Genomic DNA, 107201 nt, shown 5'->3' on the forward strand with positions numbered 1-107201 from the left:
GATTCACTTTGAAAGGAAGTCTATGCAGTTCACTGTTTTTATACTTTTAAGCTCTGTGACTTATTTGTGGTTAAAAAAATACCATTTCCATTTATAATATTTTACCGCTTTCAAGAAGTCAGTTGCTTTGGTCTTCAAGTGCATGCCCTACTATAACAGAGCAGTTTGGTATCCAACTGCCCCATGAAGACGCCCTGTGAGAAGGGGTTACCCAGACACAACCTATAGTGAACCAACTTCAGTGTATATTTACAAATAGGCAAATTCCAATTTGAAATGAGTCCATCTGCGTCATATAATAAAAAAATGGGGAAAAAAATTAACTCACAAAAATAATAGCCTCTGCTTTGTGTACAAGTAGTCCATTCTATATTTGAGCATAACAACTTACCATTAACATTTTATGGAGATACACCCTTCACTCCCATAAGGAAATAATATAAATTACAGAGTGAACATTTATAAAGCAAAAATAGTAACCCATAAATTCTTCAAGTCTAGGCAACTTAGTATATAGATTACTTTTCTTTACACACATAATCCTTCTACCAACCAAATTTAGGGAAATACACCTTTCAATCCCGTTGACACAACTGTAATTGATACAAATGGGGTGAGCAAATATTTTAATTATGAATACATGGAAACTAAAACGATAACAAATTATTTAGCATTAAACGATTACAGTAACAAGCATCCAATAATCCAATAGAAAACCAAACATTTCACTCACATTACAATCAAGTTTATTACATTCCATTTCTACTCCTATATAAAGACTAAGTTATCATCTTTACAATGTTATTCACAACCAACTCCTTCCACTCAAAGGTTTGTTATTTCTTTACACCAAATATCTTTAGTTAAATAATGCACTCTCTCCTCTAATTGGCACATAATGCTCTATTTTCAGAATGGATGATCTTCGCAAAGTACTCGGTGAATCAAACAAAAAAGTTTTTGCTAAGCACGAAGCAACTCCTGCCATGGGCTCCTCGGGTAATCATGCAGCCTTAACATTGTACGACTACAATAACAAGCACATCTATAGTTGACTATCAAGATTGGAAATAACAATGGAACAAATGTCTCGACAGAACTAGAATGTCTGTGTGGTTTTCCTAACAATTCACACTGCATGGAGAGCATCATATCGATTAACTAACTTTTTAAATTTCTAATATTACTAAGAGATTAATAAAGGTTAAAACAAAAAAATATAGGGTTAACTAGTATTAACCCCACTAGATGAGCCAATTAGAACTAGATGAGAAATTAGGGTCTCCCCCCTAAATACACACAAAAAAAAAAGTCAAAGTGGGTTGACCGAAATTTACTAGTTCACCCAAAAATATATTATCCCCATTATATATGTTAATGTATGTTGATTGTCATTTTTATGTATTGACTAAAGTTAGTTAAATCTCAATTTCAATATGTTTAATAAGGGTATAACCCGTAATCACAAGTGCTATCCATTACTGAGAATATATATAATCAGCATCAACGAACGTGTCAGAGCATTGAAAATATAAAATGTGTACACATGCTCGCAAGACATCCCTTAATGTTTTAACCCAGCCAAATGACTTCAAGGACAACGTGATCAAGCAACTGGTCTCATCACAACTTCCACCTCTGTTAAGCATCACGGATGACTGTTTTAAATGGTTCATCTCTCTGTGGTGGTAAGCGGAGCCATCACTGTCAGCAATTCCAAATCTATGTAGTAAGCATTTCCACACTTAAAATTTTCTGTTAAGACTGTATCATAGTTTTTCCTTTTATAACTACATGGGATTCAAAAGAATGCCTAAAAAATATAGCGGTTCCAAACCAAATTCATATTCTCATGATATACAAGAATAGCCACACCATATTTGTAAGATGCCTAAAAGGCCACAAGTTTTTAACTGTCTGAAACATCTATATATTGCCTTACAATTGTAGGGCAATATTAAAGTGCTCTTTCATAGGGATCTACGTTAGAGGGGGAATAGATGTACGCTCTGGATTGTTTTGAAACATCTTTGAGTAATTTGAGTAATTTTTAACGTGCAAATTAATGTCCAGGGGTGGGGGTGTGATCCCCCTTCATTTAATATCTAAATTTCCATTATCAAAAAAAAAAAATCTAAATTTCTCCTAATGGGCTTCGACATGGGCTTAATGCGTAGCCCTTTCTTCCTCTCCCTTAAACACCCTTTCCGAATTGTTACTCAATAACCATCGCCATCAACATAATAGTTAGCAATGGCTTTGTATATTAACGCCATTCTCTACAATAAATTAATTTCATTCTCTAAAAAATAATAATAATAACTCAATTTTTCAAGCCTTCGTCTTTGTCCGAATTTTCTGCCCAATAAATTCATAAGAATAAAAGCAGTCGGTTATAAAGTAAAGGATTAAGTAACGTTCCCGATTTGTTCTCTCAACTCTACCAAGATAAAACCCCGAGTAGGCAACCTTTCGCCTCAACACTTTGAACAAAGCTACTTGGTGTAGCCATCCCCCAGATAACTGCGTGTTTGGCACCATTTTGGTTACTAAGAGTATTTCAGGAACTTCAATGTATTGCCGATCGTCTCCTAAACTTCAAGACGACTTCAAGTTTTTTAAAGAGGTGAGTCATGGTTTATTCACTCTTCTCTCTCTTTCATAAACTTTTTTCCTTAATTTCCCTTCCCTTATTATTGTTGATGTAAAATATAACTTATGGTTTTGTAATAGAAAAACTAAATTGGTTTATTGTATATATTTTGGGAATTCATGTACCCGTTTCCAATAAAAAAAAAACAACAACAACAACAACAACAACAACCGGAGTTTTTTGGCCGCAGTGGTGTGTTTTACAATTATTACTCTCTCCCGCTCTCTCAAAATGGCAAGTCAGGTATGGGACTTAATTTTAGGCTTGTGAATTCGTGGCTATTGCTTTGTAAATATGTTTTTTGGCATGGAATAGTATCTATTGGATTTCTGTCTTCATTTCTATGCTGACATTTCTTCTCAATCCCCTCTAATTGTTTTTTTTTGTATTCAATTTTCATACTATTTCATTTCTAAATCCCACATAAACTTTGATGTATTTTTGTACTTTAGAAATCCTTACAAACATCTTATTTTTGTAGTGTCTATTCACTTTATCCGACAAACTTAGTTTAAACCAATTCTTTGATTTGGTTCATCACTCTCATTTGCATATGCTTTAGTTTCATTGCCAAGAAATTGCTTATGCTTGAGGTACTTGAACCTATCTATGCGCCTGTAACTTTCTTTTTGCGTACTATTTTTGTTTTGCTCTGTTCTTTCTTTTTTGTTCTTTTTTCATTTCTTTACATCATACTATCTTTAATGCATTTAATTGACTTTCTAATTATATGTTAAATTACAAGCATCAGTTTATGCTCTTAAATTGAACTTTCACTACACAAAAGTGCATCAATATTTTGTCTTCGCCTAATATTTTGTCTTACCATACAGTAGGCAAACCAATAATGGTATTGCAATATAAAATTCATATTATAACCATACAATAGACAAGATGTACTACAGGCCTACTGTAATTGTACTAGGTTGTCTATGCTCAAAGGGGTGCAAAGTAAGTCACTGTTTCACACCCAGGTATAGATTGTACCATACATCAATGAGAAGGATTCAATTCTTTTCCAAGGCAAATTGCACCACATAATGTTTTGCATTCCATGCAAGGTTTTGGAGGCGGTCAAATGGTACGAAAATAAATTGATGTGCTCTATGCTTTAGTTTATACCACGATACTTCTTCAAAACAGTGTGAACCTGAACCTTTTCCTTTGTCTTCTTCAATTATACGCTAACAACGATACACCCTACACGACAATTTATATGAGGCATGGGTAGAACTTGAAATCTCCAGAATAAAAAAGAAGATATTCATAGGAATACGTTCATAAGACAAAAAAGCATCGAAACAGAATGCTGCAAAGAAAGCAATTACTTTTTTACAAGAAGACTACGGCTGCGAAATAGAAAACTTCAACTACAAGGACAAAGAAAAGTAATCTGTGCGCTACCGATGCATAGAATTCGCCTTTGACAAACTACTTGAAGAATATGAAGCTATGCAGGCAAGCTATCGAGCTCATTGAAGAAAATAAAGTTCTGAAAGAGCGTCTTACAACTAAAAAGATCGAGAATGTTGAAAGTGATGAGGAATATGATAGTCAATATGACCCATCGGAAGGTGAGGATGTCAACCACAGTTCTTGACATTTTTTAACCTCTTTGGAGAACTAAGTAGTATAATTTATCCATTTGTTGTAATTTCAATTACAAACTTTTAATAAAGATGAAGACAATCGCCAAGACAACGAAGAAAGCTAAGGTAACACATTATGAATTATGATTTGTTTCAGTATTAAAAACTTACACAAATTTGAAATGCGTAATATAAACCAGTTTGGCACAACGAATAAATGTTAGGCTATGATCATCATGAATGTTGGCCGTTCCAACTTCGAAAACACCGATCTATCACCTTACATATTTCTTCTAAAACAAATTAAATTGGTCGTTACTCCAATATAGAAGAAGACGTGTTGTACGTGTGGATTTGTACTTGACAAAGTTGTGTGGTAACATCTTTGGAGAACTAAGTACTTAAGTCGTATATTTTATCAATTTGTTGTAATTACAATTACTAACTTTTAATAAAGCTTATGACAATTGGGTTGATGGCCAAAAAGGGTTACGCATTATGAATAACAATTTGCTTTAGTATGAAAAACTCAGACACATTTGGAATAAGAAATATAAATCAGTTTGGCGCGACAAATAAATGTTGTACTCCTATATAGTAGAAGACCTGTTGTGTGGCTTTGTACTTGACTAAGTAGTGTCATAATAGGATAATGACTTAAACACATATCCATGGAATCAGCCAACGTTAGCAAAAACTAAGGCATTCCAACTAAATGCACATACCTCTTTGTGGAAAGACTTGATTAAAGATCCGTGGAATCACCTAACAGTACCAAAGTTTAAGGCATTACAATTAATTAATATAGCTACATATTCTCCCAAGACTCGCCATCAGTTTAAGAAACAAATAAGTACATTGGGCATTTTTTTAGTAAAAAGAAAACTAAAATGGGAATATTGAAGACCATTCATTTTTTTCCCCGGTTCAAAGAGTCTGGGTCACAAATAAAGCCCATAATGAATGTTCACAATTGTAACCGAAAACCTACACTTTGAAAAAGTTTAATGTACAGGACCTTCATCTTCTAAACTTTTTATTCCCATCTTTCAAAAAGTGAACCGGTCGGGAACTATTTGAGGACTGTTATGAAGAAAACCGTTTCAGACTCTCTCATTTTCTCCAAAAAACAAATTCTTTGGACTATATATTACGAAGAAAACCATTACAAACTCATATTTTTCCTCTAAATACTCACAAATCAAATTCGCATACCACTTTTGAACTTCAACTTGAGTTACAATTATCTTATGCTATATACATTCGTTATTGCACTGCCATTATCTTCTCCATCATCAGTATAGGTTAGTTTGATCTCTTCCAACTTACCACTACCATCCTCAATTGTAAGTTATTTATCTCTTTTAAGCTAATTATTATTCTTTAACCAATATACAATTTGCTTTTACCTTTGCCATTGTATTTCCTGAATTTATTTATCTTAGGATTGTTTAAAAACAATAACCATGGAAAAAACATTCTTTACCGAAACACAATTTGATCCAGATAAATCATTAGTAGTAAATATAACCCGGAAATAGGCCTTGGTTTTTTTTTTTTGGGTTTCCTCTTTTTTTGCTAAACATGTAACTTATGTTTCAATTCTACTAGATCTAGGATCTAATTTTCCTACTCTGTTGCACTTCCACTTCATTTTTCTCAATAATTTCGGTAAAAATATTGTTTTGCAAATAATTGTTAATCCCAACTATAACCATATATTCAATTAATGTTTCAAATTTCAAGTACAATGTAATATTTCAATTACACTATCAACATTCCAACATTCGCGAGGAAAATACAGCCGAAGGAACGAGCTGAAGGAAAACCGGGAATTGATCAAAATCCAAAAGGAAAACATTGATATACTAGAAAAAAAAAAACATTCAACTCCACAAACAACAGACAAAGGCAAGAATTAATAATGTTTTTTCTTCAAAAAAAAAAAGTTTTATCAACTCGAATTTCATTTGATTTGTAATAACAAAAAAATTCTTTTAGGATTGCAAGACTTTTGATGAAAGTGGGAACAAATACACGAAAGAAAGTTGCAATCACAGGGGGAAGCCAACAAATGAACTAGAGATACATATTTGTAGCTCTAAGAAGGAGGTAATAGTTTGACCTTTATAACATTACTTATTATTATTTTAAAATTACTGCAGCTGATTGACTATTTCATTTTTTAAATTTTAGGTCAACAACATCGACAAATATGAGAATCAGGCCAAAAAAAGTAGTTAATCTTTTATAGAGAGGACAATAAAGGAAATCATGGAAAACAATGAAGACGTGAGTTACATATTAGTAGATATAGAAGAAAGGTAAGACTTTTAATTTTAAATTATTATTTTTTCAAACAATTTTTTGGTTTAATTGACATCAGTTAACTTATGACTTTTTGCAGTCATTTGTATATGATGATATAATACCAATTCCATTCAAAGGGATGCTACAATACTTCATCAAGAAGTTTAAAATTGAAGACCAAACAATATATACCAGTATACTGGAAGATAGGAAATACACAACAACTATTACTCTAAACCTTCCGATAATAGAAGTGAAACATTTGGAATACAAACCACCGATATACAAGTTTGAAGGAATACGCACCATTGACAATACAAGAAACATCAGAACATTCAACTGTCGGAGGAGCAATTAACTTCTTGCGTCATGTGTATACGTTTGAAGTAAAAGATTACAACTATGAAGAACTGGTAGAAAAAAGACAAAAGCTTATAATTGCAAAACGAAAAAGCAGTCTAATAAATCTATGTTTCAAAATTGTCTGAAAAGAAGTCATTAGTTTGAAGAAGCAGATTGAGGATTTAAACTCAGGCATAAAAAAATTATTTCTTATATAGATGTTCAAAGAAATATAGGTTCCATTATTCATAGTAGAATATTACATTATGTTAGGTTCAATTTTTTTTTTAGGAATAACTTCTTTCCATTGAGAGCTTTTAGTAAGTCAATTCCGGTTGTCAGTTCTTATTCCAGTATGTCAAGTCAAAGAACACTTTTTAACATGGGATCACAAGGTGTACACGTTTTTAAAACATAATAAGCAAATTCATTGGATATAATTAGCACCTAATGGCACGGGTTATACCTAGTATATCAATAAACAACCAAGAAAGAATTTGAGCTGTCGGAACGTGGCTGCATGCCCACACCGACCTGTTTTATTAGATAGAAAATGTATCGAAAGCAATATGAACATTCCAGAGTTAGTTCCATGTGAACTATTGTTTGACTTGCTAGTGACTCTCAAATCTTACCTTTATTATATGGTCCACGGGCAAAACGTGTGCACGATATGATCAATCTTTGATCTAGACGACAAATATAATACATTAGATCTGAACATATATCCAACTTTTCGCCTACTCGAATTGTTTAAGCAAATCCAGGTTGTAACTTTTTGTAATTTTCGCAAACTACATTCCTGAATTGATCACCTAAAAACAGATTCAGAAAGAGGTATTAAGAAATTTTTGTAATTGTTCTTGACAACTAGACGGGATCTGTTTTTTGTTTTATTAATCAACGGGATCTACTACAAATAAATATATATATTGTGTCGACTGAAATGAAGAGTTTCAACTAGTCTAACTCCAGTTTCCAGATACCAAGTGAACTTCCAATATTCAAGTTGATGATACTTTGTTTGAAAGGGTAGTTTGTTGCTATTTCCCACTAGTCAAAATGGCATAAACACGGATATTTTAGATTAATTATCAATTTGACATGGTATTAAGTATTAACTAAGACTGATATACCAAAGTTATGACAATACTTAAAAATTAGGCGTTGACGGGTTATTAGGTTGATTTTGTCGTGTAGACCACTTATATTACAAGGGTAAAGTCACACACTCACACAGGGTTAATTCACTTAATTGTATTCCGATTACTTTTGAAAGTTAAGTTTTAGTACTAGGACCAGTAAACGATGCAACCTATGCCTCACAAGTCATTTTTTTTTATTTTTCTTACCGACTTTGCTGAATTGGCTTCTAAATTTCTAATAGAGGCATAGTCGTTGTTAAATACTTAAATATGATTTGATTATAAAACCATGACTGTGTAGTAAAAGCAAAATATGTATGTCTGTGTTGAAGAAGCAGATTGTGCATGGGTTAATCTCGTAGATTATTGAGTCATTGGAGTGATTGGACCATTGCCTCATAACAGAAACACAACATAAGATATATGAATATATCTGCGAGGCTGCAATGCAGATCATTTCTCCACCTCACACCATTTAAAAGTGGCAGAAGATTTCATTCGTTTCAATAATGTCAAATAGAATTTAATTAAGTACAATGAATATTATTTCATGACTTTTTATTCTGCAGCAGGGTGACTTTCATAAAAAAGACTTGAATTGACAGAAGTTGGATTGTTGCGCGGGATGCTAATAAAATTTACAATATCCTCCGGGTAGCTGGAGCCTAAAATTTAACTGAATGCTGTAAGTTTTCAGAAACAAACAAACCCTTCAAATCCGAACAGAATGAAACCCGTGAAAACAATGTTCCGACAAGTATTTCCATCCAAGCTTCGGGATTTTGGAATTCTCGGAATTCCAATAAATCCAAAAACTGAAATTTATTAAATTCCGACTCCTATCATATTCAGAATTTCGATTGATTTCAGAATAATCAATATTTCGACTCTATGTTCGGAATTTCAATTTTTTTAAAAACCGAAATATTAGACAGAATTCCAAAATTTTAGTTCAGAATCACGACACTGCATCCAAGACACAATCAACTCCTCATCCAGAAATCCAACCAACGCAGAAATAGCCAAATAGGTGAAACCTATAATATACGAATTTCCCTCAGCAGAAACTTGTATGAACTAACACTGTAACACACATGGGCACACGACGAGCAACTAACTGCACCTCTAATGAACAACGAGGTGACGATTAGGGGTGGAATTCGGGCAGGTTGGGTCGGGTTGAGGTATAATCTGAGCTCAACTGAGTTTCAAATGCTTCAACCCAAGTTTGGAACCAAGTCCTAGTCGGTCCTTAAATTTTCAATCCAAGTCCTAGCCTGACCAATTCGGATTAGGTTAGATTATGTCGGGTTAGGTCAAACTTCTCAGATTTGTTTTGGAGGAATTAGGAGGTAAAAAACACCAAAATTAAAATATTCTAATGAAATAAAAAAGATTTGATTGTTTGAAAATGAAACTAACCTCGCTGATCATATTATTCAATCTAAAATAGAGATTCTCAATCTTATTTTTTACAAGAATAGAAGGATTGAAATATATAGGGCTCAAGTTTTTTGGTTTTTTGATATTCTAACCCAAGTCCAATCCAAAACCGAGTCGGGTTTTGATTTTACAAAACCAACCCAGGACCACGGATCTGACATGTTTGCCCAGGACCAACAAAAATCAGATTATAGTCCATCGGGTTTGGACTAACCCGACCCAAATTCCACCCTTATTCCATCGGGTTTGGAGATATACTTGCACCAAGGAGTGAACACACCAAAACACCCTGATTTTGCCTTGGCCTAGGTGACAAATAATTCTCTCCAAACGCAATATTGTTAGTTTTTTTTTTCATGTTTTCTTGAAGACACTTTTTTTTTGGCAATTATGTCCACCAACTCTCAATTTTCTCACGGTACTCAACTAGAAGGAATCTCTCACTCTCAGATACTTGCAAGTTTTAGATTACATTCAGTTTCTTTCACCTTCAGCACTTGTATTGTTTTTGTACTTTAACTCTGATAAGTGGTTTTCCTCAAAATTGATCAAACCGTCATTTCTATCTTAAAGCCAAAGATGCCCTGGTTCACACATGGCACGCTTACACAATTGCAATAATAAATGAAATGAAAGGACAGTTTCACATGCTGTTTGGAATTTTCACTAGTATTGAAGAAAGCGATAAAGATACTACATTATTCAGCTCAACCAAATGAAAGATGGGATCCAATGAAAGATGGGATCCCAAAAGAGATTCTAAGTTTCTAACAAGCTCAGATCCCTTTTGGTTCAATTCTCTCAAAAGTCTTTCAAAACTCCTTTGGACCAAAAAAACATAACAGACTCGGACACCCACACATCAAAAAGAACAAATGCAAAAGATCTAAAATTCTAAACACAGGGAAAAGAAAACACAGAACCACACTCCACAAACACCCGATTATACACACTAACTCCGTAATTATCTAAAACTTTTTACTCCCTTTACAGCTCTTCTACACTACTTGGAATGCAAATGTTCTCGGAAGACGTTCAACATATCCGAAAATGTGACAATTCCAACCAGGCTATAGTCCTCTTCTAGGACCCAAACATAATTGACGCGGTGCGCCAATGCCTGAACCATTACAGCAACCAGTGAACTCCTAGGATGGCACACAATTGCCTCAGCCCTCCTCACCATTCTCGTCGAGTAACTTCCAAATCGACTATACTTCCCTGACCGAGAGTTTGAGGACAACAACGTCGCAGTAGGTGAAATAGCAAACTCTTCATCAGATGAAGTACCCGATGAAGGCATAGAAGTGTCCTCAAGTAAATCTAACATTCCCTCCAACTTCCTTTCTTTCAGTCTAGCCTTCACAACTCGAACGATATCGTCAGGCGGTCCTCCGCAATCAATATAAGCCATTAGGTCACCAGCTGAGAGAGTAGTTATTGCAGCTGTAACCATCTCATCGCAACAAGCAAGTGTAAATGGCGAAATCTCCCCAATTAGTATTCCGTCTTCATCAACCACAGCAACAGAAGTCTGCTTAGCGTGGGCATCTAAAATCATGTCTATTGTAGACGATGCTGGATCATGGTACGCAATGGCATTGAGGTCTGTACTGATAAGTCCAAGAGATTCGATCGAATACGCAGGAATAGGTGAAAACAGACCAATCAAGTTGAGCAAGAATCGAACCACGTCTTCCTGAGTAATCCAACAAAATTCTTGGCCATTATGAAGGGTTGTAGTGTTACCCAAAGACAATTTTTGAAGTGGTTTCTCTCTGCTGTTTTTTATCGGAATCACAAGGTTCTGAGCTCCTTCATTGATAAGATCAATAGCTTCCAGCAAGCTGAATATCCATAAAACATAAAAATTGATCAGCTTGTTGCTAAAATTACCTTCAAAACTAAATCAAAACAAAATGTAATCTGTATAAAACTCAAATTAATGTACTAACTAAGTTTGATTCCATAGCTTGTTTGAAGATATTGCTCTACACCCACTTATTGTAATAATAATAATTATAACAAAAATAAGAAAAAAACTCAAATTGGAAAAAAAATTCTACTTTTTCCAAAATTAGTACTCAAAATTAAATTTTAAAAAAAAAAACTTCTCTTCTCTCATTAATCATAGTAGCCGAAAATGGGATTAACACTACAGGTACTTTTTAAAATCACAAATTTATTGTACTACCTATTTATTACATTTTAAGGAAAATGACAGGAAACTAATAGCCTATTTTTTATTTTATCTTTCCTTAATTTTACTCAATAACAATATCAATCACCACAACATAAACAAATAGAGATTCAAAAAAATAAAGCGAGAAAAAAAGAGACCTCTCAAGCTCCTATATATAAACTCCATCATGAAGTAATCCGGCAAATCTTCCACATTGCCGGATTCTTTTCCCATGCAAAAAAATCCCCAAAATTTCATTAATTCCACAAAACAACAGACTAATTAAACAAGCCCACCAACTCAAAATTCACAAAAAAACCAAAAAAACATACCTTGAATGTGGCTCCACATGCCGAATAATACTATCACCCTTTGAAACTATAACGGAAACTGGTAACTGAAGAAAAGAAGATAAATTTGATTCATCTTCTTCTACATGTTGTTGTTGTTGTTGTTGTTGTTGTTTACATAGAAAACAAACAATATCAACCATAGAAATCTTCCCAACACATTTACATTCTGTTTCAACAAAAGACTGAATCTTTTGACAAGAATGAGTACAATCCCAAACACTTAGATAAGTTTCCCCAGTGGTTTTTAATGCATTTAAAGCTTCAATGAGTTTTGAAGAAAGGGGCAGTGATTTCAAAGCAGGTTTTCCAAGACACAAGTCAGATACTTCATGTGATGATAAAGTTACTGCCATGCAAATGTTTGATGCTTAAAAACTTTTTGCAGAAGAAGAAAGAAGAAAGATTTGAGATGATGGAAATTTTTTTGGTGAGAGAAACAGAGAGGTTTTGTTCTTCTAAAGTTAAGGGGTGGTATTTATAAAAGAGTGGTAACTGGTTACTTATAATAGCCGGTTATTTATGCATGGTAACTTTTTTTTTTGGTATTTGTTACTGCCAGACCCAATTTGTGTTGGGGGACTCCAAAAAAAACGATTATTACAAGTGTACCATTGGTTTCAAAAATCCAAAAAAAACAATTATTACAAATATGTTATTTTTTTCAAAAATCAATTTGAAACTCCAAACTTAAACGACTTCCGGCTTATTGCCGTTTGGAACTTAAATTCAAACGACTCCCAAATCGTTTGACTTAGTCCTAACGATTGGATTAACACCATTTGGAACTTATTCTAACGACCCGACCACACCGCCGGTCAAGAGTCCAAAAAAACGAACTTTGAATTTTTTTTCAAAGTTCAAATCCTTAACGACATACGCCACATCGTTTTGAACCAAGTCCAAACATTGCTGACCATATTGTTGGAGACTTAAATCCAAAACGGTGTGGCCATATCATTGGGGATTTTTCTAAGTCCAAATCGGTGTAACCATTTTTATAAGTCCAAATTGGATCGATTTTGGCCACATCGTTTTGGACTTATTTCGAAACGATGTGCCATGTCGTTAGATTGAACTTCAAAAAAATTCAAAGTTCGTTTTTTTTTTTGGTGACCGGTGTATAATCGTCGTTTTACTAACTCCCAAACGGTGTGGCTTCATCGTTTGGGACTTAGTCCAAACGACTTAGCTACGGATCGTTTAGACTAAGTCCCAACGGTGTGGCCAAGCGTTTGCTTTGGACTTAATCCAAAACGACCTAACCGTCATTTAAGTTTGGGATTTCAAATTCAATTTTTGGAAATCAATAGTATACTTGTAATAATTGTTTTATTTTTTGATTTTTGAAACCAATAAAGACACTCTTGAAATAATCGTTTTTGGGAGTCCTACCAACACAAATTGGGGTCTGGCAGTAACAAATACCTTTTTTTTTGGTAAAGTAATGAAAAAAACACACTAAAAAGGTCATCTGTTGAAGATATTTTTCCCTTTTTTTATTCGGATTTTTTCATTTAATTAAGATTTAGTTTTGGTTTTGGAAATGATCCTAAACTCTTGAATGGTAAATTTTATAACTTTTTTTAATTTTGAGCTAGGCAAAACATATCCTGAAATATTAGGAAAATTTGTGATATATAACTTTTTTCTTATGTGGGGCATTTAGTTCAAGAAATTCTAATGGTCAATATAATTTGTAACCTTAACAATTTTGGTCATTCAATAAAGTTTTCAATTCTATGCTTTCAAGTTTCAAATGATCAATTAGTTTTTTTTTTTGCTAAAATGATCAATTAGTACGTTACGTATTGAAAACCTTTGGTGGTAAGTATTTGAATGACGGAATAATGTTCTCTAGCTTGTGGTAGAAAATTAATTGAAATCTTGGTAGTAAGTAGTAACAATGAAAATTTCCCAGTCCTATAATTCTATAAACAACTAATTAAACTCGTATGCCAATTTAACTTGTCTAGAATTTAAAGACTAACTAAGGATAAATATAGGTTTGGGCGTTTGGCCAAAAGAGAATATATACAAGAACGGGTAAGAACTAAGAACTAAGAACTAAGAAGAACGCGGTTGAGTGAAACACACAATAAGCACGAGCTGGTTAACTAATCAAATTTGACTAATGGCTTTATGATAAATTAAAAGAAATATTAATATCTTTGTTTAGTTATTATTAGTTTATTACTAGCTAGCTGTAAAGACTAGATTTCGTAATTAGTCTTACAACTTAGGATAATGGGATTGAGTTGTGGATTTGACTGAGCTCACGATAGACGCGAGCTGCCTATATATCCAGTTCTCCGGTGAACTGGAATCAAGTCTAACGTAGTTCCGATTGATTGGTCATTTGAATAGGAAAATTGATTGATTGTGGAGAAGAAGTCATACCCTTCCAGAGTGGAGAAGGTCCCTTTTAGATGATGTCTCCTCCTGATTTTATAGCCCCTCTACTTAATGTGGTCTTGAATGAGCTTTAATGCAAATGCAATAAAGTGCATGATTGTTGTTACAAAATTGTTGTAACGTCTGCATTTCCATCTTTGAGCGTTACAAGACCTAGTTGTGGTCTTGGTATAAGCGACCTGGTTGCGGTCATGATATGAGCGCCCTGGCAGGTCTTGGTATGAGCGTCCTGGCAGGTCTTGATATAGTGACGAGTTGTGTTGAACACATGTATAATATACGTTGATTGTGTATATTAGTCCCTCACACAGCCCCCTCTCATTATGTCGTTCCTATTTCGTAGGACGATCTGATGAGAGATTAACTCTACACGTGGGAAGCACACGGGTTACGTAATGATTGAAGATGTGAATGATACTGCTTTGACAAATACTAGATTAATCCTAGAAGTGTAGGTTCTCAATTAGTGAGGAGATTGTAGCTCAAGTGAGCGTTCTGCTCTAGGGCGTGTTAGAGTTCATGTGAGCGTAGATCTAGGGACTCTTAGTGCTTAAGTAAGCGTTCTGCTCGAGTGATCGTAGGTCGAGGGACCTTTTGTACTTAAGTAAGCGTTCGATCTGCTCGAGTGGGCGTAGGCGAGGGACCATTTAGTACTTATGTAAGTGTTTTGCTCGGGTGAGCGTAGGTCGAGGGCCGAGACCTTTTATCGCTTATGTAAGTGTTCTACTCCAGTAGGTCAAGGGACCTTTTAGCGCTTATATAAGTATTTTACTCGGGCGAGCGTAGGTCGAGGGACCTTTTATAGCTTATGTAAACGTTCTGCTTCAGTAGATCAAGGGACATTTTAGCGTTTATGGAAGCGTTTTGCTCGAGTGAGCGTAGGTCGAGGGACCTTTTATCGCTTATGTAAGCACTCACCTTTTAGCACTTACGGAAGCGTTCTGCTCGAGTGAGCATAGGTCAAGGGAACTTTTATCGCTTATGTAAGCGATCTGGTCCAGTAGGTCAAGGGACCAGGAGTGCTCATGTGAGCGTTCTGCTTTAGGAAGTGTTTGAGCTCGAGTGAGCATATTGCTTTATTGAGCGTTCTGCATTGGGCTGGCCCTTGACGTATAGGTTCCCAATTGGTGAGAAATGTTAGCGCTATGTAGCATTCAAACTCAAGTGAGTGTTTTGCTCAAGTGAGCGATGTGGCCCATGGGAGCCTGGTGCTCTTAGAGAGCATTCTGCACTGAGTCGGTCCTAGAAGTATAGGTCCCCAACTAGTGAGAAGTGGTGGTGCTATATAGCATTTGAGCTCGAGTGAGCGTTATACCCAGGTGGGCGTTGTGACCCGAGTGAGTCTACCTGCTCTAGTGAGCGGGTGGCTCTAGTGAGTGTCCTGATTTGGAGATTGATCGCAGTTGATAGCTAGCCCCAGTTTTAGAGCTTGATTGACCTGTAAAAAATGCGAGCTAGCATCAAAGAGTTAGTACGAACTAATAGTAGTGATTATATAGATGCATAGAGCATTATAACATAACTGAACATATTTAGATGTCAATAATAAGCCCCAGTCTGGAGATGGTTGTGGCTAGCCCCCAACTCCTAGTTTGGAGCTAGATCGACCTGCACGTGCTAGATCGACCTGCACGTACTAGATCGAACTAATACCAAAAAAGAATTATATCAAAATAAATGGTAGTTTCGGATATGTGTTGAGCATTGAGCTCAAAAGTCTGGGTTATATCTGCACAGATGGTGATAGGTAGCCCTAATTCGAGTTGGTTGTAGCGATCCCCAGGTTGGAGTGTAATTAACCTGTTATAGATCAAGCTATAGACATAGAAATTAGAAGTACAATTGAATCAAGGTCGATAATTTAACCGAACTCTTGCATATTTAAAATCATAAATCAATTGGAATTTGCATAGTACGGAGTGTAAGTAACACGCTAATGGGTACCCTTCGAGCTGGGGTTCCCTTTACTATAACTTGCCGCTACATTTGAGCCCCCGTAAGAATTTGTGAAACACACCTCCTCGTAGCCCCCGTAACAAATTTAGCTTGTTCTTCTTACGTAGCACTTGATTCTTCCAGAGTCCCCCGCTTCTAATAGTGGGTGACCTGTGTTCATAACAAGGCAAAGAATTTTTCAAAAGCGTGAGCCTCATTTGCAAAACTCATCAAGAAATTTCAAGCTTAAAATAGATTTCTATTTCCAAGGCGACTTTGATCTCCTCGCATTTGTTTGAGCCGAGTTCTACGGCTTGGGTGATCTCTCGATTGCTCTTTGGAGTATGTGATACACAAGTAATGGCCGGAAAGCGCCCTTTGGGTCTGCGAGATGTAATTGCTTAGGTCGCCGATCCTTACGACCGATAAGCTTGCCTTCTAAGTGTTGATCTTCCGTGTCATAGCAAGTTAGTTGCTAGTCGATGGCCAAGTCCCACCTGAAGAGGCGAAGTTAGTTTGAGGGTCGCATGCATGACACCTTACCAAAGTGTTGATCTTTATGAATTCAAAGTTTAATCGCTGTAAATCGGGAAAAAATGAAACTTGTCTAGTAATAGATATATCAAGGTACCAATAGCATGACCTCGAGATGAACCCAACGGTCCGAATCACGGGCGTGATTTCATCGCTAAGAAGTTAAATATGAGAACCGTAATTTCCCAACCAAATTGAATATTTGGGTTACAAGTGCTCGTGGTCTTACATCCTTCTTTGAGAAAAATATGGTCGGGACTTTTCCCCGTCGGTTTGTCTCAAAAAGAGATGGAAAGTGCAGAACACTTGTTTTTCAACTGTGACTGGATAAGAGCTCTGTGGTTTGGCTCACAAGTGGGAACAAGGATACATAAGACCGCCACTCTCACTTAGAGACAGACTGGACCTCATTATGACTTGGTGCTGTTCAGCTGAGCATGAAAAGAGATTGGCAGGCACACACATAGTATTCTTGCTCCACCAAATTTGGAAGACCAGAAATGAGCTCAAGTTTGAAAAGAGAAAGGCAAATAGAGAGAGAATGATAAGGGAAAGCAGTGTGGGAGCAAACAAGTGCTATCAGGCCTACAGAGAAGAATCCTCTAACTCTAATATCCCCTCTACTAATGGCAGCAATAGCTTAGACTTTAATTTCCCTATTATTCATAATGATAGTGTAGTAATTCGGTTTGATGCTTCCTATTGCAGAAAAACAGGATGGGCTGGAGCAGGGGCAATAGCAACAGATAATGAAGGGAAGATCATTGGAGCTGCGGTGAGGAGGTACAAGGCTTTGGACCCAGCAGAAGCTGAAATGGAAGCAGCTGAAGTGGCAAGTGAGCTGGCACAAAGAATGGATGGGCAACATTTTGTGTTTGAAGGCGACAACAAAGAGGTCATAATGGCAGTACAAGAGGGTAGATGTAGATGGGAATGGAATGCAGTGGGAGAAGCCATCAAGCAAAAGTTGGCTGAGTTCAGCTCTTGGATGTTTAGGTGGATAAGTCGATTTGTAAATGGGGATTCTGACAGGCTAGCCAGTTGGGCAAGACAACAGCTAGACCTTGTAGATCTTCCAATTTGTTTGTTAGCAGTAAACTGTAGACCTCTGGTAGTGTAAAACTGGGTGTTTCTTGCCTTTTGGTTCTAATTGATAATATAAGTAAGATTTGCATCAAAAAAAAAACAAGTGCTCGTGTCTTGGCACTAGTGGTGTAAAGACAAATTGTACAGTACGATTATGCACGTCGTCTGTTCGAATCAAAAGTATGTACGTTTATGCAAGTTGTGGTCTAACTAGATTCATCGTCATGTAAATATTGTCGCTGTTTCGGTCGCTTAAGATCCACCTTCGTCACGACCTTACGAATCTCAACAGAAGAAATTATTGTCGTGGTTAACACATGCAACTTTGAAACGGCTGAAACCTGAGTCTAAGCACAATGTAACGCGCTGATGGTGAAAAAACACTCATAGGCGTTGTGAAAAAAGCACAATGAGGTAAGGAGATAATCATGTGAAAATTTATAGCACGAAGACAAAAATTAGGATCTTTAATATAATGTTTGGACATGATATAGAAGCATTTTCATCTTTCCAGGTCATGATATAAAGTCAAAAGTACTTCAAAAGTTCAAATCTATCAATGTGTAATTAGAGGTTGTTATGCTTGGTCTGACCAAAAACGTTTTTGTTCATGGTGACCAAATAAAGCATAACAGTACAAGAATTGAACCGTGGGAGCAAAAAAATATATATGCATTGAACCTTAGTTTGGAAATTTCCAAGATTAAGAAAACTAATAGCATTTCTAGGTGGGGTAGCATATTCTTTATATTTGAAGAAAAAATTTGAAGAAGTTGGTCGCAAATTTCGACTATCTCTAGGTGGTCGCAAATTTCGCCCGCAAAATCATTTGTAGAGTCCACCTGCTTGGCGACATTAGTATCGGGCGCCAAAGATAACAAAGACAAGAATTGAACGTGGGAGCAAAAATATATATATGCATTGAACCTTAGTTTGGAACTTTCCAAAATTAAGAAAACTAAGAGCATCTCTAACTGGTGGTAGCATACTCTTTATATTTGAAGAAAAAATTTGAAGAAGTTGGTCGCAAATTTCGACTATCTCTAGGTGGTCGCAAATTTCACCCGCAAAATCACTTGTAGAGCCCACCTCTCAAGCTGACATTAGTCTTGTGCGCCACAAGATGCTAATGTCGTCGCTATGTTTAATATAATGTCGCGCGACGACTTTTGTCATTTCACAACTTTTTTTTCAACTTAGTTACTCTAGTTCTAGGAAAAAAATGACTTCCTACTTACATCTAATACGCCTATAATAAATCCAAACACGATGGAGTGGTGTGACGGTGATGAAGAAAAAACAAAGGGTAATAGTGCATACGCTTGGAACAATCCCATTGGTGATCTAGATGATGAACCAACCACTTCTGGAACTGGAAATCAGGGAGCTGAGGCTAACGATCCATTACTGCTTCAATATAAGCAAGTCGATTTTGAATTTCCTGCGGAGGCTATTGATTTCAGCCATCTTAGGCCGATGTCTGAGAGGTTTCATGATAGGCATGTCTCAAGAGTTGTTCTTGAACAACATATATGTATTTTAATTTAATATATTAGTAGTAGTAGTAGTAGTTAATTTTAGTAGTTTAGAGCATCTCTAGGTGGTGGTAGCATACTCTTCAAATTTGAAGAATGCGACCACAGAATCTGGTAGCAAATTTCGACCAACTCTAGGTGATCGCAAATTCGTAGTCGTAAAATTCATTGTAGAGCCCACCTGCTACGACATTAGTAATTGGCGCAAAGATCACTATCGCTAAGAGATGCCCGTATCGGGCGTCGCCAAAGATTAATGTCTCGCGCGACAAATGGACTTTTGTCATTTTACAAATTTTTTTTCAACTCAATCACTCTAGTTAATAGGAAAAAAAAAATGAAAAAAATGAGTTCCGACGACGAATCCGTCTATAATAACCAAACACGATGGAGTGGTGGCGGTGAGGAAGAAGAAAAAAGTTGTATACGTTTGGGATAATCCCAGTGGTGATCTAGATGATGAACCAACTACTCCGAGCTGGAAATCAAGGAGTCGAGGTCGACGATCCATCACGCAGCTTCAATATCGCCAAGTCGATTTTGAATTTCTGCGCGAGGCTATTGATTTCACCATCTTAGGCCTGTCTAAGAGGTTTCATGATAGGCATGTCTCAAGAGTTGTTCTTGAACAACGTGTATGTATTTTAATTTCATAAATTAGTAGTAGTAGTAGTTAATTTTAGTAGTTCAATACGATATTTTTATTTTTATTTTTAATTTTAGTTTCATTTTGCGATATCGATATGTGTTATGTATCGGTTCGGTGCACTCCACGTCTTGCTTTAAGACGCGGTGGTGGGATGATATTAAGAAAGTCGGTGCACTTGACCATGTTAGAGATGCAATTTTAGTGACTCCCTTTGCTCATCTAGTTGACATCCCTTACAATAAGACTGACATTCAGGGAGTTATTAATGGGTTAGTTGAGAGATGGTGGGATAGTACACATACTTTTCACTTCCCTCAGGGAGAGTTGGGCTTCACTCCATTAGATTTTTGCATGATATCTGGTTTGAGTATAGGATTAGGTAATCCGTTGAGATGTAGCACTGAATTCCAGAGTTGTGCCCAAATGATGACTTTCTTCCCTTGGTTGACCGAGGAGTCATATGACAGTGCTGGTGTTAGGATTTCTGGTATCAAGGCTACATACATTATACCGTTGACTACTGATTCAGGATTGCAGTTTTTGATAGATTATTTGTCACTTGATTCCGATGATGGTCAAGCACATGTTGATGAGTATGTAAGAGCTTTCTGTATGTATTTGATGGGTGTCTTCTTTTTTCCTTCTGGCCATTCCACGATTAACTTGGGATATCTAGCTAACTTTGAGCACTTGCATGAGTTGGGCGGTATTGATTTTGGTGGAGCCATATAATGTCATTTGTTGCGTTGTTTAGATAGGGCTTCTCATGATTTGGTGTTGTCAGTAGTCCCCAGATGGGAGGGTTTGTCATTCTCTTAGAGGTATGGTTTTATGAGTATTTCCGTGCTGCAAATTCTATCATCACAGAGTATATCGATGAGAGGCCTAGGCTCAGGGCTTGGCACGGACCTTGTCGAGCCCGTCTGACCAGTGAGATCAGTCATAACATAACTTCTGTCCGAACCCAGATCGAGCTTAGCACATATGCTTCTATTGTTTGGAGGCCTTGGAGGACATCTGTGCACATCGGCGCGAATGACTGTAGATATGCATTGTTCATTTCTCATAGGAGGATGGTATTCACTTGTGGGAGTGATATGGAGTGGTATTTAGGGAATAGATGTTACAGACAGCTCACACCATAGTTTGGTATCCCTCCTGATCCGCCTACCCATGTATCAGAGGCTAAGGACATGACCTTAAAGCAAGTCATCGAGAGTAACGTGCATTGGACTTGGCTACAGGCTTCTGACCTAGTTACATTGCAGACTTAAGAGCAATTACTACCGCATCGGTTTAGGGTGTCTATTGGTCATTTGCTCCCAGGTATGTATGTCGCATTGCAACATTCATACTGGTTAGCAATTTGGGTGTCGACGGAATTCCGTTTGGCCACCGTCACAGTACCGACGCTTCAGTCGACCTATGCACACATTTGTTCCAAAGCTGCATCCCCTCACCGTCGAGTGGCCTTGGGTTTTCAGTTTGAGTGATCCGAGTGGCCAGACGATTTACCAGCCCATTTCTTCTATTGATGCCACTTGCGTCATACAGTTAGAGCCTGACCTTGGACATCTATCTCTGGTAATTATTTTTATTGGGTTTGTTTTATTATTTTGGTTTATTATGAAAATGTCATAAATTATTAATGAATTATTATTTCAGAATGACCTACGCATGAGATATGAGACAAGCATTCGTGTAAATGATGGCTTGTGCTCCTCGGTATTCGCCTACAGTGTTGAGAGAGAGAGACTTCTTTCCCAAGCTCATGCAGATTATGACGATTTGCAACGCCAGATTGATGAGTTACAGGCTCAGATTGATCGCACAAGAGTGAGTTCATCACAAAGATGGACAGACGGAGTTCAACACAAGGACGGTCGAGGAGGAGTTCACGTACGAGGAGGCGATGTAGGATAGTCTAGAGGTTGTTGTATGACGTATTATTATGTTGTATGATTTAGAATTGTTCATTTGATCATTTTGATATGTTGTGTGATTATTATTATGTTGTGTGATTTAGAATTTACTTCCTTTGATTTAGCAAATGAATTACAATTTTTATTAATAGAACGACAACTAATACATGATTGCAAAAACATAAAATAAAAATAAATAAATAAAAGATAACTATTACATATCACCCTTATTACATAATACTAGAGTTACTCTAATTATCAAGTCAGTCATCATTTTCTTCATCATTGGCTTCTTCGTTGTTGGAAGCTTCATTTGTACTACTTGCTCCAGCCTTTTTTTCATATTTAGCTACAATTGTATCTTGTTTTAGCTCTAAAACCCTTTGCAAACGAGAATTGACTTTGTCAAGTGGCATTGCCAACAACAATCATGCATAACTTCATCCGAATATCTAGATCTATATAACCTCCATATCTACTTTCCCTTTGTCGTCTTTGTATATTACTATGGTGTGTTAAATAATTCCAACCATTTGTGCGGGTTACGTATTATATGGAGGAGCATCCTTTTAATAAATTTAGGTGTATTAGTTGTATTTTTACCTTATCATAAACATAAAATAGTATTCAAAACCATAACAAATAAGAAATATTAATAGAGCAATAAAATAAATCAAACTCAACTTATTGTTTTCAGAGAAGATTAGCGCCTTTTGCACTGCATGCGCTTGTAACATTTGTCACATGTAGCGCAAAATTCTCAATTATTCTATCTATCTTCTATTATTGAGGTATGATCATAAATTTTGAAATTACGTGTAGGTCTAACTGCCCTGTGAAACTTTCCTCCATTATTCTCTATCATTTTACCCACCTCATTTAATTGTTTTGGACACGACATGAAAAGACATACTATGGATACCCATAGTTCTTTGCGCAATAATTAGGGATACCAACATCACATGTTTCACTTGTAAGTTGAGATCTAGATGCACTTGACTTCACGATTAGTTACCGGATCCTATATTTGCTTATAAATCTTCTTTCATTTCACCCATTCTCATTTCCACCGGTTCCTACTGGCTATCCTTCCATAAATTATCCTTCAAATGGATCAACCAAGAAAGATAGTACCCGAGAAAGAACTACTTGAAATTTTTGATGATGGCCGATTTTCTCCTTTTTATGACCCTTAAATTGTGCGTCGAGGGATGGATGCCTCTTACTATATCATGCGAGGCGACTATTCCAGGAGATTTGGTCCCGATGTTCTACCAATTTAAGCGGACCTGAAAATGGAAAATTTCTGTTTCCATGCCTATGGACAACGCTTTGAATTAACTAAGGAAGTTATCTCAGGCATACTTCAAATTCGATGAATGACTTCGGGGTTCGATCTTTGAGTCCCCATTTAATTCCGTCAAAAATTACTCACGGACCACCGTGATCTCATGGCGAAGTCGGAAATAAAAATCACGTTGTTCTTCAACGCTTCTTTGAAACAAAATCAACGGTGCTCGGTTTCGGTTTGGGACACGATGTGATGGTGGTGGGTCCACACCTGAATTTGAAGTCACTGGCCTCACTACACCTACTTTGGATTATGCGAGGAATCAAAGAGATGATTTTTGTATAATCCAACACCTCCGAACGCATAATCACCCAGGAAGAACAAAAAAGGTTAGCACCTCGCCTACTTTAGTCACGAAAATTATGATCGTTGGGGTTATCCAGTGATTTCTCCAGAAATACCTCTTCAAAGAGCATTTGTTACAATACTTCACAAAGACGTACTTGGGGTGGTTCTTGGGCGCCGGATGAAATGGATGGCCAAAACTCAAACTCGCACACATTTCTTTGATGAAAGTGCCCATCGCTGGGAACATTTTAATCCCATGGAAGGTATTCAAATTCATCAAGGAATGAGGGAACTCCATACGCGTCGGAAAATCATCATCAAAAGTCTTATGGATTTCCAAGAACGTCAAGCGATGCATGATGCTGATCAAGAGGCACTATTGGAAACTCACTCTCAGTCATTAGAAAATCAAACTATGATCTCTGGCAACCAGGGGAACCTTCAAATCCAGCTTAGCCAACAAATTAATGACCTGAACAGTGTTGTCCACAATCTGCATTCCCATCACCATCCTTATCATCATTCTGAACCATGAAAAAAAAAAAAAAAAAAAAAAGGGTTGCGTTCTGTTTTTACAAAACTCAACTTTACCCAAAATAAATAAAATAAAACTATTATTATTAAGTATTTCATCATGTGCGCCTTTAATTAAAATTTTTGTTATCTTTGTATCTTCTTTTGTAAGAAATGCCTACTAGGATTGTCATATTTCAAGTTGTGATAATAACAATTTTAACGTGTTCTTTTAAACTTGATTACAGGAGGTTTTATCTTCTTGCATACTCATTCCTCCATCCAGTCAAAATTTTCTTGGACATATTTCTTCTCATATCTTTCCCCATCACTCCACTCCATCAAACATGGCATCTTCATCGAACGTAGCATCTTCATCAAACAGGACACCTCCGAAACTCATCCCTGAGCAATCATTTCAGGCCATGATGGATTCCAATACTTATGGACTTCATTTCCGTGATTGCATTACTAACATCGGGTGGTCTTCCCTTGTTATTCGCCCTGACCAAACTTATTCTCCAAGTTTGGCGGCCTACTTTTATGCTAATATGGAAGATACACCAAAGATTCAACGCCGCTTCATGGTTTTTTTCTTAGACGGATTCACAATCAAAGTTGGTGGCACAAACCATGTCTTTTTCAGAGGCAACACTTGCCCTGACTTTAGATCTTCCATATCGCGAGCGGCAAACAACATGGCCATACATTTATCACAACTCTACTTCGTTCCTTTTCATGGCTGCTTTTAAGCAAAGATATCTGGTGACGGTCTTGAAATTAAAGATGAAGGAACTAAACTTGGCAGATGGCCAGACATCACCATTCCCTTAGCCAGCATGACCATGAACATGGGAAATGCGATGTTGTTTGTCCTTCTTAACATCACGGGAGATTGGCATTTTTCTACCGCCAATGATGCTGCATGTGTAGTTTTCAATGCGCTTGCTCGAGGTCATACATTCTTTGATATCTTAAACTGTGTTATCTCCAATTTGAAACGAGCTCAGTTTTTTTCGAGATCAAGATATACTTTTACCAGAATCGCTTGCGATTTGAAGACACATTTCCCACAGTTTTCAGCTACTTTTCTTGGACCGGGTCAAAAGTAGATTCTATGTGCCCAACAAACAAGATAATTCGCTCATTAAGGTTTAGGCAATGGAAACGTCACCCGCGATACTTGAGACATGTTCGTTGTTATCCAAGCGATGATAAGATGATGAAACATTTGAACGAATCTGGTGAACAAGAATGGGCCACCATTTGGGGAATATGTTATCTTTTTGGCGATACTAAGGAAATGCATTTCAATCAAGAAGAGGCCGGACCTTCACCACATCCCTGGATGGTAAACTTGAGTAGGGAATTGTACATATATCTAATCATATAATTGTATATAGTGTGCTCTTTTTTTCTTTGTTTTTTTCAGATAATATATTATGTTACCACAACTTTTCGCTCCAAAAATCCAAACTCTAATTTTGTCTACGGTTATCAGGTAATTCCTTCTTTATCTATTTCTATTTCGAAGACTAATCATCACTCTGTTTGGGAGTGATATTTAAAAAATAATAATAATAATAATAATAATAAAAAAAAAAAAAAAAAAAAAAAAGGGCAACTTGTAGTCTGTATATAGTTTCTTGTTAGTAAATGTAATTAGTGACAATGTCTTATTTCTTTTTCAATGATGAAAATTATCTAGAAGTCTCACATTAGCATTCGAATTATGATTCGTTTTTAAGAAACTTAAGCTAATACATACGCAATAGTTTTTATATCTTTTCATGAGTATTCATGCACTGAGTATCATTGATTGTACATGATAGTAAGTTTCTGGAAACCACGGTTAGTCTACTTAAACTATCAATCCTGTGAGAATCTAACCAAAAGCCTCGATATGAGTGATTTGTGAGTAATGACACGAGGAGTAGTTTTTCTGAATAGAAAATCACGATCGACTTACTTGATCACCATCCCAACTGAGCGAGAATTTAGGCATTCTTTGGATCGACATAGCTATAAATTATTACATTTTACAAATTTTACCGCTAGTCACTCCACTGAACCTTTCATCAAACCTTTCACTTTCACCAAAATTCCTTACCCATATATTAACCCCCAAATAAAAAGAACCTACCTAAGTGATGAGTATGAAAATAGGACTGAAATGTAGAAAAATAAAAGAAGACTTGTTCCAAATAAAAAGTTAGTTACCTGCTTCAAAAATAAAAATAAATAAATAAACAGGATCATGTTTCTTAAGCCTAAAAAGCTTAAGAGCAAGGTAGGAAAACTTCGGTGGGAGCGGGGAAAGAAAAAAAGGATTTCTCAAGTTTAAATATCTTGAAGACCTTATTCTCTTATACTTATCATTTTGATCTTCCACTTCCATTTCTTTCTACACTATCACCTCAAATTCCATAATACCTAATAAAGACCTCAAAGCTCGATTAGGAGTAGGATGGTGTGATAATAAGTAGTAGACGTGATTGATCGACCTCGGCTCCTCGACTGTCATCGAAGATGTGAGGAAAAGTGTGCCCACCGCACCTTGGAGTTAACAAAACCCGAGTGGGAAAATTATGAGCGAACTTGTGTTTCTACACATACATGTGAGAACCCATTTAGGTACACTCTCCAAAGGATCCAAAACAGCCCCGCTTGTGCAATTCAATGTAAATTCAATCGTATGCATACTCATATGTAGATGTTTTAATTATTGTATGCATATTAACTTGAGTTTCAAAGAATTAATCCTCGCGTCCCCATTGGAGATGTATAGATATCCCAGATTAATTTAGGAAACAAGTTTTGTTACTAAGTCATTGTAGTATAAATGAAGTTTGTGAGTATCTTCTCTGAAAACTCTCACGAGGGCTATAACTCGATCACTAGGGAATTCCTAGTGGTTTAAGGCCTTGTTGCATATGGTCAATGCAACCGCATCTCTGCTTAACGAGACTTAGCTTAGAATGCACAATTTTGGCCACTTATCCGTTTTAATGTCTCTTCTTTGCTTGAGGACAAGCAAAATGCTGTTTAAAGTGGTGTGATAAGCACCCAAAACTGTATTATAAAACCCCGTAGAGACATAACATTTCGGTGATTTTGTGCTTAATAATCATGAAATAATCGCGATCTTAAATTTTTTGCGGGTTGGAGCAACTAATGTAAAAATTATGATAAAGCCAAAGATTTAAGCACGGAATAGGGAGTATACACATGCCTTCCGATCATGACCATGTGAAGCCTAACAAATTCGGACTAAAGCCCAAAGACTCAAATAGTGTCGTAATCCAAATCCGAGCGGGATTACGATGCCGCGTAAGCATCAAACTTCCGCTCATATCTCTTGAACCCGGGGACTCGAATGCGACGAGTGAGCTGCTCCGACGATCGGTCGCGATGAACTCTACAAATAGGCGGAAGTTGTAAAATGCCAAAAGACCGGACCCACCACTGGACCTTTATCACGTGGACCCACTAGGGCCCATAAGATTTGATGAGTCATCATGCAAGTCAAGACAAAGGTGCAAATAATTGGTGCAAATTTGACACCTTGCATGAAGTTAATGAGTTAGTTGGATTTAGGTGATGATTATCTAAAAAATGAAAGGTGTCAAAAGGGGAGTTAGTTGTGGATAAGTGAAAAATAAATGAGAGGAGAGTGTTTCACGTGGGAGAAGAGAAAAAGCTCTCTTGGTAAAGGGGGGCTGATTTTGGGAGTTGGAAGCTTTTACTTCCTTGACTTTTACTTTTCATTTACATCCATGTCTTTAATTTGGTTTTTTTTAGTCTTAGTTTTTTAGAAAAAAGCTTGTAACTTGTTAATGGGGGAATTCTCTCTAGTTTTAATAAACTCTTCTTCATTTAGGTAAACAGGTTGTAGTTTTCTTTGTTTCATTCTCTTTCTTTTTTCATTTCACATATCTTCTTGTAGTTTAATTCAATCCTAGGATCATGAGCTAAAACTCTCCCGAGGGAGGGTTAATGACCTTCATGTGAGGATCATGCTACAAATTTAGGATTCCAAAATCACTACTTAAAGACTAAAGGTTCTATTTTTCATCCCGTCCCAAAATGACGAGAGATTGACAATTATTTGATCAATTGTTGTAAAGTAGAACTAGGAGTTGGAATGATATTTCGAGATGAAATATCATTTCAATTCTACATGCTAGCATGATATGTTTAGAGATAGGTATATTATGTTAGGGATTTGAGATGGTAGTGACTTTGTTTCTAAAAGACTTGTAGCTAGGCCTTGCATGAGTAGGATTAATCCTTCCCTATCTCTCTTCATTTAACTATAAACAAACTTACAAATTTTAGATAACTTGTGTAAAAAATCTATCTATAAAATCCTTCTCACTTAGTTCTCCAAAGTAGATTCCAAATGATCATTTAAATTCTTGTCTTAGAAGTAGGAACGAAATCCCTACTCGAACTAGATTGACATTCTCAAAGAAAAAAAAACAGTGAGTAAGGAATTATTGAGTTTTAGCACGTAGTAAGTTAACTTCTAAAAACACTGAAAAGTGCAAAAGATCAATTGTCATCACAGAATGAGTCATTCTTATGCAGGCAAGATTCCACCTGCAAAACTTGCCATGCTAGCCAATATTCATGATTCTGCAACTACAGATTTCAATCCTACTTTTGATTCAAATGGTGGTTTTGACCAGCATAACTATACTAGAGATCAAAATGAAGTTGGTTTTGATCAATCTAATGTTGGCTATGATTCAAATGTTGGAAGTTATGATCAGAATAGCCTTGAACAAGATTATGTGCAGAATGCATATGATCAGAATTATAACAGTACTGATATGTTTGGTTATGATCATTATCCTTATATAGACTCATCTTATGCTTCCTCTAGTCATCAGAATACAGGCTATCCAACTGCTAATTTTGCTTCTTCAAGCTATCAGACTTCAGCTCCAAATGCTTTCTCTAGTCATCATAATATAGGCTATCCAATTACTAATTTTGCTTCTTCAAGCTATAAGCATTCAGCTCCAAATGCTTCAACAAGTTATTCTGCATCTATGCTTCTAATGGCCAACTATGCTTCTCAGAGTTCTCCTGCTCCAAGAAGGTATGCTGATACTGGTGCTTCCCATCATATCACACCTGATCTGAATAATATTAGATCTCATGCTTCCTACAAATAAGGAAAGGATAAAGTGCTTGTTGGCAATGGTCAAGGTTTGACAATTCTAAACACTGGAAATTCTTTATTCCATCATAATAATGCCTCATCATGTTTTAATATGAAAAACATTTTGCATGTCCCTCAAATGACACATAATCTCTTGTCTATGCACAAGTTTGTCACTGATAATCACTTTCTTTCGGATCACTAACTTTTAATTCTTATGGCTTCATTGTTAAGGACAATGCAACCCGAAGATTCTTTTTCATGGGAAATGTGAGAAAGGGCTCTATCCCTTCACATTCAGTCATACCTCATCTCCATCACCTTCACCATCAGCTCTTCTTCAGCAACAAAACTTCCTTTTCTATTTGGCATCAAAGAATATGACATCCTTCTTCTTCTACTCCATCATGTTCAGTATAAAAATAAGTCAGTTGTACAACATAGTACTTAATCTACTGCTTTTTGTAATGACTGTCATTTAGCCAAAAGTCATAGACTACCATTCTCTCCTTCTGTTTCAAAGAGTTGTACTTGTCTTCAACTTGTACATACCGATTTGTGGAGACCTTCATCGGTATATTCCACAACTGATGTAGATATTTTGTTACTATTGTTGATGACTTCACCCGATACTGTTGGATTTCTCCCATTTCTTTAAAATCTGATTTCTTTGCTATCTTTGTTCAATTCAAATCTTACATTGAAAATATTCTTGATTGTAAAATAAAACGTATAAGAACTGATTGTGGAGGGGAGTTTACTAGTTCCAAGTTTCAATCATTCTTATCTTTTTTTGGCATTGGTCATCAGTTTAGTTGTGCTCACACTCCTCAACAAAATGGCATAGTTAAGAGAAAACATAGACATCTTCTAGAGATGACCAGAACACTTTTATCCCAATCTCATCTTCCTTCTCAATATTGGTTAGAAGTTGTTCATACTGCAGCCTTTTTAATCAATAAACTTCCATCAGCATCACTTCAAAACTCTTGTCCTTATGAAAAATTGTTTAAACAACCTCCAAACTACTCTTTCTTAAAAGTCTATGGCTGTAGTTGTTTTCGTTGGTTAAGACCTTATTCTGAAAGTAAATTAGACATTATCAAGAAGCAAACATTGTGTCTTTATAGGTTACAGTTTTAATCACAAGGGTTATAACTGTTTGGATCCTACAACTGGAAAAATTTATATATCCAGACATGTTATCTTTAATGAATATGAATTTCCTTACAAGTCCAAAGTGTTTTCTCAAGATGCTTCTCTAGTTTCTGACACTTTAACTTCATTTATCAAACTTCCTGTTCATCATTATCATGATTCTCTACATACTTCTCCTTCTGCATCTGTTCTTAATGAGTCTCTTCAACATTCCACTTCTACATCTACTGATTCTATCATTCCAGTCTCTAATGCACATCAAATGCAGACTTGATCCAAAAATGGCATTTCAAAACCTAAAGCTTACACTACCACTAAACATCCTCTCCCTACAGCTCTATCAGTTTCATTAAAGAACTTGCCTAAAACCCCAACCACTTACACTGAAGCATGTAAAGATTCAAATTGGAGAGCAGCCATGGCTACAGAGTATAATGCTTTACTTCATAACAAAACTTGGATTCTAGTTCCTCCTGACAACAGACAAAATGTGGTTAAAAACAAGTGGGTTTTTAGATTGAAGCAAAAGGCTAATGGAAGCATTGAAAAATTTAAAGCTAGACTTGTAGCTAAGGGATTTAATCATAAGTTTGGAGTTGATTTCACTAATACATTCAGTCCTGTAGCAAAACCTTCAACCATCAGAATGATTCTATCTATAGCAGTTCAAAAAGATTGGGACATTAAGCAACTTGATGTCTCAAATGCATTTCTGCATGGTCATTTAAAAGAGGATATATATATGGCTCAGCCACATGGATTTGTTGATTTGGAGAAACCTCATTATGTTTGCAAGTTGCAAAAATCAGATTGAAACAAGCACCACGTGCTTGGTATGAAGAATTGATCAAGGCATTGCTTTCTCTAGGTTTTATTCTATCCAAGGCTGATCCATCTCTTTTTATTAGAATAATGGATCATACAACTACTTATGTCCTTGTCTATGTTGATGATATATTAGTTACTGGTGATTCTAGAGGTTTCTATACTTCACTTATTCAACAGTTGAGTGCTCCTTTTGCAATAAAAGATCTTGGCTCTATTCATTTTTTTTCTAGGCATGGAAGTTAAAAGAAATAATCAAGGATTATTTCTATCATAGACAAGTATACTTATGATTTGCTTGACAAATCAAAGATGTTGGATGCTAAACCATGTTCAACTCCTTGCTCTACATCACTCAAACTTGATCCTCACAGTGGTGAAACTCTAACTGATCCCCAGGAATATCGATCAGTGGTTGGTGCTCTTCAGTACTTAACCTAGTCCAGACCAGACATTTCCTTTTCAGTCAATCAGCTTAGACAATTTATACATGCTCCTACTTCACTTCATATGAATGCTGTCAAAAGAGTTCTCAGATACTTAAAAGGTACACTTACCAAAGGAATTCTTTTTACTAAAGGAATATTTGATATTACTGCTTATTCCGATGCTGATTGGGGAGGTTGTCCTTCGGATAGAAGATCAACTATAGGATTCTGCATATATTATGGCAACAATCTTATTTCTTGGTGTGCTAAGAAACAAACCACTGTTTGCAAGGTCCAGTACAGAATCAGAGTATAGAAGTCTTGCTTACACTGTATTCTGAACTTTTACTGGCTTTGTATTCTTCTTAAAGACTTGCAGATTCCAATGAAGACTCCACCTCTTCTATGGTGTGATAACATCAGTGCCATCTCTCTTTCTAATAATCCTATTTTTCATGCTCGAACAAAACATCTGGAAGTGGATTATCATTACGTTCGTGAACTAGTTACTAGTAAGATACTTCGAATTCAGTATGTATGCACTGCTGATCAAATAGTTGATGTCTTCACAAAAGGGCTTGCTACTCATTGATTTCAGGAGTTCATATACAAGCTCAAAGTGAGAGATTCTCCCTTCAGCTTGAGGGAGGGTAATAGAGAAGATCACAATATGAAGATTCTAGAAGACTCCACATCAGCATGATTAGTTAGAAGTTTGTTTGTTTGTTATTTTCTGTAACTGATTGTTCCACGTCAGCATTGTTAGTTATAACAAATTTCAATTTAGTATAAATACAAGTTGTAATCAGGAAACAAAGTTAAGTCATTGTAATATAATTTTTCATTCTTTTTCAATTGTTCTTCAGATAATTGGTGTTGCTAATGGATCGAGGAGTTGTGCATCTCACATGGCAACAATAACTAAAGACACTACCAGTAATTTTAGTATGCGTTTGTGAATTAATAAATATACTTGGGTACCCTCATCTCACCTTGCAAGCTAGTTTTCGGGGTGAATTCTACCCAGTGTTCATGATTTCGAACGGAATCTAAGAATTCCGCCCAAATGTTTTGATTTTTTAAAAAACAAAATGGTGTCTAAATATCAATGTAGGGTCGAAATAATTATATTTTGAAATCTTGTCGGAATATACTAGATTTCGCCCATAATTCCAATTTTTGGAAAAAATAATGAAATTTCGACAAATTTGAAATATTCAACTCTAGTTCTACCATTGTGTTTATTCGCAATGTAGTATATTTTCTTGGGTGAACCTACACCTTAATCGATATCCAACAAGTATTATTCACCTTGAGAAAAAAAATATTTTATGAGATTTATTTCTTAGAGTAGGTTTACTCACTTTCGGTTGGTAGTGTTGTTGACTATTTAGCTAGTTTGGTCACGAACTCATGGGATCAAGTCGTGGTTGAATTTTGTTGTGGTTTTGGGCTTCTTGGGTTGTGTTGTGGTTTTGGGCTTCCACTTTTAATGAGAAGAAAAAGAGAGTGAAAATTAAGTTGGGTTTCATTTTTTCTTGTCGACACTCAACTGTTGCAGCCGTTAGCTCAAAATGGCGATGTTAAAGAGGGTTTCTTCTTCTGCTACTCTCTCTCCTATCTTGCATTCTCTTTCCTTCTTTCGTTTCAAAACTTCTACTACTACGTATTACCCACGTCAATCATCAACCACTTCTGCCGATAAAGACCACCTTCATTTTGATTTATTAGTAAATTTAGTAAGAAAAAGGTGTAAATCTGGAACACTTGAGCTTGATGAAGCATTGGGTTTTTTTAATGAGTTGATTCGGTATCGACCATTGCCTTCCATTCACCCTTTCAATCAACTGCTAGGAGCCCTTGTCAAGACCCAACACTTTTCTATTGTTTTATCCATGTACAATGCAATGGGTTCCGCTGGAATCCAACCGAGTATTGTGACGCTTAACACCTTGATCAATTGCTATTCTTGTATGGGTCGGGTGGATTTTGGGTTTTCTGTGTTGGGGAATATTCTTAAACGTGGGTTTCAACCGAGTGCTATTACTTTCAGTTCTCTTCTCAAGGGGATGTTTTTGGATGGAAAACCGACACCTGCTTTGGAATTGTTCAACAAAATGGTGGCAAATCGATACCCTTGCAATGAAATCACTTATGGGGTTGTCATCAATTGGTTCTGCAAATCATTAAATTCAGATACTGCCCTTCAACTGATGAGCTCAATGGAAAAGGAAAACTTAAGGCTCATGTCTACATATACAATATGATCATTGACTGTCTTTGCAAGCAATATCGGGTGAATGACGCCGTCAATCTCTTTCAGGATATGATTGCTCGAGGAGTTGTCCCAAATGCCATTACTTTCAACCCTTTGATTCATGGACTATGCAGCATTCATCAATTAGAAGGAGCCGTAAGTTTGTTTGAAGATATGTTGAAAAGAAGCATCGCACCAGATGTAGTAACATTCACCATTCTCGTTGATGCCCTTGGTAAAGAGGGGTAGGACTAGTGAAGCACTTCAAGTGTTTGAACTGATGTTTCAAAGAGGTATAATGCCTAATGTCATCACATATACATCTTTGATTTATGGCCTATGCATCTCCAGTAATTTGAACAAGGCAACTGAATTGTTGCATGATATGATCGGTCGAGGAGTCCGGATGTGACAAACATACAATATTTTGGTCGACACGTATTGCAAAGAAGGGAAGCTTAGTGAGGCACATCACCTATTAGAGGAGATGATTCAAAGAAATGTGGCGCCTAACACTATCACATACAACTCTTTGATGGATGGGTGTTGTTTGCAGGGTCGAATGGAAGAGGCTGGAAATGTTTTTGATTTAATGGTGGATGCTGGTCTGGAACCCGATATTGTTAGCTATAACACAATGATTAATGGTTATTGCAAGGCTAAGAGATTAGATGAGGCTATGCAACTTTATGAGAATTTGAAGTGCAAGTGTTTGAAACCTAATGTTGTTACATATAACACCCTTATTGGTGGGCTATGTAAGGTCGGGAGAGTTGTGGACGCAAAGAAATTTTTTGAAGACATGCAAACTCATGGACAAAGTCCAGATATTCTCACATATGGTACTTTAATAGAAGGTTTGTGTGCTAACAGTGGTCTTTCTGAAGCTATGGAATTGATTCATTTGATGGAAAGAAATGGGTTAAGAGCTGATGTTGTGATTTATAGCAGTATTATTCACCACATGTGCAAAGAAGGAAAGTTGTTGGAAGCAAAGGAACTATTTTACAGCCTTTCTTCAAAAGAGGTGCAACCCGACACCATAACATATACGACATTGATCAATAGCTATTGTAAACAGGGGATGTTATATGATGCTCAAAGTTTGTTTCTTGAGATGGAAAAGAAGGGTGTGGCTCCAAATGACCATACTTTCAACATCATGGTTCAAGGATTTCTCAAGGAAAAAGATACTCAAAAGGCACTCCAATTTCATAAAGCAATGCTTGACAGGGGTTTCTCAGTGAATGCTGAAACCACATCTATGATACTGCATGTGCTTGTGACCGGATGATATGAATGATGAAGGTGGGGTTATTCTTCGTAAGTTCTTGTTGAGTGACAAATAAAGGCGTTAGTATGCATGTTGATTGATGGCTCAGTCTCCAAGGACTTATTCTTAATAACATATCCTTGTGAAGATTCCAACCAATCCCACCAGGATGATGAAATCTGTAAGTTGCTATCTTCATCAATTCTTTTGCTAATTTATGTGTCAACAGAAAGTGTATACTTCTCTCCTGTCTCCATCCTATATTGTGTTTACTTTTTCATTTAGATTGTATTTATTCCTTGGTGTACATGTAATACCGAGGCTATTCAACTTGGGTCTTTTCTGGGATTCCGCATAGGTATTAATGAAAGAATGTATAGATCTTGTTTCTGTTTATAGGATACTATTAGCTCGTATACTAAGCGAGTTCTATGCTATACTAATATGTATATTATCACTGTTTCTTGAGATATCGTTTGAGTGCATAACAAGTCAACAAGTCAACATAATATCTATAGTAGTACAATTGATCACTTAGCTTGTCACGTGACGTGTTTGATGTTCTATTAGGAGTTATCGAGAATATGTTTTCTATCTGTTTCGAGATTGATTATTTAGAAAACTGTGATATACTTTTCTTTTGGATGATTTCTTATGGTTAAAAGGATGTTGTTTGAATTTTCTTTGTTTTTGCCTTTTTTGGAGTTATTTTGATGTCCCTTCATGTTATTCTCTTAAAGAATTTATTTATTCTGGTGTACATGCTGCAGCAATAAAACAAATGACTTGGATGAGTTGATATTTTATAGATAAGCATTGTTCCTTCGTGCCATTTGTTAGCTTCATTCTATCGTATTACTTCTTTTTCAAGAGGTTCTTGCTGGCTTATAGAATTGTGATATTTCTCTTTCCGTTGCATTTCTCTTCTCACCGTTTTTAGGCGATGTAGAGCCGGTCCTCACTGTATTACTGTTTACCCTATTTCTGTGTTTCCCAACCTTAGTTATCATATCGTTGAGCAAAAGCGAGAGCGCAAACGCGCCTAACATGAGAAGCTCTGGAATCTAGAGCGCCTATAGAGTGTCTATGCTCCATATGTAAATGCATATGGGTTAAGGAGAAGGGAAAGAGAAGTGGTACTTACATGTTCAATTCTTACTGATCTCTCACTAAACTCTCCTCCATCCTCTATTTTTCTGTTGACAATTTTTTGATTCCCCCTTCACACATCATGCAGAACCGATATTAGGATATCTTGTATGAACACAGGATTGAGTAACTATAGCTTGTGCGGTAATGAATATTTTTCAGTAGGTAATGCATATTGTTTGCAATAATGTTACAGGAGCCCGTCTACTTTCCAACAAGTTTAAGTGGATTTTGCTAATCTTAGAGGAGATGACGACCCTGATCAGGAGGAATAACTAATTAACTATGGTTCTGAATTTGGTTTTGCGTATCTATTTCGTACAGTATCTTGAGCTTTTAGTTTATCGTTATGCACTTATGCGTGCTCTTTGTGCATTCGCTGTATCATATTTATGGTTAGTCAAGGATGACCTCTAGGGCGCTATTGCTAGTATGGAAAACAAAACCCCAATAAAACAAACTTCATCTTGTTGCCGTTCGATATTGTTTTGCCGAATTGCAACCGAGGGAGTCCCTCTATGAAGCTTATTTATAAAATTTAGTTTGCTATAAGGTCTTTGTATCCTATAGCCGTGTAGGCACATGGTGGCCTGAATTGCAGAATTTGTGGTTGTGATATGACCTTTGATTTTAGGCAACTACGCTTCCATACATCTTCTTGTAATGATAGTAGACAATTTTGATAACCTTTATTATTGCATGGACCTTTTCTTATTGAGTCTATCAATATGGAAGATGATGTTGCATGATGAGTATACATTACTGATTTGAGTACACCCATATTCCTTGACGTTACAATTACACATTCAGATTGTTGTGAAATTTTACTTTTGTTTGAATTATTCTTTTTGTTTATATCTGCCACAAATAGTAGCATTGAAACTTAGATATTCTGCCTCTGTGTTTGAATTATTCTTTTGTTTATTGTACTAGGGTATTTATGGGTGGGGTTGTTGGAAAATTAGCTTCTTGCTAATGATTTAAGTGTTAATGTAATCTGTTTAGTTGGAATATTTAGCGGTATTATCCTTAACATAAGCACAACAAAAATGGAGAAGAACAACACTCTTTTCGATTTTAGACTACCATATTAAGATTTATACATCTAGGACAGACCATTGATGAAGAACCCTAAGACTGATTAATATTGATCTAAATCTCAACTCGAGGCCTTATTCGTATTTTAGGTATTCTTCATCAAGATCGACACTCTTTTCCAATTTTGACCACCCTATTAAGATTGGCAAGACCATATATGAAGAACCCTGAGAATCTGAGACTGTTTAATATTGTTCTAAATCTCAACTCAAGCTTGGGACTTAGATCTTAACCTAGTTTACCTTATACACCTTGTGGTTATCGTTGTTAATTAGTTAGTTGGTTGATGGAATGTCGTTGTTTAAGTTTGTTTTATAATTGTTTATATATAGTTTCTAAATTATCTTGTCTGTCATATCCCCTTTTGTGCAGCTCTCCCAGTCTATCTTGGCTGTGTTACTTGGTTGTTTGTGTGAGACAGTTAAAGAATGATCTGAAACAAAGAACGATGGAATTTTCTGAGACTATAGGTTTTGCAGAAATGGTATATCAAGGGTCGTGTTTATCACCGATTGTCTTTCTTTCTGTGAGAAACGACACCGGTTAGTTAATGACCTGGCTTCAAATTTGTCGTACTGTAGAAAGTACACCACCCGTCTTGATACAGAAATATCTTCGACAGTGAAAATGTTACTCGAGCTTGAGCTGAAGGAATTGGTTGAAGAGGATTGTCGGAGAATGGCCTCTCAACATATTCCTTTTGCTGGCTGGCAGTGAACATAGGGGCCTAGTTGCCCTTCATTACAAACGGAGCAACCTTGACTTCATTATCTGTAACTTCAGCTCCCAGGTTGTTGTAATGGTCACAGGTTGCACTGAGTTTGTTCTTAACAAGTTCTCTGAAGAATTCTATACTGCATTTCATTTCTTTTTGGTATCCAACAATATTTTGTAGTATTCAGCAATGAACATTAGTGATCTCATTGTGCTCAGTTAACTGTGTTGGTGATAGACCAAAAAAGTTGACCTCTCGCTTTTCACTGTGGATGTACGGGCTCAATTCCGAAGTCCGTCACTCCGCATTGGCGGTTTCTTTTCTATATAAAATGAAAATGTACGAGTTCAAAGTTTTAGTGGTTCAAGGATAATTTCGGGTAAACTCCAATAATTTTTTGCATGCTCACCTGTAAATGCAGATTAAGAGCACAGAAGCTTCTCCATCGGGCATTCGGATTAAGTGATAAAGCAAATATTTGATATTTCGACCAAATTACCATTTCATTTTCCCTCTTGATCTACTGAATATGTCGATCGGATATGTTGGCAAATATTTTGAGAGAATTGGCGTATAGTTTCCTCAAGTATGACATCCTCTGTACTCTTCTTTTCATTGCACCCTACTTTTTGAACAACTACGAAAACACTATCATTTGAGTTTCATTCATCTGAAATCTGAATTTATACTAGCTTGCTAAGGACTAGAAAGATTTTTCAAATTTTCAGAAAACTAAGTTAAGGTGAAAATACAGTGCAATAATGACTTTCAATTGTGACATGAGAGTTGAGGATTTGAAGTTCTGAAAGCCAGTTAAACATGAACTGTATGCACAGCTAGAAACCACTGTCCTAAAAAATTGAAACCAAGAAAACCTTGCAGGTATAACAAAATTTTTGGTGATTTAGGTTACAGCAAAATATGTGCTCTGTAAGACTGCAAGTGTTGGTCCCCCACAAGAGATCCACCAGTATTCAATTAAAAAACATTGCAGAATGCTTGAAGAGTTCAACCCCGGCCCATGAAAAACAAGCATTAACGAGACTCAACCATGGCTTGGGACTAGTCCATGGCTTTCTTCTTCTCCACAATTTCATTAATCGCCTCAATCAATCCAGCGTGCTCCTCTATAATTGCATCAATGAGATCTATCTTCTTTTCCATAAGAGCACCAAAACCACGACCGGCCAAAGGAGCAATTGTATCAGGTCGAGCCTGGACACCTGAAGCTACAGGGGGAAAAATCATTAATACCAATTTTAAAAGAAGATCATATATGAGATTTCATTTGCAAAAAATGCAATAGAAAGTAGAAGCTTTCAACTTCACAAGATAGATAGTTTGTGTGAAAGTGAAACCCAAATGCAATAGAAAGAAATGTAACTACAATGATACAAAGAAATTATATTCATTCCTGTTCACGTAACTTTTGGGCAGTATTCACGGGGAGAAGCTTGTTAAAGTCAGGCACAATGACAAGATTCAGTCTCTGTATAGTGTATCCTACTGAAGAGCAAAACGATATACAATACGCATACTCAAAGGCTATTGTGGCTGAGCCAAAATCAGCTACTGGTGTTCCACAATGCTGTCCCGGAATTGCAGAGGTATAGGCTTACTCTCTGCAATTCAAAATCTAATGGGACTCATTAGGATAATAACTAACACAATCTTTTTAATGGAATTATTCAAGCTTTTTTTTAATAATTCAACTAGCATCAGCTTTTTCTGTCCACTCAACTTCAAGGTCTCAAGAACTTATATGAAGGTGAAACCTGGAGTAGAGAGAAATACGACTCCGATGATATAAGGAAATTAAGAGTGCATGTTGACCAATTACGAATCCATCAACATATTACTCTCAATTAGCTATTTAAACTCAATAAGTATCATCATTGCATTAAAACCAGTGGCAAAAAAGGAGAAAACTTTATCAAGGCATGGAAACAAGGTATAATTAGAAATATCGCCTACATGATAAAAAGCAGGAAAAATCTATTCAACATATTAGTTTCATAAACCTAAGACTAGGCAAGAAACTTCTCGTGTGGAACCTCATCAAAAGTTGCTTACAACGATATAAATTTATCTACTCTTGACAAGGTTAAATATATATATCTACTTGAGCTGATACTTTCTGAGGAGGTTCTCCATTATGGAAGACTTAGTCACCAAAAATCAGTCCTCAGTTCATCTTGTAAGTTCATTTTTGGTGGTGGAGTTCATTTGGAGTCTTCCCATAATGATGATAGGTGGTCATAGGGGCTCTTTGCTACAAAGGAAACCCCAAGTAAATGGGCAGCTGATAATTCATAATAGTCAAACTGAAGGTCTGAGTGCCAAACCAAACAGATACTCGTGAGACGGTGAGATCTAATTTGTGCATAGTAAGTAGCAAGCAACTTGTTAGCATCATCTAATTTGTGCTCTACTCTTGTGGCAGTAGGCAACGAACAAAATGAATTAGGTCACACCCAAATTAAAAGTGAGCTACAAATCCTACAATGGGATACTAGGAAGCACGGATACCGACACGCGACATGGATACGATACGACACGGATACGCGGACACGGCATTTTTAAAAAATATAGGACACGAATACGTCATGGACACGTTTGAATAATATATATATATCGACTGTTTTAGCACAATTTTATTTTCGAGCTTAATAGATCGAACTTCAGATGTTCCCCAACATGACACGTTAAATAGTAGTAAAACCACTAACATGACACGTTTACATGTGTTGTTTTCAGTTTATCTATGTATCTTGTCCTTAAAGTGTGTTGCATTTGAATTGAATACTATCATGTGAAGCATAAAATGTGTGTTGCATTTGAATTGAATACTATCATGTAAATTAAGCAAAAAATGTGTGTTGCATTTGATGTTCATCCGGATGTTGCTCCGAGTCATTATTGTAGTAACAGATCAACGATCTAGCTAGTGTAATTCACGTACCTCATCTTTGGTAGCGTATAATCGTGTAGTGACCATAGCTCCCCACAAATTTGCTGGCCAGACTATGAAGCACGCAATTACATTCTTAGGACCTGCAATAACATGAATTTAGTAATTATTATTAGAAAATTATATACAAGAAGAGATGAAAATAAATCGAGGAACGAACCCATTAAGGAGAGACGAAGAGAGAGTGAGGGTTTTCAATTATTTTCCTATTTCAAGTTTGTTGGTGGATCTTGCGAGATGGATGGAGAAGTCGCCAGTTCGTTGTTTGATTTTGTGTTGGAGGTGTTGAATTTGGAGGGGTTGGTTTAAATCGGAGCAAATTGGGGAGAGAAGGAGAGAAAACCCTTCATAAGATTATCGATTTTGATATCGAAATGTTTTGATTTTCGAAACTCTAAAAAATATCCAAAGGACGAGAATAGACTATATCGAAACAGTCGGTAGATCGATCGGTGGTGTCTAGAATGTGGCTACAAAGGATCGGTATGCCTCTATCCCACCCCATATATATATATATATATACCGGGCCGTATGTGAGGAGGGGCTGAAACCTAACTAAGTTGTCCTCTTTTCTCTCAAAAATTTCTTGTATCGTGAGATTAGGGGTGCAAGTGGATATCAAATATTCAATTAATTATTGAAAAATTGGATATTATCCGAAAATTTCGGATTCGGATTCGGATATTTTTTTTATGTCCGAACTGGTTTCGGATACGGATTCGGATACTGCCATATCCGCATCCGATAATATCCGATCCGATTTAAAAAATTAATAGTTATTATATATAATTAATTTATTCATTTTTATTGTATAAAATATTATATAAAATCATAAACTAATAATATAAAACTATAATAACAAAATAATAATAATAAATGACAAATATATATATTTATACTAGTTTTATAATGGTAAAATGAATTATTTAAAGCAAATAAAATTTTAATTAATTTTAATTTTCGGATCGGATATTATCCGATATCCGTTTCGGATATCCGAAATCGGATTCGGATAAATATTTTAATATCCGTCGGATTCGAATTCGGATTCGGATATCGGTATAAATTTTCGGATTCGGATTCGGATACAGACATATCCGCATCCGAACCTATCCGTTTGCACCCTTACGTGAGATTACTATTCTGGCGTGTCCCCGGCATGTCCCTTGCGTGTCCCCGCGTGTCGGAAATTTTAAAAAAAAAAATTATAAAATCAGATACTCCAAATCGCGTATCGCGTCGGACACCGATACTTCACCCTTAGAGACGTGTCGGTGCTTCATAGATGGGATATATACATTTCCAGCGGAGTTAAAAAATTAATAGTTATTATATATAATTAATTTATTCATTTTTTATTGTATAAAATATTATATAAAATCATAAACTAATAATATAAAACTATAATAACAAAATAATAATAATAAATGACAAATATATATATATTTATACTAGTTTTTATAATGGTAAAATGAATTATTTAAAGCAAATAAAATTTTAATTAATTTTAATTTTCGGATCGGATATTATCCGATATCCGTTCGGATATCCCAAATCGGATTCGGATAAATTTTTAATATCCGTCGGATTCGGATTGATTCGGATCTGATCTGACCATACAGCATATCCGCATCCAAACCTATCCGTTGCACCCCTACGTGAGATTACTATTAAAAAATGTCCCCTGCATGTCCCTTTGCGTGTCCCAGCGTGTCGGAAATTTTAAAAAAATTATAAAATCGGATATCTCCAAATCGTCAGATATCGGACGCTGTGTCCGTGTCGGACACCGATACTTCACCCTTAGAGACGTGTCGGTGCTTCATAGATGGGATATATACATTTCCAAATGAGTTTAAATTTTCCCTCGATCTATTAATTTGCGGCGGTCCTTCCAAAGATTCACCATAAATCGAAAAAAGGAAATGTGTAATGGGTCATCCTATTAGAGCACTTTTTAGCTTTTACAAAGACAGAGGATCTGCATCAGCAGATATATAGAGTAATACACAAACAAGGTCACATCAATCAAAATCCACAAACTCGGACAAAATCAATATTTTTCGGAACATCTAAGATAACCTCCCATCTCACTAAGTCGTGGACTTCTATAAGGTCGATATCAATACTGAAAATTTTAATCTTTTGATTCTTTTCTCATAAATTTCCGTAACCGTTCATGTAGAAAATACAGGATCAGCTATGCTTCCAACTAGGGCAGGGAATCGGGTCGGGTTTGACCCGAATCCGATCCGACCCGAATCCGAATAGTTTGGGTTCGGGTCGATTTTTTATCCGTTTACTTATTCAGTCGGATTCGGGTTGGGTCCATTCGGATTCGGGTTCGGATATATTTTTTGGGCTTTTTTTGAATTTTTAGTGTTATCCAGTTGGGTTCGGTTCGGGTTTGGGTCGGATTCAGATATTAAATTTCGGTTTTAATCGGGTTCGGATAGTATGAAACTATTCGGATTGGGATATAGCCATATCCGACCCGAACCCAACCTGTTCCCTGCCCTGCTTCCAACTCTCAGATATACTCATACAGAAGGATTAATGATTCCACAATAAATTTTCAAGTCTAATTCATCTACCTCATAAATGCCTTAAAAAAACTAAGGTGGCGTGAAATAAACTGAATTTTCCAACGAAGATATGCTTTTCTCCCATTTGGAGATGAAATAACGTCGACAACTCTTATTACTCAGCCAGATCTCGAAAGCCGCTCACAAAGATCTTGACAATTAATTCTCGGCAACATTTTTTTGTTAAGTAATGAGCAAAACCAGTCAGGTCCAGGGTATCTATTCTCTTTCCAAGAGAGAAAGAGCTGACCAAATCTCCTCGCGTAGGTTTCCTACAAGGCTACCAACCAAGGGTCTATAACACTCTCTAGGAACCATGGATCCATACTGATACAGAGTCAAAACCTGATTCCTTGGATATGCTTTCTATAATATATATATGGATTCTAACCTTAAAACATGCTCGCAAAAACTTTGGACTTTTAGATGAAAAGTTCAAAAATGAACACTAATTTTTACATGGTTAGACATATCCAAATATTATAATTTTTTGTGAGAATGATCTTCATGGTGGGGAGATCATCTCTACAAAAAACCAGACCTTAATTCATTTGTATGTCGAAAATGTGACTATAATGTGCGCATAAGAATGTTGCTCTATCCCTCCCTAATATATATACATGGAGCTTTGGGTTTAGCCTAAAAGTAGTCCTTAACCATTAATTCCATTCCAAACCTAAGGCCCCTAATGCTAAGCCTAGTTCAGTTGCACAAAAACCTTTCAACTTCATATAAGCAAATGCACCAAAAAAGTCCAACCCGGTTCGACCAAGATAATATTGATCTTTCACATATACAAAACACAAAAACTTTTTGTCTCAGATCCCATGAAAGAGGAACACGGAATACAATACACATAATTGAAAGGATTTAGGTGGCTGAGCCAAAATCAGCTACCGATGCTCCAAAATGTTGGCCCGAGTTGCGAGGTATAGGCTTCCCTCTGCAATTCTAATTCTAATAGGACTCATTAGGAAAATAGGCGACATAATCTTCTTAATGAAATCAAAAGCATCTAAGAAAAGGCCTTAACCTAAGAAAACTCAATGCTACATCCATAAACGACTCAATTAAAGACCTACTTGGGTTTCAAAGTTCACCGGTTTAATAATAGGTGGGGTGGTGCAAACAATATAAAGGAACAATTAGATAGTGTGCTATGGTCTACTTAATGGTTTGATATATTCCCATTCTCTCTGTTAGCGCCAGATATCCGATCAACTTGAAAGACTAGAAAGAAATGTAAGTACAATTTCATAACAAATACCATTGCTTCTGTTGTAGCTTTAGCTTGAGAATCGCCCTCTAGCCTCTTTCCATCATAATTTTCCAATAGTTGATTAGCTACAAAACCATATAAATATTAATTATTAGGGTATGTTTGTGAAAAGTGGCAAATTATTTTGTAGCCGACTAGTGTAACTAACCATCATTTGATTACACATTGCAAGGTCGCGTGTAACATATTATCCACTATGGAGGGCAAACACCTTTTTTATTATTGGTAAGCTTTGTTTTAAATGAGATCAAGAACTCTTTTGATCTTTGGCGGGGTTCTAGCCCTAGACCTCTCCAGTATCATCACCCAAAGGTTTTACCGACTTTGTTAGTCGGCCAACACTTTTTCTGTCCACTAAACTTCAACATCTCGAGAACTTAGGAGTTTACCTCTGGCTTTCATTTTTTTTTATGAAGATAAAAGGTCATGCAGATCTTCATAAGGGCAGTGCAACTCCTTAGGCAATTCAACAATCTTTTTTTCAACCTCTTCTAATTGCTTCACCGTGGAGGGTTTTGTGGGTTTATTTATTTCCTTTCGGCCCCCCCACTTCTATTTGCACCCAGGAGCGGGGAATCGGGTCGGGTTGGATCTTAACCCGACCCAAATAGCCGTTCGGGTTGATTTTTATAGCCCTTTTTTTATTCGAGTCGAGTTCGGATACAACTTCTCTAGAATCTTGCTACGACCGCGAAAATTGACACATTTATCCGACACGGTGATGTAGCAGATGATACATGTCTTGTATCATCGTGCTATACGTCATGTATCATCGTGATGCATGTCATGTATCATTGTGTAAGAGGGTGATACATATCATATATCATCCGCCACGTCACTGTGTCAGACGAATGTGTCAATTTTCTATGTCAGTGTAGAATTATTGACTTCTCTAGTATGTTGTATGCCATGATTTTTACTGACAATCAATTAATATACAAAAATGTGACTCCATTTGGACGAGAGTCCAATACTCATCCAATTACATACCAAAATAATGAAATAGCAATGAAATATAACCAAAAATAAAAGGACAAAAAACAAGAAAATCTATCCACATTCCCAAATGATTGAACCCCACATGGCATCTATATGAAACCTTTTTCATTTTCACTTGGAGATCTAATCACACATCTGTTTATCCACGAATCAAGGAACGGTTAAGATCACATATATGTTCCTTGACTAAAGAGGTTTGTGCATGTGGCCCACACGAAAAAATACTCTTTGCCTAAAAAGAAAAACAAATGTACTAAGCGAAAAACATTTCAACATCGAATGGTATCGGTTGTTGAGCGGTAATGAAGTCATCATCATTTCCTTTAATCCACTTTGTCTTACAAATCATTGACTTGTTGTTTACTCTATAGTATTTGTTCTTGTGTTTGTTTTCAATGCGATGAACAACAATGGGTCTCTCTAACAAAGTTGAAGACTTCGGGATTAAAGCAGTGATCATATCTACACTTGGAAAGTTGTTTATACTTACTCTCATCATGGTAATAAATCTATCTTTCTCTTATTAATGTTGTTGTATATGGCTGAATTGCTTCAATGTATAATGTGGGTGTCACTTGAAATTCTAGTTTATGGTGTTTTTTTGTCGGTGGATTTTTGGAATTTTTGTTTTCATTGTTCATGTAGCACACTTGGTCATGTTTCGGGTTATGGGGCGTGTCAACTTAGAAATGTGCCTTGTTTAGGTTGTGGTTTGTCGAAATGTTTGAGTTGTGCTTTAGAATTGGGTGTTTTAATCATGAAGTAAACAAAGAAATCACCTTTGTCCTATCCTCTTTATAATCTTAGATCTCGCCGGTCCAAATGTGATGTAGCAACACCTTCCGATAGAGACTCAAGAAAGACCTAGAAAAAGTGAAGATAAGCCTTATTAAAAAAACACCCATTAAGCATATCATATTTTTAGTTTTAAGGCATTGGTTGAAGTACAAGAAGTATGAAGATGTACAAAAGAATAGATACAAAATAACCTAGCTCCAAGACCAAAAAAGTTCAATGTGACTGCAGGAATCATATCCGATTGATGAAAATATGTGAGAAATTGAGTTAAGACCTTACCACAATTCCGTTACAAAGTTTTAGAAGCAGGACTACAATGAACATGTGAAACGTGATTAAGGGACACACCAAAGCCTAGGACCGAAAGTTGGTGTCAAGCAGTCTAGAAAATATAAGATGACCAAGTGTTTTAAGAGACTTTGGTTTCAACATATCACAGAAAATTGTACATGTAGCCTTATTATTCTGCTATTTCATACCAATTTAGGGATTCAACATTGCATAACTCAAACCAACACCAACTTGTTATAGCTAGAAGCACCAGCACATATGATAGGCACAAGAAGATAAGAATATGAAGGATAGGTAATTGGCCATTTCTCTTGTATAGTCTGTCCTGTTGTGACTTATCTCACAAAGTCACAAAGCTTTCATGCATACATATAGTGAAAGAAAGAAATGGATGAATAAATAGATGCATTTATTAAATGTTGCACTAATGTACTGTGAACAATGACATCTATGCATTTCAGTGTTTAAGAACGGTCATATAAGGCAGCACTGTCCACCAGTCACTCATGTTTCAGCAACTATTAAAACTATTAAGGGACATAAAAAAGCCAAGCACATGTACTCAGGCTAAGAAAGCTGGAGTTCTGCACTGCAGACATTGTCAGACAATTTTGATTTTTGAACATTGATCTTTTTACATCATCTAATATACTAAGATCAAAATTATGAAAGATCAATATAGTAATACATATATCACCATTAAGGAGGATAGGACATTATAATTCTACAAAACAATAAATTCCGCTGCTGTAAGATATAAAACAAATTAGAAAAAAACCACTTATCAAGGTGTATAAACAGTTCTTCACTGCAATCTCTTGACAAAATGGAAATACACTCCAACTCGCAAAACCTACACAAATTTAATGAAGCAAATTAACCAACTAAGAACTATTGATCACAAAATTTAACGAAACCAAAACAAAAGTAGGACTTCAAACGTGAAACTATGGTAAGAAAATCTGATGCGAGGACGCAATAGATTATCATGAGCACAGCACATGCATAATGCTACAGCTAGAGTTTATCTTTTATTCTACTTCTATTTTGAATCCTTAGTTAATTAGAATTAGACTAGCTTCTATTTTAGTTTTCCAAGTTCTATTATGATTAGGATTTGTTAACTAGTTCTCTATATAAACAGATGTAAACCTTAAGATTTTCAGACTTGATTATTATTATTGAATTAAGAGAATTCGTTTTTATTCATTAAACCCTAGTTTTGGGTATCTTTATACATTGTGTATCTATTGTTCTTGCTTCCGCGACAAAGATACATCAAATTGGTATCAGATTTTTAGGTTTTTTCCTGGTTTGCTCGTCATGGCCACTCAACGAAGAGGACGCGGACGACCACCAGCAGTAAATACACGACTACATCGTGTAGAAGAAGCACTACAAGGTAGCAAGATGGAATTGCGAGAGATTAAGGAGATGTTGTCGCAACTCGTACCTGATTATCGACGTACCGCAACTGTTGAAGAACAACTCGTGCCAAGGGATGAAGACGATGCCCCTAGTGGTCACAGTTTGCATAGTTCCAGTTCCGCTGTCGATGTACGTGACCCTCCAGCACCTCGCCAACGTAGCCACGCACCTTCTAGACCACATTCACCCCCAATTTCTAGCGATACGGAACGTATTGCTCAATGGGTGGCTGCTGCAGACCCCCACAATCGCAGCATATCGAACCCACCATCTCCAATTCGTGGAATTCAAACTCCCTACCACACCCACGGAGTTAGAGAGAGAAATCACAGCACTTACAACAACAAAAATCTTGATTTTGAAGGAGAGAGAGAAGATCTAAGAACTCACCACCGCCAAATTCCGAATTTGGTTCCTCCAAATCAAGTTGACAACCACCACCATCAGCGCAATCAAGGAGGTCGCCAAGAAAATCAGCAAGCTTACCTCACAGATCAAGCTTTTGCTCCAAAGGCAGATCGTCTTCCACAGCTAGTTCGTCGGGGAAGAAGGCCTTTTCTTTCTATGTCTGTTCGTGAGATTGAAACCCCAAATTGGGCTTCTACTGACCAAGCCCAATATGCTACTAGCACTGGACCAGGTTCTAATTTTGCACCTTATAACCAACTGCGGGCTTATCCAGACCAGGCCCACGGCCGACCACAACGTGCTTTCAGGCCCAATCCTCATGGTCACGCCCACCAGAATTTGAGACACCACCAGGATGCTCCCATTAACCGTGGCCGACGGGTTTCACCACCAAGTTCTCCACGACGAAATCGACGACAGCCCCACCGTATTGATCCTGATTTTGATCCACTTGATCCTTCAGACTCCTCATCTAGTCCATCACCACCTCGTCGCAATGGAAGAAATCGGCGAAATCCACGGCATCGAAATTTTCAGCACCCCTCAGGTAATTTTGATATTAATCGTTTATTGCGTATTTTGGAGAAGAATCAGATGGGTGATATTAAATTAGACGTGCACGAATTTAATGGAAAATTACTGACTGATGCTTTTTGTCGATTTGGTTAAATAAGATTGAAAAAGTTTTTGATTATAAAAATTTTGAGGATCCCAAGTGTGTTAAATTAGTTGCGACTAAATTAACGGGCTATGCACTTGTTTGGTGGGATGAACTTCAATTGACTCGTGCTAAATTGGGTTACAATAAGATTACTACATGGGATAAGATGCGCCGCGAGTTGAAAAAAGAATTTATTCCTCATGACTATGAAAGGGATTTATTCATGCGCCTCCAAAACTTGAAACAACGGCTTCAAAGTGTGGCTGGGTATACTGAGGAGTTTCTTTTGTTGTGCACACGGGCTGATTTGTCTGAATCTGTTGATCAAAAAATTGGGCGTTATTTGAATGGGTTGCGAAAACCACTTCGAGAGGCATTAGCTTTCAAAGATGTTTATGATATGTCCGATGCTATTAAATATGCTCTCAAAGCTGAAGATCTGCTTCGGCTCATCCCTTCAACTCTTGCTAGTGCCATTTCTACCCATGTTCCTTCCGTCATCCAAACCTCCTCCTACCGAGTGGGTCCAATCACATGCTATGAGTGTAAGGAAATTGGACATGTTCGGTAGTGGATGGCCCTAAACGCAAACGCGTGGGTTTAACACGATGAAGAAAATCTCAACCATCCTAGGAAGACGCCGTCAGAGATTGATGACTTTTTAACTTATGCAGATTCCGGTTGTCCCCAATTGATTGTTAAAATCGTTCTTTAATTACTCCGGTTGTTAAGCATGATCCTACGTCATGGCTTCGTCATAATATCTTCCGTTACTTTCGCTTCCGAATGGCATGTTATGTAATGTTATCATTGGCCGGGTTCCAATGATAATATTGTTTCTAAAGATATGGTGGACAAGTTGAAACTCGAGGATGAGCCACATCCCGAACCTTACACTATTTCTTGGTTCTGGGATGGTGCCACAATCAAGGTTACTTTCGTCGTTGTCTAGTTTCGTTCTCCATTGGTCCTAAATACAAGGATGATGTTTGGTGTTACATTTGCACCCATGGACGATGCCACTTGTTACTTGGTCGCCCCCGGCGGATGATCTCCTTGTTATTCATAATGGGCGAGAACACTTATACTTTCACTTCTAGTGGCGAGAAAATTGTTTTGGCACCACCGACTCCATTTCGCCCACCTTCCGATACCCCACCGGTGAAACCGGGTTTTCTAGCGAGGCGGACGTCATTGCGGTATGTTTCTTGCTCTTCTGCGTCATTTCTTGCAAACCCTATTACTATACCACGTGTTTACAACCAATGCTAGATTCATATTCTGATGTTTGTACTGGGCCTGCTAATGGAGGATTGCCCCCTTTACGAGATATCCAACATGCTATTGATCTTATTCCTGGAGCTCCCCTCCCTAACTTACCACATTATCGCATGGCTCCTTCTGAACACGCCGAGTTACAGAGGCAAGTTACTGAGTTATTAGCTAAGGGATTTGTCAGAGAGAGTATGTCCCCTTGTGCTGTGCCAGCTTTACTTCTAAGAAAGATGGGAGTTGGAGGATGTGTGTTGATAGCAGGGCTATTAACAAAATCACTGTGAAATATCGTTTTCCCATTCCACGCCTTGAGGATATGCTTGATTCATTGCATGGTGCTAAGGTGTTTTCCAAGCTTGATTTGTGATCTGGATTTCATCACATTCGTATCCGCCTTGGAGATGAATGGAAAACTGCCTTTAAAACAAAAGACGGTTTATATGAGTGGTTGGTCATGCCGCTTTGGTCTTTCTAATGCTCCTTCTACCTTCATCGTCTTTTATGACTCGGGTTTTGAAGCCTTATTTGAATAAATTTTGTGTTGTCTACTTTGATGATATTTTGATTTACAGTTCTTACGAGTCCCAACATATCAAGCATATTGAGATTCTTTTGGGTGTTTTCGCGTCTTGAGAAGCTTTATTTACAACTCAAGAAATGTTCTTTCATGGTTGACTCGTGGTATTTTTTGGGTTTCGTGGTTTTACGCCGATGGTATTAGTGTTGATAATTCCAAAGTCCGGCTATTATTGAGTGGCCCCTTCCTTCTACTGATGACTCGGGGTTAAGTAGTTTTCATGGTTTAGCTTCTTTCTATAGAAGGTTCATTCATAATTTCAGCGATATTATGGCTCCTTTAACTGCTTTGATATGTGAGAAAAGCTTTCAAATGGACTCCCCGAAGCTAATGAGGCATTTGACTTGATTAAGAAGAAGATGACTTCTTCGCTCTGTTCTAGTTTTGCCAGATTTCACTCAACTCTTTGAGGTAACATGTGATGCTTGTAAGTACGGCATTGGTGCTGTTTTGAGCCAAAATGGCAAGCCGGTTGCTTTCTATAGTGAGAAACTTACTGGTGCTAAATTGAATTATTCTACATATGACTTGGAGTACTATGCAGTTGTCCAAGCTGTACGACATTGGCATCATTATCTTATTCATCGTGAATTCCTCATAAAGTCTGACCATGAAGCTCTTCGTTATCTTAATACTCAGAAGGATGTCAGTACTCGACATATCAAGTGGAACTCTTTCTTGCAGAAATATACTTTCCACTTACAGTTTCAGGCTGGAAAGGATAATCGAAGTTCTTTGATGCTTTGAGTCGCCGTTAGCATCTCTTGGTTACTCTCACCGTACCTCTTTGTTTGGTTTTGATGAGTTCGCGACTTATATGCTTTCGGGATGCCTATTTTGGTCCTATTCATGCCGATTTGTTTGGTACATCATGGCGATATCGGTGAATTTTTTCTCCATGATGGTTTCATATTTCGGGTTCCACAACTTTGTATTCCGTTTCTTCCCTCCTCGTGATCGATTATGATTGAAATGCATCTTTGGGGGTTAAGTGGTCACTTTGGGATCATAAAGACTATTGCCTCTATCGAGGAGAAGTACTTTTGGCCTACTATCGCGAGAGATATTAACCGGTTTATTGAAATGCGATGTTATGTGTGCGGGCAATGAAAAGGTAAGCACACTAATCTTTGGTTTGTATACTCCACTTCCGATTCGACAAACCTTGGGTTGATGTCTCCATGGATTTTGTGTTGGGTTTACCACGCTTCTACACACCCGGAAAGGATTCTATTTTTGTGGTTGTGGATCGTTTCTCAAAGATGGCTCATTTCATTCCCCCACTCGCATCTTCACTACGATCTTTGCCGCACTGTGTTGCTCATTTATACTTCCGTGAGATTGTTCGTTTGCATGGTTTACCTCGCGACTATCACTTCCCGAGAGATGTCAAATTTACTAGCTATTTTGGAAAACATTATGGAAGCTTTTTAAGAGTAAGCTCCAATTTTCTCTGACTTTCCACCCACGGTGATGGGCGACCGAGGTTGTAAATCGTGGTTTGGGTGACCTATTGAGGTGTTTGATTGATGATAATCCCAAATCTTGGGAGTTTGTTCTAACACAAGCGAGTTTGCTTATAATAACTCTGTCAACCGCTCTACGTGCCTTTCTCCTTTCATGATTGTAACCGGAATAACTCCTCTTAATTGTTCTTGATCTTGCTCTTATTCCATCGATTTCCCCGTTTGTGCATCTGCCGAGGAATTTGCTTCCCGATTCACCTTATTCATGAGGATGTCAAGAAGCGTTTGGAGAAATCTTATGCCATGTACAAGACTAATGCCGACAAACACAAGCGCTTGGTGACTTTCGAGGTTGGTGATTTGGTGATGGTTTATTTGAGAAAAGAACGTCGGCCTTCTTCTCACAAGTTGATGATGCGACGATTTGGCCCATTTCCCATTGTCGCCCGTCATGGAGAAAATGCTTATGAATTGGACCTCCCTCCCGAGATGCGTATTTCTCGCACTCATAATGTAGCGGACCTCACTCCTTTTGTTGGCAATAGTATTCCACCTATTCCCCACCAGATCATAGTGTTGTTCCCTCTTTCGCTACTGAATCGGATTGAAACCGTCATTGATGTTTCTACTACTACGACTTCGCCGAGTACTTATGATCGTTATTTGGTGAAGTGGTGTGACCGTCCATTCTCGAGAAAATTCTTGGATTCGCGATGCTACATTTCAACTCATGGATCCTACTTTCTACCAGAAATACAAGGACTTAATCTCGAGGACGAGCTCTTCTCAAGCTGGGGGGATTGATGCGAGGACGCAATAGATTATCATGAGCACAGCACATGCATAATGCTACAGCTAGAGTTTATCTTTTATTCTACTTCTATTTTGAATCCTTAGTTAATTAGAATTAGACTAGCTTCTATTTTAGTTTTCCAAGTTCTATTATGATTAGGATTTGTTAACTAGTTCTCTATATAAACAGATGTAAACCTTAAGATTTTCAGACTTGATTATTATTATTGAATTAAGAGAATTCGTTTTTATTCATTAAACCCTAGTTTTGGGTATCTTTATACATTGTGTATCTATTGTTCTTGCTTCCGCGACAAAGATACATCAAAATCTGTGGAAACCAAATGGTTGAATACAAAATCAGAAACCAAACGCATCAAATCGGGAACCCTAAACACAATAACCATCCCCAAAGCAGACTATATAAAGCAACTTGATAAGATGAAGTTAGGTTTTGAAGAAAAGAGGAGATCTTTAAGGGTCATCTCCCATTTTGAGAAAGCAGCATACATCTTAAAATCACTTGATTTCGCCATGTCACAAGAGGAGAAAACTGGTTATTGGCCTTTAGATGGAGGCCCTGCGGGCCCCACTCTGCTCTAATTTGTTACATAGATACTACTTCACACTTAGCAGAACAAAGGAATCTGACATTCCTGTGACTGACTCTAATGCATTCTCATCCATTTCTACAAATGCAAAATGTTCCTGCTGTGTATTTACTCAAGGAGGACTACAAATACAGTGGGTCTGCACATCACAGAGCGCTGAAGTTATTGTCAAGCCAAATGTGCATATAGCCCACATATAATTGACCAGACGGTAGGAGGCCTCTTGGGACTAGAGAGGCGAAAAACAACTTGGGCTGTGAAAAAAAAAAAAAAAAAAAATAAATTGTCCATCTGAAAAAATTAAAAATAAAAATAAAAACAAAAAACCTATTTTTGCCTCTCCTCCTTTCACAGCTAGGTGTCCTCCTTCCACCAAAATTCCCTGCATGTTGAGGTCTCTTTCTGGTGACCCTAGATAGATGTGCTCCAAATAAATCAGCAGTTCTCTCTTCAGCAAATAAGATTGATTCTCTTAGATGCGAATCTGGTCCTTCTAAAAGCCACTCAGAACAGTTTTTTTTCAGACATGATATCGCCTTTTCTCAATGAGCACAGGTGATATAGATTGATACTAAGCTTGTAACAAGAGTATATTTACAACTGATTACTATTTAATCTGAATACCCAGGTTCCACTTCATAAATCATGTGTGTCGCTCGGTGAGAAAATCAACAATGATCCATGCAAAATTTGCATGTACGATATGGACTATGGAGTAAGGCAAACACTTTGGTTTCTCAGTAATTGTCTCAACTTTAGAACAGATTAAGATAAAAATTAATTTCTAAGTACTTTTTTTCACTTTTTATCACGGAAAATATATGCTTTTCCTAAAGAATTTGGGGAGCGGGGAATCAAAATAAAGGTATAGTGATTTCCAAAAGCAAGGAGTAAAGATTTATGGAGCTTTTGCGACGCGGTTTATGTAACCAAAAAAAGGCAAAATGAAATTAAAGGCTAATTTAGTAATTTTAAGCTAGTACTTTAGGGTGGATAGGTAAAAAGACTTGGAAGCATAGTACAAAATATCGTAATATATCGTGATAAATATCGAGATTTCAGCAAATAAAAGATATATAAATATTGCGATAAGTTTAGAGATATAAACGGTAAATATTGGTAATATTTTGAATTCGACGATATTTATGATATTTTATGATGTATTGTGATATTTGGAGATATTCGGCGATATTTTGTTTAGATAACAATTTTATTTAATATTTACCATTATATTTCAAATAAATATAAATTATATATCGTGATATATTAAGAAATATCCACAATATCCACGATATTTTAGATATATCTATGATATTTACGTATCAAACAATATAAAATATCCTCAAAGAGAGGGATACTAGTTTTTGGACCCGCGCATACGCCCGGCCTCGATACAATATTATTCTTTTTGAAATAGAATTTAAAAATTATTTTTGCTCATTATTATTATTATTATTCTCCTAAAATTTCATCATCATTTTATTATTTATTTATTTATTACATAATATTTATAAGAATTGAGTTATTCAGAGTTCCTTATCACTTAATTGTGCACACTTAAATTCATATCCAAATAGATGGTCTTTTACAAATCACCTATATTTTAGCAATTTTTTTTATTTGATCAAATATATAAGAATTGGAAATACACTCAAATTTAAATGTGTTTTGTGGTTGAGGATTAAGTTGGTTATAATAATAAGATATGTGAAGTTCCCTCTTTCGAATGGGAATTGTAAGTTTTATGATAATGTTAGTAGAATTGCAAGAGATTGAACCAATAACTCCTGATTGCAGCATTTGTTTTGATCGAGCAATATTGTGATTGTGACCAATACTCAATAAACTTACTACACATCAATGCGAACGTGTTTGACAAATGTGAATGTTAGCTGTAGATACTTGGGTCAAATTTCAAAGTAATGTATAACACAAATAATAAAGAGTGTGTCTTTGTTCCAATATATATACAGATTGGCTAGGACGGCTAGTACTTTTCAGAGTCACACTTGTTGCCTAGTGCTTCTGACAGATTGACATGTTTTGGTAGATATGGTGTGGTTCGTACATATGTTTTGTCCCCTTTTTGTTAATTTACAATTTTACTTATGATCATGACTCATGAGTAGTTAGCTATATATTTTTGTAATTTTGTCATCATTAAAACAGTTGTAAAGACTTGATGGCTGTTATCGGTGTTTACCTTGGGCAGCTACCTCTGAAGGTGCAATACCTACCTAGCACTCAAATAAACGAAATAAATGAACCCCCCAGCAAGGCCCAATGCAACCCCATTTTCCAGGCATACATGACAAAATGGTCTTGGAAATCAAGCTAGAAATAAAATTAAAGCATATATAGTTGAAAAGATTATCACTAAACATAGTTGTTAATCATATATGAAATTTAAACCACAAATTAAAGACGGATTCAATAGTGACAAACTTTCATAAATGAGAAGCAGTATTCATTGTGATGCTTTCATTTTCTTTATTTTCAAATCCTTCTTCTTGTCTTTGTTGCTAATATCTTTGCAACTAATTTTCTCATTTTCCTTCATCTCTTTAATTATTTCCTTTAGCTCAAAGATCTTGTCTTTGTTTCCTTTTTCTTCAATCATACAATCTAGCATAACGTTTTTGATGGTGTCTAGCTGAATTTGTTTTTCTTCAACTTGTTTTCTTTTCTTCAAGAATTCTTTGAAATTGAAGTCTTCAATTTCTATTTCACGTTCATCTTTTATAAATTTGATAGCATTAAAAGCAAATGAATCTTGTGCCTTTTCTATAGAATATCTGGGGGCTTCCAAAATTCTTCTTTAACTATGACGTCTTCATTGTTAAAGAATATGTGTTTTGGTACATGTCTTTATTACAATAATTGATGAATTGTCCGTTCTCTATTTTTGTGTTGTACACGGATCTTGTTGAACACCAAGTTACGCTTCTAGAATTTCCTTTAGCAACTTATTTTTACATAAGTTGTAATTTTTGTATTCCATGACCCTGCAATATAATTTTGTATATAGGAAAACATAATTAAATATATGAAACTCATAAGAATAGATATTTGGATTAAATTGAAGTTGTTTGATAGTACCACGATATCTACATATATCTTGGTAAAATCTTGAAGTTGAGATTTTCAGTGTTCTCTTATAATAATTGTGAGTTCATACTTCAATAACATATTAATAAAAATTAATATTTGCAATTTCAGACCTAATAATATGAAAGTAGTTGTTCAATCTGATAGATAATAAGTATGAGAACAATAACCAAAGAATTGTGCACGCAATTGCACTTGGTGCATGTGTAGAGAATTCCAAGTATTCAAAACAGGAACATTAAATAAGATCTGATATTTTATTATACATAAGGAACTAACAATGATATAAAAGATGATTGTGGATGCAATCTACTATCTATATACTTGTATTCCTTGACTTTTCTTATGATTTTTTAATTAAATAGGTTAGAGAATAGTAGAGAGAAAACATACCTTTTATCGCAATCAATAATTAAAATATGGCAGATATTGGGATGAAATAAATTCGGAGGCCACAAAAGTTATAAGATACTACTTCTCCTTAATGCCTTTTATATAGGGTTTGTGTTTTTCTCTAGATAAGGTTTTCTAATTTGATTTGTTATCTATTTCTAAATTTGTTTGGATTTATGTCCGGGAGTAATTTTATTATTAGTATGTATCTAATCTAAGTTGGACTCTTATAATTCTAAAAAATAGGAAAGTTCTCGAGTCAAATTAGACAAATGCACACATCTTTCTAATATGTGTTACGGTGCTACTTGCTAGTGTCTTTGATGATCTTCGATTTCTTCAAGATGATTCAACAGATTTAAGATAAGATCTCTACCTATAAAATATACAAAGTAGAACTGAAACATGCACACCATTATTTGATTTCTGTTTGTTCATCACATGTTCCCTCTATTTTCTGAATACTCCTATGTATCAGCTCATGAAGTCCTTGTAAGTTTGTCATTTTTTTCCCTGTACTGATTCGACTTGTATATTTTGATTCACGGCATTTAAGATAAAAATTGTATTTAATAATAGGATGTAGAACTTTATGAATCCGCCCATGCGTGTAATTGCCTTTTCGATATCTATTCTTCCATGTAAATGTAACCATTCCTGCCTATACTTAACCTCAATGTCTATTCTTTCTCATAGGCATAATTAACCATTCCTGCCTATACTTGGAAATAAATGTGAGTAGTTCAGCTTTGAGAACCTCAATGTCCCTCTGCAGGCTTGGAACTCTTGGTCTTTGCCTCAATGGATTTGGGCATTTGAAATCAGGAACCTCATGAGCCGACTCACTATTCTTGGCATGTGTCGGGTGAGTTTTCTACCATGTTGTTCATTCCTACTACCTCTTCCAGTTCTGCTTGAGCTTTTTTCATTACTTCTGGATGTTGCATCATCTCTGTTATCGCCCACTCTAAGGTTGTTGATGTCGGTCCTCCATTTCCACCCACAACAATGTCCTGTATTACATCATTAAGGTAGAAAGCTCAAACTAAAATGTCATTTCTCACTGATAATCGTAGCCACTCAATGAATGGTCATAACTACCTTGTGCATTGAACTTGGTTTACCTTCGCTGTTTGATCGTGTCAATGTTTGACAGTTGAGACTCCATCATAGAAGTTTGAGTATGGCCATGGCTGTTTTTCAACTGTGCCAAAATTCAACTTATGTTTCTTCTTTCAGGGAAAGATCGACACTCAGATTGAAGGATGAGCAAATAATGGATTTGGAAGAACAGGTATAGTATATTTGTAACCACCTGCAAACTTCTTCACGTACTTATTTAGTTAGAACTGTGTTTTATTTTAGAGTCTCATGTTAATGGTGCAGATTAGAGATCTTACGGTCTATGTTGAAGCTCAAAGAACACTTGATAAGATGAATGATTCTCGATGACATTGGAGGAACACTAGTGTTACCCGATCCCCATTGCAGCAATCTTCAACGTTAACGTTAAAAGACGCGTTCAAAACCAACGACGGTGAAATTGATTTGCTTTACATTGGCCCTCGGTGTATTTTGTTTACTTCAGAGTTCATTCTTCACATAACGCTTTATAAAGTTGCCCTTGCATTGGTTTTTTTTCAGAGACAACTTCAATCAAAGATGATAGATCATGGAGTCTTTCAATGTTTTAAAGAATTGATTCAACCTTTACCCGATGGAAGCCTACCCGACGTATGTGATTCGAATCGAGATCTTTGGGAAATATTGACTGATTTTGAAATGGATTTAGTGGAACATAGTTCGGAAAGCGGTGAAGAAAGTTGGTCTTGGAAAGGTTGTTGTGAGTTTATTGAGATCCGATGAATAGAGACTACCGCTAATAAAAAGCTTGCTAAGGATTTGGTTTATAAGTGGCTCCGTCAATTTTCTATGAGAGATGTCTGAGATGAGGAAAGCGATTTATAGGTGGATGTTCAAAAGACCAAGAGCAACTCAAACTGCTAGTAGAGAATATGGTATTCAATTCGGGATGACAAACATTATAAGATTAATGTCAAAGCAAAAAATGACTGCTAGACGTAAGGCTTTATGTATGGAGTTTGATGTGTGTCAATTGAGGAAGGATGCAATTAGAGCGAGGGCAAAACTTATTGAGCGTGAACACCGGCAAAAGATGAAAACTAAGTTGAAGCAGATGATTATGGCATCAGTATATCAAGACCAAATTAATACTGTACTAAGCCCAAATTGGCTACTTTGATCTTTGTTATAACTTTTTCTTGCTTTAACTACACTTAATCTATCATTGCATCTGATTGATAAAAAAGTAGAAACATTCTATTGCAATAATGGACTAATGTATGCTAATAATATCCATGTCTGTTGCATTGGCAAGTATAAATTAAAAATATAATTTTGCTAGTAAATTATTAATATTGTTTGTCTTCACTTGTTTTGCAAACTTTTCTTGTTTGGTGGTTGGTCGCCTTCTCCCTCGTTTGAATCTTCAGTGATGGTTGTGACACTTCCATCCAAATGCACTTTTGAACGATGTGAAATCTGTTGAAAAAAAAATAGTATAAAGATGTTGTATTGTTATATTATGTTACACAAAATAAAGTAAACTTAGACTGCAAAGAATTGTTCTAATGATGATATGGATTGTACCTTTGGATTTTCTTCTCCGTTGTGTAGTAGTCGCTTGTGAAGTGAAAAGACTTTAGAAATAGTGAGTGAATTATTGTTTCGTTCTTTGTTGAATTTTGTGACTCTTATCCGAATATAGCCGTATGGCCAATCAACTTCCTAAATTCCTTTTCAAAGAACTCGCTCCATTATCCTATAAAGATATATCAACGACCGTTAACATAATTTTGGATGTTATCTATATTAGTTGGCAATTTGTGTATAAATAATCTACCTTTGAATCCATTGCGATTAATTCCATCTCTTTTTCATTAAAGTTGATGCCACTTCTTCAAATGCACTTGCCCTTGCAGTGGCTGTGTTGTCCTCAATATCAAACTTTAGGATGTACCTTGAAATTTAGTTTACGTTTAGTTGATATACCATGCTTCATATATTGTAAGTGATACTTGATCAAAGAGACTTACTTTTGAATTGGGTCCACGACACCATGCTTTGTGCAATCATATCCTCCTGTGTTCATATTCAACTTCTTTCCACAATTGGGGTTTGGGCAAGCGTTGTAATACCAACCGTTTTCGTGCATCACTTTTGTTATGGATGCCTTGCATGTGAAGTACTTTTCCTGCAAATTAATAAGTCATTAAACGTTGTATTGTTTTATTTTTTGTAAGTAGTTCATAAGAAGAAGTAACTTACGCCCCAAAAAAGATCCTCATCCACGAATTTGTTATCTCGGACAAACACCTCCTGCTTTGGGTCATTACTTCTTCGGTAGTTTTCGATGTCTTCATTTGCTCTTCTTGTATTTCGACTTCCATTGGACTGCAAAAGAGTTTTTTTTATTTTTTTTATTTTTTTTTTCAGTTTTATTTCTATTAAACTGATTAATTATTACTTTGTGATAGTTCTATTTGACTGTACCTGTTTTTCAGAACGATAAATTCTGGAATTTCTGAATCCTGGTATATTTTTGTCGCCGATGTTGTAGAAAGAGAATACGTTCCTATCATATAAAGTTTATTTTAGATAATATTTCACTTATAAACGAATAAATGTATTTATATAACGTACCGTTAAAGTAACTAACGGATGTTGAACTTATTATTAATACAGTTCTCCTTGAAGTGTTTTGAACTATCCAATCTTTGACATTGTTTGCATTCTCACCCCCAAATAGTTACTGCTATAGAAGAGTTCTTGCAATAATCACGCAACAATTTTTAGTTAGTACAAAGGCTGATTATGTTGTATAATAAGCTGTCAATTTAGAAGACTTACCATTCATCTATTAAATATATTTTCATCATGGTAGTTTTATTTTTATTTTTCTTCAGTTTTCTATTGGTTGTGTCCACGCTTTTGACTATTCCGATGACATCCGTAGACATTGAAATAGAATTGTGTTATGACATAGCAATTAAGTTGAGTACTTATTGTTTTAGTGAATGTAGATGTAGTATTTACCTGTTAGGTGTATGTTGTCTTTTCTTGATGACACTTCAGAAAAATTTGTGAAGTTAAATAGCTGTTTTGGAAACTGTATATCTACTTCTTTGGATGGCTTCAAGATCGTATTCCAATTGAACATAATAATGTAGTCATGATTGACGGGACGGTATGTCACTTTTTCATATATTTTGAATGTAGAAAACTCTTCCATGTAGTAGATTTGCATCTCTTTCAGCTGTGGTTTATATTTGAGCACAAAGGAAATTGGGATTTTTGCATGTATCTGATCTCGCTGTTAGATTTTAAAATTGTCAGATCATAAAATTTCATGTATCTAATATTTGTAATTTTCTAAAATACTTGTACTTACATGCTCATCTATCAGCACCATGTCTAAACTTTTGATTTTATCTGTATTGAAGTCGGTTGCTTCCCATATTCTACTCACTCGACTTTTATTCTCAGAATTCCATTGGTGTCATTGATCTCCTTTATTCTTTTGTATCCTTTTTCAGCCATGTTCCCTGTAAAAGTTAGTCCGAGTCAAACACTAGAAAATTAAAATAGTTGTTGTTCATGGGATTCATGCTTGACCGGGTATTGTTCATTGTGAACTAAAATTTGTAATGTATAAGAAGATTGCAGATGTGATGAATAGTCTAATTGCAGATGCGATGAGTTGTGCTGTAGCAAGTTGAAGAACATAAAAGTAATATATTAATAGGTTTGATGATCATAGAATAGTAGTGAGAACTGAGAAAACATACTTTGAGCAGTCAATTAATACACCAAGATTATGTTTCACGTAGGAGGTCACAGGAGTTATAATAAATTGTTTCTCCTTAGTGCCTTTTATATAGACCATTGTGTATTTTTTCTCAGAGAAGGTTTTATATTTTGATTTGTAATCTAAATTCTAAATTTATTAGGATTGTTGTCCGCATAGTTATGTTATTAGAGAGTAGATATCAAATATGATTAGGACTCTTATATAGTTCCTAAAAAATAGGCAAGTGAATAGACTCACTCTGTTTCGAATTGCTGGTTTGAACACATAAATGCACAATACTTCATATTTGAATGTGTTTCCATTTGATTTTGCAAGGTTTTGCCACTTGTAAATTTTTTCCAATTCTGGAAGCGCAAGAGTGCTGCTCTTTTAGCCAGGTATTTTATATTATTTTGTGTCTTTTTTGCTAGGTTCGGTGCATTATAGGGTCTTCTTTCAAGGATTTCAAACACGTAAAAGAAGTTCCCTCCAAATCCACATGGAGCATATAAGGAAAATGGAGCACGCACACCCCTTTGCACATGGAGCAAAGATTTGAAAGGGATGAGTGGTCGGGACATTTGCTGAGGTTTAGAAATGATGCCTTGGTTATCTTGAGTATTATTTGTTTCAAATTGCCGTTCGAGCAAATTGGAGAAGAAAATAGCTGACGTCCTAAAGTTGATGGAGCTTCAAAACATCAAATTATTTGTTTTCAGATATAGGCTCTTGATAGATGCCAGAGGCCAGGCCAATGACATTGAAGGGATGGAGAAGTGTGTTGAGACCATGAAGGAAGACGGCTTTGAACCCGATATCCAGACCCAAGGGCTACTTGTTAGACACTATGTCACTGGGGGATTCACTAAGAAAGCAGAGGCAATATTGAAGGAGATGGAAGGGGCCAACCTCAAACAGAATTGTTGGGCATGCCGAATTTTACTCCCTCTCTATGCAGACCTCGGTAAGGATGATGAGGTCGGTAGAATTTGGAAGATTTGTGATCCAAATCCTCACGTGGAGGAGTGTCTGGTTGCTATTGAAGCTTGGGGTAAGGTTGGGAAAGTTGAAAAAGCAGAGGCGCCTTTGATTGAATGGCAAACATGGAAAAAGCTCTCCTCAAGAAACTACACCACGCTATTGAAGGTTTACGCAAACCATAAGATGCTGACCAAAGGAAAGGATCTCGCTAAGCGTATGGCAGAAAGTGGACAACGTCTAGACCCGTTTATGTGGGATGCACTTGTGAAGCTCTATGTGGAGGCTGGGGAGGTAGAGTAGGCAGACTCAATCCTTCAGAAGTCATCTCAGCAGAACCAATTAAAGCCGCCAATGTTTACTTCATACATGTACATTATGGATCAGTATGCAAAGAGGGGTGATGTTCATAATGCTGAGAAAATATTTAATAGATTGAAGCAGAGGGGTATATGTAGGTCGCTTTCGCGGTAGTACATCGCTTTCTTCTTGATACTACGCACATCACGAAGGTTCCAGACTTACGGCTTGAGATAGGGATGAAGGGGAGATAATGTATTTCCAAACAAACCCATGCAAGCAAAGTTGGCAAAGGTTGATGCATTTAGAAAGACGGCAATCTCAGATATTCTCGACTAAGTGAGCCAGGTAGAGAATATGAGTATCCCGCTTTATCTGTAAAGTTGAATTTCCATCTTTTCTGTGGTTCTCAAGCTTGTGTTGGTTTATTGCTACCCGGAGAAGTATCTCAAGAATACTTATTCTTGACAGGTGGCTTGCAAGAATTGTCCTATTCAGAAGTCTTCTTTGGGGTTCTTCTCTTTGGGAAGCTCAATATTTTGGAGCACGCGACTTCACCAACTTTCTAACCATGTGGCGATTCCTACCAACGGCAATGATATTTTATCTATCGCTTTTTACGAACAGTGAGCTACTCCTTCATGCCAATGTAGATACGTTCATTGTCTGTAGGTCGTCCCGATTTTTGTTGCAATGGGGGAGGCCCTCTATTTGCATCAGCCTTGGCCTTCAATTAGAACATGACTCTCACTTTCCACCATCTTTGCTGGAAGTGTGCTATACGTCCTAACAGACTATCAGTTCACACATTGAGGGAATGCTTGATTTTATCAGGAATCGGACAGCTGAGAATCTATATGGTTATTCTACATCAGAAGCTCTTGGTCAAGATGCCACTGAGCTTCTTACGGATACCCGTGGATTTTGATGTTGCAAATAATATAATACAAAGGATAACCATGGGAGAAAGCTGGACTGGGAAATTTCCTGTGAAAAATAAGTTAGGAGAGCGGTTTGTAGCTGTCACGACTAATACTCCATTCTACGATGACGATGGTAGTTTGGTTGGCATAATTTGTGTATCGAGCGATTCGCGAAGCTTTCTAGAAATGCAGATTCAGATATTGGGCTCAAAGTGCTCGGATGTTGATTCAAGCTTTGGTCGGCCTAGAAGTGGTCCGACAACTAAATTTGGTATCATTCCTGAGCAATCTCTGCAAGTAGCTGCATCCAGAATATCAAATCTGGTGAGTTTTGCTTGTGAGCTCTCTTCCGCTCTGCGAAAGTAGGATGCTAATGTTTCAATTTGTGGTTTCTTTTTTGTGTAGCATTTGCTAATTGCTAGAATCCTTGAAACAGGCTTCTAAAGTGACCAACAAAGTTCGTTCAAAAATAAGAACCGTGAGAACGGTATGCAACATGAAGCCGGAGTGGAGACAAACAAAGACTCGATCATGGCTTTTCGGATGTTGTTCTCTCTCCCTATTCTAGGGAGGACGAAATTCGAAATGGAGCTAGCACACCCGGAGGAGAAGTTTCTCATACCGTGGCGCAGGAGAAATCTCCACGAAAACCATCAAGAGATACCGGTGATGAGGGCGAAGGAAAATCCAAATTCGTAAGATTATAACGCCAAAGGCGAGGCATGGATGGGAAGAAAAGGGAGGTCATGGCCTTGGAAAGTCGGTGAGGCGGATTCCCGTAAGTGAGGACCACATGTTTTGTTTGGCCCTGGTTGAATAATGATAAAGAAAGTGATTCCGTAATCGTAGCGGTTATAATATTGGTGCAAAGACAGAGGTCCGTGGGGGAAGGTAACCGTCATGGGAATAATGAGGCCTCAGGGTCCTGGTCTTCCTCTTTCAATGTTGACCATTCAAGTAATCTTAAATCTATTAGGATTGTTGGTCGTAGAGTTATGTTACTATGATTTGGACTCTTATATTTTTCTTTTCTCAGAGATAGTAGATATCTACTATGATTTGAACTTTTATACAATTCCTAAAAAATAGGTCGTAGAGTTATGTTATTAGATAGGTAAGCTTTCATAATTGAAATTAGCTCATTCTGCAATGCCTTCGTGTCGGGAATTACATCCGCATGGACCAAATCTATGAATCGTACTTACTCAATCGAAGTTATCATCCACCAATACATAGCACTAACTTAATCTATGAAACCGTATTCAGGGAAAGCACCAATATGGACAAAACAAACTTTGAGAAGGGCACTTCAAGTCGATTTCTTCTAACTCAATTCCCTTATGGGAGGTCGAGACTCGCTAATTTGACACCAAAATCATCGGATATAAGTAAAACCCTACCTCTTTTGCAACAGAGCTTAATTTAGCTTGTTTCTTCAACGAAGCGAAGTGCCAAGATGTCATGAATGGACACATACGCCAGCATCTGGGATAACTCATTCAAAACAATCTTTTCTCCCTCATTTATAACCATAACGTATTACACCTTATTCTTTAAAACCCACCCTTGTTAATGTTGAGTGCCTTCTTGATGTTTCGATTGATCCGAGGCACTTTCACCTTTCTTTCCCCGGAATGCCCGTGTTTAAAATTTGCTAAGAGTGACGGTTTCCTTTAAATCCGTCTCAATTGAGACATGATTGTCCAAAGGTAAACTTTCTCAATACCTAGAGAGCGACTGGCTCTTTCTTTTAGTAATCAAGGATTCGGATGATCCGTCACAAAAAGAATCATTGATGGCTTGTTTGTTTGGTAAAGTAAAATCAGCATCATTTCCCTCACCGAAAGTAGTTAATATTCATGTGTTCTTAAGCTTACCGAGTTTGTAAACACACCATAATACTAGCACATTATCTACACTAAAAAAACATGTCATTGGAAATTTGGAATCGTTGAATGAGGTTACTAAGATGATCCATATATATTCTTAAAATTCAAAGCACAACTTAGGATTCCCCCATTGCGGTCCTTCAAAAGGAGGTAATTGATGCAAGTTATGTAAAATCGTTTAGCAAGAAAAATAAATATATTTCTCTAAAAGATGCCTGCGATTATCAAAGAGATTTTTTTTTTATTCACAAAGAGGTTATAATAAGAGATAGAGGCTTGAAGGACAAAGAGTTTAGAGGATGATGGAGAAGAGTAGTGTGAAGAATAGAAGGTGAAAAGCGAAACATAATGGGCATAACGGGCTGGTAAAATATAGTTGCTGATAGATCTCCTAGTCATTCAATTTAATATAAATTATAAAGTAGATCTTTTAGACCTATGTTTTAGCAGATTCGGACTTGTATTCCTTAGTTAATTATATGTAGGTAGTGTTTTAATTAGTGTGGGAAGTGTTTCAATTAGCTTTGATATTAGAGTGCCACGTGGCATACCAGACTCAAAAGCTTTGATATTAGAGTGCCACTTAGGAAAGAGAAAAATCTAACCTAGAGGTCTCTGCTTTAGTATATAGATAGTAGATATACTTGTTTTAAAATTCAAGTATCTTGCACTCTTTACCGATTGATGTATGTGAAACAAAAATCTTATCCTCAATAGACATATGTGTATTTTAGTGGACATGTGGTCCTAGAGAAACTGTGGCTATCACCAAGTTTTTATCAGTATTTACAGTCATTCTTGTTACCTACTGATGATATCTTTGGGCAGATTGTGAAAGAGGAAAAGAGAAATGTTAAGAGGTATACTTGCATGTTGTAAAGTCTACATATCCGAAAGTCGAAATAAATTAGCGTTGAGTTCGCTTGAACAAGCTGCTAAGCCATACCCAAGGGTAGCTATATTAAACAAGTTTCTAGATGAGGCTTACAACAGAGTTGGTTACACCCTTGTCTCTGAGTTTTCTCCCACCCAATTACAAGATTACAGCTCCTTGAGAGGAGCAGTGGTTTCAATGGTTAAAGCAGCTTTAGAAACGATTGACCTTGAATCACATTGTGGTACTCATCCCCGTCTTGGGATCGTTGACCACATCTGCTTTCACCCTTTAGCTCAAACTTCTCTTGACCAAACAGCATGGCTTGCCAGATCCGTAGCAGCTGACACTGGCTACAATCTTGAAGGTTTGTACTCTTTTTCATCAAAATTTTGGAAAGTGGGTTTTTAGTTGTAATAGTAAGCATTGTAACCTATTATCTGAACAAATGGTAGAGATTTTTACGAAAAAAGGACCTATCTCAATAGATATTTGCACCTATCTCAATCATTGCATGTGGTACAATTATTTAGTCTGTTGTGCCAGTCTAGATATTTTGTTCAGTGCACAATAAGAAATAGCTGGTTGGTGAATGCTGCGAGGTTGCTGGCAATTTTGCTTCTTGCCACTAGCAAAATTGCACGCGCTGCGCCTGCAATAGCTGAAGTAATTTTTGGTATTTAATAGAAAACTAAAAAGGAAATTTATGAATCGTTAAAGGAGAGCAAATAAGGGCATCTCCAATGGAGGATGTAAACCCTATAAAGTGGAAATTTTACACTCCAAATATAAAAAAACTCTCTCCAATGGGGGTGTTATAATCAGAAGTTAATAGTGTATTAGCTAATAGAGATGGTGGAAAATTCCCCTCCATTTATTAGTTAATAAAAACAGGCGACACTCGAACCGACGCCCGAGTGAAATAATTTTCGGACGCCACTTGGAGTAACTTCCCTTTCTAATTCTAAAGTAATTTTAGAGGGGCGCCACCTCAAATTGGAAGTCGAATTAAATCTATTTTTTTTTCTGAGTGTCCGAATTTAAAATCTATTTTTTTTTACACTCTTCCATTTATAAGAAAGTATAGAAAATGTTGGACATTTATTTATGAAAAATTTATACAATACTATACAATTAGAAAAAGTAAAATCCTAAATGACACCTACGTGGAGCTTAGGGTGGAGGTGTAATTTTACACCCCCATTGAAGATGCCCTAAGTCATATTTTTTAATCTAGTAAGATATAGCTTTATAAGCAAAGTCTAAGCAAAATGTTGGACATAATATGTATAATGAAAAAATTTAACTTCATAAGTCATTAAGTCTGATACAAAATCAAAAAGAACAATCATTATGTTTAATACAAAAATTAAACTTTAGGAGAATCCGAATGGCTGCTACTGGAAAGTGGATATATCTTCACTCACTTCTGCATACAAAGATATCATGATGTTGTTATTCATTCACACAGTATATAGTGTGGGATAAAAAATAATGACGAAAAAATAATTTTGTTACCTTATATATAAGGCCTTTTTAGGCGATTCGATTTCTGTTCACATTTGGAGTAATCCTTTGGATTTGGTGTGGAAGACTCGAAATTGGTATCCTCCACAATAATCTATAACGTTCCCAAAAAGACGATAAGAATGTAGACATGTATATGCAGGTGCTACACCCTTTGTTTCTTTCTCGATGTTTCAACAACTTGATCACCATTATTTGTTTGAAAAATTCTATTAGCTATCAACGCAGCACTTAGATTATTCAAATTGAATTGACTTATTTTAACCTCAAATGAAGAGGATATTCCAATCAGTTGTTCATTCAAAATTTCCTTAATCATCAGTGGACCTTCATCCTGAAATGTAATTGAAAGGAACGTAAATTTAAAATATATAAGATAATACAGGCAAGTGTGAAGGTATTAATAATTGGTATCAATTGAAAAATAATAAACTAACTCGGTCATTCATAGCCACCAAATCTTCAATTCAAATTGAAATGAGCTTTTCCGCTTCAGAACTAAAAATGACGATTTGTTGTGACTTCATTGTTGGATCTTGAACATTGAGTCTAACGAAAGACCTTTTCAAAAGAAAAGATAAGTTATGAATTAATAAAATTATATGGTACTTAGTAAAATAATTATATGCTATTTAATTTTATTGTTTTGATGAATACCTTGCAACAATATCTGAAACTAAATTGTTGCACTTTTCACACCATTTTCCAACAATATCTGAAACTAAATTGTTGCACTTTTCACGCCATTTTCCAATTATTCTGTTCATTACTTTCTTGCTGCACTTTTTGCAAGATATGTAAAAAGGCTCACGTTCATGTATGACACCCGTTATTGTACCTTGGCATGTGAACACTACACCCTATTTGTCAACAAACCTAACTCTGTAAATTTCTAATCTATTTAAGATAACAAAAGTGGATCATTATAAATTTCATAATCTTACCACAGCCTTGTCTTACTGCATCTACAATCTCCTGCTATGTTTTTTGGTTGGTGCTTCTGCAACTCTCTGCTATGTAGTATGCTACTGAATAGTTTGATAAGAAACGAATTTCTTTGTGGTTGGACTTGCATCTTTTGAGGTATTAGATCAAAAATACTTAATATGGATTTCAATGTGCATCTTATTTTTTTCGAGGTTTTTGAAAGTTTTTGCTCAATACCTGGTATAGTGGTACTATGTAGTAAAGGTTGTGTATGTGGGATATCAAGATTCGAATAAATCCGTGTTGACGATGTAGAGGACACACTGTAAGTATCTGGAGGCCGTGTCCAAAGAAAATTCATAATAAAACGTTAACAGAAATAAGTTATAGTAAGTTTACAATAAGTATCTTGGTCCCCCACAACGTAAGAAAGAATAGATTGTTATAATTTGAACTCAGTTAGCACTGTATCGTGCGGCATCTTACAATAGAAATTAAACCTGAATAAGGCTGACGAATATTGAAAAGCAAAAAAAAATAAATAAATAAAATAAATAAATAAATGTAACACAAATAGTCCTAGTTCTTTAACTGAAATGGTTGCTGCAGAGGAAGCCGAGGAAGCCGAGATGGTTGCTGCAGAGGTGGCACTAGAGCTGGCAAAGAATTATGGATGGAAAGCTGTGAATGTCGAAGGGGATTGTTCAGAGGTTGTAAAGGCACTTAATGGCCTAACTTGTTTTTGGCAGTCTGAGAGTCTGCGCGACTATGTAATTAAGTTAAACTCCGAATTTGACTTCTGTAAGTTTAAATGGGTGAACAGAAGAGCTAATGGAGAGGCACATGGGCTAGCACAATGGGCCATCCATCAGCTGCAAATGGAGCACCTACCCTTTTGTGTTCAGGCAGACAAGATTATCCCTGTTTTGGTTTGATGATTATTAATAATATATTTGGTATTAACAAAAAAAAGTTCTTTAACTGAAATTTTTACTAATCAAAGAAGTAGTACGTTCTGGCCTTCGAAAATGGAATGGCAGCCTTCCTCAAAATAGACTGTTCAAAAGTCCCAAGCTTCCACACCTAAAGTTTGGCAGGCAAAGATACCATCTATCCTTGCGGCCAATCTAAAGGTGCAACTCACGACCAGGCAAACCTCCTGGGAAAATGTTGTTTAAGAACTCTTGTTGATACTCATTCCGAATATCATCGTCGACTGAATCGAATGAATAAAAGATTACTTCCTGTCTAGGGAAGATGTTTAGAACATGATCATTCAATGTATTAACATGGCTGTTCAAAGGCATCAACAAAGCTCTATTCACAATGTAATTTATATCTTTTGCATTGTAGCAAAGATCTGGGAAGACTGCATCAATCAATTTGTCAATGGATTCCTCATTTTCCCAAGGGATAGCCATATCATCTAGAATTTTGATCATATCATTGTCAACACAGGGCTCTTCAGCATTTCCAACCCTCAATAGATAATCAGAATACAAAAGATCAGATTTTGCACGCATATTTGCTTTCAATTGAAAAATTCTAACCTGGTTCTATAAGTTTGATTTAACAATACACGCGTTAACGGTCTGTGTCCTTGTACAGTTGTACCACACGGGACTATTGGTAGTGTCTGCCGGAAATCTCCTCCAATAACCATAACTTTTCTGCCAAATTCTTCATCCATAAGGTCTCTAAAAGTTTTGTCTAAAGCCTGAAAAGTGTACCAGTGAGTCATCGTGATTTCATCCCAAATCACAACACTGACCTTTTTTTTATTAGCTCTTCTAAATCTGATCCTTTGCTGATTAAACACGTCGAATTAGGTTTTGGAGAAAGCAGAAGCTTGAATCTAGAATGAGCCGTCCTGCCACCGGGTAATATGGTTGCTGCAATTCCCGATGTCTCCATTGCAAGAGCAATTTCCCCTTCTCTTCTAATATGAACCAGTATTGCACTATACAGATATGTCTTGCCAGTACCCCCGGTCCATCAACAAAGAAAATTCTACTCTCCTTTTTCTCTATTACTTCTAAAATAACTTTGTAAGAGCATCTCTAGGTGGCTTTATATTTGGTCGCATCCTTCAAATTTGAAGGAATGCGCCGAATTTGGCCGAATCCATCTCTAGGTGGTAGTATTTGTGGTCGATCACCGCTTTGTTCGTGATTTTTGTTCAGGATGCGATTTTATCGCCGCCATTGCAAATGTCATTTGAAAAAATCACATAATCTAATGTCGCATGGGTTACTTTTGAATGGTTGCGCCACTCTTAATGTCGCGGGGTTGTTTTGGAATTAGACCACGCCATTAGTACCGGGCGCTACTTAATGGCGCCACATCTCACGACATCAAGAGCCGGGCGCACAAGACTAATGGCGCTGCGGTGGTGGCCCCTACAATCAAATTTCATGGTCGAAATTTACGACCACCTAGAGTTGGTCGAAATTTGAGACCAGTTTAAATGGTAGCATTCTTCAAATATGAAGAGTATGCTACCACCACCTAGAGATGCTCTAAGCATTTAACCGGTCTTCATTCAAAGATCAATAAACAATAAATCTTCATCGGTATCACTACGATATCTCATTATGTAGGAGCTGAAAAAGTAAAAAAAATCACATATATTTTCATATATATTGTGATCAAACCCAAACCTCAATAATCAAGAGGAAAAAATCACAAATATAATCCTAAACATTTTCACAAACAAAGAAGATGGAGAAAAGAGAAGAAGAGCGCATCCAAGATAACAATTTCTCTATTGTTTGGAAGAAACCATTTTAAACCCATTAAAGGCACCAATTTGTCTTTGAGAGACACTGATGAATCGACTGAATAGTCTGAGATGAAGGGCAGATTAATTTAGGGCGAGTTATAAACCGTTTTGTTTTTATTTTTGAAGCAGATTATTCAAGTGAAAGGGTGCGACGTCACTTGGGAGAAGAAGAGCGGTCTAGTTTTTATTTTTTTTGGTAATATAAGCGAACTTGGCGTATATGTTTTTTAACCAAACTTGTTGAACCAAAAAATGGTTATTTCGGGGGAGTTCGCTTTCTTATTAGAATAGATTTCTATTGGTTGTTTTGTTATAGTTATATCCATAGTTTAGGATTGTGGTTGTTTTTTTTTTTTTTTTTTTTTTTAAGCTGGGGTTAAGGCAGACCCCCACCTGTATATACCCAAAGTTTGAATTTTACATCCACTCTAAGAGTATGGTCATTAGAGGGCGCAACATTACAAACTTGAATACCTACTAATCCCCTATTACATACTATATTGTATCCTCATAAGGGAACCCCTCAATGAGGAACAACCATTAGAGAACCAAATTAGTACATCCCAACATATCCAATCCCTCAACAACCCGCTCATAGTGGTTGTACAAGGCCTTCCATTGCCATCACTAGCCTCCAGAGATCCTCTCCAGCCACCGCTAGGTTCAAATTCCAATCTTTAGTCAACCAAACGTACCGAATGTCATCCCAAGATCACCCACAAGAACCAAACCGCTACACAGCGAAATCTCCGGAGCACACACTCTTTTCTCCAGAGATCCCCTCCAGCCACCGCTAGGTTCAAGTTCCAATCTTTAGCCAACAAACGTACCGAATGTCGTCCCAAGATCACCCACAAGAACCAAACCCAAACCGCTACACAGCGAAATCTCCAGAGCACACACTCTTTTCACAACCACTCGACTTCTATTGAACAGATTCACCAAATTCACTTCCTCAAGACCTCTAGATGAATCTAAAATATAACGGACTCTAGGTGTTCTTATTCCAGGTTTGGTCCATGTCTTGCTTGCTGCCGAACCACTAAAAGACGCCTCCAGAAATCTTAGCAGAAGCCCGGGTCCATTTTGTTTCAAGGGGTGTGGCCATGGATTATTGGATAAAACCAACCTATCCAAGCCCAAAGACACTAAAGCCCAACAAGATTAAGGAAAAATGTGAAAGTGGATTTGGATCTGTGCGACCCGAACCTCACCTTCTCTACCCGTCTGTACCTTCTCCATTGTTGGTTACAGCCAGTGCACCAAGCTTGACCTTCCGAATTGATAAGCTAAAACAAAATCGCGTTCAAATATTCCTTGTAGCTTCCAAACAACTATGCTAGATCTAAGTTTTGAACTCTGGCGCAGATCAGATCTGCAACAATTGTTTATGCTAAAACAAGCAGCAAAAATACCAATCTCAACCTCAGCTCCTCTCTTCAAAACCCAAGCTCAACCATTCAATCAAAAGACATCGACAAGAATTAAAGTCCAATCCCAACCAACCATCAGTATCCTCCCATAGAGGATGGGTTGTACTAACCAAACAGCCACTACCTATGTTCACCTCGTTGGTTTCCATCCAAGCACAGCGTGAATCCAGTTCCAAACTTTAACAAGTTCACCCACCAGTTCCAAACTCTACTCACCTCCAACTTCCATGGTAACCACAATAATGGTTGTAGTAAAAGATTAGATTTTTGATTGAAGTAGTAGATTATCCAAGTGCAAGCTATTTTAGTGGGGATCGATTGGTATCGTTTTCCCCAACAACTAGTAGCTTTATTTATTTACGTTACTACATTTAGTTTCTATGAACAAAATAACCAAAGGCCTAATAAGAAATATTTTCTTCTTAAGCTCATCCAAAGTCAAAGGCCAGCCACACCCTCGACAGTTCTAGCTGATGCAATTCATGGCTTGGGGTGGAGCTGCCTTCACCATCTGACTTCTCTTACACCTGCCAAATAGGCACAAAGTATTACCATTCAAAGACATGGAGTTTTCACGGTCCTCCATAATTATAATTACTAGAGTCTTGCGCCTCTGCTCACTTTCCCTATTATAGCTTTCCACCAATTCAGTTTGGACGTATCAGCAGCCCTTTTACTTGACTAATTTCTTGCCTTTTTGAACTGGTTCAATTGGCAAGGGTTTAGTACACACTAAAAATGTTTCTAATTTTGTTACTTTGTCTATTAGAGGAAATCCAATTTGAGAGGTGGGGTGGGTTTGTCTCATAGGAATTTTAGCAGTCCAGCCAAATTTGGCATGCAAAAACAAGGACAATGTTTGTTTGTTTGTTTGTTTGTTTGTTTTTTTGCATTTTGTGGAATTGGTGGACGGACGACGACAAACTTTCTGCCGTTTGTCACTATTTACTTAAAGATGAACAGTACCGTGAGTGAATAGTACAGATGACAGAGTTAATGCACAAACGGCAAAGTTTCTGCCGTCCATCTCCCGGAACTTATTTTTAGCAGTTGCTAGACAAGACCACAAATTTAGCTGCGTATATCACACCAGCCAAATTTAAAACCATTCTAGCAGCCCCATTGGAATGGTTATTTAGTTTTTAGGGTGCTATATGGTCTTTAGCCGCCCAGGACATACACCCCATTGGACTTGCTCTTAGGTATCATTTATCACCTCAGCACACAAAAGAAACACGTACTATGGAAGTGCCTTTTGTCTTATTACAAAAGAATAAAACCCTAGGAATCAAGTTAGACACCACAGTTTTGATAAACTTATAAATGACTATTTATAAGTCATTACATAATCATCCAGATTAGGTAAACTTAGATAAACTTATAAATAGCTTCATTACCTAATCATCCGTTAGGTAAACTTATAAATAGCTTCATTACCTAATCATCCGGATGCTCTATTTCAAGAAGAACTTTACTACAAAGAAGAACACCATAAACTACTCCGACAAAAGAGATTTTATGGGCTGAAAAATCTGGTCAAATGTGTTTTATTCAGGGTGAACTTAATACTAGATATTTTCACACAAGTAGTTACAAGGAGACGTCCACAAGTCTAATATAGTTAAGCCTGAAAAAAGTCGATGGAAGTGAGGTTTCCGATAGGGAGCAAATTGGGAACCAGTTTGTGTAGTACTATACCCGAGTTATGACAACAGAAGAACCACTCATAGATGATTCCTACCTTGATGTTGTCCCATCTGTAATATCAAACGAAGAGAATCAGCAGTTACTAGCACCGGTAACCGATAAAGAGATTTTTTCTACTCTTAAAAAGATGGGTCACTTCAAATCACCAGGTCCTAATGGATTTTAGGTAATTTTTTACCTTAAATACTGGAATATTGTGGGTGCCCAAGTATGTTCCATGGTTAAATACTTCTTCTCGCACGGTACTTTTGCTCAAAATATAAATCACACTTTTCTGGTGCTCATCCCTAAGGTGGAAAATCCCCTTACACCTGACCAATTTTGTCCAATCAGTTTAGCAAATGTTACTTATAAGATTATATCAAAGATTATCTCAAATAGAAACCGCCCTCTTCTCAGTAAGCTGATTGGACCAAACCAAAGTGCTTTTTTGCCAGACAGAGATATTCATGACAATGTCTTTTTAGCTCATGAAGCTTTCCACTTCATCCGCTCTCGAAATAACAGGAATAAGAAAATATATGCTCTTAAAGTTGATATGCAAAAGGCCTATGATCGAATTGAATGGAATTTTTGAAAGCGGTATTGTTGAGATTCGGTTTCCATGATGATTGGGTTGATAAGATAATGTTATGTGTTTCTACGATGTCTTTCTCAGTTTTACTTAATGGGTCTTCTTTCGGGTTCTTCAAGCCAACACGTGGACTTCGACAAGGAGACCCACTGTCTCCCTATTTGTTTATCTTATGCTCAGAGGTATTATCTCTCCAGCTTCACCAAGCTCATGCAAGTCAGCAACTCACTGGCTTCAAATTGTCTTGTCAAGGTTGCTCCTTATCACATTTGATGTATGCTGATGATTTATTGTTGTTTGGGAAGTGTGATTTACAGCAAGCCCATACTTTGAATGATGTGATTGATAAATATTGTGAATTTTCTGGTCAACATGTAAATTGTTCTAAGTCACAATTTATTCACAACAAGCACCTCCCACGACTATTCAAGAATGCTTTATCCAGGATATTAAAAGTTCCAGCAACGACTCAGTTCCCCAATTACTTAGGGGTTCCATCTTTATTGGGGAGATCCAAAATAGATAAGTTTCAACCTCTTATTGAACGGCTTCAGTCTAGACTTGCTGGTTGGAAGGCAGCTACACTTTCAAAAGGAGGAAAGCTAACTTTAGCACAGTCAGTACTATCTGCACTCCCGACATATTTAATGGCTTGCACTCTCATTCTTGCAGGTGTGCTGGATCAGATAGATCGCATAAGACGAGCTTTTTTATGGGGGCATGATACAAGTCAACATAAATTCCATTATTTTAATTGGGAGCTCGTATGCACGCCCAAGTCTTGCGGAGGTCTGGGACTATGCAATATCCAACTGCAGAATTATTCTTTGTTAGGTAAGAAAGCATGGCAGCTAATGGAACCTAATTCTATTTGGGCCTCAAATGTTAAGGCTCGATATTTTCCGGCGTCGTCATTTATGCAAGCTAGATTACCATCGACTGCATCACCATGTTTAAAAAATATTTGGAAGATGAAACCTATACTCAGTCATGGTCTTATTTGGAAAGTTGGTGATGGTTTGTCCATAGATGCATGGAAAGACAGGTGGATACCTTCTTTAGATTCCAATTTCATTCTACCTCCAAGACCACCAGAATGCATGTATGAAAGAGTGGCAGACTTTATAAATCCCCAAACAAGACAGTGGAATTGGGCAGTTGTGCTAGCTGTTTGGCCTTCGGGTATTCTTCCAAAAATCCTCTCCATTCCCCTCAGGTTTCAATCCCATGCAGATAGGCAGATTTGAGCGCCACATAAGTCTGCCAGCTATACGGTTAAATCTGCATATGATCTACTATGGCAACTCAAGAACAGAGACATAAATGTTCCGTTGACAAAGTTGATTTGGAAAATAAAACTCCCCTTCAAAATTAGGTTCTTTCTCTGGTAGTGTTGTAAAAGGCTTGATCCTACTTCTGAGTTACTCTCATCCAAGGGTTTTGTTGTGGATAGCTCGTGTTCATTGTGTAATCATGGTGATGATTCTCAGTACCATATATTCTTGCAATGCCCTTTTGCACGGGCGATTTGGCTGCAATAGCAACTACATGCCTTGGTAAATATTCAAGCTCATCTTTTTCCCAAGAGTTTTCGTAATGTCATGAAGTCTCTTATATCCTTAAGTAGACTCGGACAAATGATTATATCATCATCGTTTGGAGCATCTTTATGGTGGATATGGAAATGTTGAAATGAAAGTCGGTTTGATGGTTCTCAACCTGATACAAGACGTACTCTGCGTTCGATTAATGCACTAGTATCGAATGTTCTAAATTGGACTACAGATTCAACGAATCAGTTTCACTCAAGAACTCTTCTTCCAGTATTTTGGAGTTTTCCCAGGAATGGATGGACAAAAATAAATACATATGGGTATTCGTTTGGTAATCTTGGTCCCAGTGGAGCTGGTTGTTTATTTCGATGGGATGATGGTTCTTTCATTTGTGCAGGGTCTGTTCCTATTCCTTATGCAACATCTTTGATGGCTGAAACTTTTGCTATTCGAATAGCATTGCGCTTAGCTTCACAACTTAGAATTCCTCTAATAGTTGTTGAAATGGATTCCAGTTTCCTATGTGATCTCCTTAATCATCAAAATAGCCAAGTTCCATGGGAAATTAAGGAAATTGTGGAAGATATATGGGAATTGATAAGTGGAGTTCCACAAACTTTGATTCAACATTGTTATCGTGAGTGTAACTCTGGGGCAAATTGTCTTGCAAGAATGGGATCGACACGAGCTCAACAAACAGATTGGTCATCCTCTCATCAACTACATAATGAAGACTATCCCTTTCTCCCTATTTATAGTGAACTTTGGTTCTCCACACCTCCATCTTTTCTATGTAATATTCTTAGTATGGGGCGCCTTGGTGTGTGTAGATATCGTTTGGTGTAATTAAGTAATTAATAAATTAGTTTGGTTAACAAAAAAAATAAAAAATGACCAAGATATCACACCAAAAATTGTGAATGAGAGTGAGAGATGGAGGGTACACAATCTTGGTGGATATCTATTCTGTTTGGTGTTTTACCGTTGCTTGTGTGGATACTTTGGTCCTGGAATGAATTCAGGTTCTTAACTCCTCTCAAAGCTCACTGTGGCTCATCTACTAAACTTCCATCTGCCCATAAAGAAATAATAAACTTGTACAGATTACAAGATATGTTGTCCATTTAATTAACTTTGGTTCTGTAGTGATTTTGGTGTGAATATTTAAGCGGTGGTCAGTGGTCACCATTATATATTGGAGGAATTCATGGCCATAAATAGTAAATATCTATATAATAAAGCAGTTTGGTTTTTTATGCTGTTATATCGAGCGGTCGGGAGAAAGCATTTTTGGGACGATCCTACGGTAAACTAAAGAGTCCTATTTACTTTAAAGATATAAAGGATAAAAACAATTTTATCTTTTATCTTTTAGTATTAAATTATATCTAATCTAAGTTGATTCCAATTAGGAAACTACTATTACTCAAAGATTTTTTATGCTGTTATATCGAGTGGTCGGAGAAAAAGCATTTTTGGGAGTCCTATTTACTTTAAAGATATAAAGGATAAAAGATAAAAACAATTTTATCTTTTATCTTTTAGTATTAAATTATATCTAATCTAAGTTGATTCCAATTAGGAAACTATTACTACTTAAAGATACTGATTGATCCAACGCTATATAAATAGTAAGCCATAATTTTTAACGTATGAATTATTCAACCAGATATTCCTGTAATTTAGGCTGAGTAATTCCGCTATATTGCATCTGGTAATCTTTAGCCATCACATGGCTTCAATATTGTCACACTCCTTTTTTCAATCTTTAGGTGTTTTTGAGTTGTTTCGTATATTCTATGTGCATGCTGCTACTAATTAAGATGGACTTTATTTTATAACACTTGACGCATAGAATTGCTGAGTAGACTCTCCTGGCTTCAATATTGCAGTTGGCTGAATTGATAAAGAAAGGATTAAGTTAAAGTAGGAGAAGTAAGCAAGGTTCTATGCCAAGATCTCAGCAGGCAATGCATTGGAACTAGGTACTACTCAAACAGACCCTTAAGTCAACCTACTTACTGAGTGTAGAGTGTTTACAAATTGCCACTTTACCAGCAGTAAAAGTTTAAATATAATTATAAATAAATGTTTTTTAGTATAGATTATTGGGTTCTTCCCTTGCAAAAGGTTCCTTTGTTGTGTGTCTTTTAACTTGTATCACTAGATGCGTCAAAACCATGTCATCCCCAAGATAATTAGTTAGCATGATAGTTTTTAAGGTAAATATAAACCAAATATTTTAGAAACACACCAAGGAGTCTCAACATCACCACTTCATAGTAAATATATAGCCGATAGAAACACTCAAATACCTAGAATAAATTTAAGCTCACTGGTCATAGACAAACAAGGGCCAAACTGCAGAAAGGAAAAAGTGTGTGACAGAACTTAGTCAAATGGTATTACGCGTTTTTTTTTTAACTGTATAGATATATATTAATTAGTGATTGACATGTTCATTGTATAAGATGTTTTGGAAATTCCAATGTGGTTATATAGCTTTTAGTAACATATTAAACTCTATGGGTTACAAATGGTTTCGAAAGGCCTGCTTGATCCAACTAACCAAGTACAAAAAGGAACTTTGGAAGTTTCTATATTAAAAACACCAAGAGTTAGGAACTTGGGAAGTAATAAGGGAAACATAAACAATCAGAGGAATATAGAGCACAATACAGATTGTAAACAACAATCATTTCATTTGAGCCTAACAAGTGATTATGGGAAAGCCAAGTAAAAGAAAGGTTAGATGGAGCTAACTATTCTCATTTTCATGCTTAAGACCAGGTACAATTCCTTCAACACAACTAGGTGGACCTGGGTTCACTAGAGTGGTTTTCTGTAATGAGTCTCTTTTACATAAACAACACCCATACAGATATAAAAAAAACTCTATATCCACCACTAGGCACAACTTTGTAACCTTTCTTCCAAAGGCACTTTTTGAACAGTTCAGAAGAGTTGCCAATCTTTATTTTCTTTTGGCTGCAATATTGGCTGTCTCTGCTTCTTTGGCTCCTTTCTCTCCACTTTAAAAACCTGACTCAGTGGGGCCTCTGCATTGTTCACCAAGAGAAACTGCAGGAATCAAACCGTGAGAGAAGAGTAGCTTGCTCATGTTTGATTCACGTGTATTAGCAAATACCCAAGTTGAAAGAGTTAGACTTTAACCATACATAGTCAGATGGATTACCAGCATTATGTCGTGTAGCTTTGGTAGAAGTTCCAGTGGATCGAAACTCTTTATATTTTAATTATACAAAAGTCGATAACTCTAATTGGAGGTACTGGTGACATAGTTGCATTTTACACGACTCCGAACCTCCCTTAATAGTTGTTCCTGATCATAGTTGTATACTACTTTCATTTATTTGCTGCAATTTCCTTATCAATGTTTGATTATCAGCCATGGATAAGGCACCACCTGCAAGTGCATTTGATGTTTCTGTTGTCGACACACCACCTAAATCTACCAATGAACCTACTACATCTGTTAAGGTATTTGAAGTTCCTTTTTCACAGTTTGGTTATGTTTGATTCTTACATTATTTCAAACTTTTAAATTTTGTAACAAAGAAAAACTCCTTTGTTAATTTGACAACATTGTCATTTAATTTTTTATGCGCCTTATCATGTACTTGCATCATGCAGGAAAGAGAATTGGATTATATAAATTGAGTATGTGAGCATAAACAACGGATCATTGACCATGTGCTTGCTACCCTTGCTAAGAAGGTATGTAACATATATACGTTCATTATATGCGGTGGTTGTTTACTGCCTTCTGATGGTTATGTTTTATCAAATATAAAATGCAAGTTTTGGAAAAACAAGGAAATGAAGGCCATCAAGTCCAATCACCTCCTGTGCAAAATGAGATTGTAGTTACTCCTCTACAATCCACTCTTAATGTTAGTCCGACCAATGCTTTTACACCCTCTCAGCCTTCTCGGCGCAAATTGGCCCAACGCAATAGAAGAGAAAGAGAACTCATAAGTGGTAGAAGGGTGCAAATTGGGCCAACGCAATAGAAGAGAAAGAGAACTCATAAGTGGTAGAAGCAGCAAACGAATAAGAAGAAACTTAGAAGTAGGCCTTCAAAATATGCCTGTGTCCATGTCTTCCCATATGTAAGTTTCATTTCTTTGTGTGTTTTCTATAGCATTGTTTTCAGTCAAAAATATTTCCATTCCCCATTATGAATTTTTTTTTCTACATGTTAGTGACACCCAAAACGAAATGGAAGTGGATGTATATTCCAGTATCAATGCTTATACACCTTCTCAGACTTCTCGATGCAAGTTGGCCCAACACAATAGAAGAGAAAAAGAGCGCATAAGTTGTAGAATGAACAAGCGAAATAGAAGGAACTTAGAAGCAGACCTTCATAATATTCCAGTATCAATGTCTTCATATATGTAAGTTGAATTTCATTGTGTTTTCTATAGCATTGTTTTCAGTAAAAAAAAAAATTCCATTCCTAACTCATTAGAATTTTTTTTCCTACATGCATGTTAGTGACACCCAAAGTGAAATGGAAGCGGATGATTATTTTCAGCCTCTTACCGCTGGTGTCAATATGGCAGAACCTACTAATATGCACAACAATGTCCGCCATTATCTTGGAAAGATGGATGTGGAATGCTCCTTTTGTAAAGCTCTGCACTGGAAAGATGAAAGGCTAGCAAATACATCAGTCAAAAGACCCTTTTTCGGGATGTGTTGCAAACAAGGAAAAGTCAGTCTTCCTCTACTTAGTCCATTGCCTCCTACGATTCAAGATCTATATGATGGTAGTGATGCCAAAGCCAGGTCATTTAGACAACATCTTCGTCAGTATAACTTGGCTAATGCATTTACTAGTCTCGGTTGTTAACCGGATGACCGAATATTCAGTGGTAGCGATCCTATTCCATTCACCGTTCATGGTGAATTACGTCATCAAATTGGATCGTTACTACCAGAACCTGAGAAAGATCTGACTTATGCTCAGCTCTATGTTTATGACCCAGCCAGTGCCCTTGATGTGCGTCATCGCTGAAATCCAGAATTGAGACGTGATGTTTTATATGTCATTCAGAGTACACTGTCGGATTGTAATAGATTTGCTGAAATTTTTTGTCAAGCATATGATATATTGAGTGCTCGCGCAATTGAGGAAAATGATGTGGCAGCTTATCTCCATTATAATATATCTACTGACCGACGGCGATACAATCTTCCTTTAGCAAATGAAATTACAGTTGTTATACTTGGGGATGGAACTGAAATCAAAAGCACAAGAGATATCATTCTTCATTATAGATCAGGCAATGCACTGAAGTGGATTGATGAATGTAATCCCGCTTATCTACCCCTGCATTATCCTTTGTTTTTCCCTCGGGGTGAGCTTGGATGGTCAACCGAAATGAAACTTTATGATGTCAATGACGGCGATTCGAGGCGATTGACTCAGATGGTGTTCTATGCATATCGTTTGTTTGAACGTCATACTGAATATTCAGCAATACTCCGTAGTGGAAAATTATTTTAGGAGTTTTTGTGTCACACCCCGAATTTCGATAAATCAGATAATAATAATGATATCCGACTCCTTGATATCCGAGATGTGACAACAACCTCACAACCCAATCTATATCATAACCCTAATGAATAATAAAACATGCGGAAAAACTAAAACAATAAAGTACTCAAAACAATCCACTCATCATTAAGAAAACTTGTGATCAAAAAATTTAGTTACAAACTTCTTCACTTAAGAATTCGGAAAAATAAATTAAACATATGTCCCCAACAAATTCCACTACATCTCTGAGGAAAAATGAAACGACATCTTATTAAAAATAAATGCTAACATCAATCACGAGCAGCAAGCCACCTTCTCGAACATCAGCTAACCCTGTCCAGGCTGATCGACTATGTTCATATAAGAACACACCCGATTAGCAAACATGCAAATCGGTCAGCATTATAAATAATGCTGGTATGAGTAGCCTTAGCAAAACCATTTAGATATACATAATATTTCATTCTTTACATGGCAAGTAGTTCCTCCACCGAGGCGCCTTAGCTTAAGGTAGTTAGTTCCTTCATAAAGGCACCTTATCTTCTAACTAAGAGTATATAACTTATGGCAGCCTAGTACTTACCTTTATGCATGCTCTATCGCAGAGTGGGTCCTCTATGCAAGAATAATTAGTTTAACCCACTCTCCTGCAAGCAATTTGTAATAATCATAACAAAAATGAAACTTAACATGAAAGTCTTAAATCAATAACCACACCTGAGGAAAATATCATGGCAGTAACATTTATCAAGTGTCCCTAGTAACCCGTCGTCTCTATGTTTTACCTAGTTTTCCTGGCTACCACAATCGCTACCCAACGCCGAACATGTACATCCACATGCCTCCCCTTACATAATGTACCACTCCGTGCGTAACTACCCTGAGCGGGATGCCGCATACCAGGTAACCCTCACACGAAAGCCATTATGTAAGTAATGCCACTATTCGGCATAAAAGTAGCACGCGTCTCGTTCGAAAGTTTTGCGAACGAGATAATCAAGCCACTATTCGGCTATGATTGCCCAACACATGGGTCAATCAACATCTCATATATATACACCCTATACAGGGGCCAATCATATCACATACGCCCACACAAGGCAAATCACATGAGTTGTGGTAGCTAGGTTCTAGGATTTTCGTTACGTAATTTATTCAAACGTATATATCTATGCATCTTAAAATTTCTCTATCTTCACGTGTCAAAATTTACACAAGATCGACGTCAAATCTATATTAGATACTGACAAACAAGTTTATACCAGTGCCACCCACATCCTATCATCGGATTGGTCCATAATATCAATCTATAACATTTTTAGAAAAAGTCAACAAACCCCAATGATCGACGGGTCCTAACCGGTGGTCATTCCACCCGGTCCTCACCCAAACCCATATTTAAAAAGAGTTCAAACCCTGGTCCTAAGCGACTAGCTAAACTGACCCGGTTTAACCCGGCCCATAAACTGATCTGGCCCAACTTGAAAATTTCAAAACTAAAAAGTTCTCATGCGACCCACTTAAAATTTTAGGGACCAGCCCACCTAAACAAGTTAACCTGGCCCAAAACAAAAGACTAAAAAGAATTTGCCTAATAACAAACTGATGTGGTCCGGCCCAACTCAAATGAAAATGAAACCATCGAGGCGATGGCGATCCCTCATCTTCTCCAAATACTCAACCCATTTCCGGCCACCCAAAAGTCTTCACACACCACCCAACACTAACCAACCAAAATTGGTTAGGATGAAAAACCCCAAAGCTTTAATTCACCAAGCAACCCCCGATTTCCAGTTAGAAAAATCACTTCCAAATTCTTAGATCCGACTGCCATTAGTGTTCTTGGAGCTTTCAAACCCCCACAAACTCCCCACTACCACTATACATCAAACCACCAACCCTCAATACAACAAAACAGTTCAAACACGAAAATAAATACAAAAAAAATCAAATTCCTCAAGATCCAAGAATGACAAGAATGGCGTTTTTACAGGAGGGAGGAGGTTAGGGCTCAAGGCCTCCCTTTACCACCACCTAATGGTGTTGCCACAGTACTAACAATCTACTAAGTTTTAAACATTCACAAGTAATGATAGTCTTTGAAGAGAAAAAACAGAAAATGAACGATGAACAGAACATGGTTTGTTAATTGTGTATGTATACGAGGAAAAACAGAAAAATAAACTACTCACCTGTTATCGGCAACAGAAAATAGCGAAGAAAAAAAATAAGAGAACCAATCCCAGCTAGCTCGCGAAATCCGTGTTCTTCTCCATTTTCGGCTTGTGTGTGGTTTTTCAGAAAAACTAGTTCCTCCGGAGACACCTTATATTCTCCTTAACTTCCAAATTACTAAATATTCTTATATCCTAACTATGGAAATATTATTTCTATTAAAAGTATTATATCTTTTATGTTCCTTAGGTTAATACCTTGTTTCCTTTTTATTTAAAGCTTTCCAAAAATTAAAGATAAACTACCCACATTCAAAATTCAAATACTAGTTTCCTATATTAACATTATTCGAAATTACTATTTGGTATTCCACATGCTAGCACGTTGACCAGAAAAATACAGTCAAATACATAAAATATTAAATATTGTTACGCAAATAATGTAAATATAAAAATAGGGGTCTTACATTTTGTGTGATGCTTGGGCTTAACTTCTACTGAGCAAAATCGGCTATACTATCATTATACCTACCAAAAGGATCTTCGTGCGGAAGTGTACATGAGTTTGACAGATTTAGCTGAGGGTACGGATCCTGATCAGGTTGGTCAGTGGTTTATTTTGCCATCATCATTCATTGGAAGTCCAAGGTACATGTATGAGATCTTTCAAGACTCGATGTCTATAACACGTTACAATAAGCATCCAGATATATTTCTTACGATGACGGCTAATCCTCACTGGGCAGAAGTGCAAGAAGCGCTTTTGGAGAACCAAAATGCGTTTGATCGACCTGATGTTCTTGCCTGTGTTTTTGAACTGAAGAGAAGAGCTTTAATGAAATTTATCAAGAAGAAAAATGTGTTTGGCTGTGAAGTAGCTCATGTGTACACCATTGAATTTCAAGCGTGGCCTCCCGCACATGCATGCACTCTTTTTCCTCAAGCATGAAGATAAAATTCGTACCACAACCCAAATTGATCGAATTATATCTGCAGAATTTCCCAACCCAGATAAGGATCTTTTGCTCTTTGATACAATAAAGAGTTGTATGCATGATCCATGGACCGTGTGGTGTTAAAAATATGAACTCACCGTGTATGGAAAATGGCAAGTGCACAAAGCATTTTCCACAAGAGTTTACAGACGCGACAACCATACAAAAGGACGGTTATCGACTTTATATGCGTCGCAACACGGGACGTGTCTATATGGTGAAAGACAAAGAGGTTGATAATAGGAACGTTGTCCCATATAATCCACAGTTGGTGAAGATGTTTAATTGTCACATTAATGTCGAAGTGTGTGCGGGATTGCAATGTGTTAAGTACATCCATAAGTACATCTACAAGGGCAATGACAGAACAACAATAGTGTTGGACGGCGAAAATGAGATTAAACAGTACATTGATGCCAGATATATTGGACCACCAGAAGCAGATTGGCAGCTATTTGGGCTTTCCTTATATGAAGAGTTTCCAACTGTTGTAAGGTTATCTTTTCACTTACCAGGTATTTAACACTTGATTAAACAAATTTCATTAATATACTATTAAGTTATACTGGAATGCCATACTATTAAGTTATGATTTGTTGTCAGGTATGCATCATGTTGTGTTTAACCCTAAGGAACTGATGGAGAATATTCTTGAGAGGGCGAAATGACAAAAGTCGAGTCTCACTTCATTCTTCGACTCTTGTGCTTCAAATCCAGATGCTCGGGCCTATACTTACCAAGAATTCCCTGAGCACTTTGTTTGGCAAAAAACAGAAAAGGTATGGACTAAAAGAAGTAGTGGTTATGCTATTGGCAGGATGTATTTTACCAAGCCCAACGAGGGAGAGAGGTTTTACTTGCGTCTACTATTGACCATCGTAAAGGGCCCAACATCATTTGAGGATCTACGCAAATTTGAAGGTATTCCTCATCCAACATTCAAGGCTGCGTGTGTTGCACGTGGACTTCTTGAAGATGATGGAGAGTGGATACATTGTTAAAAAGAAGCGGCGATAATGAATACTTGATATCAGCTAAGGAGATTGTTCGGCATTATTCTGTTGGAATGCAACCCAGTGTAACCGCATCTATTGTGGGATAGATTCTCAACAAGTATATGCGACGACCTGGCGCACAAATTACGAACTATCTTCAACATTCCTAATCCATCAAAAGAGCAGGTACGTGACATATATTATATTAATGCCTCCTTCATGTAGCCTATATTACATTATTAATACACAATTTTCCTGTAGGTGACAGATTACAGGTTGCATCTATTGGAGCAGTTCCTCTTGGAATCTAAAAACAAAACTCTAAAATACTTTCCCCCGATGCCCCGACCACTTAAAAAATGGAACAAAGGGACTGAAAATAGACTAATTTGGGAGCAACGCCAACTCCAGTTTGATTAACAAGATGAACAAATCAACCGTAATATTGATCGTCTTAACAATGAGCAACGCCATGCGTTTGATACCGTGGTTGATTCAGTCTTGCAAAATGCAGGGGGAATTTTCTTCTTAAATGGAGTTGCAGGTACAGGAAAGACATTTGTGTATAATACGATTGTAGTTAAATGTCGTCATCTAGGACATATTGTGATTGCAGTTGCCTCATTTGGTATTGCGTCGCTTTTATTAGATGGTGGTAGAATAGCTCATTCAACTTTTTCTATTCCTTTTGATGTTTTGGAGAACTCTATGTGCAGCTTCAAAAAGGATTCGCTCCAAGCAGGTTTGTTTAAAGAAACAAAACTGATAATTTGGGATGAAGTCTCGATGCAGCATAGGTTTTGTATTGAAGCAGTCGACCGTTCACTCTGGGATGTTTGTAACAATGAAAGACCATTTGGTGGAATCACTGTTGTTCTAGGCGGTGACTTCCAACAAATGCTGCCAGTTGTACCACAAGGTGAACGTGAGGATATTATAGGTGCATCACTGAGAAGGTCTTTGCTCTAGAAACACGTCAATGTTTTATCTTTGGTGCAAAATATGAGATTAGACAGTGACTTGCCCGAGAACGTGTTGTTCTCCAATTTCTTGATGGAGGTATTACTTAATTTATTGAAAAAAATAATGCTTTTTGCTGACCATTTTAAATTATACACAATCACTCATCTCATATGCTCTCATTTGAAATTTTCAGGTTGGAATGAAACTAGAAGAAAGTGTTCAATTGCCGCCAGAGATTCAAAATTGTAGCAATCTTCATGACTTGCTAAATAATGTATATCCCGATCTAAGTGGGCAGTATGAAGCTGACCAAAATTATTTGACCGAGCGGACTATCCTTTCAGTACGCAACGATGACGTTAGCACTATAAATGATACTGCACTAGATATGTTTCCTGGGGAAGAAATTGTTTGCTTAGGTGCTGACAAGTTAGGCGCTGCCAATGTTGTTGATAGTGGTAACGCAAATAGCTATCCGACAGAGTACTTGAACTCACTCGATCTTTCTGGGTTGCCTCCATTCAAGCTTACTTTCAAGAAGGGATGCCCAGTAATGTTGCTGAGAAATATAGCATCAACAGATGGACTTTGTAACGGCACGCGCCTGATGATTGTGTGCACACAGCCACACGTGGTGCAAGTTCTAATCTTAACTGGAGAAAAAGCAGGGAATGTACGCTTTATCTCGAGAATATCATTAACGCCTTCGACCAATGAAATACTATTTCAAATGACCAGACGACAGTTTCCAATTCGATTGTTGTTTGCAATGACGATAAACAAATCACAAGGGCAATCTGTTAAGTACATTGGTATTGATTTGCGAAACCAGATGTTTAGCCATGGTCAACTATATGTGGCGTTATCAAGATGCACTTCTTCAAAACGAATTAGTGTCATTCTCCCTCCTGATTCTTCAAACCACACAACTAATATCGTGTATCCTGAAGTCCTGCTTTAGTTTGAGAGAAGGTGTATTTCGTAACTTTTGAGCTTTGATGTTTATTTCTTTCTAGATAGAGGAATTTGTTTTTTGGATATTTTTTGATAACTCGAGTGGCGTAGCCACGGGTTAATTTCTAGTATATATAATAACTTGGTAAAGTATACAGTATACTGCATATTTTCTCCCCAAGTACACTTGGGTCACGACCCCATGTAACTACTATGTGGCTCCGCCACTGCATAGGCACGACGTCAACTCAGGATATTCAATATTGTCCGAAAAAAATAGTGTGCTGCTACGCTGACCTATTTTTCGGTCCTATCATTATGACTCACTAATGAGATAACACTGATTTGCATTGAATTCGTGTCTCGATATAAATCAATGGTTATTATTAATAGGTAAAATTAATAGGTATGTGTATCATTAGGGCATCTCCAATGGGGGGTGTAAACCGTATAGAGTGAAAATTTTATACCCCAAATGTCAAAAAACTCTTTCCAATGGCGGTGGAACAATAGAGAGTGGATATTTATGGACTGTACAATAATTTACAATTGGAGTAGTAAAATCCTACAGACAATGGGTTTAATCTCCTTAGTACTTAAATGGTCGCACACCCTCTAAGTGAACAAATGCATAAAACCTCCATATTATTTAAAACATAACATCAAAGCCAAAACAGACCAAAATACTCCTGTAAAAACCGGGCTGACGTCATCAATCTTTACTTATAATTTTGGCTTAAGGACAAACCGAGCTGACATTATCCTATGTAAATTTGTATTTACATATGACAATATAAAATTACACATTCTTCTGAACCTATTTAAAGTAAAATTTTCATATGAAAATTTTTTTTATAGGAAAATTTAAATTTATATTCTGTCTGGTGTGGTCGGAAAATTTTCAATCCCAAAAGTTACTATATAAATTTAAGTTTTCATAGCTCCAATGACTATAAATATAGTTTTACATATATATGACTGTAAAAATACATTTACATATATTCTGTCAGGTGTTGGGAAATTTTCAATCCCAAAAATTACTATGTAAATTTAAGTTTTTATAGCTCCAATGACTATGCAAATATAGTTTTACATATATATATGACTATGTAAAAATACATTTACATATAGTCGGAAAATTTTCAATCCCAAAAGGGTAAAAAAGGAAATAAGATAAAATGGGAAATAAAAACAGATAATATTTTATCTCTTTTTTGGAAAACAGAGAGGTTATTTAACGAGACCTAAATAATAGGGAGATTATGTGATATGGGTCGATGGGAGGGAGTTTATACTTAACCGAGTTAGAACCAAAGAACTGAGCCTCATTTCTTGTAAAATCCTAATGGCACCTAGATGGCTTTCACGTTAGAGGTGTAATTTTACCCCATTGGAGATGCTCATAGTGAAAAAAAAAATCTCATAAAGGTCAACAGAATTAAACAAAGTCTCCCATGTCACTCATAAACAAAGTCTCCATCGTTGAACCGGATAAGAGGTGGAGGTGGTTGTTTTTTTTTTTTAACATCCGGATTGAATTTGGAAATTTAAAATACCATCAATTCTAATTCTAACACTAGCCACTACTAATAATTACTAACAGCCTATTAGAGCTAAAAACTAATTAAAATAAAACTACAAGAAACAGGGGTAAAATGACTTGGCATTTCATCTCACCACGCCAGCCACGTTGTCAGTGACTAAATAAATGTATAAACAAAATCTCCCATTTCAATTATGAACAAAGTCTGCCATGTTCCATTGTTCCTCTTCGATGAACCAGATAAGAAGGGGAGGTGTTTACAGTTTACTCTGTAGGGGAGCGATATCTTATCTCAAGACCGAACTGCGAGCAGCTCCCTCAGGAACACCCCGGTACGTGCAACGTAAGCGAACTCAGGACATCGACCCTCAAGACCGAACTGTGAGCAGCTCCCTCAAGAACACCCCGGTACAGCAAACTCAACGCCGCGACCTCCAAGAACGACCTACGTGAAAGGAGGACAAAGATATTTCGGTACGAGCACATGGCAGAACGCCTCGAGTAATGATCACCAACAGGGGTAATCATTACCCATCCCCGGGAAATAGGGGTAACCTCGCCAACGCCCAATCAGCACAGGGACTTATAATATAACCAGCTCAACACTCATTCACGATCTCCACCTTACACGTGTACCATAGACACACGTGTCTACTAGATGAACAATTCCCTAAGCCTATAAATACCACCTGATTGAACTACGTCGGTCCTGATTCCTCTCTCCTCAGAAAAGAAAAGGAAGAAAGAAAAGAAAGAAAGAAAAAAAAAACCAACGAGAGGATCGTGGGCGGTTAAACTCATAAGTGAACCCGGTCCCAACAAGAAACCCAAAACACACCTTTACATTGGCGCCGTCTGTGGTTTCGATTACTTGAGAGCCACTTTAAATCAGTTCATCCATCTCTAACTCTCAAGCCCACGAAGCATGGTTAGCCTAGAAGATCAAGTCCAGCACCTTGCCCACCAGTTGGGAATAACGAATGAGAGCATTTCCTTGCTCAGGGAGGAAAATGCTACTTTACGTGCTCAGGTGGATAGTTACCAGCAACAACAAGTCGGCAACGGAGCAGAGAACATCATCAATGACGTTAATCAACAGATTAATGAGTTATCCCAAAGGATTGGCCAGAACGCCGCAAAGAAGGATTCGACACAGATTGTGCACAAGATGCTTAAGACGTATCGCGCATCTCCGTTCACCGCAGAGGTCCTCAATAAACCCTCTCCACAAGACTTTATCCAGCCACGCTTTCCCATGTGCGGCGGCGGCCGCAAAGACGCGCACCCCGTCGTCATGTGGCTCGCTATATTCAGAGTTTGGCACTTTACAGCTCACCAGAGTTTGATCATCTCCACTGCAGATTATTTCCAGCCAGCCTCAAGGATGGCGCTCTCGATTGGTTCTTTTCACTGGAATCTGATTCTATAAAAACCTTCGAACAGCTTACTGATTTGTTCGCCAGCCAGTACGTCCACAACAGGCGGAAGAAGGCAGATCTTGATTCTTTGTTTCAGTTATCATTCAAGGAGGACGAAACTATTCGTGAATTCCTAGGACGGTTCAAGGCCGAACTGTTGTGCATGGAAAGTGGCTTGAAAGAATCTTTCGCCACACTGGCCTTTTCCAATGCTTGCCGAGTGCGAAACACCGACCTCTCCAGGTCGTTGATGAAGGAACGCCCAAAGACACTGTCCGAGCTCTACGCTCGCGTGGACAAGTACATCAAGTTGCAGGAAACTTTAAAACTCCACGGCTTAGAAGAGAACCAGGAGGTCGCAGCCAGCCTCGGATCGTGTACACCACGGCAAAGAAAGAAGCTTAGGTCGCTTGCACCAAAGGCCGGCACCGATCGAGCGATAGAAGTAAGCTATCCCGACGCTCCCCCGCTACATTCTGGGTAAAATTAAGCGAGCCCCATTCTGGGTAAAATTAAGTGAGGCAGCCAGTAGATCGGCCTGACAGGCCATTTTGCGCATTTCACAACGCCAAATGCCATGAAACTGATGCTTGCTGGGGGCTTAAACACTATCTCCAGGATCTAGTGGAAGCCGACCACATCAAACAGTACACTAACATTCCTGACGGCGATTTGCGACACAAACTGATGGCTCGCCGAGTCCGTAGTCGATCTCCATCTCGTCGTCACTCCCAAGAGTTTCAAGGTCGTCCATGCAGCGAGGGGCGTCCGCGAGATCGTTTCGGCGCCACGAAGCGCCGCCCCAGACTCATCCGATCGTGACAATGATCAAACTATTCACGTGATTACTTTCCCGGATGATTCCGTAACCTCATCCAGAGAGAAAAGACGTCGTGTCGGCGCTCTTCAGAAAGTCTATCATTTCACCTCCCAGCTCCATGCTGTGGTTCAGTCGCAGCCGCAGCAGCGATATCACTTTTACGGAGGCCGATTTTAAGCAAAGTCCGCCTTCCTCATAATGATGCATTGGTTGTCCATGTCAAAATTAGCGACCGATCAAAGCGCTCGATCGACCCGACCGGCAGTTCTTGTGACATCTTGTTCTACCACACCATGCAAGAGATGAGCCTTCCCAAGTCCGTCCCTCATCGACCCGATCGCCCCTTTATGGGTTCAATGGATCGGGGGCGATCCCATTGGTGATATTATACTTCCAGTGTCGGTGGGATCTAGAGAGGACAAGATCACCTGCCATACACGGTTCTGCGTTCTAGACAGCAAGTCGCCATACAATGCCATCCTCGGACGACGCTGGATTCATCAGATGCAGGCGGTACCGTCAACTTTACATCAAGTTCTCCGTTTCCCAGGACCTCGAGGAATGATGGAACTTAGAAGCAATCAACTTGAAGCGTACCATTGTAACCAGGTCAAATCAACAAATGAGACCGCCCGTGAACTGCCTCCCGCCACACAGGAACCCTCCAGCTACACCATGGCACGTGACTTAGTCGCAGAGAACCCACCCCGATCGCCAAGCGAGCGGGGCTCTTACAAGCGAAGTTCTCTCCAATGCCGATACCCTTTTCGGCTCCCCCGAAGTCCTTAATCGCGCCAAATAAGACCTCTAGCATTGATCCAACGGCGGTAACCCGTCGATTAAAGTTTCAGAGATCGTCCCAGTTCATGTCAGGCCGCCACAGTTGACAGCAGCAGCCGCACCATCAATGTGCTTGCAGCCAGGTCCCACTCCCCGTGTGGATACCCACGCGGCGTTACCCGAGCAGTGTCGCTCCACCCTCGGCGACCGGTCAGTCGCCCCACCCACCAGTTCGGACCTCCTCCGATAGCGAAGTCGCCAAAAGGTTAACCGCCATCGGTTGTAAAACCTCCAGCGGCAGAAAAAGAAAAAGTGAATCTTGGCACCGAAGACGACCCCAAGTTTGTATATGTAGGGGCTAACCTCGACCCCACACTCAGATCCCACCTTGTAAATTTCTTATCTATGAATAAAGATGTTTTGCTTGGTCGGATATCGATGTGCTTTCGAATCGATCCTAAACTTCGCATGCCACAAATTAAATGTAAACCCCAATGCTAGACCCGGTCCGAATAGCGACCGACCCGCCGACTATCCTGCGTTTTCAAAAGCCATCAACGGCGAAGTCGACAAACTCAAGCAAGTCGGTTTTATCCGAAAAGTAGACTATCCGAGTGGATCGCTAACATCGTGCCGTGCCAAAAAAAGAACGGTTAAGCCTATCGTCGATTTTACGAATGTAAATCGGGGCCACTCAAAAACGGTTTTCCCTACCTCGCATCGACCGACTTGTCGACCAGACCTGTGGTCATGAGCTTCTCTCCTTCATGGACGCGTACAGTGGGTACAACCAAATCCCACTCGCAGAGGAGGATCAAGAGAAGACCTCTTTCATAACAGAGCAAGGGATCTATTGCTACAACGTTCTCCCATTCGGCTTGAAAAACGCCGGAGCAACGTATCAACGCCTGGTCACTGACATGTTCCAAGACATGTTAGGTGACACCATGGAGGTCTACATCGATGATATGGTCGTCAAAAGCAAAAAAGCCGGTGATCACCTCGCCCACCTTGAGCAAGCGTTCTCTCGATTACGCCGTACGGGCATGAAACTCAATCCAGAGAAATGCCTTTTTGGAGCGTCCTCCGGCAAGTTTTTAGGGTATCAGGTGTCGCAGCGTGGGATCGAAGCAAATCCTGACGAGATCCGAGCGTTCTTAGATATGCCGATCCGCCACGAAAAAGAAACTGATACGTTGTCGGGAATGGTCGCGGCACTCAACCGGTTCATATCAAGGGCCTCCGGATAAGTGTAGACCATTCCTGCGACTCCTTAAAAAGGCGAGCCGCTTCTCATGGAAGCGATCAATGCCATCATGCATTCGCCACTCTCAAAAGTACCTCACCACGCCCGCCTTAGCTAAACCTGTAGACGGAGAGACTCGGGGCTCTATCCGGCGGTATCGATTTTGCAATCACTTCAGTTCTCTTCAAAGAGGAAAACAATTCAGAAAAAACCGATCTACTTCACAAAGCAAGAGGCTCACGCGGCAATGAAAAAATTACTCCTTCTGAAAGAGCGATTACTTGCTTTATTATATTCGGCACGGAAGTTTAGGCCTTACTTTCAGGCGCATCAAATCAAAGTTCTTACCGACCTCCCATTGAAGAAAATTCTCCACAAAGAAAACAAAACTACTCGAATGGCAGTTTGGGCCGAAGAACTCGGCGAACACCACCTGGAGTTCGTACCACGAATTTCTCAGAAGGGACAGGTTGTTGCCGATTTTCTAGCGGATTTCCCTGTTGATGACCCCAATTGGGAACAAGAGACCGACCTCCCAGATTTGAAGGAGCACATCAAATCCACTTGGTCTCTCTTTGTAGATGGTTATAGCAATTGATAAGAGCCCAAAACTGTAGTTTTAACCCCTTAATAATCATACTGTTAGACCAATTATGTGAATAATAAGTAAGAGTTAATACTGATTACGTTTTTATGCATTTCGGGCTTCAAAGTCCATTATGTGCGAAATGTGCCACTTTAGCGAGGATAAAGGAGCAAAAGTCGTGAGAACTTCGAATGCCATATCTTTGGACTCGGACCTCCGAATTAGGCCTACCTTATGTCAAAACGACCGCTCGGAAAGAGATTTGCAATGGTCCAAGCCTTGACCCAATCAGAGGAGCAGAAGTAGATGAAAAGTCTGTTGAAGCCGAATCTAGCTGAAGAGGCCTTTTTGAATTTGAAAAGAATTGGGTTTTGGGCACGATTCTTCGGCCCAAAACATGGCTCCAAGCCCATGCACGATTTTTGGATCTGGATGTATAAAACAAAAGCTTAGCTCTTTGTTAATGGTAGATTAATTAGTAGAGAATTAGGGTTCATAGCTTAGAATAGAAAGTAGCCATTAGAATAGCTTCTAGATCTAGATTTGATTGTTTTAATTAAGTTTAGTTTTAATTCAAATTCTTGTCTTAGATTAAAACTATTAGAATCATAGTTCTTCATTAGTATTAATAAATAAATAGCTATTTGTTAATTTCGATTTTGTCATTTCAATTCTAGATCTAATTTCAATTCCCCGTCCTTATTTCATTTTAGTTATTAAATTAGATTTCATTATTGTTTAAATTAAGTAAATTTGAATCTTGATAGTATGTTTAGTTTTAATCTAAATGGAAATGATTAGTAATGATTCAAGGCTAAACCTCCATTTGAGGGGTTGAGAAGCCTTGATGAAAGCTTGATTCCGTTTATCGTAGAAATTAAAATCGTAATTTTTATTCTACGCTAAAATAATTAGTTCACCATGAGAATGGGTTTAATTGTTCACATGCTAGTTATGAATTGGTAGAAATGCCATGTGTAATTAGGGATTAGGAATAACCAATTGTTAATGCAGATTCAATTCGGATTACTGACGATTAAATTCGGTAGTGGATTAAGTTGAGTTAAAGTGGAATCAATTCCCCTAAACTCCTTATCATAGAATCAATAGTAATTTCATAGTCGTTTATTTAATTGACTAGTTGCATCTTGTGGGTAAGTTGCATCGTAGTCTAGTTAACTTATTTCAAGTAAAGCTCTCATTGACTTAAAGACTGATTTCTTAGACTTAGAAAACAATCCATGCTAGGGAACTAGGAGTGGAGCGAACTTCCTACTCCACTTAGTGCAATTCGCATTGAGTAGAAGCTTTGATAATTGAGACTTCGTAAAAGTCCAGTTTTAGTTTACTTACGTTTTGAATTCATCGTTCATTTCATAGGTAAACTATTCATTCTGATTCAAATCAAATGGCGCCATGCGGGGGATCGAACCGGGTCACCCATTGGATAAAGGGAATACTCACCACTAGAAATGCCATGTGTAATTAGGGATTAGGAATAACCAATTGTTACTCGTGGCGATTCAATTCGGATTCTGACGATTAATCTTCGGTAGTGGATTAAGTTGAGTTAAGGTGGAATCAATTCCCCTCTAACTCCTTATCATAGAATCAATGTAGTAATTTCATAGTCGTTTATTTAATTGACTAGTTGTATCTTGTGGGTAAGTTGCATCGTCGTAGTCTAGTTACTTATTTCATAAAAAGTCTCATTGACTTAAAGATCGATTTCTTAGACTTAGAAAACAATCCATGCTAGGGAACTAGGAGTGGAACGAACTTCCTACTCCACTTAGTGCACCAGATTGAGAGTAGAAGCTTTGATAATTGAGACTCGTAAAAGTCCAGTTTTAGTTTACTTACGTTTTGAATTCATCGTTCATTTCGTAGGTAAACTATTCATTTTATCAAATGGCGTTACCATCTTAGTTGCACTTTAGCATTGTTTTCATAGTAGAAGTAGTCATTTTAAGTCCCATTAAACCCACCCACCCTTGTTTGTTTCATCTTGTGGTTGCCCGTTTCAGCGTTGACAAATTCGAGAAAATACCGCGGGCGGCGGCAGCGAGAGGAAGCGACCAGCTAAGTTCTTGGAATTTCGTCTACCAGCGCCAGCGCATACCACCAAAAGCGACCAGCTCAAACACTGTAATTGAATTTACACTTAATCGACCCTCCCCATGTGGAGCGACCACCAGCTAAAACAATGTAATTTGAAAATTACTTTACGACGGAGCCTATCTGCCCTTGGTAATGTTAAATTTTTCGGTTCGGCGGTTTTGATTCAAATTTTGATCTTTCATATTTTTCAGTGTTCTAACTTTTGCTCTATACAGCGAACAAAGCGTAAAACAAGGCGCTATTCATAAAAAGCGAAAACAAGGACGCTTATCGGTATTCCTTTCTTCCATACCTCGCATTTCCGGTTAGAGGTTTTCTACTAGTATATCGAAATTGTTTGGAGTGTTGCATGTTTAGTTAAGTTCGACTTAGTCTTGCATGAGATTAAGGTCCGGCCGAACAAAACACCCGAGCGTAAATACACAACAACATCAACAATCAAATCTATCTAGTATACCACACACTACACCTCTAGCTACTATTTCACACACACCACGACATAATGGGGAAGAAAGAGACTCCTCTCTCGGATTCTACAAAGCCTTGGCGATAGCCCCAAATCTTGCATCGTTCTAGCGGACTTAGCGGGGGGATTTGAGAATCCCTCCAAATATTTTAATTTGTTACCCGTTTTTCATGGTTTAGACCATGAAAAACCTTATCGGCTACATCGCGTGGGATTGAACAAGTCCTAACAACATTCCACCATCCTACGGTTGGTATGGAACAAATTAAATTAAGGGTATTCCCTTTCACCTTAGCCGATAAAAGGCGTCTTGGTTAAGCCCAAGCGCCTAATTACGTGGACTCATAGGGCTAAACTTGTTCAATTTGTTTATGGAACATTTTTTACCCCCCCTAAAGGCGGATGAGATGCTTTCCAAGATTCATTTCTTTTCGACAAAATCCTCATGAATCATTTTGGAGGCTTGGAATCGTTCACCGATCTCCTTATAGAGTGTCCACATCATAACTTAGCGAAAAGACCGTTAGTTAAATGCCTTTTCAAAGGACTTCTACACCACCATAAAAAGAAGTCCTTGACATAATGAATGGGGTAGTTTCTTAAGTAAAGGAGCCCGGGAGGCTTATAAATTTTAGAGGACCAAACTAAAGCGAAATAATAATTGGGGGTAGTGGCGATTACTCCCCTCAGCTGGTAGTTCTTCTTCAATAGTTAAGGCCGGTATGTTTTGAAATTAAACACGATTCGAGCTTAAAACTCTAATCGAATCACTTTCGATAAAAGGTAGAGGCCATTTACGTACAACAAAAAAAGCCTATCCCGTCATGAATGTAAATTCAAACCCATGTAGTTTACGTTGGTGTCCCGAGCATCCCGACTCCCACTGTCCATAGCCTATGAACGGGCTTGTTCCATTAATAGTGAACCTAACGCCCTTGGAGACAAAATCCCAACTCGGTTGGAGAAATAACCAACAAGTCACACCTCGAGTCTACAATAATCAATATGTTAGGCCCACATACGGCTTTAACCAAGCTCCACCACGACAAGGGCGGTCGGGGTAATTTTAATAATTATAACAACCAAGTGCAACCTCGACAAGGTCAAGCACAAGGTCAAGGTAATTATAATAATTATAATGCAAATAGAGGTATCGTTCGGTCAATAATAATTATCAAAATCCACCCATAAATAATTCCGTTGAAATAGTTCGATCACACCACCCATGACTACTACACCCACACAACGGATCGCCTTGACACCTTCATACAAGTGAGCCAAAACTTTTCAAACCATGGCTCAATCTAACCAACAACTTCTACAATCCGTTAATAATTTAACCCAACGGTTGGCTCAAGATAAAGCCCAAACCAAAGGTGTGTTGCCGAGTCATGATACCTAATCCTAAAACAACAAACCACGACCTTTGAGGTAACCAATAATACTAGTAATGAATATGAAAATGTAGGTGAGATAAATGCCATCACCACTCTCCGTTTCTGGCAGTGGTTGATAACAAAAGTAACTATGCCTATAGTTACCCCACCGATAACCCTACACCTACTTTTTACTAGATACGAAATAGAAACTGAAGAGCCTACCAGCGTAGAGGTACGGTTACAACCAACCTAAAAACAGAAAAGCACGGTTAAACATCTAGGTGATACCATTGCTAAATATAGGCCGAAACCACCGTTTCCACAAAAATTAGCCATGTTAACTAGGGATACAAATTACGAGGAGATTAGGGGCGTTTTCAAGAATCTAACTATAAACCTTCCTTCCTCGAAGCTATTAAAAAGCTACCACATCATGCTAAGTTTCTTAAGGAATTGTGTACTACTAGGTAAGACAAAAATATACCAAAAGGCGCTTTTTAACGAAACAATTCCCAACCTTATCGAACATAATGGAATTGTTAAGTACAAGGACCACAGTCAGATCCCCTCTTTGTCTGATGCACCTTAGGAGATTCCTATCACGACGACGACGGCGTTATTAGACTTGGGGGCTAGTGTTAACTTACTCCCATTTTATTTGTATAGACAAATAGGTCTAGACAAGATGCAACCCACTAAAATGGCGTTGCAATTAGGCGATCGGTCTATTAAGTATCCTAAGGGTGTAGTCGAAAATGTCTTTGGTAAAGTTCAAGATTTCTACTATCCGCTGATTTTGTAGTCCTCGATACGAGAAATTAAGCTACTGACTCTGTCCAGATCATTTTAGATCGTCCTTTCTCGCAACTGCCAATCGCGGCATTAATTGCCGTGATGGTTCAATGTCCATGTCTTTTGGCCATCTTGCTGTTGAAGTCAATGTTTTTAAAACAAGGACACAGTTACCCGATTAGATCTATGGATGGAGAGGTTAGCATGATCGAAAGCTTAAACGAGATTATTTCAACAACACGTTCCTTGATAATCATATGCCCAAAATTCTTTCCTTTGGAAAGTCGGACTCAACATTTTCATTCCTACACTAGTCGATACACATATTATTGATGAGGGCCGGGATAGATGACTTTCTCAAAGATGTAGAGGACTACCATAGTAATGTGGATATGACCAATCTAGATGAGGAATTCGATGAGTTTCTTCGAGTAGGTGACAATTCACCCTATCAAGAACTACTAACTTGCACTGACAACACCTCGATTCCCCTCCTTCCACCCTTTCAAAGGAATCTCGAGTTTGCACTTTCGATCCTTTTGTTTCTCATTGCTTCATAATTTTTAAATCCTCCTAGCAAGCGGATATCTTGAGGAAGGACAAACTATTTGACACCTTCATTTTCAGAATTGAGGCAGTACACACCTGATGAATGAGTTGGTGCTAAAACCACATCCTCATTGTGTAATGCGGGCTGTCTTTCTACAACTTATCCATATCCACCATATTCTCCACAACCATTCATTTTTCCACACTTATTTACTAAAACACCCACATTCAAAATTAAAAAGAAGGTGCATGATAGGTTACCTGATAGGGTTATCCGACTTCATTTTCATTCCACTAGGGTCGCGTCGTAGGAAATCTTGGTGCTTGATTGTGTTTGGATATGTTTTCTTTGATATTTATTTATGGAATGATCCACAACTATTTTAGGTTGTTGATATATGATCAAGCTGCATGTTCATACATATATTTTAGATAAAGTCTCCGAGTATCGACTATAAGCGACTCAAATTTACGTGTTTGGTGCACTTCCTTTCACTTTAATATATTGGTGAGTGCACCATTAAAGGTAACCGGGCCTCTCCCTATGGAGTGTGTGGCTGTAAAGTACGGATCCTAAGTCCACGGTTCACATAGTTCCGTTTTCCACTCTTGCATGTTTTTCACCATTTTTGAGTCATGTTTCTCTATGGTGTGAATTATGTCTTTATTGCTTATTGTTTTTCCTTGTTAAAAAAAAAAAAATAAATAAAAATAAAAAAAAAAAATAAAATAAAATAAATAAATAAATAAAAAAATAAAATAAACACGTAATCTAGGAAGTCTCGAATCGACTTTAAAAGACCATTTGCTAAAACAAATTTTCTAAGCTTCATTGTAAAAATTTGTTTGGGGGTCAAGAATGTTAAATGTTCGATACTAAAATGTTTTATGTCCCATTAGAGTTGCTTAGGCCGTTTTATTGTATTACGATTCGGATTGACATAATCTATTAATTTAGAGTTCATTAGTTAAGCATAACTTCGTCATGCACGCACTTTGAGGCGTTTTCCACTATCTATATGTCATCTGAAGTCGGAATAGAGTGTTTTATGGATCATTGGATAGGAAATTCTCTCCTGATCATTTCCATATCTCATTAAAAAAATCGGACCCGATAGCGAAGCGGCAATTTTGATTTGAAGTTAGCGAAAAAATCGAAAAAATCAAAATTTCGATTTTGGGCTTGGGCTTGGCCAGCACCACCACCGGCAGTAGCGATCAGCGCCCTTACCTCCGCGAGCAGTTCATCGTTTCTTCCTCCATTCCGCCATTAACAAAGCTCCAAAACCTAAAACAAAATAAAAATTAAAAAGAAAATACAATAAACCCAGCCAAAAATCAAATCCCAACCCAAATCTTCTCTAAAACAATACCACCACAACCCCGCACGATTTCCATCACTAAAACCCACCGAAAAATTCATAATTTTTGTCTTTATTGGCCACCACCACTCCACCACCACCACTGTTGTTTAACCCGGCCTATTAAAATCCCACCACCACATCACATTTCAACCCCCATCCATTCCAAACACTAGATGGCTCAACAACGCCCGAATTTTCACAGGAGCAAGTTTTCATTTGCCGACCACTTTCACGCCGTTTTCACGGTGACGAATGGCTAGTAGAGACTGGAGTAGTTTGTGGTACTTTCGACCCGAAGCCTTCTACCACGAAGACTTGGTCCGGCGGTTCTGAACACCGGGGAGTTGGAGGGAGTAGGATTTTGTGTTGGTAAGGAAGAAGAGGAAGGAGTTGACTCTTGGATTTGTTAGGTGAGATTCTAGGCATTCGCCTAGAATCCATCTGGATGCCACTTTTACGAGGAGCCCCGGTTTGTGAGGGGGTAGAGCTTTGATGGGCGTGATTATCATCAATGGGAGCTACAATACAAACTCCCATTGTGTTCGCCGGGCATCCACCGGGACCAACCCGGTATTTCTGACTCGATGGATTAGTCGGAATGTCCTAAAGGGAAGGACAAGGTCGGTGACATCGATCCGCCTGCCTCCACATCTTATGGGTACTCGGGGGCGGAATACGATTTCTGTATCTTGGAGTTTTCTTGCTGAGCATGATTAGAGGGGTCGGAAAGTCTTTGGCACCTCTTCACGTGTTAATTACCAAGATCATCTTGAAGATGAAAGCGACTCCGTCGATAGGATTTACATTACCACACGTAACCCGCGTATCTATAGGGGAGTGTGTCCAACAACAATATATTGCCCGCGGATAGAACGGGATGAGATAGAGGAGGAGGATGAGGATGATTGAGGAGGATGAGGAGGGCGTGACTTGCTTTGATCACGGATGCCTTCCGGAGGTGTTGGTCGATCACGAGCGCATGGCTATGCTTCATAGGGGCATCGTTCACTAAACACTATCTGTCTGCATACCTCCGGGACTCGACAGGCGACTATTCATCACAACCGAGATCCGCGCGGAGAGGGATGAGAGATGGGAACAACGGGAGGCTGAGATGGAAGCCAGTAGCCGTTTAGAGTGGATATGCTTACCGCGCTTCCCACCTCATCTGGACTCTGCTTCCGAGGACCACGACTTCGAGGCATGGCGTCGTCGGCGAAGGATGGCTAGCTGACCTTGGACCCGGGGAGCCAGGAGCCACCACTAGAGAGTGTGCCCTCCGCCACCGCGATGATGGCGAGGTGTTTAGAAGTTTGAGGATTGATAGTGGTTGTTGTTTTATTTATTTTTGTTGTTTTTATTGTAATGTAACTTTTATTTTCATATTTTGAATTTTGTAGTGAAAGGTACTCCGAATGAAAATTTTAATATAAGGGGTTATTTTCAGTATGTGTGGTTGTTTCATATTGATCCCACCTTCCCAACTTGTTTGGGGGTGGTTTTATCAATTCAAGCTTTATTTTTATATAACCATAGTGTTAGAATTTATTGCGGAGTAAGGTGAAAATATGGCCGTTTAGGCATATCTATCATTGAGAATCATTGTAGGATGAAATCTAGATTAAATAGGTACATTCAATCATAAAATCAACCTAAAAGATCTTTTGGGTTTGAATTAGAATCAAGAAAATGAGTTGTTTCCGTTTTAGGGTTTGGAAATTTTAGGATTTCGAAACCTGCCGTAAATACTTTATGGCAACTTCGATCCGTTTTAGCAACTTAAAACCTATATAAACTTCATACATTCTACACTCACAACTCACACTACATCTAACTTCCATCACGCACCCTTCACCCAGCGATTCCCGCGTTTACGTCTCCATTTTAGCAAATCAGCAGGCGCTTTCGGGCCTTTCGCGCTCTACACCGACACGAAAAATTTTGCTCGAGGCGCCAGCGCCAAAGTCAAAGCGACTTCGGCGCTCAAACACTGGAATTCCAAAATACAAAGAGCTGACTCGCGCCCTAGTTAATTACCTTCGGCATACCGACTTCGTGGACCAGAAAAATTCGGTTTTCAGCGACTTGTGCCGGTTGTTTTCGCAGCTGTTCGGGCGTAGTTTTGAGATGACATCTCCTATAATAATACGAACAGATCTTTCGAAGATTTGTTCCAAAAGCACTACTTACGGTGCTTGGTTTTAGCGAGTGATCACATCGTTGGTAGGAACCTCTTATGGTAAGACCGGTGAACTTTATTCTCCGAGACTTTGCATCTTATTTTTATAATAACCTGCATTTTCTTTGAGAGACCGGATGGAGAACAAGTGTTCTCCATCAACATTAACGATGAACCAATGGAAATTACGGGTTCTTGCTAGCATTTGTTCTTGGACTTGCTATGCCCGGTGAGATACAAGACCCATGGTGCTATTGGATTCGATAATATGCATGTCTACACTTATGAGTTTTGCCGCGAGGCTTATGGGGGGGGCATTTTCCGTATTGAGGACCAAAGGGACTATAACGTTGCCGCTTGTAGCTTTGTCCATGAACATAGGAACTATTATGTTTTGGATTATGCTAAACATTTTAGGGGAATGGCGTTTTTCTTACGTGAATGGCGCGCCACTTGCGGCGTTTTTCTTTGCTTTAGCCCGCGGGGGGCCGGTTCTATGACCTTCCCGAATTTTGATGTCTAGTTTAGCACGAGCCCATACCATGAGACATAAGTACCTTCTTATGCCTGTTCTAATTTCACCGTATTATGCTATGTTTCTTTCCTATTTTTTGTACCGTTTCCGCGGATTGGATTAGGGTAGACCGGTCGACCACCAATAGTATTATTCGATCTTTCCGTCAATGACTTGGCAAGGGTGGCGGATACAACCTCACCAGTTGCACCACACCCCCCATCGACCAAGTGGCACTTAATAGGTTAGCAACCATAGATGATAAATGGCGTGAAGCTGGCAAATTATCATAGCATGGCGGGGCCGAAGGAGCCTCACTTCTTTATAGAAGTAGAGGATGACGAAGATGATGAATAACAGTGGGGAGTGGAGGTAAGTTTTAGTTTACATTAATTAATGCGCTTATGTCCCAAGCAATTTAATTCTTTTAACCCCATAATGGGTGGAACTCTTTATAGAGTTCGTCGGTTTTATTTCCTATATTAGAGGCGTTCTAACCTTGTTTTTCGCGGATGTTTCTGAATTTCCGCGGCGCTTGAATGGTATTTTTTCTACCCTCTTTATTTAAATGCATTGAGGACAAAGCATGCTTCTTGTTTTTGGGGCATAGAAACCGTGTAATTAAGACATCTGCTAGGATATAAATATGTATAATATGCATTTGTTTTCTAGTTAAAATTTCAAAATTCAAAATATAAAATAAATAAGTTATGCTATACACTTAGGAATATTGGTATTGTTTCTTTCTCCATGCTCTTAACAATCTAGAAGTCTCAATAGGCTGTTAGCGTCGAGAATAATTGTTAGAAACTTAGGTTAATATATAGGTAATAATCTTTACATCTATCTATAAATATATTACATGAGTATCTATGATTGTTAGCGATAAGTTTAAAATCTAGGCTAGAGTACTTATTCTACAAATCCTGTGAGAATATAGCCTAAAGCCTTATATGAAGCGAAACATTTGAGAAATGACACAAGGGAGAAGTAAAATCCGGATAGAGAAATCACCGTCCACTTGCTTGATCACTAAACCATATCTAAGCGAGAATTTAGGCCCTCTTTTGGATCGATATAGCGGAAATTCAAACCTATGAATTTTTTCGCTAATTAAGCCCCATCGAGCCTTTCATTAGCCCTTCCATAAACCACAATTCCTTTACCACATACAAAAACAAAACAAAATAAAAAAATAAATCAACCTACCCAATTTAGAATAAGTCGAGAATAGAATGATGAAGAAAGAAGAAGAAAACAACATGTAATAAACAAAAATTAGTTAGTTGCTTGAGAAAAAAAAGAAATAAGTTTCCATCCAAGGAAAAGAAAAATATATAGAAATAAATAAAAACTCCAAAAAATAGAATAAAGGGATTCAAAGCCAAAGAAAAAGAAAAAAAAAATATGGCTAAGGATGGAAACAAAGTATAGAAGCAAAGGAAATAACAAGGTTTTCTCTAAGTTACATAATATGAAGACTCTATTATCTCGGACTTG

General features: G+C 37.5%; 6 protein-coding genes, 3 long non-coding RNA genes and 1 pseudogene across 11 annotated transcripts; 6 read left to right on the forward strand and 4 right to left on the reverse strand.

Moving 5' to 3' along the window:
• Positions 1–10130: 10130 nt before the first annotated feature.
• On the reverse strand, positions 10131–12485 carry LOC147476136 (CBS domain-containing protein CBSX5-like). Its single transcript, XM_086582664.1, has 2 exons — positions 11997–12485; positions 10131–11329 (listed from the first exon to the last, which is right to left on the reverse strand). The coding sequence occupies exons 1-2, from the start codon at positions 12368–12370 to the stop codon at positions 10486–10488; spliced, it is 1218 nt and encodes a 405-aa protein (XP_086438790.1). The 5' UTR covers positions 12371–12485; the 3' UTR covers positions 10131–10485.
• Positions 12486–28805: 16320 nt separating this feature from the next.
• Positions 28806–29953, forward strand: LOC147476137 (uncharacterized). The gene is made up of 2 exons (XM_086584400.1): positions 28806–29349; positions 29647–29953. Exons 1-2 carry the CDS (start codon positions 28814–28816, stop codon positions 29684–29686), a joined length of 576 nt encoding a protein of 191 aa, XP_086440526.1. The 5' UTR covers positions 28806–28813; the 3' UTR covers positions 29687–29953.
• A 1742-nt stretch (positions 29954–31695) lies between these two features.
• LOC147476138 (uncharacterized) lies at positions 31696–32678 on the forward strand. The gene is made up of 2 exons (XR_015208061.1): positions 31696–31942; positions 32018–32678. It is a non-coding gene; the product is annotated as an uncharacterized LOC147476138 (long non-coding RNA).
• A 630-nt stretch (positions 32679–33308) lies between these two features.
• LOC147476139 (uncharacterized) lies at positions 33309–38532 on the forward strand. The gene is made up of 3 exons (XM_086585640.1): positions 33309–34078; positions 34511–35534; positions 37973–38532. The coding sequence occupies exons 1-2, from the start codon at positions 33398–33400 to the stop codon at positions 35372–35374; spliced, it is 1545 nt and encodes a 514-aa protein (XP_086441766.1). The 5' UTR covers positions 33309–33397; the 3' UTR covers positions 35375–35534; positions 37973–38532.
• Positions 38533–41277: 2745 nt separating this feature from the next.
• On the reverse strand, positions 41278–55351 carry LOC147476140 (uncharacterized). The gene is made up of 4 exons (XR_015207999.1): positions 54356–55351; positions 46929–47013; positions 45139–45215; positions 41278–41369 (listed from the first exon to the last, which is right to left on the reverse strand). It is a non-coding gene; the product is annotated as an uncharacterized LOC147476140 (long non-coding RNA).
• A 4545-nt stretch (positions 55352–59896) lies between these two features.
• On the forward strand, positions 59897–64560 carry LOC147476141 (pentatricopeptide repeat-containing protein At1g80270, mitochondrial pseudogene; annotated as a pseudogene).
• Positions 64561–67627: 3067 nt separating this feature from the next.
• Positions 67628–72292, forward strand: LOC147476142 (formiminotransferase cyclodeaminase-like protein). Its single transcript, XM_086584420.1, has 2 exons — positions 67628–68158; positions 70855–72292. The coding sequence occupies exons 1-2, from the start codon at positions 67768–67770 to the stop codon at positions 71178–71180; spliced, it is 717 nt and encodes a 238-aa protein (XP_086440546.1). The 5' UTR covers positions 67628–67767; the 3' UTR covers positions 71181–72292.
• Positions 69064–70848, reverse strand: LOC147476143 (uncharacterized). 2 transcript variants are annotated; one of them, XR_015209045.1, is made up of 4 exons: positions 70263–70848; positions 69756–69879; positions 69310–69652; positions 69064–69220 (listed from the first exon to the last, which is right to left on the reverse strand). It is a non-coding gene; the product is annotated as an uncharacterized LOC147476143 (long non-coding RNA). The 2 variants fall into 2 exon arrangements; XR_015209046.1 differs by having other exon boundaries at positions 69976–70848.
• On the reverse strand, positions 71373–71768 carry LOC147476144 (uncharacterized). The gene has a single exon (XM_086585641.1). It carries the CDS (start codon positions 71766–71768, stop codon positions 71373–71375), a length of 396 nt encoding a protein of 131 aa, XP_086441767.1.
• A 13660-nt stretch (positions 72293–85952) lies between the features above and the next one.
• LOC147476145 (uncharacterized) lies at positions 85953–90007 on the forward strand. 2 transcript variants are annotated; one of them, XM_086583317.1, is made up of 5 exons: positions 85953–87547; positions 87636–88213; positions 88289–88571; positions 88744–89086; positions 89184–90007. In XM_086583317.1, exons 4-5 carry the CDS (start codon positions 89030–89032, stop codon positions 89949–89951), a joined length of 825 nt encoding a protein of 274 aa, XP_086439443.1. In that variant the 5' UTR covers positions 85953–87547; positions 87636–88213; positions 88289–88571; positions 88744–89029; the 3' UTR covers positions 89952–90007. The 2 variants fall into 2 exon arrangements, with proteins under 2 accessions (XP_086439443.1, XP_086439444.1); XM_086583318.1 differs by lacking the exons at positions 85953–87547; positions 87636–88213; positions 88289–88571 and having other exon boundaries at positions 88585–89086.
• Positions 90008–107201: the final 17194 nt, after the last annotated feature.

This window comes from Coptis chinensis, chromosome 9 (genome assembly GCF_015680905.1).
Source record: "Coptis chinensis isolate HL-2020 chromosome 9, ASM1568090v1, whole genome shotgun sequence".
NCBI lineage: Eukaryota > Viridiplantae > Streptophyta > Magnoliopsida > Ranunculales > Ranunculaceae > Coptis > Coptis chinensis.

Coding starts and splice junctions, on each gene's coding strand:
- LOC147476136 (XM_086582664.1), bottom strand. CDS start 12,370: ATGGCAGTAACTTTATCATCACATGAAGTATCTGACTTGTGTCTTGGA. Junction 11,330..11,996: donor CATGTGGAGCCACATTCAAG/GTATGTTTTTTT, acceptor ATGGATATTCAG/CTTGCTGGAAGCTATTGATC.
- LOC147476137 (XM_086584400.1), top strand. CDS start 28,814: ATGAGTCATTCTTATGCAGGCAAGATTCCACCTGCAAAACTTGCCATG. Junction 29,350..29,646: donor AGTTCTCCTGCTCCAAGAAG/GTATGCTGATAC, acceptor TTCATTGTTAAG/GACAATGCAACCCGAAGATT.
- LOC147476139 (XM_086585640.1), top strand. CDS start 33,398: ATGGCGATGTTAAAGAGGGTTTCTTCTTCTGCTACTCTCTCTCCTATC. Junction 34,079..34,510: donor ACTTAAGGCTCATGTCTACA/TATACAATATGA, acceptor TACAATATTTTG/GTCGACACGTATTGCAAAGA.
- LOC147476142 (XM_086584420.1), top strand. CDS start 67,768: ATGTTAAGAGGTATACTTGCATGTTGTAAAGTCTACATATCCGAAAGT. Junction 68,159..70,854: donor CACTGGCTACAATCTTGAAG/GTTTGTACTCTT, acceptor TGGTTGCTGCAG/AGGAAGCCGAGGAAGCCGAG.
- LOC147476144 (XM_086585641.1), bottom strand. CDS start 71,768: ATGCGTGCAAAATCTGATCTTTTGTATTCTGATTATCTATTGAGGGTT.
- LOC147476145 (XM_086583317.1), top strand. CDS start 89,030: ATGAGATTAGACAGTGACTTGCCCGAGAACGTGTTGTTCTCCAATTTC. Junction 89,087..89,183: donor TCTCCAATTTCTTGATGGAG/GTATTACTTAAT, acceptor TGAAATTTTCAG/GTTGGAATGAAACTAGAAGA.